At 41.0% G+C, this 144,179-nt stretch overlaps 5 protein-coding genes and 2 pseudogenes across 20 annotated transcripts in view; 2 read left to right on the top strand and 5 right to left on the bottom strand.

The window, feature by feature from the left end:
• Nucleotides 1-43,815, bottom strand: part of LOC116048903 (ankyrin-1-like) — a 93,396-nt gene extending 49,581 nt beyond the window's left edge. For 9 of the 11 annotated variants that reach the window (XR_004896729.1, XM_035998992.1, XM_035998995.1 and 6 more), the window contains exons 1-2: nucleotides 43,676-43,815; nucleotides 39,268-40,098 (exon numbers count right to left, since the gene is read on the bottom strand). Coding sequence is in view for 10 of the 11 variants with exons in the window: in XM_035998992.1 (XP_035854885.1) it covers nucleotides 39,268-39,393 (126 nt within the window). In the remaining variant the exon portion in view is untranslated. Of the gene's footprint in view, nucleotides 1-39,267; nucleotides 40,099-43,675 lie in introns of those variants that run through there. The other 2 variants (XM_035999004.1, XM_031298206.2) reach the window with 1 other exon arrangement.
• Nucleotides 43,816-49,260: 5,445 nt separating this feature from the next.
• Nucleotides 49,261-50,915, bottom strand: LOC116048916 (annotated as a pseudogene).
• Nucleotides 50,916-69,047: 18,132 nt separating this feature from the next.
• nefma (neurofilament, medium polypeptide a) lies at nucleotides 69,048-89,245 on the top strand. 2 transcript variants are annotated; one of them, XM_035998984.1, is made up of 4 exons: nucleotides 69,048-69,093; nucleotides 84,018-85,149; nucleotides 85,967-86,091; nucleotides 86,721-89,245. In XM_035998984.1, the coding sequence occupies exons 2-4, from the start codon at nucleotides 84,091-84,093 to the stop codon at nucleotides 88,369-88,371; spliced, it is 2,835 nt and encodes a 944-aa protein (XP_035854877.1). In that variant the 5' UTR covers nucleotides 69,048-69,093; nucleotides 84,018-84,090; the 3' UTR covers nucleotides 88,372-89,245. The 2 variants fall into 2 exon arrangements, with proteins under 2 accessions (XP_035854877.1, XP_035854881.1); XM_035998988.1 differs by lacking the exon at nucleotides 69,048-69,093 and having other exon boundaries at nucleotides 83,927-85,149; nucleotides 86,721-87,654; nucleotides 87,880-89,245.
• Nucleotides 89,246-95,039: 5,794 nt separating this feature from the next.
• Nucleotides 95,040-98,243, bottom strand: nefla (neurofilament, light polypeptide a). The gene is made up of 4 exons (XM_031298211.2): nucleotides 97,076-98,243; nucleotides 96,802-96,926; nucleotides 95,850-96,265; nucleotides 95,040-95,749 (listed from the first exon to the last, which is right to left on the bottom strand). The coding sequence occupies exons 1-4, from the start codon at nucleotides 98,114-98,116 to the stop codon at nucleotides 95,322-95,324; spliced, it is 2,010 nt and encodes a 669-aa protein (XP_031154071.1). The 5' UTR covers nucleotides 98,117-98,243; the 3' UTR covers nucleotides 95,040-95,321.
• Nucleotides 98,244-102,385: 4,142 nt separating this feature from the next.
• Nucleotides 102,386-104,444, top strand: pgam2 (phosphoglycerate mutase 2 (muscle)). The gene is made up of 3 exons (XM_031298219.2): nucleotides 102,386-102,904; nucleotides 103,080-103,260; nucleotides 103,957-104,444. Exons 1-3 carry the CDS (start codon nucleotides 102,488-102,490, stop codon nucleotides 104,124-104,126), a joined length of 768 nt encoding a protein of 255 aa, XP_031154079.1. The 5' UTR covers nucleotides 102,386-102,487; the 3' UTR covers nucleotides 104,127-104,444.
• A 909-nt stretch (nucleotides 104,445-105,353) lies between these two features.
• LOC116048908 (syntaxin-2-like) lies at nucleotides 105,354-110,097 on the bottom strand. 5 transcript variants are annotated; one of them, XM_031298218.2, is made up of 9 exons: nucleotides 110,076-110,097; nucleotides 109,367-109,423; nucleotides 109,189-109,288; nucleotides 108,475-108,549; nucleotides 107,915-107,988; nucleotides 107,605-107,713; nucleotides 106,625-106,698; nucleotides 106,314-106,451; nucleotides 105,354-106,201 (listed from the first exon to the last, which is right to left on the bottom strand). In XM_031298218.2, exons 2-9 carry the CDS (start codon nucleotides 109,415-109,417, stop codon nucleotides 105,995-105,997), a joined length of 828 nt encoding a protein of 275 aa, XP_031154078.1. In that variant the 5' UTR covers nucleotides 109,418-109,423; nucleotides 110,076-110,097; the 3' UTR covers nucleotides 105,354-105,994. The 5 variants fall into 5 exon arrangements, with proteins under 5 accessions (XP_031154078.1, XP_031154073.1, XP_031154074.1 ...); XM_031298213.2 differs by lacking the exon at nucleotides 110,076-110,097 and adding an exon at nucleotides 109,774-109,986 and having other exon boundaries at nucleotides 109,367-109,426; XM_031298214.2 differs by lacking the exon at nucleotides 110,076-110,097 and adding an exon at nucleotides 109,774-109,872.
• A 25,823-nt stretch (nucleotides 110,098-135,920) lies between these two features.
• LOC118496076 lies at nucleotides 135,921-138,447 on the bottom strand (annotated as a pseudogene).
• Nucleotides 138,448-144,179: the final 5,732 nt, after the last annotated feature.

Raw genomic sequence — 144,179 nt, 5'->3', positions numbered from 1 at the left:
AATACTATGATATCTTATAAACATATAGCCTAATGCCTATAGGACAAATGGTGAAGAGAACACATACATCGTATTCATTCAATATAAAGTATACACTGACTGATTTAATGTTAATAAAACCTTTTAAATATTATACTATCGGCGATAACATTTTTCAGCAGGCCAGATTTCAGTTAAAGAAAAAATTGCTTCAAACACTGAAACAAATGAATGTCACCCACCTCTTTTGAACATGCACATTTATACAGAATAATATAAGCATATATTCCCAATGTCATGGAAATTGAACTTCATATTTACTTCTACATGTGGTACAGTATGTATTCACATCTATAAGCTTACACATAAGGAATATAGATGGATAAGGGTTTAATCCCCATTATGTCTGTAATACAGTCTGTAATTTTCTCTGTGTTCATGATCCTGTTGTCCTTGTGCCTTGAGTGTCAGCATGTGTTGTGTTACACAGCACATTTTATTTCTGTGTGTTAGTGTGGCTAGCCCACACAAATCTCATTGAATATCCTCACAGTGAAACGCAGACTCATAAGCTTTATGCTGAGCCAAAAATAATCATGGAGACATAAAAAACAAAACAAAGAAGAGGTAGAGCCTTCAGATATGAATACCGAGGCAGAAAATATTAAGGCAAAACTGCAATAACCGCATACACGTGTGGAAGCCAAAAGAAAACTATTTCAGATTTAAGGTTTGCTAATTGGCACCTACATTTTGCACACACGGTATGAATCAGAGCCACATGTGCATACATATGCTGAAACGCACACAGATGGTCTAGTAGCACAAGTGACAGAAGCGCAGGTTGATAGAATCCGATCTGAAAAGGTGAGTAACACCTCATGCCATTTAAAAAACACACGGCATTGAGTCACACAGAAAAGTGGGTGATTGGATCAAAATATGAGCTGTTATATAAGCAGTTGTTGGTGTAAATTTGACAAGTGTGTGACTGATTTAATGATGTGGTATAAGTGTTAATAAACATTAGAGCTGTAAAAATTCCAAATTTTGCTTTACCATTAATTGTCTTAGAAATAATAGCGATTAACAATAAAATTGTCTCTTTCAGTCAAATTTAAAATGATTTATTTATTACTTTTTCAAACAAATTAAAGTTTTGCATGAATTCCAGGATACATCTTTTGGTTATATCACTGTTATGTGTCCCAGATAATGTAATAACACAAGTACACAGCCTATGAAGTAAACCACGCCTCTCTTTTAACATTAAACAATTAATTTCTTTCTTAAATGAACATACAATTGACAATAGTACAGTGATATATAGTCCTCCGAAAAAAAGTGTTGGGGGATGTGATGGTGGGCCAAAAAAAAAAAAAAAAAAGGTTATTTAATCAGCGGGTTTGTCAGGCATGTTCAATTTCTCTGGCTTGAGGCAGCTATAATTAGTCAGTTAATATTAGAATATTTCAGGTCTGATTTGCCACTTGCTTTTGGCTTTCCCCCAACAAGCACAACATTGTTTTCTGCAGGCAGGACTTGGGAGAGAGGAGACATTCAATCTCTGAACATCACAAACTCTCTGTCCTGGAAGCATTTGGTGGTTTTCTGTACTGTGGGTCTTCTCTGACAGAAGTCATTGGCAGAACATTGGATACGTGTACTTGTAGTGACAGCTCCTGTCACTTCTGATTTTGAAATGAGTCCTTGTGTCACTTCAAGCTGAGACTTCTTCTCACAGTTCAACATGCATCTCCTCTCCTTCGCAGTGTAACTTAGGTAGGTAGGTAGAAATACTGTACCTACTACTACTACTACTGCACTATATGTATTGGCACAGACAGAGTAGCCGGTCTATGTTTGCAATGGAGGGAAAAGCAAAACAAAAATGCAGAAGGCAATTTTTTTATTGTGAATTTTCTCTGGCTGTACCACCTAGTGTCATACAGTCTGTCCCCTGAGCTAGCTGTCTTAGGCTGTACTACCTAGTGTCATACAGTCTCTCCCCTGAACTAGCTGCAACAGCCTAAGTGTATAAAGTAAGATGTAAACAGTAAACAATAAGTAGGCTACCCCACATCATCTCCAGACTCCATCTGGAACTTGTAAACAAAATAAGACAATCAGCTAGCTAGTAGTGTGACATGGGAGACAAGCGCTGCTCTCATATGTGAATGCACAGAGCAGGGATGTTAAAAAAGCAGCTTCGGTTACACAGAGCAGTTGACGAGTTTTGGCGTTAGCTTAACAGCCGAGCTAACAGCAAACAGCGGAACTAACAATGGAGCTAACAGCTAACGGGGGAGCTAACAGCCGAGCAAATAGCGAAGCAAACGGGCCTGAAGGCCATTTGTGGTCGAGGCAAGAAGGGATACAGCTACGTCCATGTTTGGTTTGGAAGGGACTAGTTTGCCTCATGTGGCCCATGGTGTGTGGATTCACTGGACCGACTCGACATGTAGGTAGGCATGGATGTATTGTAGGCGGAGCTCGGGAGCTTCAGAGCTAAGGAGGGGCTTCTTTAGGTATCCCTAAAGAAACGCGTATCTGCGTCGTTCTGCATTACATTAATTAATTTGCACGCAAGTTTTATTTATTTTTATATAGTGTATTCTCCGTGTAAATTCATGTACCGAACCGAGACGCCCGTACCGTTTCGGTTCAATACGAATACATGTACCGTTCCACCCCTATTATCTATAAAGGTATGCTTAAAAATAATATTTGGTTTTTGCTGGCTTAAATTATATTGGCTTTGGAAATTTCTTTATAATTGTCAGTGTTCATATCAAGAACATGGTTATAGGTAAGAGTTTTTAATAAGACACGGATACATTTTGACACATCATTAGAGCATGACTCTTATTCGCATCATGATCATTTTTGTAAAATGCACTTAAAAAATGGTCAACCCTCATTATGTGATTTCAATTTAAAAAAATAACTTAGAACTGTTACAACTGCTGCTAACAAGAAGCTTGACTGCAACAAAAGTTTTTTTATGCAGCAATTTTATCCAGTAATATTTGAGGACCTTAATTTAGCCATGGGACCTTCGAAATTATTTAAACTTAAATACATACTACACAATACTACTAAAACCTGTTTCTAAGTCTGTCATCTTTACTGCTGAAAACAGCACACATTGGTTTATCAATTTGAGTATCTGTAAGAAATTCAAAACTGTTGATTTCACTGCCTACATCACTGGAAAGAGAGGGAGAGGGGAAGGAGCGAGATGCAAACAGGAGGGGATAGAAAAAAACAAAGAAAGGAGTAAAAATGTCATTATTATCCTAAGACATCTTCCAATCCATCTCTACAGAGAGATCTAGCTAGTCGAGTAGGTACAGTAGTCTGTATGTTGCATGAACTGACACAGCATATTTTGGATGTATTATGATTAATACTGGTGAACAGCCAAATATCACAAGTGTAGATGAAAGAATGGTGGCTGTTTGTCATTGTGAGCATAAACACAAAACTCATTCACATAATGCTAAAAAAAATGCTCATTAAGACAAATTACCTACAAACTCAAACGCGCTCAAACTGAAAGTAAAAATAGATGCATAGACGCCACAGTATGTTAGTGTTGGCATGAACAGGGAGGGAGATGGATCACAGTAATGAACCCTCATGGGTTTAAACAAAAGACCCACTTCTACCACAAAAGACAGATAGATTCTCAATCAAACTCACACACACGTTAAATAGAGGCAGACAGAAAATCTAACAATGGCGAGTCCCACAGTAGAGCGGGTAGATATATGCACAAAGCTACCATACACAATGATTTGCAGGCTCTGACAGCAGGAAACAGCGTAGTAAAAGCCTTGCAGGCCCCTGCTGGCAAGTCTATCTCAAAGTCATGAGTTTAAGTAAAACCAAAAACCAAAAACAGATGTGTGAGTTGATTTAGGCAATAAGCATACACAACACTATAAAAAAGCCACATCTTGCATGCCATTTTGGGTGTTTTCAGTACCCATAGTGCTCATGTTTTTGTCATAGGTTGTTCTAGTGGGACATCAACCCCAAACCCTGCAAGTGTTAATGCCATCCACCACCACAGATGCACAGAGAAAGGAACATCTAAACCTGTCAGTGTCACTGCTGAAACATGATCTATCACTTCTAAAATGATTTCTTCTTTCCCACTTGGTTCCACATCTTTTCAAGCCATTCCCCAATTCCCTCAACTTAGGCCTCTAACTGTAAATTAATACCTTAGCAGAAACACCTAGAGTTAATGAAAAGTGCTGATCAGTATAATCACAATGAAACATATGATCTAGACCAGCAGTAGTCTCGCTTTGCCAGACCCTGCTCCAAAGCGTGTTGGAGGAGGGTCTGGTTACGCCACATAGCATTCGGGGATGGGAGGAAAATGTGCTCTGGTTTATTGGCATTTCTTTAAACCAATCACAATCATCTTGGACGGTGCTGAGCACCGGAGAAAAGTCGTGGTGCCGCTTGCAAAATAGTCTGGGAAGGAACTTGTTTTGGTGGAACCGTGTACGTTTAACAGTTGTTTTAGTCATGCTACAGAAAACTCAGATTGGACAGATAGTCTAGCTAGCTGTCTGGATTTACCCTGCAGAGATCTGAGGAGCAGTTAACCATAGTCCTCAGAAATCAACTGAAGTTTAAAATACCAACACAAAGGAAGCCCAAGGCAACGGATATCCGGCCTAAATGAGTGAATCCCACAATTTTCCCGGCTGTTACACTGTTTAAATATGTTCTCTCTGTTACTGTCAGCTGTCATTTCAGTGCAAATTGTCGCAAATGGCAAAGGGGCCCTCTACTTCCCCATCACCGGAAGTCTTTGCAGATTCATCAGCTCCATCAGCCTCTTCACTCTCAGCAGAATCATCAGCCACCACCATCCCCTGTGTCTGGACTCCATGGGGGGATTTATCTTGCTGCTGCTCAGGGCAGACGCCCCTCAATTTCAAATCTCCCTGTAGAGTCTAAGTGCTAAAGACTGCCAAAATGTAATTATCCCATATCAACTGTTGTAATAAATATTTATCTTTAACTTATTCATTTGTCTCTCCTGAATGAAATATTGCTATTTTGAAAAACTCTTTTTCATTCAAATCTGATAACTGGTATTTAAGATTTTACATGTGACAGACAGGCTGACCAAGAAACGAAAGAAAGATCAAATTAGCATTTGACAACTTAAATCATGCATTACATTATCTTGTTCATTGGACATTGTTTTATCTTGTCATACAGTTGTCAATAATTAATGAATGCTTTGTTGGGTTCTTTTGTGTCAGGCAAATTAAATAACATAAACCATTTGTGCATAAAATACTAAATTGTGTTAAAGAGATGTAATGATAGTAATGATAGTAATGATAGTAGCCTCAGTTTATAAATGAGGTGTCATAATATTACATTTCCACCCAGAAAAGTGGAGATCATTTCAAGAACACGTCTATGCCTGGCAAGATGAAGTCATAGCCCTGACAATGAAAAATCAATAGAGTCCAGCAGGCTCTACAGAGTGGGAGTTGATCCAGTATCGATGGATGGATGGCAAGAGTGTGTAAGATGGTGCGCCACAAACACATAGGTATTGGGCTGTACATGTTACACAAGAAAATTAAAACACTGTTTTTGATACTTGTGACCATTTTTTCAGTGGTTGTTTTTTTCTTATTGTCAGTGTGGCTTTTTTGAAGCTTTCCAGATTGAACAAAGAAAGACTTCACTGTTTGCCTGTGACTTATGTCTAACAAATGCAAGTTAATCAACTACAGAGAGCTTTCTAATCAGAGGTTCATAAATATGTTTGATGTCCTCACACTAATCCCACACTAGGCCTATGTGCAGACTGCACAAGCATGTACTCATGTCAATACAAAACCATAATCATGATCATAATCCAGAAATAATCCGGACTGCAGTAAATGCACACCAACCCAAACAGTCTGTTAAAAAAAAGTCCAAGCTTGTGTGGATGGCAGAAGGGTACCTTACAACAGATTGATTCCGTCAGTGTTGTCTCTCCGACACTGCTGACTGCGGCAGTGGCCATGGTCAGGGGTTAAAGTGGGCCGGAACGATCCGGAACGGTGTTCCGGCACCTTTGATTAACAAGTAAATTAATCTAATTGGCAGTTTCATACATCAGTGTTTCCAGTTCTTTTAAAATAACGCCAAATATCCATTTCAGTGTTTCCCTGTTCACTCTCAGCAGCGCACACCATGAGTCCATGAACAGGGCATGAAGAGTTCAAACATCTGTAAAAAATAGCAGGACAGTCAAGTACTATCTGTTAAAGTCAGTTGGACAGGTTACAATCACATTGCCGGTAGCCTACCGGTTACAAACAGGCTCGGTAGTGAGCGTAAAATAAAAAGTTAGCAACATGGTAAGGTGCTGCAGATCCGGTGTTTTTAGCTGAGCTGGACCAGAGAGTAGGCTTTTCCGTTAAAACAGATCAGTGATGCTGTTCTGCCGTCATTGTTCTCAGTGAAGTTAGCTGGAAGTGAGTGTCGCCCTGGTGTGTTTTTATGTTTTATGTTGACTCCTTTTAAGAAATAGCCTTTGCAATGTGGTAACTAAAGAGGCAATTTGGCCTTGTGTGCTCTGATTAATTTGGCATGCAGTCATCACACTAGTCACAATTTAGTTTTAATAAAAACTCATCCTGACTGTTTTGGAAGGGAAATAACAAGATCTCAAGAACTCCGATCTTAGGGTTCCCCCACCTGTCAGATCCCACTTTAACCCCTGGCCATGTTGTCTTGAAAAGTGCAGCTAGTCTACACTGTGTGTCTTTAGCTGCAGACTGTTGTATGTCCAGGTGTTGGAATCCTTTTAAGTGAAATGGAGCTACACTTTACACCATTTACCTTTCAGCATTTTAACTGTGTTTAAGCCAGCTACTAGCTAACCGCAGGCTAATGTTACCTGCTGACAGGTGTAATGTTAACTAGCGTCACATGCAGTGATGCTTCTGTTGCCTGTAACGTCTGTTTCGGAGCTCCAGAGGGCAGTGCAGGCATTTAAGTGGCACCAAAATGAGGCACCAAAATCTGTGTTGCCATTTGGTCCTATAGATACCGGCCGTATAGGAACCATATTAGAACCGGGTTTCGGTACCCAACCCTACCTAACTCAGTAGAAAAGTCTAACATATATTTATGCAACAAGCTCCATGTCTACAAAGGGCTGCTTGTTTGAAGCTGCTCTTTATCTTAAAATAAAAAAACAAGTGTTGAAGACTGAATAAAAGATTAAATGATTTGTTGAGATAAATATATTTTGCAGCGCACCAAAATCCCTCTTTCCTCGTGAACCAATGATGAGACACATCAAAACGAGGATCTTCCTGTTGTCTTCTCTATCCCGGTGCTAAAACAGAGCAACTGAAATATTTATAGCCTCTGTCAGGCCACTGCTTTTGCAAGCCATTACAATCAAAGCACTCTTTTTATATATATATACATACATATATACACACACACATATATATATATATATATATATATATATATACACACACACATATATATATATATATATGTACACACATATATATATACATATATATATATATACATATATATGTACACACATATATATATATATATATATATATATATATATATATATATATCTATATATATACATACATATATATATATATACATATACATATATATATACATATACATATATATATACATATACATATATATATATATATATATATTTAGATCAAGTCTGAGACACGAATGTAATGCAATACAATGCTAGCAACATACACACAAATACATACAGTAACACACAAGAACACACAAAGAGTGTGAGAACAGAGGCCCTTATACAACTATTACACACACATCTATATCTATCTACAAATGTATACTTGATTGATATTACATGACTTGCTTTCTGCCTCAATGATGGCATTCAAGGATAGAATGTTATACAACATACATATTTTTGGTTTCAATAAGTAATTCAAAAAATGATTATTGGAAAATAATTTTAAATAATATTGTATGTCAGAAAGCGTACAAAGATGACCATGTCAGAATAATCAGTATGGAAACTGAAGCAGGTTCTGAAACTTTCAACAATCCTCACCTCTTTCAGTGTCAAGCAGCCTAAAAGAAGCACTGTAACATCCTCCGCTAACATACATAATTTATTATTCTTCCATTTAACTTTGTAGTCCAAACCATAGCTTCATAATCTACTATCTCTTGAGAATAATCTCCCAGATTGCAGAGGAAAAGAAATACACCTTTCTATCTTTTAAGTTTTTAATAAACATTTTCATTGCTTCTCTAAGATTTGACCAGGTGACATGGGCATGGACATTTCCCCATATTTGCCAACAGCACAGAAAAGAAGGCACACACGAGAGAGAGAGAGAGAGAGAGAGAGAGAGAGAGAGAGAGAGAGAGAGAGAGAGAGAGAGAGACACACACACACACACACACACACACACACACACACACAAGGACAATTAAGAAATGTGAAACAGGGTGAGGAAGCCCTGAACTCCTCATTTACAAACACTTAATTTGCTCAGCTACACATCAAATCGTTACTCTTTAAACATCTCTCTCACTCCTTCACCCTCTTGCTTCTCTTGCAGCTTTGTGCAACCTCTCTATTTCTCTTTCTCTTCCTCAACCTGCCTCCTCTCTCTTTTCATAACCTTTTTAATATTTATGAGCGCTGCAGAAGTACTATTGGCAAAGCATGCTGGGTAGAGTTGTCCCTTAGAGTATGTTCCTGATGTCATCACTGTGTGCTGACATTCTGGGCACAGTATCCAAACAAAAGTCAAGTTCCCTGCCAGCACAACTGATATCTAAAATGCATTTTAATACACACAGGAAGCCATTAACTACATAAAAACAGGGTTTTGAGTGCACAATAATACTGAACTAAAATCTATGGTAGATGAGTGTCAGGTGTAGGGTTGGGTACGGAACTCGGTACTCTTTAGGGTACCGAATGAATTACATCGGTACTACCAAGGACCGATTCACGTTAAATCAATCTGTGCCAAATTTGGGTACCTGAGAGCACATAAGCACAATCTTCTCTGTCCTCTCTGCATGTTTGACAGATAGCAGGGCTCAGCCCAGACACACACGCACAGAGCTGCGGTGCAGATGGACTGGGGTCGCCTCTGAAGCTTCTTCTACAAGGTGAGTCAAGGCAATGCCGCAAGTGTGGTTACACTTTTCAAAACTCCACGCAGATAGTGTTCGCAGCAATATAATCTAATCTAATGGAGAGCTGAAAGCAGCAGTAGTGCTATAACAATATACTTCCTCTGAGACAGACAGGCAGTGTTCTCTATGCCCTGGTGACAGACTGACAGGCTGGAGGTTGCAGGCACAATAGCGTTCTCTATGCCCTGGTGACGACTGACAGGCTGGAGGATGTAGGGCAAGGCAACTTTATCACATAGCACATTTCAGCAACAAGGCAATTCAAAACGCTGTACATAAAACACTAAAGAGCAATTAAAAACAGTCATGAAAGAAATAGGAAATCAAAACAAGCTAAAATAGAATATGATACATATAAAAGAATGAAAATTACAGTGCAGTGTAAGAAATAAATAAATAATTGATTTAATAGGTTGAGGGACGAGTTTGGGAGGGGAGAGGGAGTTAGGGAGGACTTCTATTTTGTGTGGTGTGTAAAATGTTCTAAATAAATAACAAAATGTTCTAAGTAAATAGAATAAATAGGTTTGGAATTATTTTAACAACTACTGTTATTACAGTACGAAAATACGGAAAAAAGGTATCGTAGTGTACCGGTTAAAATGTGAACAGTACCCAACCCTAGTCAGGTGCTGGCCATTGTATCTCAAGATCCAGTAATAGGGTGCGAGGCTGTCAGCTGTGTGTCTGCCTGGCATACTCTGTGTACAGGAACATATCATTAAAACATAGACCATTAAACAAATGCCTTCATGTTTGGAAATAACTCCATGACCTTTTTCTAAAAAACACATTCCACAGAAAAAGCCCCGTACTATGCCAATCACAGTGGGTTACAGCATTGCTGCATCAATTTTTGTCGAAGAAGCACATTTACATGAAGCACAGCGTGTAATCTGGAACATTTTTGATGAGGGTTATTTTTACCAGGTGCTTCTACGGTCCTTTTTTTCTGAAGCAATGTGATAAGAAGCTTGGGGATGATTGGCCAAAACCAAATTAACTTTGCTTGGAGTAAAGCTGTCTGTGACTGCCCAATCAGGTCTAAGAGGTAGGCACTATGAAACAAGCAGCCTACCGCGTGATTTAGAAGTTGATTTCAGCTGTATCCGATGATTACCCAGGACTTGATGTGACTTATATGTGTGCTGGCACAAGGAAGCGGTGTGCTTCTCACTTTTAATAGCTAAAATCCTCATTTGGAACACTGTGAATACTATAATCCCATGCTGGTTTAGATTTACTGATATAACCGTTATATATCTACATATATATTGTCACACTTAACACCTAAATCTCTCATTTAAAGCAAAAGTGCGACATTTGTAGAAATAGTTCTCAGTGAAGTTAGCTGGAAGTGAGTGTCGCCCTCGTGTGTTTTTATGTTGACTCCTTTTAAGAAATAGCCTTTGCAATGTGGTAACTAAGGAGGCAATTTGGCCTTGTGTGCTCTGATTAATTTGGCATGCAGTTATCACACTAGTCACAATTTAGTTTTAATAAAAACTCATCCTGACTGTTTTGGAAGGGAAATAACAAGATCTCAAGAACTCCTTAGGGTTCCCCCACCTGTCAGATCCCACTTTAACCCCTGGCCATGTTGTCTCGAAAAGTGCAGCTAGTCTACACTGTGTGTCTTTAGCTGCAGACTGTTGTATGTCCAGGTGTTGGAATCCTTTTGAGTGAAATGCAGCTACACTTTACACCATTTACCTTTCAGCATTTTAACTGTGTTTAAGCCAGCTACTAGCTAACCGCAGGCTAACGTTACCTGCTGACAGGTGTAATGTTAACTAGCGTCACATGCAGTGATGCTTCTGTTGCCTGTAACGTCTGTTTCGGAGCTCCAGAGGGCAGTGCAGGCATTTAAGTGGCACCAAAATGATTTGGTCCTATAGAATTTCAAAAATTGTCACAAAAAAAAAAAAATCACAATACCAGCACATAGCTGGACTATTACTTGGCTCTGACATGTTTCCCCGGCAAACAGCAGAGTCCGGAATGTAACCTCCCCGTCAAACTGCAAATTGTCATTTATATACTTCAGTTTTTGCACAGATTAAACAATCAAAAATATAACATTTCAGTTAAGGAACAGCTGGTTTTCCCCTGCTTCCAGTTTTTGTGCTAAACTAAGCTAACCGGCTGCAGGCTGTAACTTTATAACTAACAGACATATATAATAATAATTCATACTTTTTATTGATCCTCAGTGGGGATTACACTTTACACTTTTTTTTTGTTAGACACACTACACACAGGCCTGAAATACACACACATGCTCAAGTCCTATACATGAAGAAATGAAGAGATGTCAGAGTGAGAAGGGCTGCGACTGCTGGACAGGAACCCTGAGCGGTTGGGGGGGATTCTCTCCAGCTACCAGTCCACACTTTGGACTTGGTCCGTACGGGGACTTGAACCAGCGACCCTCCGGCTCCCAACCCAACTCCCTACGGAGCTACTGCCACCCCCTATATGAGAGTGGTATCAATTTTCTTCTAACTCTCCACCAGAAAGCGACTAGGGTGTTTGTATTGTATTGATGAAATTACAATATGAAATATATCATTGTTGTTAAAATTAGATTTCGAAACAATGCCAAAGCAAAGATTTTGAAAATAAACCATATATTAGAAAGAATACAATTCAAATGTTCAGTTCAACATGAGTAAAAGGGTATTTTTAATGGATTAAAGGCCTTTGTGAAAGAAGAGAGGGGCAAACCCAGCAACTCATAAATGGTGCATAAAGACAAAAAAGGGAAGAAGTAAAAATGAAGAAGATAAGGTACAAGGGAATAGCCATAGAAGCTACGGAGCCACTATGTCTGAAAGTCATGTGGGCATAACAAATGCAAAGCACTCAGCTGCACTTGGTCAATGACTGCACTACCTCCCGTACGGCATACATAAAATAACTATGACAGGAGAAAGTAGTCAGCAGAGGGCGGAGCAAGAGTGATGGATAGGAAGGAGAAGGAAGACAGGAAGGGCATAGATAAGAGAGGAGGGACAAGTGTGGAGGAGCTGAGACAGAGAGTAGAAGAAAAGAGGAAAGAGAGGTAAAAAGGACTAAGGTTTAAAGAAAGTCTACATATTGAAGCTGATACATTTGAAAATGCTGTTTACATGCTGAAGGGTTTCCGCCCACACTGGCCAAAGGTCAAACCTAGCATAGTAGACACCTTAGATCTCACATGGCATGTTAGTAGAGCTGGGCGATATGGAGAAAATCAAATATCCCGATATTTTTGACCAAATACCTCGATATCAATGTTGTGGTGATATTGTAGGGTTGACAATTGGTGCTTTCCAAAATATGCACACAATGAGATTTTTGATAAATAATCATCAGTTATGTTGATATAATAACTATGTGGGTATGGGCAAATTATGGAACAGCTAGAACAGTCTGGTGTGTTCAGAAAATTACATCACTCTACTGTAATGCAGCCTTTAAAACCCAACACTTGTGTCATATCAGGATATTACGATATCCAAAATCTAAGACGATATCTAGTCTCATATATCGATGTCGATATAATATAGATATATTGCCCAGCCCTACATGTTAGATAATAGCCTCAGACTGTTTTCCAACTTCTCAACTTCAAGAGTGTTCAAAAAGGTTACATTGTTAAAGCTAAAGCAGAACAAATGCATTGGTGTGGACAATATAGAGAAAATAAGGAAGTAAGGTCAGTTCTAAGTGAGAAAGATGGAGAGAGGAGGGGTGAAATCCAGCTGTGAGAGAAGCATGTGTTAATGCAACCTATCGGTCTGTGATGGGATATTTTCTTTTTACTTGTACTGCCTCCATAGGAAGAGGTCAGATGTCATAGTCAGATACAGAGCTGCACCTCTGGGGCCTGTGTCGAGAAACAAGTTTAGTGATTCATGATAAGGGATGTTTGCATAGTCACTACACCTCTCTGCTACCCCAGTATAAACACATTCCCAACCTGATAACATTTGTCAATGCAATGATTTCGCCTTTAAATATAGTCTGTGCATCTATATGTCACCCCATTTACCCAGTTTATTTTTATTTTTTTTCTGTGTATATGTTTATCTTTCTCTTTTTAATATATGTTTTATGTCATGTCTGAATGGACCTTGAGTCTGGCAATAAAGTTGATGATATATCAGTCTATCAGTTGGTAGGAACCATGCCATCAATAATTAAATTCTCACAGCTAATTCTTTCATTTTCTTGTCCTAAGAAAAACACACACAATAAACAGACACACAATATATGTGCACAAATTCTTTTACACACACACACACACACACACACACACAAACACACACACACACACACACACACACACACACACGCATGCGCGCACACACGCACACACACACACTTGAATTCACGTTAACATGAGAAACAAAAGCTTCTCTGCACTGCTCAATAGATGACACACTGTTGTAACACTTCTCATTTCAGCACTGTTTATCACTTCATCCTCCCACCAACTATCTGTCATCTGTTAATTTTGAGGTGATCTCAGGCCAAGACTGAGGTCATTGCCATTACCTTTGGCGCATCCAGTCTGAGGACATTTTACTATACGTTGACAAAGCCTTTTTTCGTTATCATATTCTATTTCGTGGTTTTATTTCTATAAAAGGTTACGCTTCTGCACAACATCTTAGTGACCATCGTAAATCATTGTAATATAAATAGATTCAAGACTAAAAATGACATGGTACAATAACAAAGATATGTATATAGCATACTAGCAACATGTTTATACAGCTCAGTGAATGAAGAGTTCAGTGTTCATTATTTATGTTCCTGCATTACTGTATGAACTGGGTTAACTGTATAAATACAATAAATGTCATGCTTGTAAAAGAGCGTCATACAAACACACATCTGTAAACGTTACTATGTGAAACTCTTGAGACCTAAAAGAGTACTATGATGAACTCAGCCTGACTGATTCATAAATATCTGTATATGAGTATGCATATGTGAAGAAACACACATTCCTGAAGCCCCTTTCTGCTTTCTTCATGAATGCTTGTTTCTGTAGGTGTAGGTGGTACTTGTTTCACTGTTACAAGTACCACCCTCTCCTCCACTCTTCACTATGCTTTCATCAATATGGTGAAATTGAGATGTGCATATCTCTTTCTGAATGATGTGTGGAAAACAAACGTCTGGCAAATAAAAGATATGGAGCAATATTTTGTAAATAAAATATCCAAACTTGTGTTCTCCCTTTTTAGCCTATATGCTAATCAATAGAGTCATAATGAAATGTTATTTGTTTTCATGCAATAAAATAGAACAATTGATATAGAAAACAAATAACCTAAAGAAAAAACTCTATCTGTGCAGGGGCAATTAAATATACTAATATATAATCTCAAATGAATTAAAGTACAGTGGGGCAAAAAAGTATTTAGTCAGCCACCAATTGTGCAAGTTCTCCCACTTAAAAAGATGAGAGAGGCCTGTAATTTTCATCATAGGTACACTTCAACTATGAGAGACAAAATGATAGGCCTGCAGCGACGCGTCGATGATGTCGACGCATCGACGTCAAAATTACGTCGACGTCGTATTTTTGCGTCGACGCTTCGCCACACACACATGTGGGAGACCAAAACATTGCAGGAAACAGCAACCTCCTCAGAATTCCCAACAAAGCCCTGCAAAAAGCCTCATGAAAAGAAAAAGTCCTAAAAAAACAGCTTGCCCATAATCATCGAAGGTATGGGAATACTTCAAATATAGTCCCAAGTACTAACGTTAGCTAAATTAATTTCATGTTTGTGTAGTGTGTTGTGTAGCCTGCGCACTTAGGTGGTGCTAGCTAACTATCTTAGCTCTCCGTGCAGTTTGTTCGTGCTAGGTTAGTAGCTAACGTTAATGTTAGCTAGCTACTGGCGCCTAGACAGCTGTGTTTAGCTAACGTTAGTTATCATCTAATGTTGGCTTGAATGGTAGCTAGCTTACGGCTGCAGAACACAGCTATCTATAGTAGCTAACGTTAGCTAACGTGAACGTTAGCTACTAACCTAGCACGAACAAACTGCACAGAGAGCTAAGATGCGTTGGTTAGCCTAGCACAACCAAAGTGCACAGCTGCATTAGCATGTAAACCTACAGAAAACCTGTAAACCTGCATCAGGTTTTATGTTGGGACTGTTATGTTGTGTTAAACACTCTCAGGAATGTCTGTACTGTTCACTGCAGTGTTTTTCTTTTTTGCACTACAACTTGATTTTTTTGAACAAGAGAGTTATGGTGGTACTGTAAAAGAGTAAACAGGCTGGCCTTTCATTTTGTATAACAGTAAAATAATTATTTTATTTTGTGTAAAGCAGAAGATTTTTTGCTGTGCAAAATTGTTTAATAAAATATATTAAGAATTTTTTGGTATTTATTTGAGATACATTATGGTTTTTATTAATCGAGCAACAGAAAAATAATCGTTATATTAATCGTCCAATTAGTCGTTAGATTAGTCGACTAATCGATAAAATAATCGCCCGATTAATCGTTTAATAAATAATCGTTTACCCCCAGCTCTACAAAATGAGAAAAAAAAGATTTTTAATGAATTTATTGGTAAATTCCTCGGTAAAATAAGTATTTGGTCACCTACAAACAAACAAGATTGCTGGCTCTCACAGACCTGTAACTTCTTCTTTAAGAGGCCCCTCTGTCCTCCACTCGTTACCTGTATTAACGGCACCTGTTTGAACTTGTTATCAGTATAAAAGACACCTGCCCACAACCTCAAACAGTCACACTCCAAACTCCACTATGGCCAAGACCAAAGAGCTGTCAAAGGACACCAGAAACAAAATTGTAGACCTGCACCAGGCTGGGAAGACTGAATCTGAAATAGGTAAGCAGCGTGGTGTGAAGAAATCAACTGTGGGAGCAATTATAAGAAAGTGGAAGACATACAAGACCACTGATAATCTCCCTCGATCTGGGGCTCCACGCAAGATCTCATCCCGTGGGGTCAAAATGATCACAAGAACGGTGAGCAAAAATCCCAGAACCACACGGGGGGACCTAGTGAATGACCTGCAGAGAGCTGGGACCAAAGTAACAAAGGCTACCATCAGTAACACACTACGCCACCAGGGACTCAAATCCTGCAGTGCTAGACGTGTCCCCCTGCTTAAGCCAGTACATGTCCAGGCCCGTCTGGAGTTTGCTAGAGAGCATTTGGATGATCCAGAAGAGGATTGGGAGAATGTCATATGGTCAGATGAAACCAAAATAGAACTTTTTGGTAAAAATTCAACTTGTCGTGTTTGGAGGGGAAAGAATGCTGTGTTGCATCCAAAGAACACCATACCAACTGTGAAGCATGGGAGTGGAAACATCATGCTTTGGGGCTGTTTTTCTGCCAAGGGACCAGGACGACTGATCCGTGTAAAGGAAAGAATGAATGGGGCCATGTATCGTGAGATTTTGAGTGAAATCCTCCTTCCATCAGCAAGGGCATTGAAGATGAAACGTGGCTGGGTCTTTCAGCATGGCAATGATCCCAAACACACCGCCCGGGCAACAAAGGAGTGGCTTCGTAAGAAGCATTTCAAGGTCCTGGAGTGGCCTAGCCAGTCTCCAGATCTCAACACCATAGAAAATCTTTGGAGGGAGTTGAAAGTTTGTGTTGCCCAGCGACAGCCCCAAAACATCACTGCTCTAGAGGAGATCTGCATGGAGGAATGGGCCAAAATACCAGCAACAGTGTGTGAAAACCTTGTGAAGACTTACAGAAAACATTTTACCTCTGTCATTGCCAACAAAGGGTATATAACAAAGTATTGAGATGAACTTTTGTTACTGACCAAATACTTATTTTCCACCATAATTTACCAATAAATTCATTAAAAATCCTACAATGTGATTTTCTGGATTTTTTTTTCTCATTTTGTCTCTCATAGTTGAAGTGTACCTATGATGAAAATTACAGGCCTCTCATCTTTTTAAGTGGGAGAACTTGCACAATTGGTGGCTGACTAAATATTTTTGCCCCACTGTATATAAACAAACAAGTGTCAAAATGACAAATATTAACCACAACTAGATTAGATATCAGCAAGTACATTTACCACAGAACTCAACAGGGGAGTAACTATAAGGTCACTGCAGTATGACTCAGTAGTTGAAAGCCTAGTTGGATGTTAGATGTCAGAGTATCTGTGATCGTGGCCTGGGAGGAGGAGATGGATGGGCGTAGGGTGGGGGGGCGGGTGTCGGAGGAGCTGCTGCCCTATCGTGACATTGACTGACTGACTACCAAATCACCCGTGTCATGAATCAGGACTGTAGAGAGCTCTGGAGCTGACACATACCTACTCACACAAGCACACTGACAGCACAAGACAAACACACAGTCTTAACCTGCATGTGAATGCACATGCACCCAAAAAATCCAGGTGTACAGATTTACACATATTAATACAGGAACACGCAGACCTGTGCACTCAATTCATGAGCAGACATGTCAGCATGGACACGCACTGTAAACTGCTACGTCATCTTCAGCCATGCTGCCAACAGGCAGTCACAGAAGCCGCCATATGCTCCTCACTGCAGGATGTAAAGACTCCAACAAACACAAGGATGCACGTGTCAGCTCACTGCTCGCAGTACGCACTGCATACAACACATGCAATTCAAGTCCCAGGGCCTCCACGTGAACAGTGATCAAAGGTGTCCAGTTGATGAGCCATAACCTTCCTCCTACCCACACAGTTTATTCAAAATGTCCCATATTCGTAAATAAATGTTTTTCTAACAACACAAATAGAAACCAACATCTTCTCACGAGTAAATCACATGCAGCTCTAAAAGCTCTAAAAGCTATCTTATCTCCTAGCAGCCTTTGCAGCACTGCTGGGGAGGGAATCCCTTCAATACCATTTACTCTCTTTCTCAGCAACAATCTGGGGGGCAGATACACAATGACGGAAGACTGATGCACCTCAAACTAGAGCAGGTTTCTCTCTCTCTCTCTCTCTCTCTGTGTGAAAGAGTGTTTACCAAATATGCTGTATATGTGAGAATATATCGCTGCATGCCACACACCATAAACTATTTTTACCAAACCACACATCAAGGTGTAGTGATTTGTTTGAGCATTTGCCCATTTGTGTCTAAGCTTTCACTATAATTATATACAAAGGCATGTGCCTAATTGCTTTGATGATATTTTTACGACCTTTCATAATAAAGTTAAGTTATTTTAATTGGAAAAAAAATTGAAACAGAGACAAGTACCCAAAAGTCTAAAAATCTTGACTGGCGGACATACTGTATGTAAGAGAGGACTGTAAGAGAAAGAAGCTGAGAAAACAGAGGTGTCATTTGCATCCTCCTTTTTGTTCTTCGAGCACTCATAATAACAAAAAGCATTACTATAAGTAACATGAAACACCGGTGTTTATGTCCATGTGTTTGCATATGTATGTCTGCATATATGTGGCAGCTGCATGTTGTGCCGGCCCCACTGTGCTTGTCTGAGTCAGTGACAGCAGGTCATCACTAATCACCCAGTGGGTGTAAAGTCATCCCAGTAAGCCTCATGCTGAGAGAGGGATGGGGGCACAGAGGTGCTGATGGAGGATGAAGGAGGAAAAGTCATACAGGACAAACACAAGATGAACTACAAGACAAGATCGCAGGAGGGCATGGCTACCTCCAGCTATTTATGGTGAGTTCTAACTACCACTATGACTACTGCTTCTAAAAATAACAATGATACAGCAATAGTTGTTACAATAGCAGTGGCAAGCTCTGTATTGTTATCCTTAATGCACTGAGAATGAGACTTAAATGTGCCCTGTTCTCATGAAGGAAAATGCTGTTCTAAAACAAGTTATTAAATCATTTTTTTTTTAATGGTTATACTCTGAATGAAATGTAGTGAAGATTATATACAATTTAAATACATATGATATTAAGAAACATACAGTAATCACATCATAACCACAACCAGAACCACAAAAATGGCAAATGTTCTCATCATGCCACCATAAGAGAATAATGGTATTATCCTCAGCCACAAATTGCCATTGCTAGTCTGATGGATTTCACGGGTTGGTGACCACTCCCTGAGGCCAGTCGATAAAGCCAACTCCTAATGATTCAGCATTCTGTGCAAGTTCACAAGGGCCGTTTTTTCGCCCACAAGGAGCTATTCATCAATGGGACACACTCCTGACACCAGGGCCAGGCGTGAAGGTCCAGTAGGGGTTAACACCTAGCCTGCCAATGCCCAGAGGCATTTCCATATAGTCTAGATTAGAGAAGTGAGTCACAAAGAGAGATGCAGAGAGAGAAAATGAAGGAAACTGGAATACTAAATGATTGAAAAAGGGGCCGTGGACCAAAGCAGACACCAGGACGATCACAGTGACACGGACACACACACCAAATGTGAGACTATTGGATCAACCGATAGAGGAAGGCAAGGCCAGGATTAATCCATCACTCAAAACAAGTCAACCTGACGGTAAAATGTCACAGATACCGCAAACATAAACCATATAGCTGTTTGTCGAGTAAAAACTGATGTATCTCTGAAACACAAGCTTTTCATTTTCACTCATGCAACAATCGTAATATACCCAAAAGAGAACTGTGCCCTCAGTTTACGGCACAATAAATTGATGAAAAATGCATCATCAGGCTTCAACAAGCTGGTAAACAAGGATGCAAAGTGGGTAGAAGCATATCTATGACACATGTCACAAAGAGAAGTCAGTGAGCTCTTTCCAAAGCTAATGCTATAATAAACCTTATGCACCAGGGAGAGCTAAAAATAAGGGCTAGACAAGCTGACACACTGCATTTGCAGAAAGCTGCACTTCGTACAGAGCACCATCAATCATCATCATTCACTACTTGCTGATGCTTGTTGTCTGTGCAGTGTATCAAGCATGTAATATTCATACATATGAATATATATATATATACACACACACAACTGTACACTGACATGCTAGGGTTACAAAGTTCTGGGAGTATTTAAGGTGGAAACTTTCCATTGGAATTTATGTGGGAAATAACTGGATGAATAAAGGAAATATAGGGGTTATTTGCTCAGGCTGTATTTATTTATGTCATATGCAGATAGAAACACACCTATAACCATATGATAAGCAGACATAATCATAATTCGCCAAATAAATCAATTTCTTTGTCAAATACATACAATACTCATATGAAAGCATGCAGTCCTTGCAGGATTGTTGGTAGTGGTGTGGACTGCACATGTGATGGGAGAATGCACTGTGCATGCAGAGGGTTGTAATTTTACTGAATTCCCTGAATGCAAGAATGGTTACAATTAAATTAAATGTGCATTTTAACCAAAACATGCCATAAGACCCAGTGTTGCTTTTCTATGTGTATTCCCCCCCCAAAATAACTTCACTATTAAAAGGTAACATTTTTATTTTAAAATGTGCAAATTTGCCAAAGTTCCTGAGTTTAACTTCCCTTGGAAAATATCCAGAAATTTACCAACCCTTTGCAACCCTAGTCTGCACATAAATGTCAGTCTTGTACAGGAAATAGAGCATTTTAAAATGCTAATTCCATTTTGGGGTAAAAGCCCTGCTTGTTAAGAATAGTTATTTTTAAAGCTCTACTCATACTTGTGTTCTCTGCTACAAGACTATACACAGCATTAAAAGACAGACATTTCATGTTGGAACAAACACATATCATACATCAAGTACTTAGCTTTGAGGACAATCTATGTACATGTATTAAGCATTATCTTTCTAATTAATATTTCATGTCAGAGTGGAAAGGCCCCTAAACCACGTTATGACCATGAGATGTGAGCTACTGCTGCAGCTTTATGTGTCAGTTGTGTCGGATATTTCTTGAAATCTGGAAGGTAGGTTTGAAAGTATCTACAACAGACAGAAGCTAAATCTACTGTTCCAGAATGTGTAGCAGGGTAAGCTGCAGAAAAGACTTTCAAACCTTTCTTACAATACTGGGGCTTTACAATTCCTGTTCTTGACCTTATTCATTATTTTAAATATTAAATTGGCATGGGTGAGATTTTAGCAGTTTTATGGCAGAAGGTGTGTGCACTTAATAGTGCTACATAAGAAGAATTAAAATATACAGCAACCAGAGACCGATTTGTAAACTGAGATAAAGATAACATGCTGCATTTACAATGCCAGAGTTGTTTCTCTCTTTTCCCTGTGGGGCATGTAAATTATAGTGTAATCAATCACTTTCAGTGTACTTGGTGACATGAATTCTGATGAAGGAGAAGAAGCCTCAACTTGCTAAGATATAGGATTAAGGGTTTAAGGTTTTTAATGTATGCTATGTGCATATTTGGAGGTGGGTGTTTTGTCCTTTCACCTTGGCTTTTCCCATGGGACCACTGGTGTAGAGCCACCAACACACCCTGTCACCCTGTCAGTCGGTCATCCCGCCTTAAAAATGGTGAGTCAGACTCTCATTACAATCAGGCCACAGTCCACAAATATTTTAGCTTGTGTGTGTTTCTATGACTCATATAGGCTTGGACGATCTCTCATATATTTTCAAATCATCCAATCGTGGTTACTGAACGCTAGTCTGGCTACATTGAACGCATAATTGGACATAACATATTATGCAGATGCAGAGCGGCTTTCACTTTCATCAATAAAACTGACAACACCGGCTTGGCTGTCCTGCCTCCTGATTGGCTGACGTGCTTACATGCTTCTGTGTTAATACCGTCTTGCTTCGGCAAGTTATTTTATTTTTGCTGAATTCTTTATTACAGCGGCTAATTACCCACTTTACATTTAAATATTCCACTAGTTCACTCAAGTACTACTCATAGCGATCTCCTTTTAGCAACTTTCTCACTAATCGTACGGTTCTTTACACGGTGTTAGCTCTATTAGCTACTTTAGTTTAGTAGTTAGCGGTGGCTTCTCTCACTTTTCGGCTCTCTGTTGATCAGCGTGTCAAATGTTAAGCTGTTCCTCTGCCTCCTACTGTGATAATTATGTAATAACTGTAGTTTATTTGCCGTATTGGTGGCGAAGCTCCGCACCAGGGAAACTCGACCGTTAACTGCCCCCAGTAACGTTAATGGGTGTGGGCTGACCTAATGTAACCCGGGGAGCCAGCGGGCGGACTTACCGCTCCACCAGAAAACAAACATTAGGGCGCAGATTCTTCTCCATTCGCTGATCATTCCTTCAATCATTGATATACGATCTAATCGCCAATCGGCACAAGTCTAGAGTCATAGATGTGAAACAGAGAACGACAGTGTAAAAACTCAAGTGTGTATGTTAGAGGGAGAGTGGATGTAAGAATTCAAGACATATGCAATCAATCAACTAAGTCAGACGTTGCAGTGATCCATGTGTGTCCTTCTGGCACACAGAAACACAAAGCGTGATACTCAGTGATGTAGTAAGCCACTAAACCTGCATCATCATCCTACTGCAAAAAGACTGAATTAGTCTTTTTGCTAACCAGAGGTGATGTTATGAATTAATTATACAGTGAATCACACAGTAACAGCAGTGAATGATGAGAGAATTTCTGTAGTTTAGTCACTGGCTCTGCTCGGTCCTCTTGTGACTTTTGTAACAGAAGCTTACAGGAAGTAAACAGATAAGATGATGCCAAGCCAAGGTTTTCTCGATTCTCCAGGGAAGACACAAAACTCTGTAATATCACTTTGACTATTTTGTCATTAAGTCCTTAGTCGGCAAGGCAATTCTTTTAGAAAACAAGGCTAGGCAAAGGGTTGAAATCATGATGAAATCAACATTCTCCACTCTGTGCCTCCAGAGCAGTATTACATTTCCAGCTGTTCCTGCTATCTGGATAACATATAAATGCAAGAACACATTTTATGACTCACAGGCTTTTCTGGCAAATACAGTGTTAACATTTATCTATTATACTCAGCCTCTAACTCTATGTTGACTGCTGATGGTTGTCCTATGAATGATTTGTGCTACCTGATTGTTTGCTGGATTTGCCATAATACAAAAAAACACACTGTAATAATTGTGCATGATAACAGCTCATAACAGCTCAGCGGTAAAGACACTCTGACTCATGCACACACTGGTAAAAGGAGATGGATTGTTTCATGCTGGTCATGCTCTAATGCTGCCCATTTTTGAAAATAAATTCCGACATTTAAGACTTATATTCACACACATTTTCAGACTTTTGAATTGTGGTAAATAGCTTGATGATGCGTGACATTAATTATAGACTTTTAGCAGCTAGAATGAGGGCAAATACACATTCATTTCCTGGCTTCTGATTTTACAGTGGCTGGGCTGACACATTAGTTAGCGGCCGACTCTGACGTTGCAACTACAGCGCCTGTAATAGTAATATAACAGTAATAAAACTGTGCTCCCTCTCGGCTTCTACCATTAAAAATCAGAAGGAATAAATGTGGTAAAAACAAGAGGCACGAAGACAAGGAAACAGTTTACGAGACAGAATAAAGGAGGGAGACAAAGAGGTAGGAGAGAGAGGTGGGGGAGAAGGACAAAGACAGGAGAGAAAGATGGCGGGATGCGGAGGGGTAGACACCGCGAAGAGCAGGGATAAGCAAAGAGTCAGAAAGATACAGCTGAGGGAGAAAATAGCTGAGGGCATGGTGAAAGGATAAACAGTTGCTTCACTTTTCCTCCTTCCATCTAGAGTTTAAAATTGAATTAGCAATGAACTATTTATACAAGTGCAGTGTGCATTTTCCAACTCAATGCCTCTGTACAGTAGACACCAGAGGAAGATAGTGCAGGGAGACATACACCGGTTTCTTTTCTTTTTTCTACATAGATGTCATGGGCATAATGATAAATTCTAGGGCTGTCAAGCGATACATTTTTTTTTAATTGCGATTAATCGCTGAATTTCTATAGTTAATTGCGATTAATCGCATATTTTATCACATGATTAAAATTCTATTTTGCATTTCAGAACTGTTTTTAAGTACATATTAACAATGGAAAGCAATTATTACCAGTGTATCTTGATTGGGAATCAAATGAATGCAAAGAAAGTGACTTTATGAACTTGGTTTTAAGATTTGTATTTGTTTATTATTTATTTAACAAAAGAAAAATGTGTGAATCTAGTCACACATTTGAATCTAGAGTCAATATTAGGGTTGGGTATAACCATAACAATAACTTATTTCACTAGTAAATAGCTGTTGAACGACAAAAACAACCACCAGGTGGGAAATGGGCATTTAACAATAACTTTGAATGCACCACGAGGCTGTAGGTTACCAGTTTCATTGAACGCACCGTCTGTGTTTTTCCGACAACGGCAGCTGCAGATTGTTACATCCCGGTGTCGGAATCCTCTACAGTGAAATACAGTCACACTTTACACCGTTTAGCGTTAGCTGTCAGCATTGTAACGTGTTTAATCGTTTAATCCAGCTACTTTTTTTTTCAGAGCATCAGAGAGAAGCGCAGGCATATCAGTGGTACCGAAATGAGGCACCGAAATCTGCGTTGCTATTCCTGCAGCAGCAGGATGTGTTACAAGGAAGAACGGCAAAGTGCGGCAAAGGGTCAAAATAGTAGCCTGTTAGGCACGACGCGAAGCCGAGCAAAGTGAAAATAAATTAATAAATGGCGACATGCGATTAAAAAAAATTAATGCGTTATGCTCGGCCCTTAATCGCATCGCGATTAACGCGTTAATGCTGACAGCCCTAATAAATTCACAACCAGAAACACTCAACAAAAGATCATACCCACAGGGGGAAGGTAGAGGTAGAATTATATAAGGTAGAGGAAAAAAGTAGCAGAGGGATGACATGGATTTAGAGAAACACTCAGTTTGGGTTTGCTTCTAGCTGTCTCCCCTTGCTGTGGGGTTCCCAGCCCAGCTGCCATCAATGAGTGATGCAAGCTCTCTTGGATTAGAGCTGTGAAGTGACATCAGTAAATGAATGGCAGCTGGTTTTAGCAGTGATGTTTGGAAATCTCTAATGTTAGATTTAGTCATTTTTAGTAGTTTCACAACTTGAAAACCCATACTGTTTACAGTACGAATTCCTCTTTAACCCAATCACTTTGATTTTATCAGGATGTGTGTGTGAGAGAGTGCCCCATAGAAATAAAATTTAATTTCAATTTATTTCTATGGTCTGCCCTGTCCACCAGCATAGATTGGTTACTGAAGGATGAGTCTGAAGAGAGGAGCCATTACATCTGCCATTAGGCAGCAATCCCAGTGACACATGACACCTTTCAGCGCGCATGCACACACACACACACACACACACACACACACGCACACACACACACACACACACACACACACACACACACACACACACACACACACACACACACACACACACACACACAATCAATTAAACCACCTACACACGTGCATGCCTCAATGGCTGAAATAAAGGCGACACTAATTGTCAAAGAACACTTCCAGTGCATCAAGTAATTAGCACTTTTTAGTCATACCTCACTTTTCAATCCCCAAATGTCATATTAACTGCTACACGTGAATGTAACAGACAAATCCAAAATTACATTGTATGACTTGTTTTGAGCATCCCCGCACAGATTTCTATCTTGTATCCTTGCTAAGTACTCTGCCTTTGTAGGAAAATGTGTAGCCTTAACCAAAGCAATGAGGTTGGTTGTACTAAGCAGCTCCGAAGCACAAAATGTTTGGAACAGACATCAGGCCTTTTAAAGCCACAGCCAGTTGTTAAAATTGGGTTAAAGCCTGGTGTATTAATCATTTTTTAGAATTTTCTAAAAAAAGAAAGTTGATGGAAATATGTTGGCAATTGAGTGGGTCCATCCACATTTTACAAGTATCCTCAATATAATATATAAGATCAATCTCAAGTCAGTTTGGAGCATGTGGCAGTTTGCACTACATTTTCAAACAATTGAGAATGCATACAATTATAACTATAGCCAATAACAGGATTAGTGTGCAAACAAATCTTGAAAACATCTCACGACACCACCTCTATATGAAATGCTTGATTTTTGATCAGTCACTTCTGTGCATTAGTAGGCTCCTGCAAGCCAAATGATCCACATAGACCTTGAGGAGCACTAATTCCATTACATAATGCCCAGGTCCAGCTCTAAGTGTGTGTGTGTGTGTGTGTGTGTGTGTGTGTGTGTGTGTGTGTGTGTGTGTGTGTGCTCTTTGTGGGCATATCAGTTTGTGTGGCATTGTGCCAGTCCGTATCACTTTCACTCTTCCTCTAATAATTATTAGGAATTAACAGCGCTCAGATACTGATTGTGGTAATGACCTGTGATAAGTCAACTGCAACATTAGTACTAGGTATATATTGTATGTAGGGCAGTTAAAATGATGATGTGTTTTATAACTATTGTATATTTTATATGTCCATTTTGATATGAAATGGAGCTGTTTCGGATGCAAGACAAATCTCTAGAATAATCTGTAATACAATTGCTGTCTGACTCATGTTTTCTTGTTGATGATGTAGTCTCATCAGATGCAGTGTGAGTTGAACTCAGCATCAGCATAAATCGGGGACCATGCACAGCAGTGTGGCTAAAGCAACAAGGTTTTTGCACTCCAGCGTGTCCTGTCGAGCTGACGATCTGTGCAGCAACCAGACCATCGCCAACCAAGGCATGCCCTTGTCCATCTCATCACTTCATCATCCCGCCACGTGCAGTGACACACCGCAAACGCCATGGTAACATCAGTCACTTCAGCCACTGCTGACTGACCCCAGGGTAACAATAAGCTTTGCCAAAAGATTTACACCTGTTACCCTTCCCTCTGTGAACCAGGGCTTCACATTGGTTGGCCTTGCTAACAATGGTAATTATGGATGCTCTGACTAACAGGCACAGGCTGGCAGATGAACTGTGACACTTCAGGAACTCAACGACTGCACGTTGATCTAATGGGCCATCGGCACAGTGACTCTCTGACCATATCAACTATTGCTAGTCCATTCATGTCCATTGACTAAATACATAAATGTACCAGAATTGCAGATACAGAGCCAGAATTGGTACCAAGGTTTTGCATTTAAGGAGCAAAATGACTTTCCTGATATCTATCAAAGGCAGGCATGCTTAGGGCTGCACGATTATGGCCAAAATGATTATCACGATTATTTTAATCAATATATTGATCACAATTAATATCAATGATTATTTGTTGATTTTAACCAAAACAAATGTTATTGTCACATAGGCTAATTATAACTGCTTTCACATCCATATTGTGCTACATTCCTCCTTTGTTGAAGGATACTATGAAGGAGTATGCCATATCAGCTGTTGTGCGACCGCTTTTCACACATGTGCGTTTGCTGTGAAAAGATACAGGCAATGCAATTTTCTGTTCATGTTAACGGCGGATGTTAAAATCCGGTGCCAATAGGGCACCGGTGCCCGGTATCTACTGGACGAAATAGCAACGCGGATTACGGTGCAAATGTCTGCGTTGCGCTCTGATGCCCCAAAACAGACGTTAGAGGCAACAGAAACATCGCTGCATGTCCCGCTAGTAAACACTAATAACACGTTACACAGCAGGTAACGTTAGCCTACCATTAGCTACAGTAGTGAACACGGCTAAAATACTGACAGCTAAACGGTGTAGTGTGACTGTATTTCACTGTAGAGGATTCCAACAGCGGGACGTACAACAGTCTGCCGCTAAAACTATGAGCTAAAAGACTCAAACTAGCACTGGTCACTGCTGTTGTCTGAAAAACAACACAGACGGGACAATATGTTGCGTTTACTGGTAAACCGGTAAACCTTGTGACGATTTATGACCGACTGCTATCTGTTGTGGAATTTTCCTTACGTTACTCTGTCCTCTGTGACTGTCTACATCTAAATAAGCTGCGCGGTGCAGGGAACAACTATGATTGGCTCATGGAGGCACGTGATCAGAGAGTGGTTTACGGAGCTTTGGGAAAAAAAAAAACTTTGATACGGAGCGTTCTATGAACTGAATGAAGCATTTTAAATATCGCTCGATCACGTGAATTTGATCGTGGGAAGCCAAAATCGTGATCGTGATTAAAATTTGATTCATTGTGCAGCCCTAGGCATGCTTACTGTATCTAAAATCACTTTGATCTCTCCAGATCAAAATATGTGACAGAGTTGAGTCCTAGATAAGCCTTCAGAGAGGTCTGATAAATATCGGCCATCATGCTTCTATTCTGGAATCTTCCCGTGTTATCTGAGCAGGTACGCATCCGGGACAACCTTAGATACAGATTCAGAGCGGGGGCTCATCAAGCACACAGTAGTGGTGTGTAGCTCTGGTCTCAGATACAGTGTAATCCTAGGCTGGCAGGTAAATATAGCCTGTGGCTGCTTCGGGCTGGGCTGAGTGCTGCTTTGCTCTGCTCGACCTTGGCTCATCCTGCCCTCCCTTTTCTCAAAGGAGATGAAAAAGCATTAGTCCACACTGTTACACTACCTATTACTGTTGTCTGCCAAAAAACATGCATAGCATTTCTCTAAAAATGTTAACAAGAATTGATCCAATGTTTTAGCTTTCACCATACCCTGCACCACCTGGAATTGTATTCAGTATAACTCAACATGTAAAAATTGATATCACGTAAAGACTTTGTTATACGTGTCCTATTTTACAGCAGCAATACAGACAGCACTGTTTTGTTTAGCTGTACAGTTGAGTCTTACTGCTCTCATCAACCCTGTATGCAGACATTTTCAGAAAACAAGCTCCGATAAACCCATTGTACTCTGTACCTGTCCAGCGCCAAATGACAGACAGACAAACGTAGCAGCTATCTGGTGAAGCACATTGAACATCTAGCAAGCTAAAATCTCAGACACAGCAAAAAAGGCGGTGAAAATTGGACTTCCTCATAATTCACATGACTCAATATTTCTATTGCCATGAACACAACTCTTAATGAATGCTAATGTTGCTTTGTGTCTGCTGAATGTATAAATACAGTGTAAGGAATTCAATTTAAAGCTATAGTGCATAGTTTCTGCCGACTCCATGAGGAATTCTAAGTAATGACAACAAAACTGTCGGCGCATCCATATGATACAAGACTTCCATGACCGCACACCACCCCCCCTCCACGCAGTTGCAAGTAGCCATGGTAGCCAAGGAGGACACGGACGATTAAAAAAACATGACGGACTCTTCAGAAGAGGTAATTATCTTCACTCGAGTTTCTGTGCAGGAACGTCACCGGACGACACAATCTTCTGAACGTAGCCATACTGAGAAATACAGAGAGAGTTGTGTGGAGCTGATAGTCTTAATTAGCTTTGTAGCAACTCGTATGGCAATGGCTGGAATGTAACGGACGTTCATTAATATCAAAAAGTTACGCACTAAAGCTTTAAAAAATATTTGGGGGAAACCTTTCACCCCCACTGTCTAGATAATCGGGGCATTTACAAAATTTCGAGGGAACTTTTGAAAAATAGTAATTTGTGCATAAAGTTGCTGTTTTTTCATGTGAAATGAGCCCAGATTAAAATGCATAAAGTAATCATCACCTTGTGCCAACACGAGTAAATAAAAAGCATACTATTGCTATATTCAGTGCATTTATATGCAACAGCGCGGTCTGTGAGAGTGTGTGTTAGAGACGGAAATGGAAATTAAATGAATTGAATGAAAATAAAATGATGGCTTAATGTAGTATTAGGATATTGGCCTAAACTGATAAAAAATAAAAAAATTCGGAAATCTTGGGGGCAATCTTTTTTTCCCTCAATCACGATTTTAGGGGCATTCTGAGATTTCTTGGGGCATTTTTGCCCTTTGCCTTCCTCATTTCTGACACTGTATACATAGGCTAACTAGTTAGCAATTACACCTAACTAGAGATGCACCGATTAAAATTTTCTGGGCCGATTCCATTCATTGAGTTTGACCTGCCGATACCGATTTTAGCTGGTTCCGATTTCATTTTTTCTAACCACTTTACAGCACACACAAATATTTATTCTTCATCTTTTCTTTAATAGAACATTTTACATTCTGCAGAGAACATAGAACATTTTTTGAACAGATAATCGATCGCTATAAAATAGAACTATATAAATTACTCCTGGTGTGGGAAATTCACACACATCTGAAGTGCAATGTTATGGAAGAACCATTTCGTTCTTTTCACATCCAATATCCAACTAAAGAAATGTGATATATTTAGCAAACTGAATTTCGGTATGAAAACAGGGAAAACAGATAATGGCAATACAATAATATATAAATAACAAAGAGAGTGAGAGTGCATGTTGGAGAATAGCGCGGACACGTGTGCCACCCGGCGGAAAAATGAGAGAAAGGAAAAAGAGATGAGGATAACTAGCCAGTGGAGATCGCGTGTGTGCGTCATGGATGTAATAAGAGAATGTGTTCGTCCTTGAGAACTGTAAGTTGTATAACTTATATTGTCAGTTCATTGTAAGCTGGTGATTTCGTTGTTTGTGTTCTTCACCTGCTAGCTAGGTTGCACGTGGCTGTTGAGTCGATATAATAGTGTATGGTAGCCTTTACAATGTTATTTATTTACAGCATTTGACCGGCATAAAATCAGCATATGTCAGACTGACCAGCTGATCGCCAGTCATGGCCGATCACATGAAAATCGGCCAATTACGGTCACCAGCCGGTCAATTGGTGCATCTCTACACCTAACCATTATTTGTCACTTTGTTCTGATGTTTTTCTGCCTCCTAGTGGCAAACATTGTATGAATGCAGATGTAAACAAAAGTGTACTGAATAATGACTGCAATGTTCTAAAAAATAATTGAGTCCATACATACAGGCTCGTGCACATCTATCTACATCAATACAGAGGTAAAACCAAACAAATGCACAAAGAAGGACAGATCAGATACATTAGTCCCTTGGGTAGGACACATCCTTAAGAGCCCCACTCTCATGGGAACAAATAATACATTCCTTCCTCTCCCCAATCAAATACACCGTGAATAAAAGTATTCTTTTCATACCACCGCTTTCGTCGAATCTGGGACAGCACACAATACTGTATTCAAACACAGTAGACCTGCAACCATCTGCAATGGTTAGATACTTAGTTTAAAGAGGAAAAAGGTTCTGAAAGTGTCCAAGACAGCAGCTGAGTAGACAGTGATACAAGTCTTTAATTAGTGCTGCCCTGTGTTCTCTAAAAAAGCTGTTGAATAAAAAATACATAAAGATTTGTCATGCGACTGAGGAGCACAATACTCGATGCTTCCACGTGTTATCCTCTGGGCTTCTTGTAGTTTAAAATTGTCTGACCTGAACTAAATCAATTCAAATCTAAATGTTCATGCAGTTCACAGTGGCCAGAGGGGTAATGGTTCCGTCAAAACTGTGTGCTTCAGTGTATGATTGACTGTTTTTCGGGTTCGACTGCAATAACATGAATTACCTAAACGATCTATCAATTTACATCCAAAGCTCTAAAAAAAAGCCAAATGAAGATTAATGTTCCCCTTGTCTAAAACCTATTTGGAATTATTTATTCATGCAGATGCTACCACTTGTAATTACTAAATTTAGGCATAGCTGAAAAGTACCATGTGTTGTTTCATGTGAGGATAAAAGTTGGAAGAGAGGCAAAGAAAGAGAGAGAGAAACAGAAGAGGGCTTTTTAGCTAATTAGGGTTGGGTATCCATAAGGTTACATAAAAGTGGAATGAGATACCCTGAAGCCCTGCTATTTCACTTACACTCACACAAACTGTGTGTGCACGCATGCACACATACAGCTCCTTTGAAAACACGAGCAAGCACACACACACATATACACAAAGTGCACACATTATCCATTAGCAAATCGTTGGATCCATTGTAATAAGTGCAGGCCTAGAGGAAACAGGAAAATGAACAGGCCAAAGGAGCCTCGTGCTGAGAGTACTACAATAAAAGGTTTCACGTCCCAGATTAGTCTATCCCAGGTTACAGAGAACTGAACATGAACCAAAACAATCACTAGTGCAATTTGAAGATGACCAAGCGTTTTCATGTACTTCTTCATTCACATTATTTCATTATTATTATATATTATCACAGCCATGTAATTATTTGCCCTATTTAAATACAGTCCTCCATAGCTGACTGTGGTCCAAGTAAATTTATCATTTGACTTCATGATTGAAGTACATGTATTACTAAGCTGGAATTCAAATTTGCACGCTAGTTGGTGCAATTCATGACTAAATCTTTGCACACATTTGGAAACGTTATACTTTAAATGTGTTTGTTTTTATATAGAAATGTCAAGCATTCAGGTAGCAACTTCTCCTTTTTAGCCAACGCTGACCGTTACTTTCACCGTTTAAAATAATGAATGGTGCTGGCGGCGCTGTCAATAATTATTGTTAATAATGTGTGTAACTTGATAACAGGCCGAAATTACATTTGTCTGTGGTCTGGTTAAAGTGCTCTCCGCAAGCTGGTGTCTGTGTTCTGCCAAAGATCGTTTGTAAGGAAAGAAGCTCCACTCTGTTCCACCATGGTACAACTGTTTTTTTGTAGTCAAGAGAGCTATACTTCTCTCTAGCTGATTGCATCACATCAATTTCAGAAGTTGCATTTTGCAGTTGAACTTTAATTCATAACATAATAACCTGATCAATTTAATAGTTTTGAACCAGGACCTCCAGTATTTGGATACAGAAGCTTGTGAAAAATTGGGTGTGCATTAGAAGTCTACAGCTGTCGTTTTAATGTGTCAGATACATATTTTAATCAACATAGGAGAAAAAAAAACCTAACAGATCGGACTCAGTATCAGCAGACACCTAATGTTTAAGGATTCAGATAGGGATCAGGGCCAATACAACTTGATTGGGACATCCCTAATTCATAGCAGCATAAATCAATGACAGTCATTGGACTGTTGTGACTCGTGACTAGTAAACATACACCAGTGATCAATGATCAGAAAGTGATCTGCACACAAGCATATTTACTGTTATCTTGTCATTTCCAATCAGTCTGATCACAGTGCTTCCCTTACACAGCATGGCACCACTCACCCTATGCAAAAAAAAAAAATGTTGTTATACAGTTCAATTTACCTCAGTAACATTTCTGTTCTTATTCCTCTCTCAAAGATTTTATTGTTTCATTTTTCAGATATGAGTGGGGAAAGACAGGAAAAAATAAGGAGAAAAAGAAGTAGATGACAAAGGTCGTAGATCTATTCTACAACTCCAAAACTATGACTCTTAACCAGCAGAGCTAGCAAAATGGCCCTTCTTTGCAGATTCCCTAACTACATTAGTGTCCAGTCTTTCCAGAGTTATGATAGGATCTCTGTTGGCACTGTAGTGGACGACCTTTGTACAATGGGAGGAGTAGGGAAGAGAGATGCCATGCTGCCGAGTTTGATTTACATCGAATGGAGCTAATTAACATCCCCAGAACATTAAAACGTGCCTGTGCCTCCTCTTTCCCTCTCTGACTTGCTTCCTCACTCCTTCTGGGTGTGTAGCAACAATAAACTGGTGGAAGAAAGAAAGATTCACAGAGAGATAGACAGAGAACAGGGACACAAAGTGGCATGGTTGATGATTGAGGTGAGAGTGAGGGAGAAAGGCCACTGTGAAGCAGAGATGGGTTTATTTTTGCGACAAACTCTTCCTTATTGTTGCATCAAATGAGCCTTAAGCTGTGAAATCCTGTAGACAGAAATACAATAAAGATGTTCTATGTGCCTTTTCCTCCCTTTCTCATTGAGAATAACAATGATACAGATAAATGAGAGTTTGTGCTGATTTATACTTGAAAATCAACTAACAGAAGTTATGTATTATAAGTTTTAAGTAATTATGATTGGGTTTGCATTTTTTTTATACCCCAGTGAAGCCAAAGGAACGCTTTACAAAGGAGCCAGTTGAGATGGAGAGTTGTTATGAATCAAATCTTAAACATAACAGATTGATTTCTGAACAGTAAAATAAACATACTCTAGGTAGCAAACGTGAATGGCTAGCTAAGTGCACTGAAACTGGCTTTCAAAAATCACATTATTTCTGCTGAAGAGAAGGGTAAAACAGCATTAATATTTTATTATTTTTTCATTACCATTTTCATTAGTTATTTTTTATTTGGCTTGCAGTAACTGTCAGCTCAGTAACCTAAGTTTTAACTTTGATCAGTAACAATGACTAAAATGTCCACAAAGCCATATCATGTAATCAGTTTAAGTGTTTATACTAGATTCATTCATTTTATTATCAGCAGGTCTCAAAGGATTTTAAAGAGGAAGAGCCTACCAAGATAGACCTAATCGAATGCCCTTTTCTGGCTACTCTTGTAAATGAAATGCTCAACACGGTCTCACAGCAGTTCGTGAAATGCTCATGTTATTTTTAATCTATTGATTCGTGTACATGGACACGTTTATCTTGTTTATTTCGTGGTGGTCAGCTCGTAATGGGAAGCATCTATACGGAGGTTGGGTTTAGGAAAAGAAGAACAGGGAACGTTAACGTCACACGCCGGGACGCGATCCGAGGTCTCTGGGGGAAGTGGGACAACAACGGGACGGTTGTGTTTAGGAAAAGAACAACGGGGAAAGTTAATGTCACACGCGGAACACGATCCCCGGTCTCCGGGGGGAAAAGTCCTGTGTTGTTTGACCCATCCACCACCCCAACCAACCTTCCTGTGCGGATTTTGGGCATTTCATACTACTCGCTACCGTAGTCGTGCTGTGATCACGAAAGATGCTTCCCATTGAAATATGTTAGTTTAAAATACGTGCTGACCACCATGAAATAAACGAGATAAACGTGTCCGTGTACACGAATCAATAGATTAAATAACGTGACATTTTACGAACTGCCGTGAGACTGGGTTGAAATACTTAACAATTGATACAAAAATCCAATATCGCCATCAACCTAATACAACTAGAAATTAACAAAGGGAAACTGTTAAGATCTGCAGCTTTCCTTGTGTTTTTTTTTTCTTTTGTTATAGTCTAAACAGGAAGTCACAGAAACACACACATCATGTTAGGTCCAATTCCTAACTTATTAAAATGTTATCAGACTAATATTTCCGCTTGTACGCAGTCTCCAGTTGTTTTTATTAAGACAGAGAAGCCTGTTAAAATGCTCTATATGCGATCTGATGCTGATGTTAATAAACAACAGACTGTAGATGATCCGTAATCTGAACGGATTTAGTCTCTCTGACTTCTAAACGTCACCATCAGCCACACTACTACCAACTTGTGTTCTGTAGAGAATAAGCCTTCACAACAGACACATATCAATTAAAATCTCTCCAATACAAAGTTTATATAAAACGTCATATTGTTGAGTCAATTCTGAACCAATCAGCTGTTGGATCAGCTGAAAGCCGGGCGTTTCCCATCATGCCCTGGGTCTTCGGTGGAGAGCAACTGTGTCACCTGGCTCTAAAACCTGCGGCCGCCTTGATCTCGAGGTTATCATCGCCCACGTGTGCATGACGTCAGAGCAAGTCTGGATCAAGTCAGACACAAATCTAAGCGGCATGCAATGGGTGACAATCGCCGGTGATCGATTCTGCGCAGGCCTGGCTCATCTGGAACAAGTCTACTGTGAGAGGCTGGGCGTAGCCACTCTGCCTACACTCACCTGCCAGTTCCATCAACCACCTGCAAGCCCTCAGCACTGACTGCCATCTCCTCCTGCTGCTGATGTAACCGGGTCTCAACCTCCACTCTTCACTAGTTCGTCGTAGTACCTACAGTGGTAAACTCTCTGCCTACTCTTGACCCATTTGCTTCCCACTAGCTTGCATTTTGCTCACTGCCTTTTTTGGTTACCCAGCTTGTCCGACCATTCACTCAGTTTTTGTCCTATTTAGTCCTGCCACGCTCCACCTGCCCGTTCAGTGTTTCCCACAGATTAGAAAGCAATTTGTGTGTGTGCGTGTGTGTGTGTGTGTGTGTGTGTGTGTGTGTGTGTGTGTGTGTGTGTGTGTGTGTGAGAGAGACGCGTGAGTGACAGAGAGACAGAGGAGAGCAGGGAAAGGAAATGCAGCTGAACGAATGCTGCGTGTTTTAAATAGCGTTAAAAACATTTTTTTATAACTAAACGCAATGTGCAGCGGCATGTGTTGATTGTGCAGCGGACCGCCACAATATAATCTATGTGTAGGAAACACTGCCGTTTGCCTCGTCCAGCCTCGTTCCTGAATATCTCAGCCTTCACTCAGGTCTCCGCTCACTAACCCAGACTGCCGACAACCTGCTTCTACGCCCAGCTTCCCCGTTAATCCCCGTTTTTTTGCAGTTGTCCTTTTTTTGTTAATAAACCGTTTAAACTTGCCGTTGTCTGCCTAGTGGGTTCAGTTCTGTTTTCAAGCGTAAGCTTAACAAAAACAGTACAGCAACATTTCTACCGCCAGACACATCTTTGTTGTAAAGAGATGTAAGAATTAGGGTTGTGATGGCTGGCCGACATCACGATGGAGAGCCACCATCGTGATACCACGCGCCCCACCCTGTCAGACACACACTAATCCTAGTCACGGGCGCTGGACGGGAAATTGACAAGTGCGTCGGTCTTAAACTAGCAAAGACACTTGCGTCGGGCTTTGCGCTGTGCTGCGCAGGGTGCAAGATGGGCCCCTTAAGTGGAAGCTACTTTTTTCCCCTCTATCTTCTCTAGTCACTCTACCTGCTAGTAACGTTGGACACAGCGGTCTCGAGCGAGAGAGAAAAAAGCGTTAACGTGGAACGCTATCACACTTTCCTTTCTCCCCTCATTGGACTAAGTTTGTCGACACTACTGTGTGCGTGCATCAATAAGTAGGTCTGATGTCCTGTAGGTACGGGACGACGTTATACAGGATTTATGAATGTACGTTAGCAACAGTAGGCTAATTCACGAGGGTGCTATTTTATGTGTGAGCTAATATTGCGCATCTGTTCATGTGCGCTGCAAGAGTTATGTTTCTGTTTATTGAATGTGTTATTCAGTGCAAACATAACCGAGAGTGTTGTTTAATCTCAGTAATGATGGTATATTAGGTTATTACTGTCGCTCTGTTGAAGGCAAACGTCCCACTGTACTGTCGTTACGCAGATCACGGACATCTGATTGACTTTACTGCACCATAGTTAAATGAAAGTAGGTCAAGTTGTAAAAAACTGCCCCTACCAGCCCTCCCCGACGACGATATCATCGTCCATCGCCATGTTTTACTGTGAACATCGTCAACTGCCAATTTAGGGGACATCGCCCAACCCTAGTAAGAATGATGGGTTGCCGTAGCACAGCACCCCAAGCAGTTAGGGGTTCTGTGCCTTGCTCAAGGGCACCTCCACAGCTACCAGTCCACACTCCATACCTGGTCCGTCTGGGACTTTAACTGGCTGCCCTCCGGTTCCTAAGCCAAGTCCCTACGGACTGAACTACAACTCCAATGAATTCCCACTATAATAGAACAATGATTTGCATATTGTTATATTGCTATCAAATTGTATGATTTTATCTAGGATATTAGATTTTTGAGATGAAAAATTCAAGGATAGTGCATAAGGGATATTAAAGAGGGCCTATTTTGCTGACAATATACCACTAACACGTGATTTTGTGTTTCTGTAAAAAAAATAAAAGCCTCACTACATCACTACATTTTCATCACTACAGTTGGCCAGGTTCTTCGACAAAAAGTAAACCAGTAAAACATACTGCTAAAAGCCTACTGTATAGCCTCGGAAATCCCTAGTAAACCACACAGCTTTGCGGTCAGGACAAACAATCTGTTTTTGTTGAAAGAATATTAAATATGCTACAGAAAAGAGATTACACTCCATGAGCACCCAAGCTCTTTCTGCAAATTCAATTTAGTATTTTTTCCTTTGTGTTTCTGTCTTTCAGACAAATGCTCTTTCTTTCTTACACACACGCACTCACGCACGCACGCACGCACACACGCACACACACACACACACACACACACACACACACACACACACACACAGAAACATGGCAGGAGGAACAGAAAGCAATTGAGAGCTGAGTCTCTTAACATGGCATAATTGCATAATTCCACTAAGGGATAAAATTCTAAAAAGTTTTGTTAATCCATTCAACAAGTACATTTCACAGCAGAATATGTATCATTTAAGTGTCGCCAAGCATGAGTGCAAGGCGGCACAACCCCAATAAAATCTACTCCTAAAGGCACAACCAGAGTGTGGGAGTGCAGGGGAGAAGTGAGACGGGAGAAGGGTGAATGAGAGATCTCTTGCCTACAGGATATATTCTGCATGTGACAACACGTTAAATAAAAATGGTCTATTCTCTTCAGGACAAATATTACTAGCAGCAAATACTATAATATATCATTAGCTTGGGATTCTTGATTGAACAATACATGTAGCACAAACATGCTCCCCAGATAAGATATACATATGGTTTAAAATTGCACTTATTATTAGTGTACCTCCATCTTCCCCCTCCATTTTACATCTTCCCCATTTAAAAAAAACTGTAATATGGGGGAAAACACCAAATGTAAGACCAACACAGCTTCGTGGTAAAGAATTGAGCATGCCTCTGCATGTTAATGGGATTATATGCATACAAATGCATGCAAGTGCAGTACACTGAACTTGCATTGCATTAATATAAATGAGCTGCACCCATGTAAGGCATGAAATCCTCCTAAATGCTTGTGACAGAAAAGTGACATTGACATTACCTGTTATTTAAATAGCAGCCTATATTGGTCCCATCTCTAACGGCACACAATCATCATCAGCCTCCTTTTCATTCCCCCATGGCTAAACATCTAACCGTGCAAACACAACCTGTACCAGAGCATATGTGCTTGACTGGTTAGCCTATACACACGCACCAGCTGAGGCTGTAAGACCAACTGTGTAATTATACATGTGTAATTCCATCCTCACCAGTCTTGCACATGAGATGTAGTGGTAGAGAGAACCCTAGAGAGATAGAGAAAGGCAGGTAGAGTGGAAAAGATGGATATAAGAAACACCGTCACCTCCCCTGTCTCTTGAGACAGACAGCCATACCTTGCGCCTGCGGTCCCTGGACCGATTCCTCTTTTTGATCTTTTCCTCCTCCTTCTCCCTCTGCTCCTGGGCGGCAGCCTCTGCGAGGTCCTTGGTCTTACGGAGTTGCTTGGCGGCTTGTGCCATGGTGCCGCTGCTACTGCTGCTGTTGCTGCTGTTCTAGTCGGCGTCGCTCCAGCCCTCCTCCCGTTTGCACGACCACCACTCGTCCCTGTTTCCTCTTCCTGTGTCCCTCCGTCCCCCAAGCCCCGTCACATACTACCTCTTCTCTGGTGGCCACCACGATATTGGTGTGTATAAGGCAGCAAGCAGTGAGGACGTCTGTGTCCAGATATACGTGTTTGTAAATGGATGATGTTGATGCTACAGCAGCCACAGGACAGCCTCCAGCAGCCACAAAGAAAGATGCTACAGCTAGTGGTGCTGATGCTGCTGCCTGTGCCGCGGCTGCTACTCACCCAGTCAGCTTTCACTGCGCTGAATTGCCTCCCCTCCCCCTTCTTTCTTTCCTACCTTCCTCCCTTCCCTTCTCTCCTCTCTCCTCCCTCTGCTTGCACAGACCAGTCACGCAGTCCTGTGTTCAGCACGGTGGGGATCCTGCTGCAGAGCTCCCTCTTTTTATCTGTCAAATGTCCTCCTCATCCTGCTGCTCTGCCCCTTTTTTCAATTTTCTTCTCTGTTAAACGCTTTTCTTTTACAATAGCTGTTGTTGCGTCTTGCATAAGTGGGGTACAAAAGATGAGGGAGCCAAAGCTGAGGAATGCCCTCAAATTATTATTTTTTGCACATCTTCCCTCTCTCTGACCATGGATTTTCCATGGCACCTCCCACCTGGAAACAGATGGAGAAAGAACAGCATGTGAAGAGATGGAAGCTTGTAAAATAGAAATGGATCTTTCATTGGTTATACAGAATCGGAGTGCTTGATCTTCTGCGACATGATTCTTTGCACAGCTCGGTCACTTCTTGACTATCAACGGTTGATGTTAAGGTAGCAAGGAAACATGGTGCCATTAACATTAACTACACTAGACTACTTCCCTCATATTTTAGTGTCAGAAGCAGATGGGGGGAAAAACATCAACAACATGAATGCTTCATAAAAACTGCATGTCCTCTCCCTCCCCTTTCATTCCACCACTTTCCCTCTTTCCATCCCATCAGGAGGTCATGCATGGCTCTTTGATGTTGCAATTCAGTAGCAGATGAGTAAACAAAAGCATGCAGACAATATGATTTAAAGATGTGAAGGCAGAAAGATTGTGACTGGTCAATGTGTTGATGTCCATAAAATAAGTAAAAACCTATAATTTGTAACAATTCCAATCAATACCTGAAATGATTGGCTGGCTAACACAAAGTACCACTGTGAAACTAAATCTATTGCAGAATAAAATATTATTTATCTATCACATTTAGGGCTGGGCGATATGGAAAAAATAATTATATCACAATATTTTTGACCAAATACCTCGAGATCGATACCGCAACGATATTGTAGTGTTGACTATTGGTGCTTTCACAAAATATTAACACAATGAGATTTTTGATTAACAATCATCAGTAATGTGGATATAATGACTAAGTGGGTAAAGGCAAATAATAGAACAGCTAGAACAGTCTGGTAGGTTCAGAAAATGACATCACTTTACTGTAACGCAGCCTTTAAAACCCGGAGACGACGACACCAATGCCATATTACAATATTACGATATCCAAAATCTAAGATATCTAGTCTCATATCACGATATTGATAAAATATCGATATATTGCCCAGCTCTCATCACATTATATCATTTTTTACTCTATGTTACTGATTCCTATGAAGACTATAACATGTTATCCTGATAGTTTCAGTTTCAACGTATTATTTATAATATAATAGTATAATAATAATAATATATTTACTACCAATATACTTTTTGTGAGCACAAATGTAACTGCCCATCAGGCAATTAGTGTGAAGCTACGACTCATCTCTTTGTTGTCATCTTAACAGTTACATTTGTATTCCAGTCATATGATATGTTTGCTCTTTGTAACCCACATTTCCGACTCAGAGAGAAGAGACAGTGACATCAAACTCTCTCTCTCTCTATCTTATTTATTCATCCCTCATGCACCCGCAACATCATCTTTCTGCAGAATGATGTTGCAACGAAACGTGCAGCATAGCCTTTAACAAAGAGACCATGTGACAAGAATAGGGGTGTGGACGAATAGTCAACAAAATTAGGCTACTTCATATGTCTTTTTCTAAACACTTTTCCATGACAATGGAAAATGTCATGAGGTAAAAAAATAAAAAGGTGGGAAGGAGAATTCATAAGTTCCAAGGAAAAGATAACTGCGATGCTAAGAGAATCCAACTGCCCTTACACTAGGCTACGCAATTATGCTATGGCGGATGTTATTGATTTTGGTCTACTGTGGTGAAACTACAATGTTCTGAAGATAGACTAATAAAAGCACATATAAGACACCCTGTGCGTTCTTACCGTGTTGTTTCATGCAGGCTATATCGCGGTGAAAATATTCCTTCATTGTCAAGGTTGGAATTGAAATGAAAAAAAAGGATATAGGCTACCATAAAAACTGAAACGAAATGGTTGTCACATTGAGAATGGTTGCTCATACGCTCACCCTCCTGTCCCCTCATATTTATCCACGGGAATCCCAATTAGTATGACTGTATGAAAATAACTGATACATTTATGCAAGATAGGCGTGTTGTTTGTTTTTCCTGAACGGCCGAATAGTGCTATCGACAGTACTCACATACGTATAGCGATCAAGATTAACGTAAAAATTGCCCGGAGTTCTCCTTTACACGTTGCTGCCAAGAAATTGTGGGACGGCATTATCTCCTTTCATTCCATAAATGATTGGTCCAGTGTACCCTATGCTAAATGAGATAAGAAAGGAAGCAGTGAACTTTAGGTGTTTCTGTACAATTGTGTGTTAGTGTTTGGGTTAAACGTTTCACTGTGCATTTATTTGAGTGACAGCTTTGTATTTTGTTGTGTCTGATGCTAATGGATCTATTAAGTTGGAGGTAATAAACAAAATAATGCCATAGCCTCTACTACACTCTAGATTTGCCTGAACTTAAAAGGTCTGGTGGAATAGCTGTCAATGTAACCAGAATGATTAGGCTATTCAACATAGAAATTACCGTTAAGGAGATGCATGTGTACATTTAAGGTTATGTGCACATTATAAAGACTAAATAGGTGAAGGGTTTCAGTGCACAAGATTGATGCTCCCATAGCGGTTTATTAAGTAATGCGTTAAAGGATCTTTGGCAGGCACGTTTTTTTATATGACCAATCACTTAGATACTTGAATGCATAAACCATAATGAAGGATCAGTCCAGTGTATGTCTTTGTGCTGCCATTGTCATTAACTGAGTAGTTTCGAGAAGAGAGGTCATGTATCCCTGTTGTTTGCTACATGCTGTCTAATTGTTGTGAAAATATGACAATTACTCAACATAGCCATAACAAAAAAAGAGTCATTTTCAGGAATATTGACACGCTGCTTATTCTTGCCAACCAGTGATGGTGAAATAATTGCAATAGGCATGTTATTGTGAAAGAGAGTATCCACAGCCCACAATTTTGACAACTGTTTTTGAAGGTTGTATTCATGTCATGTGTTGGAAGAGTTATGACTTTACATAGCACTGCTGTTGCAGTTTACGTCCTACTGTAGGTGGCGCATACACCTCCAATCAATAGCATCTGAAACATGATACAGCCAATGGGAGGAGTAATGTATGGTATTTAGGAGTAGGTCTGCAATTGGACCCACATTAATGGAATTATTGTATGGCTGTGGCATTTAGCCAGCCCTGCTAGCTACATGTTAGCCATAAAAAATTCAACTTAAAAAGGCTAGCTAGCAGTCAATTAGCGAGAGCTAATAGCTTGCTTGCTGAACGTCCTTGTGCTCTTGTTGCTTATTTAATTAAAGAGAAGTCCTCTTATGCAGACCTCGTTCCTAATGTACAGTGCTAGCTAACTGCTAGCTACATAGCTAACCTAACCAAAACCATAACCTTCAGGGAACGTTCCCGCAACCAAAAACGGGAACCATAAATTGTTAGCTGGGCTAGCGCTAAAGTTGTCGGCTAACATGGCACAAACTTGGGCGGGCTAAAATTAAGCTTACGTATTTAGGCTTAATGTTAGGCTATTTTAGATAACAATTGGTTACAACAGTTCCCAACATGCTACAAATGTTTTACTAGTCAGTGGTATTTATGCTATTTTCTAGCTTGTTTACAAAAAATAAAGATAACAGCAAAAGTTTTTAAGATAGCTAACGTTTTATAACTAACGTTAGCTAACCTTACTGTCAAATAATGAATGGACAACGCAAATAAATAATTAATAACTTGCTTACCATAACATCCGTGCATACCGTTACTTATGAATGTGCTATTATGCAGTGTAGTTATACTTTTAGGTTAATTTTGAGCCCTACAACCTGTGAAGGTGCGGTGTGGTCTCAGCCTGTGCTCTGTGTGTGTAACTCAACCACACACTACTCCACTGCTGCACTGCATAACAGTACAGACCAGTAACGTTATGGTAGCCAGAACTATTATGGGTGGACATCTAAACACATTGGACATGCACATATTAGGTGGCAAAAGTATAACTTAAATCCATATATCTAAAATAAATGCATTAATAAAATGAAATTAATTAATGCTAGGTTTATGTGCACACAGGGCTTATGTTGCATTTGATCATAAATAACAGCAGGGAAGTATAAATCTGCTGACAGCAGTGATCATTTTAGTGGTGACGTCACATACTGTAAACATAAAAACTGAATATTGATGAACAGTTGGAGCAGATGGTGCTGGGATCTATCATTGATGAAAACAATGACAATACTGGTTTTTGGGCCAGATCTGATTCCCCCTGCTCTTCAGCCAAACTGTGGCCTTGTTAATAAGGATAATTATTAAGCAACAAACATGTTACATTTTCTGTTACCTGAATCAAAACAATTTGAAGATGTTTTGTAGTGAAATAAGAAAATTCCATCATGATATTTGTATTTGAAAATATCTGTAGTCCTTCATGTTAGACTTAAGTATGAGTAGACTCATATTGGAATTAACCTAAATGTGATTTTTAGTTTATCTTAACAATATAACCACATCAGTATTGTACTCCATAACAATCACCAAACAATAATAAAATAGAGAGCAATGCACTGCTGGGAACTGGAAGATTTGTCAAAAGGATAATTTCTTTTGTTTAAAAAAAATGTCTGCTGTGTCAGCCACTCTAATATCTTTGGACAGGGTGTTACATATTTTATAAGCAAAATACAATACCATCCAATTTTCTCCTGAGTGCTTTTGAAAATATTTCGCTTGCTGTAGAGGATGCCCAAGGATGTTGCATAACCATGACTAAACAATTTGACACTTAGTAAAATGATTGTAAAACAACAGTGAGTGAATTATGTGTAATCTCACGCTTTATTTTGAGTTGCATAGTGAAGTCATGGTCATGGTCGGCATATGGTATAGCATGAGTGTAATATTTACTGCCAGCATGTCACACTCTACATTTCTGAGTATATTAAACTGTTTCTCGCAGAAGGTGATTCATGATTCTACAGTGCTGAGATTTACAAGTACATCACATGCTATTTAAAGCCTCAAACAGCATTGCAACATCTTTGACCATCTCATGTCCAGTGTTATAGCACCACCAAGTGGTAGCTAATTGTTATTACTACTAATAGACATTTTTCTGTATCACCCTTGCTACAGTATTGCTTTTTGAACATTTTGGTTTCATTATGTAATTGTGGTATGTTTTGCTTGAAAAAAATCTTTGAGTCTATACAAATGGTTAAGAAAAAGAGACTGCTGTGTTATACTTATGCTCCTTAAAGTTGGTTTTCAGTCCCACTATTGAGTCATGGTCATTTGCCCTTCACAAGATAAAAAAAAAAAATTACATTTGATGTCACATTACACTGATTCATATGCTTTTTATGTGATAATAAAAACCATGCCTATGTTGATGCTTATATGACAGTGTTCATGGCAGATTTCTTGTTTCATGGTTACTCTAATTATTATCATGATGATTATTTACAATTACTTCTCACTTGTTATTCTTTGCAACGCCAAAAGTTTTTTTGGTGTGATTGTATCTTAACAGAAAATGCATGATGTCTAGAAATAAGTGTCTAGATGAAGTGGTGATTTCATTTGGCACACTATGTTTGCACACAGTTTTTTTCTTAATGATATCTAGTTTATTTATCATCATTTTGGCTTTTTTTATATTTATCTTTCATGTGGTTAGATTTTTCTCTTTGTATATGCACTTCACTATTATGGTTGTTTTTGCACAAATATTTTACGTTATGGATCTGTTCTTTAAATGTCTCTGAAATGCCCTACCGATTTGCAGTGTCTCTCCAGTAGCAGACTCGCCACCAACTGGTCTTTGCCCTTGACGATGACTTGCACTTCTCTCAGCAAAAAAACAAAACAAAAAAAACCATTCTGGGACTCAGCCAATGCTGCTGTGTCCAGTATGAAGCCTATAGCCATCTCTGAAATAAGAAGAGAGGTTGTGAGTGGTGTAACAAAGGACGCGTCTTTCTCTTCACCTTGATGTGACGTTTACCTACAGTTCTCGGAATTGGCTCCATCAGCTACATGTGCGTCAAATAATTTATTAATGGTGTTTTTATTTGTATGTAGTGTAAGAATGTGTTTGCTAGAGTGGTGGATATATTCATATACATTTTGGGACCTTAATAAAAAAGTATACAAGAAATATAAGAATTTGATTGCAATAGCAACACTAACATCAATATAGTATTAACCTTTATAAAATGTAAATATATCTTTACATTTTCTGTTGTAATATGTCATAAGAGGGAGTTGCTCTGCTATCTTTTTCTTACTGCTTCTACAATTACAAAAGCAACTAATGCCACTATTCCCATCACTGCTGTAGTACCAGTAGTAGCACACAACTCAACACACTTACACTCTTGAAACGGTAGGTGACAGCAAAGTGTCAACCATAGACTGTATACAATATGTTTCAACATATGAATCTACCACACAGGACATTGTAGAGAAAGCATTTAGTAGATATAGATATGAAAATATATATATCTAATATTGCTGTCAGGACCAAAATGTGAAGAAAAAAAGATATGAGATTATTATTGTTCTTATTTTTGTTTTTTTTTCCCTCGTTCTCTGCACTGTGCGGGGTGTTTTCTTCCGTCACTCACTTAAAACTGCAATGTAGCTATGCAGAAATATTGTGACATCATTTGCGTAACATAACATCTAATTAAGCAACCTCAGCCTAACAATGGGCCATGGTATAACCCTCTAAAGAACCGTACTGCTGGTTCTCTCAATGCAGGGTCGAAATAATATATCGCTATGTAAGGGCACCAATGCAGATTAACAGTGAAACAAAAAAAGGCATTTTGAGTTTGCTCAGCACTTCAGCTACTGCACCACTGGACATTGGGAAGGTGTGTTTTTCATTCTGAGGTATATTTATTACCATGGTTAATTGTGGCGAAGGGAAAAAATTGACAAAAATGGAGGGGTGATTTAAGACTATTGTGTTAACATACAATGCTATCAGCAGTCTTCTTGAAACATATGATACAGTTGCATTTTTCAAGTACTACTTATACAGTAGCAGTGATTTTTTTTTTTTTTTTTTACATGAATTTGTTGTGCAAATACATCTGATGATGCCTATGGACACATCTTCAATTATGTTCCTGGAATCATCGGGTGTTTCGGGTCTCTTAACATCATACACCCTTCTCCAGGCGACCCAGCCGGGTCTGATCAGACTCCAGCTTGTGTCCAGATAGCTAGCCAGTCCCTCCAGGATTTCGTGATGCCGCGATCGCGCCAATTCACGCGAATTCAACCAATCGAACGAAACGAATTTGGTGCGACTCGCAATTTTGACCAATCACCGCAACCTTTCCGCAAATTTGACCAATAACCTGAAGTTTCCCGCGACTTTAACCAATCCTAGCAGTCCCACATGCACTCTGAGAGCCAATGACCAAGCGGGAGTGAGAATGGGTTGATCATTTCCTTGTTTGTGATATGAAGACGAGACGTGTGTGACTCGAACATCTCACATTTACCAACAAAACGTACAGCGAAAGACCGTGCAAAACATTTCAGACCGTCCTGCCTAGTGATGTTACCCGTGAACCTCCTGCTTCGAGGCATGTATCGAAGAAATGAACCAATTTGGAATGAAGCTTTGTATCGGAGCATGATTCGTTTTGTGATAATCACGTGACCAGTGACGTCCGAAGCTTCGTTTCACACCCCGCCACGTGACTGCTTCGAAGTTGAATTCAAAGCGGTTCACTGGGTGCGTCTTTGTGGGTTGTTGCAGTAGAAGAGTCAACAGTCAGGAAAGTTAGTTAATAGAGAGATTATTATAGCGATTATTATAGCCAGTAGAGAGTTTATAGAATAGAGTTTATTGCAAGTAAGTTTATAGCGAGTAGAAAGTTGCTCTAGTCTAGGCTACGTACTCAATATAATCACAGAAATGTGTGTGCAATGTGTTCTTCATTCATTTCCCTCCCAAATTGATGTATTTGTTTACAAACACAACCAAAATCCTAACTTTATGGGTTTTTTTTTTTTTTTTTGTGGAGAAGGCAATAACATTTTTACTTATGCAAAGTCCCAAATAGGCTTAGTTATTTATGTCATTATTTATTTATCCATGAATTCATACTAAAAATGTATTCATCTTCGACTCAAAGACATTCATGGATAATATCTGTGAAACAGTTTGTGACACAATGCTATCCTTAACTTCCACCACTAGATGTCCTCATAGAGTTCTGAAGCTTCGAGTATTGAACCTTTTTTCGATACAATTGGATTGAAAGCTTCACTGGTTCAGAAAGCTTCAGTTCGCCATCACTAGTCCTGCCAACCTGTATACATTTTAACATCAATGTACGCTGTAAAAGTCGCTGAAGTTACTGCCGTTTCCATCCTGGCTGTCGGCTCTCTGCAGCGGGTGGGGCTGCTGCTCCGTTCCCCCCGCAACTGATGCTTGCACATACACACAAACACACACACAGACACATACAAACAACACACACGGTGGATGCAGGAAAAAAAAGGAGATGAGACGACACAATGACCTAAATTGAGATCAGCTACACTCGTTATTGTAAGTGCAATGATAAGTTAAAGTCAGTACTTTATCAAACTGAGTGTGTGTCACAGGCCAGGTTAAGAAATTAACTAACAATGTAAAGATCACCAAGCTACTGACACATATGTTCAAATTTGATTAATTCAATAAATTATTGTTTTTTGTCTTAAATCCACCAGCCATTTTCATACTATACCAACATTTGCAGCATCCTGAGCTTTTTTGGTAAGGTTACTAGGAAATCTAAGCCCAGAGTAGTTTTATTCTCCCCAAAACAAGTTTCCTTTTTATTTTTAAAGAACTATACAAAACAAAAATAAATCACAACTTTTTTGCAACTTTCACTGTCTCCCGCAACTTCATTGCAACAAACACAAAAGACATTGCAACTTTTATCGAAATTTTTTACAAAAGCTCTGGCGAAATCAGGCATTTTGGGCCGCAACAATCTAAAAAAAAGGCCGCGAAATCCTGGAGGGACTGGCTAGCTGCACATAACTCCATGGCTCTCCTCTTTTTAGCCACAGCCTTCTTGAAGCCCTTTCTGCCGCATCGGTGGTACTGTGCATGGCTCTCCTCTCTCTCGATGCCCAGTTGACTGAAGGCTAAAGAACGAAAGAATGGCCTGCGAATCCCCTGCACCCTACCTCCACTGGGAGACACCTCGCTCTCCATCCAGCCTGTTGACAGTCGCTGACCAGTCCTGCGTACTTGGTGAGCTTCAAAGCGATCTTACCATGGGACTATCAGCTCCAGCAGCACAGCTTACTTGGTGAACTCAGACACAAGGACAATGTCTGGCCGCAGGGTGGTGGCTGCAATATGGCTGGGAAACTTCAGCTGCCGTTCGAGGTCCACCAACAGCTGCCAGTCCCTCGCAGTTGTCAGGATGGCTGCCGGTGTTCCTTTGTCAGGTGTTGGCTGCTCCCCAGCTCTGACAAAGGCAGATGACCTTGTCTCTGCTTCCTGAACAGCTTCCTCTGCTCTCCACTTCCTGCCAGTCCTCACTTGGATCCCTGCTTTAGCCACCTTCGGATCACTGGAGTGCCTGTACTGTACCACTTCTCTCGTTCTTGTTACCTTGAACTCCTCCTCCAAGGATTTGAAGGGCAGTTGCAGTTTGGTGTGGTGCCCATAGAGTGCAATGCTGCTCAGGCTCTTGGGCAGCCCCAGCCATCTCCTGAGGTTTCGACCGTGGAGATCGGGACTGCATAGATGACGAGGGGCCATAGGATTCTGGGGCGAATACCATGCTGATACATCCAGGCTTTGAACTCTCCAGGTAGGCCAGACTTGTCCACGGATTTTAGCCATCCATCCAGCCCGTCGCACGTCGACTGGATGGATGCCATGTCCCTCAGAGAGCTGTCAGAAACCTGGCCTAAGTTCTTGAAAGGCTTTTCTGTGATGGTTGGGATGGTTGTGCCCCCTGTAGAATCTACCGGCAGCCTGGGACTGATTCTGTGGTGACTGTACAATTTAGCAGACTTTGTGAGCATGTTCATGGCTAGGGAGAACAGTGACACAGAGATAGGGGACCCTGTGATAATGCCGATCTCCACCTTGTGCCACCTTGATGTAATTGCTCCTGAAAAGACCCTCATCCTGAAGTTGCTGTGGTAATCAGCGATGAGGTCTCTGATTCTGCTGGGGAAGTGATTTTTGATCAGTGTAAACTGCACCAGCTTGAGTGGAATGGAGCCATATGCATTTGCCAGGTCGAGCCACAACACTGATAGGTTGCCCTTGTTCTCTCCGGCCTCCTTGATGAGCTGTGTCACGCACTGGTGTGTGCCAGACAGCCTGGCATCCCTGAAATGCCACCCTTCTGGACTGATGTAGGTAGGTGCTCAGCCGCTTGGAAACAGCAGGGTATCCACACCCCTTTGGCCACTCTCCACAGTTCTGGGATCTTTCCCCTCCTCCAGAATACACACAGCATCTTCCACAGATGCTGCAGGAGCTTGGGACAGTTCTTGTACACTTTGATTGAGGTGCTGCTTGGTCCTGGAGCTGAGCTTGCCCTTGCTTTGTGGACGACCTCAATAAGGATGTTGCACTCTCCCAACTCTTGATCTCTCTCAGGGTGCTGCATGTCTTTTCCAGATGATGGTCTATGTCTTCCTGCGAGCAGGCCAGATTCCCACTGCGTTCCTGCCCCAGCAGACAATGATTGTGGTCATGGTTTTTAGTCTCCTCTCGGCCTCTCCCTTCACCATTGCCTCCAGAATTTGGTTGACATCTTTGTCAAACTGCTTCCACAGTAAAGTCATGTTAGCTGCAGGCCATTTGATTCACCTCCCGTTGGACTTGATGTTGGAAAGATCAGCTTGCAACACTTGGAGGTTCGAGGTAGAGCCCTGCGCAGTGCTGCTTTTTTTAATACCGCTCCTGCCCGCTTCCGGTAGATTTCTGACCATTACCGCCTACTCCCGCAGTGCATGTGTTCTGCTTCCGCCCGTTCCCTCAGCTTGTGTATTGGGTCCAGCCCGCACCACGAACATTAGATTGATTGCCAATAGATTGATTATTGATGTTGTGTCTTCTCCCCTCCCGCAGGGAAACTAGTTATTTTACTGTGTAATATAAATAGAAATGCATAACGGTCAGTAATAAGTAGTGAACTTACGTTTTAGTGCATAATTACATTCAAGTGCAATAATTAGGCTAGTTATTCTAGTGCAATAAGGGCAAAGTGTTGCTGATGGAGCCAGCGTTTGGCTGGTGTTTAACTGGATGCACCGTGTGTGCGTTGCTGATTTTCAACCTAACAGTTGGTTACAGCACTGATCAGGAGCAGAACTCCTAAATCCTGGGACCTGCTGTCTATTTTTGGACTGCCCCTCTCCTAGCCGCAGCCCCCGTTAAAACCGCCGGCTCCCGCAAGATTTGTGTTGGGTCCCACAGGATCCCAATCCCAATTCAGTTCTCTAGTTCCGGGCACTATGGGGTAACTCCGGGCCTGGCACCTCCTGCGTCTCACCAGGTTGAATAAAAAGTACTTTTGAAGATATTTAAGTGGGCTTCTCATCTTTATGCTAAGCTAAACGTATTCTGGCTATAGCTTCATATTATTCAGACATAAGAGTGACATTGATCTACTTATCAAACTCTAATCTAAGAAAGAAAATAAGCACATTTCCAAAATATCAAACTATTTCTTTAAAGATCCCATATTATGCAAATTTTTAGGTTAATACTTGTATTTTGGGTTTCTACTATATGCTATAATAACACATTATTGTTCTCATACTGTCTGTCTGAATATACCTGTATTCACCCTCTGTCAGCACCTGTCTCTTTAAGACCCCCTCCGGAAATTGATTGGTCAGCATTTTCGGGGTCTTCAACATTTGCGCTCTCAGAGTCTCGGCACCGTCATTGCAGCCGGGGAATGACTGTAATGGCACTGTAGCAGCATTTTCTACCTATATAGTTGTGACATCACAACTGTACGGAAGTCCTGTGGGCTCATTTTAAGACACCGTTTCTGAACATGGGCTGTATGCATTTCTCTGTGAATTGAGCGTTTTGATACTTTCACAGTATTTACAAAGTCTACCAACCTGCTAAAAGTAATCTCACTGTTTACAATATGGGACCTTGTACAAGCTAAGTTTAAAAACCTTTACAACATATTCTTGGGATGACTCCTGCAAGTTTAAATGGATCATATCAATTACATTGGAGCAATGGATTCATGCTGCCATAAAGAAAAAGGCTTCAGAAAAAGGCTCAGAATCTCTGTCCTTTTTAAATCTCATGCTCTGCAGGACCGCTCCTCCATTAGGAACCATTGATCATTGACGCTGGGTATGCTAGACCCACTCTCTCTCATCAAAGTGCTTGGGGGTGAAAAGCCCTTGGCAGACGCTCAGAAATTATCTCAGAGTCACCCCTGTGGAAGCCAAGATGCCACAATACTGCAGACCAGCTTCCTGTCGAGGAGAAGAATAATGCAAACTTTCTCTCTTTTCATCTGAAATGCTGATGAAGAGACTAGCGCACACGGCAATTCTGCATATGATACAGTCTCCTTTTTCATTGTCAAAGCCCTTTCAGTAAGCAGCTGATGATGATGCAGCTTACATATTTAGCAGCTTTTAAACACAGTTATTGGATTTCTCTTAACACCTCCCAGCAGCATCCAAGCTTCTGTTTGTTTGTGGGAAAATATATGAGGCACACTGAAAGATGCTGATTAACTACTAAAAATCACCATTGAATCCAGCGCCAGATTACTTTGTCTCTTTCTACCCTGGAGCTGCAGCCTCGCCTCCCTTATCCTGCTGGGAAATTCTCCGACCTCTAAGGCTTGGATTACCTGGCAGGGCCTGAGAGAGCAGCTTGAGGACAAGCCTCGCGCTGCTCCTGATCAATTCTCATCGACTTTGCTTTTTTTTTTTACAAGAGTTACATTACAGTAAATGTGTTTGCTTTGCAGTGGTTCTGCAAACTGCAACGGCAAATACCTTGTTCTATAGATTAGGAGGTGCAGCTGAGATGTAGAGATCTGATCCTCCTCAAATGGCTGCCCAAAGTATGACAAAGCAAGTGCCTTTTTTTATTGCAGCTGTAATCGTTGGTTTATGTCATGCTGCAGCATGATGCGACTTGACATAATGTGATGGGAAGGGACAGGGCGTGATGGAATGTCAGGGGATATAATGGGACATGATGGATATGACAGGATAGGACAGGGTATGTCATGATCTAACTGGAGGTCACATAACACAACACCATCAACATACCCACTAAGCTACAAAAGCAATGGGGCCCCAAACTACAGCTAGGGTAGCAATGTGTATTCAGTGCGGTTAATGTGATATTCTCAGAAAAGCACAACCCATGACATGGAACAGTTACACGTTATGTAACATGACTACTGGCTTGGTATTGTTACTGCCAACACCAGTTGATGAGTTGAAGATGTTGAATTGCATCAGCCGTGTGCTTTTTTTTGCACGTACATATGAATCTCTGAGAACGCACTAAAACGGGGAAGGGTCATCAACACATCAAAAACTCCAAAGGGTACGTAGCAAATGTGTAGTTATTCATAACTACTAAAGTTACTACACTAAAGGTGTAAAAAAACAAAACTTAAATAGGGTTAACGTTCATTACTGACCTTGGAAAACTTATTTTAAACTTTCAACTAAATCTTGGTCAGTAGATAAAGACTGTGAGATGAGGCTAAAAAACTCAAAATGCAAATTCTACCTGAGGTGAGGGTTAGAGTGCTCGAGGAAATATACAGTAGGTAGAACACAACTTTCTGTTTACTTTATTCTACCATCAGTCACGTGTGCAAGGCAAAAAGTGCAATCTGGGAGTATGTATGTTCCCTATGAGACTTAAGGCCTTCTGTATTTTTAAGGAATATCTCTTCCTTCTCTATCATTAATCCCAGTAACATCTCCCAAACTATTCCTCGCTCGTTGTGATGGCCTCATCCTTCACAGATGATTGCAATCCAAGCCTTCTGTCTCCTCACTTTTCAATTACTCCCAAAGGCCCGGCACAAACTTGCACGACACTGTTTGACCACGTTAACACATCTTCTGGAACAGCACTTAATATTTAATAGTGTGTCATTAAAGTTATTAAAGTCATTAAAGTCTCAGAGAAAAACAAATCCCCAAACCACAGGTCATTACAGTTGGGGGGTCATCAGGTTTGCTAACAGTGGAAGGGAGGGAGGCAGAGGTAATATAATGTTAGATTTGTGTCTGCTGCAGTGTGTCTTTTAAATAAACATAAACTGCTTGTCTTCTTTTTTCATCTTGTGTTTTATGGGTATATATTTATAAACTAATAATTAACAGTTTACAGCAGAGAGTGAGTCAGGAGGAGTCCAACATATTTATTGACTGAACATTTGCTACAAACTGTAGATATGCACTTTTTCTGTTTCAGGGCAGTGCAGTTTTGAGCTTGTGAGTGGCACAAAAACCCCTCACTTTACGGTCCCTTTGCGCTGCAGAGAGTCGGAGGTAGAGAGACACAGAGAGGTAAGGGTGTTCAGAACTGGAGAGGGAGGGGGCAGAGTTTTTTGGAAACAGGGAAGTGAGCTGCACTGCAGCAACTGGGCGTTGGCTCAGCCCGTGGAAGGCGGCAGAAAAAAAAGGCAGAGGAGAGGGGGAAACAGAATGAGAGGTGCAGGGGAAGTCTATTAGATGTGATGTGAGGAGGATAAGGTACAAATAAACACAAAATATCACTATGAAAGGAAGCACGAAATATATCTAGACAAAATATCCTCCAACATGTTGACGGTATGACTTCAGTGAATTCTGGGTTAGGGCTAGCACTATGGTTTAGAGTAAGGGTTACATTTGGGGTTATTAGTTCAATGGTGGAAAGTAATTAAGTACTGGATTTAAGTACACATCTGACAGCTAAAGTTTAGACTGATCTCATGAAGTGGCGTATGTATGACACGCCAATTCGTATGCCATTATTGGCGTGTTATCAAGACGCATACTCGCTTTTTAGCGTGTTTATCAATGCCGTTTGGCCTCCATTGACTTACATTACCTTGCGATTGCGTGTGAATTTACGCCGTAGCGAGTAGTATGAAAGGGCAAAAATCAAACACAGGACTTTCACCCAGGAGACCGGGGATCGTGTCCCACGTGTCAAGTTTCCTACACTCAACCGTAGCTTTCTTCTTTAACTAAACCCAACCGGTTCTTCTTTTCCTAAACCCAACCCGTCCGCTGTATACGGCGCATAAAACGTAAAACACTTGTAGAAAGTGGCATGTATGTTTACGTCCGCTGTATACGGCGCATAAAACGTAAAACACTTGTAGAAAGTGGCATGTATGTTTACGTCCGCTGTATACAGCGTAGACATACACGCAGATAGCTCAAAATGCATACAGATAACACGCGTGTATGTTTACGCGAAGTCATGATGTCATGTTGTAAAGTTACTATTTACTCAGATTTCCCGTGCAAAACATAGGATCAGCTAATAAAATAGGATATGTTTTGGATAAAACAATGCAAGATTATATAATTATCAGTAATAATACTAATACACATAATAATATAATATATATAATATGATGGAAAGGCTATTTAGCATGAGTACTTTTACTTTTGAAACTTTAAGTACATTTAACTGATAATATATAAGCCTATAGTTTCACTTGAGTAAAAATATCAATGTGTTTTTTACTTTAACAGAGTATTACATATACATTGTGGCATCTACACTTTTACTTATGCAAAGGATGTATAGTATTTCCTCCAGTGGTTAGGCCTGCTTCTATGTGTTAGTGTATACTGAGGGTTTATGTTATTAGTTAAGGCTTACATTTGCTTAGATCTGTTCAAACTCACAACATGCATTTCAAATTCTACCCAGACCTTACAGTTTTCAGACATATGTCAGTGTGGGGAAACAAGGATAAAATGAAACATAAAATAGATATATTTATTTTATGTAATTGTATCATCATTGCAGTTATACAGATACAGATTACTGTAGCATAGAGGGGGAAAATGACTTAAGAGAAAATATCAGAGGAACATCAGGGTAAAATCAAATAAAATAAGAGTTAAAGTAATCGCCAAATCTCTATTTGCTGAATTTTTTCACTGCTGTGCTTTCTTTCTTCTATTCCTTGCAGTGTCATTCAGTTCACATGTTGTGTCTCTGCATACTGTCATTTTCATTTGTAAAATCGATATTTTATAGGTTATTTGGTTTGGGTTCTACATCCATATCATTAGTTAGTGCTTTATTAATGTTGCAAACATCTAAAACATCCTTTTACACTTTGGTGTGGACATCGCAATAGTGAATAAGTTGGTCTTGAATTCATGTACTGCTATGTCACTGTTTTTCTTTATTTAACTTTTGCTCAGTTAACAGCTCACCTATATCTGCTGTATTGGATTTCAGATATGAATTCTTCCTATGCTGCTTTAAGTGTATCCTGAATTTCCTTTGTTATTATACAATGTTCATAGTGTGATTGTATTTGCTCAGTAAAATGAGGACACATCCTGACAGCCAACGTGACATCATGACTTCGCGTAAACATACACGCCCACTTTCTTAAGCCAAGTGGCGTGTTATCTGTACGCATTTTGAGCTATCCGCATGTGTCTACACTGTATACAGCGGACGTAAACATACACGCCACGAGGCGATAACACGCCACGTGGCGTGTATGTTTACATACATTGGCGAGAAGAAAACGGTTGAGTTTAGGAAACATGACACGCGGGTTGGGTTTAGGAAAAGAAGAACCGGTTGGGTTTAGTTAAAGAAGAACGGGGTTGGCTTTAGTAAATGAGGAAACGTGACACGCAAGACACAAAGGAAACGTGACACGCGGGACACGATCCCCGGTCTCCAACATCCCTAGATTTTCGCCCTTTCATACTACTCGCTACAGCGTAAATTCACACGCAATTGCAAGGGAATGTAAGTCAATGGAGGCCAAACGGCGTTGATAAACACGCTAAAAAGCGAGTATGCGTCTTGATAACACGCTAATAATGGAATACGAATTGGCGTGTCATACATACGCCACTTCATGAGATCAGTCTGTGACAGCAGGTCATTTCTGTCCAGCTGTCATGGTGTAATTTATAAAGCCATAATGTGCAAGCAGCTCCTTTATCATCCAACCCACCAAGAACGGCAATATAATGTTTAATGCTGTAAGCACTTTTTTAACATATAGCTGCCTACCTCTGTCTCTCTCCCCTTTCCTCTGCTGCCCTGCTCCTTCTGTCTCTATGCCTGACGCTCTCTCTCTCTCTTCCAGTCTCTCAATCTTTTGTTTATCCTTTTCTCCTCTTTTCTTTCTTCCTCCCTCCCTCTCTAGGCCATGCAGGGAGATGTGCTGTGTCGGCAGGGAGGTTATTTGGTGCAGGAGACGGGGAGTAATTGATAACGGGGCCGCTTTTGCTATCAGGAGAGCTGTGTTTGCTTTTCAAAGAAATGAGACAGAAACACAGGGAATTGCAATTGACCGGGATAAAAAGGCAACTAACAGGGAAAGTGTCAAAGGACGACATGTGGGTTTTTGTTTGTCATTTTTTTGTGCGTTTTCTGACCAGACTCTATTAGCTGTTGCTTACGTGAAGTCAGACATTTCTTATTAGTCACCTACCCTGTTCTGTTAACCATTCAACCATCTGTTATTTTATGTATGAAGGCTCTTTTGTCTGTTTCCCATGATGTGTAGATCAGTGTTGTTACACTTTTCCAGGTTTTTGTGTTCTTCAGCAACTTAAGCTTTACTCAAACTATAGTTTTTTAAACAATAAAATGTCAACTACGCTGTAACTAATTGCACTAAATATTGTTTTAGTACTTGGTTTAGACTAAGCACAGGCATTAATACTTTTTTTATCAATATACTGTATTTAAGCACCAATGTGGGATGGGACAGGCTCCAGCCTCCCACAACTGTGGATAGGTTAAGTAGTTTAATTAAATGTATTCTAACATGCATATTATTATATATTAGGCTATATTAGCATAAAAATATACTTCCAGTATATACAATATACTACTTTCTCACTGTGTGCACCAATAGGTGTTGTGGTTCTTGGTGATAGACCTTGTGATTGTTTTGTGGACCTAAATTACATTGTAATGCAAAGTAAAAAAAAGTCAATTAGCATTAACATTATCAGTGCTTAATTAAAACCTCGAAAACACCATGAAAATGATTACAACAACACTGCAGGACTGAAACAATGTAGACATCACACAGCAGTGATCCCAACCACTAGAAATCTGATACATGGCATGTGATACAGTGACACAAGGTAAAGCAAATTGTTTCACTTGTACATATTGTCTGTTATTTCAAAAATAACATCATGGTAAAGCTGTACTTCAGACATACTTGCTCCAAAGAAAATACGATTTTTAAATTCAAGAAACAAAAAAAAAAAAATGTATTATTTGTTTTCTGTGTGAACTGTTTTTGATGCAGTCGATTATGATTCAGAGTTTCCAGCACTGGGGCCCGACTGCGTCAGACCTGCTTCACCACTGAATGCGCTTCTTAAATATTGATGAGATCTCCAAGGTTAAACCCAGGCTCACTATGGCCTCAGGTTAAAATTGGACTAAAAATATAAGAACCACAAAGATACATATATGCAACTACATACTTACTGAGCGCATAAACGTGTGTATACTGTACAGTAGATGCACAAGCAGCTATGATTATGTGCACCCACATACAAAAACGCATAGATTATATTGACTTGTATTCCTTCCCTGGAGGCTCAAATATATATAGTCATAATTCATGGAGATTTTCACATTTCTACATTTTTATTTTATTATTATATTCTCGTTCAAACGTCGCTTTGATTTAAGAGTGAGAAAACGTGAGAAAAACATGTTGGAAGGACAAAAATAGCAAAGCTGCAACAAAGAAGAAAGAGTTTTGGGACTTCTCGCTAGTCCTGCACAGGGGAACATTTGCCACACCCTAAATGCAAAACACCCCACCCCCTCATCCCCCTCTCCCTCTTCAGAGGAAATGAGATATGCTGATAAAGCAAGCAGGTCTCTCATGGCTGTAGAAGAAGCATTTTGGCACTCCTGAGACATCAGAGTGAGTCACGCAACCCGAGGGGGGAAACCGGTGGTATTTCATCTCTCCATCTTTGGTGTTTTAACTGTGCCTGCCTCATAGAGTATGTTCTCAAAAAATGTGTGATGTCTCCCTGTTAGGTGCGGTCCAACTGTTTTTTGTCTCTGATACTGCATCCCACTGTTTTCCTCTAAGAGTTTAGGCGGAGTTGTGAGAACTTCTTGGAATGCTGTTTCTGAAGTTTTTTTAATCAAATTAGTAGAATTGTAGTTGGCAAACCTTTTGAACTCTTTGCAAACAACTTGTATGCATGCTTCAAAATGAAAATGCCCCTGGATTATATTCTATTTCTTTAACAAATATTTGATTTATTTAGTCAGTATAAAGCACTTTCTAACATAGCGATTACATTAAAGTTTTATTTAAAGTTGGATATTTTTGATTCTATTAAAACATTTTTTTTCCCAGGTAGTTCCAGTTGTCTCACAAACAGGATGGACATACTATAAAATATATACAACTATAAAAGTGAACACTTGCTCTAATCTGTCCTGGTGCGCAGCAGCAGTTTTCTGCAGCCTGTGTCAGTTTCATGAAATATGCAGAGTAAAGCTCAGTCGCTGCCATTCACCAGTCGGGGGTTGCGTGACTTCATGACCCAAACCGAAGAGACAGCTTACTCAACCGTGACACTACTCTTACTCTTTTCAGCATGTCTGCCTTACAGCACAGTTTGTAGTATAAAAAGCAAGGTTAGTGGATTATAGAGGAAAAAAACAGGGTCATGCTTTGAATTTCTTCAAATCATGGGTTACCTTTGAAGGAATTATCCCTAATGTTATACGCCAAACGATGCCCATTAACCTACTGTACATGACTAACGTTAAAATGTGGTTAGGTTTTTATTATAGGGCCAAAGATGTAATGGCCAGACTGTATATCGAATGTGTCTGTACCTAACAAGTCATTAACAAGACATTACATGGGGCGCCTGGGTAGCTCACCTGGTAGAGCGTGCGCCCCATGTACAGAGGCTCAGTCCTCGCCGCAGCGACTGCAGGTTCAATTCTGACCTGCGGCCCTTTGCTGCATGTCATTCCCCCTCTCTCTCTCTCTCTCTCTCTCCCCTTTCATGTCTAAGCTGTCCTATCAAATAAATGCCTAAAATGCCAAAAAAATAATCTTAAAAAAAAATACATTACTGTACAGTACAGAATGTAAAAGTCTTAACTGTATTTGTGAAAACAAGTGACAATTTGCCTTCATAATTTTGAGGTGATAATGGAAACAGACTTCTTTCCCTTATCTTTCTCATAACAAGTGATACTATGGGCCATATTTTAACGATCTGAAACGCAAGTATCAAACGCCAAACGCAAGTAGCTTTGTGGGCAGATCTCGGGCGCTGTTGCTATAATGCTGCGTTCACAGACATCGGAAAAACATTTTTCCGACTGAAAACGTCATCATTCACGTCCCTTCCTGTGGGAATCAGGGGTGGGAAACTCGGGCTAGATTTTGCTAACCGAGTTTCCCAATTGGTGACGCGTTGTTGACAGCTGACATTTGATGTAGGCGACTTTGGTTCACTTAACATATTTCAATGACAATAAACTGTTTATTAGAGCTGAACGATTAATTGCATTTGCAATAATATCGCGATATGTTAAAACGCGATTTCCTAATCGCAAAGGCTGCGATTTGGTCACATGACTCGCGAGAGCAAATCAGTCTGCACTCCGCAGAGAAAGCATCAACTTAGCACGCTAACGCTATGTCGTACCTTGAACTGATTTCTGTCATTCAAACAACTCTGAGTTGTAGTTTAAAACTTTTACAGCCATTTTAATAAAATGAAGGGTTTTATTCTGGTTCGAGTCCATACGTGCAGTTAATGAATACAGACACGCAGAACTGAAGGCTCGGTTGGCAACTAGCTCTGATTAGCGGTTAGCTCCGGTTAGCGGTTAGATCCGTTATAAAGATATGAGTGGAGGAGCTGCCACTGAGAGGGGTAACAACCAGACTCTGATAAATGACGTTCGGGGAGCTTTCACAGCAGCGTGGCCGCAGTGTTTCAACGGTTTTATTAGTACAGTTAATCCCACGGCAAGAACACCAGCAACTAGCTAACGCAACGATAGCCTCTCTGAACAAGTGCACACGGCAGCACGCAACTTCACGAGGGGGAGGGGCTGGAGGCAGATCCTCTGTGCACTGTAAAAAAAAAAATACACTGTTGTGTGTGTGTGTGTGTGTGTGTGTGTGTGTGTATATATACTATAATTTTACTTTTTTAACTGTCTAGTGTGTAATTGTGTGTTGTTCATACTATAAAATGATTTATTGTTTGTCTTTGTTGAATAATACAGAAGACAAAGCTTAAAAAAATAATCGAAATCGCAATATTTGGGAAAAAAATCGCAATTAGATTATTTTCAAAAATCGTTCAGCCCTACTGTTTATTGTGGACAAATGCCTCTGCCAAGAAACAACATGTTTCAAATTATTCATAAATAGGCCTATGTATAAAAAAACAACACCTTATCCGTGTCCTTTCCCGTTAGTTGTCCTGCAGATAACACAAACACCTGTCCATGTGCTGTTTCTATGCTCGTATAAGAAAAAAGCAGAACATTTTTTGTTATTGTGGCCTCCATGTTTTCAAACACCTGATGCTCTAGGCTACGGCCAACAGTTGGTGGCAGTCATGCAACAAGTTGTTATGCCAAACAGAAGAAGAAGAACACGCATGCCGGCCGCAAAATTACGAATCCCACTATGGCCACGCCAAGACCCGCCCTACGAAGCAGCTCGATTGGTTAGGGTTAGACATTTGACCTCGAGTGGTTAAGGTTAGGGTTAGGGGATTGGTCAGGGGATAGGACCTGAACATGTAAGCATGGACGCCTGGCCAATAGTAGTGTGTGAATGCTATTGAAGGGCGGGTCTTGGCGTGGCCATAGTGGGATTCGTAATATCGCATCCCGGCCATGTGAACGCTGGCAGTCGGAAAAACAACGTAATCACGGGGGCGGTCCCTGTTATTCCCAGGTGGCATGAACGCAGCATTATACCGGCGGGATAAATGACTCTTGCGCCCGACGCAAATCTAAAATGGGTTGGTCTGAAGTAGCTACATTACTCATAGGTGTGGTTTGGGCGTAACGTGCAATAAACCAATCAGAGCGTTATCTCACATTCCCTTTAAAAGCAGGCGCGCTTGTTCCATGGCGGATTGCTATTATAATGGCGGATATGCTAGCATACGGATATGCTCTTAATACATCCATGGGCGCACGCCAGGAGCGGTTCACAGCCGAGGAGATCGACGTTTGCTATTGATTTTTCTTTTTGACAAAATGTAAATAAAGAAATGTCACAAAAACATACTTTCCGATGTTTTGGGCTCTAATATTTCCTCATTTATGTCATCAACACATCCATGATTCATGGAAATGTTGTGTAAAACAAGGTCATATTTTTCCTTGTATTTTTCCCAACAACAAGCATGCGTCCTTAAAATCGCATCTGAATAACACGCTACTGACTTTAGACTAGGTTTTTCCAGGTCTGTGGCGGAATTGTTTTCTGAAACTGCAAAATAGATCTAGGGAACGTTTGCGCAGGAACACGCCTCCTCTTTTTGCTGAACCGCCCCCGGGAGCACAAGTTCATTCCCTAATTTACCGACGTGAGTCTGTGGAGGGAAAAGTCTGCTGTGCGTCAGGTGCAAAATAGGAATGATACATGTGTCGGTGTGCAAAGTCAATTGCGCTGGGTGCAAGATATATATATCTATATATATATAGATATATATACACACTAATCAGCCCTGTTGAGTTATTATAGGTTGGAGTGCTGGTGCAGTAAGAAGCTCGGCTCATAAAGCTACAGTGTTTATAATCATAATACTTTGTTGTCCATGAAGGGAAATTGTGCAAACACCAAATCACAGAGCAGTATACAGTATCATAAAAAACTGCAGTTTATAATGTATAAGCCATTTAAGTGTACATATCACACCATGGAATCGCACAATGGAAAGAGGAGTGGTTGTGCGAATGGGTAAAGGCGGGGGCGACTGCAGGAGTTGTATACATTTTTTATAAAAGTTGGGAAGCACTTTTTTTAAAGAATTTAAGAGCCGAGCTGAAGCACAAAGCCGATGTACGGTTCCAACAACTATGAGTCATCTCTCCATTAGGGAGACACCCTCCCTCCATCCCCTCCTTCTTCCATCCATCCACCAGCCCTCCTTCCCTTTAATGCATCTCCACTCCGCATCTCACGATACAGTAGTTTTTCTTCGATTGAGATTGAGCACACTGGGTAGCTATAGTAAGTTCTGCATTTACAAGCAAAGATGCATTTATGTATAATGTAGTGCCACACATAGTTTCTAGAGCAGACTTCAGCGAGTTGCTCAGTAGAGCTGCAGGTATTAGGAATAAGTGCAAGGACAAATGTACATGCCATGAAAAAAAGAATTGTATTTAATGAAGCAGCTGTACACAATGATTATATAACTTATGATTAAAAAAAAACAGGGCGTCGACTACTCTGCTGATACAGCCAAACATCAAGCTAGTGCAACAACACAAAATATAGTGGAAGCCCTCAAACAGCACTTTGAAGAGGCCAAAAAGTGTCCAAAATGCCCTCACTCTCAAGTCTTGACACTTATGGCGGTCATAGATGCATGCAAACACGTTTGTACTTTCAGTATCAGTAGTAATCTGGAGTTAACCCATTACAGCACATGTCTAACCCCATCCCCTAAACATTAAAAGGAATTAAATGTGATGTTATTGCACTGATGTTATTATCCAGGCTTTGGCATTAGAGGATGGATACCCGAACCGAGCCCGTCGGGACCTAGCGGTATCTGACGGGCCGGGCTGGGTTTGGACAGATATTTAGAAATGATGTTCGGGTTCGGTCGGGCTCGGTCACATCAGTGCGATAAGGCATTGAACATTTTAAATTTAAAAAAGCTTATTCTGTAGGTGCACGTCTGTGCTAACGTGCGCTTTTTGCCCCGTGTGCGCTGATGTGCTCATCTGTTGACATCTCCGAATGCCTTCCTACAAACGTACATGTGTCATTAGTATGAGAAAGAAAATGAGATTTTAACTGTGTCGGGCCGGGCTTGGACATAAATCTCTTAATGCCTGTCGGGCTCGGGCCGGGCTTGGTTACTGCTCTGTCGGAAGCGGGCCGGGCTCGGACAGAAAAATGCGGCCCAATCACCACTCTATTTGTCATCTGTTCACATAGTATTTGTTTTATATGCAATGACAGAGCTGACACACAAACATGCACACATACATCTTTCTAGAGGCAGCCACACTAACTCAGGGGATTACATGCTGTCTCAGAATTCTAAGTGGTACTTAGCAGGATTGGCTACAGGCGCCCCACGATGGTGCTGTGTTACTGAACCTATTACTGTCTGTAAAATAATTGTACCCTCATTCACCTCCAGCCGTTCTTTGAGTCACAATTTAATCACAGCTTTTATCCCAGAGTCCGAAAAATGTTAATGACGTTATTGATTTATTCATTTAGCCAGAAGAAATACTAACAGCATTTCAATAACTATAGTTAAACTTGTTGCAGATTTATAAGGGCTGCTCTAATCCATTTTTTTTATATTAACAACAGATGAAATATTGACTTTCATGGGGCAGGTGAATCAACAACTGACCTAAGTGCTAAAGTTGTCCGGGGGAGAATCCCAGGGGGGGTAGCCACGATGTGGAATAAAAAGTATGACCAGTTGGTTAATGTTATAAGATTGGGAGTTGACTGGGCTATTGGGCTTGAGCTGTGTTGTAATGATAGGAAGATAATAATTTTGAATGTCTATACACCATATGAGTGCATACAAAATGAGGACGAGTACCTCAGTAGATTGGCATTTATCATGTCTTTTATTCAGGACAATTCTTCTACCTGCATCTATGTTGTTGGTGACATGAATGCTGATGTATCTGATGCCAACTCTTTATTTGGTAATCATTTCATGCAGTTTTGTTCAGACAGTGGATTGATTTTATCTAGTAAGGTACTATTGCCGAATGATAGCTATACTTATATCAGCGAGGCCTGGCACTCTACTTCCTGGCTGGACCACTGCCTTTGTACAGTGGATGCCCATGACTCCATCGATATGATGGAGATTGATTATGATCTGGCTACTACGGACCATATACCCTTTCTCATGGTGTTGAACACAGGCAATTTACCAGTGTTGTTGCCTGTGGATAACGGCATTGATGTAGGGAAAATAAATTGGTCAAAATTGTCTAAGAAAGATCTTAGTGAATATTTCAGTCATTCTGATGCTCTGTTGGGTAATATTAAGGTCCCAAAAGATGCCTTATTGTGTCGGGATATGAACTGTATGAATATACAACACTGTAAGGATTTATGTTCCCTGTATGAGGCTATTGTGGAGTCTCTCGGTATCTTGAGTAGGCCTCTATTTAAACATAGGACAAAAGTGTACAGTGCTAAGCCAGGTTGGAAAGATCATGTAGAAGAGCTCCATGCAGAGGCCCGAAATGCTTTTTAAAAATGGGCAGAGTCAGGCAAAAGCAGGCATGGCCCCTTGTTTGAAAATAAGAAATGCACTAATGCTAGATTTAAATATGCCCTTCGTTATATTAAAAGAAATGAAAACACTATGAGGTCAGATTCACTGGCATGGAAGCTGCAAAAAAATAATGTTAATGACTTCTGGAAAGAAAAAAAAACTATGAATAATTGCAAAACAACTCTCCCATCTAATATAGATGGTGTGAGTGGTCCTGATGAAATTTCACAGTTATGGCAGAAACAATATTATGAACTATTAAACTGTGTAAAAAGTAATCTGTTTGTAGTGGATAATGTAGAGTTTAATGATGATGTTGTTGTCACTTCTGCTGAAGTCCATGAAGCAATATTGAAGTTAAGAGATAATAAGGCCTGTGGTCTGGATAGTATTACAGCTGAACATCTTAAACTTGCCAGTAGGAAACTGTGCCCTCTGGTAGCTATGTGCTACACAGGTTTTTTTGTTCATGGAGCATTACCTGATTCTATGCTCTCTGTTGTGCTAGTACCAGTTATTAAAGATAAAGTGGGGAAGCTGAACAGCTCAGATAATTACAGGCCAATAGCTCTGGCCAGTGTTATGTCCAAAATGCTGGAGACAGTTCTGTTGTGTAGACTTGAAAGGTACGTCCTGTCTACCGATAACCAATTTGGTTTTAAAAGAAAGCATGGCACTGATTTATGTATTTTTGCATTAAAGGAAATTTTAGAAAAATATAATAGGCAAAATTCCACAATGTTCATGTGCTTCATTGATGCTTCTAAAGCATTCGATCGTGTTAATCATGAGAAATTATTTTTTAAATTGTCTAAAAGTGGGGTCCCTGGTTTTTTAATAAGAATCTTGGTTTATTCACTCGCATCAGACAATGAGAGTGAGATGGGGGAATGTTACATCTATTCCCTTCCGAGTGACCAATGGTGTCCGCCAGGGCGGAATTCTCTCTCCTTTTCTTTTTAATGTGTATATGAATGACTTGTCTTTAACTTTAAATGCATGTGGTACAGGTTGTAGGGTTGGTGACTCACTAATTAATCACCTTATGTACGCAGATGATTTGGTCATTTTTAGCCCATATAGTGCTGGTCTCCAACAGCTTCTGAGAATATGCACACAGTATGGTGCTGATTTTGATATAAAATACAATGCCAAAAAGAGTAAGATCATGATTATCAGGAGTAGAGAAGACAGACAGTCAACCTTCCCTGACTTCTGTCTGTCTGGCACTGCACTTGGGGTGTGCAGTGAGATTACATATTTGGGCCATATTATTGCAAATGACCTGTCTGATGATAAGGATATCTATAGGCAGCGTCGGAAGCTGTATGCTCAAGCGAACATGTTGTGTCGTAAGTTTACCATGTGCTCTGTATATGTGAAGATCTCACTCTTCAGAGCGTATTGTACACCTTTGTATACTGCCTACCTGTGGTGTCGTTATAAGCAAGGCAGCATTAGAAAACTCATAGTAGCTTATAATGACAGCATGAGGCTGCTGCTGAGAGCTCCAAGAAGCTCCAGTGCAAGCCATATGTTTGTCAGTGTCGGGGTACCTACCTGCTCTGCTGTTTTACGTAACCTGATGTACAGATTTATTTGCAGGGTATCTGAGTCAGAAAATGACTTGATTACTGTTTTGACTAACCCTGTACGCAGTTCTATCAGATTTACTTCCAGACTGTGGAACCATTGGCGAACATGTCTGTATGTCAGACAATGAACTTTGTGGAAGTTCTTGTGTTTTATGTTATACTATGTGTGTTTTTTTTATTGTGATATGGATCCCCCTGGGTCTGAAATAAAGTTTATACAATAGAGGTGTAATATGAAAGGTGTCCCTTGTGGCGATAAAACCAAAGAGAACTACCACACAACTCTACAGTTTACTGTTCTACAGAGCGTTTTAGCATCTTTGTGTTCATGGTTTTACAGATGGCGACTTTACTGGTTCACTCTCACCGCTCTAATCTGTATTAGCAAGCAGGCAGCTGTTTTCGGCAAAGAGCTCTAAAAACCCACTGTTCTGTACCTGCCAAGCACCAGGCGGCTAACTGATAAAGTTAGGGACTAGTTGGTGAACATGGCAGAGCATTTAGCAGTTAAAGAGCCAGATATGTTTTGGTTGGCAGAGACCTATCTTGCATTGCCAGACCTTACTCCACAGTGCTGCGGTGTAAGAGACCAAAACAGAGCTAAGAGGAGAGTATTGGATTCATTAGGCAGTCTTGGAGATTTGAATATTCTCCAGTGTGCACCACACATAGCCTAACCCTAACCAAAGAGTTTTAGTTACCTAAACTTAACCAGACATTAGCCATGGTGGTTGCTGAGCGCCTTGGTAGCCGAGTAGTTACAGCGCATCCCAAACGCGTCACGCAGGTCTGGCTGCTCCCGGATTTTTCAACAGGGCATAATGGCGGCTTCGTTCAGAATACGATCTCATATTTTACGAAGATAGTTCACCGAAACGTGTTTCTGAAAACATTTTAAGCGAGAAATAGGCCTTGCAGTTGCTGAATCTGTCTTCATTTCAGATCGACAAAGGTCAGTTTAAAAGATTTTCGTCAGATTTTAAGAGGCTTATAGTCACGCTCATCCCACTCGTCATTTCCGGGTTAGCACTCTACCAATCAGATTGGTCATTGAGTCCGACTGCCCACCCTCCGACCCAGCAAGTCAGGTTGGCTAAAATGAAGGCCGATAGCTCCTCCGATGGACGACGGCACAGAACTCACCGAACAGACTCGAGTCACTGACCTCGCCAGACTGTCCGACGGCCGATTATCGGGTTGGTGTGTCAGGGCCTTTACAGCTATGTGGGACCTTTCTTGCATGTCTTCTGTCCCTCCCTCTATTTTCCAGTATGCCTCTGCACTGTCATCTGTCCAATAAAGGCAAAAAAGTCAAACTGGCGGTTTTATGAGTCATTTAGGAGGTTTGGCGACAAATGTTGTCGTTTAGATAGGAGGACTTATGGAGGGCAACAGTGCGACAGTATAGACAGAGACCATCACCTTCACTGCAACAATGTTCTATTCATGCTGCAGCAACAGATAGATCTGTAAGGAGTTCTAAATGGATAGATAGCATCCCTACAGCGCACACACACACACACACACACACACACACACACACACATCCACCTTTCTCCATTCTCCTTCTCTCTGTCTCTCTTTTCCTTGCTCTACCCCCTCCCTCCTCTCTCTCTCCCTCGCTCACTCAGCTGTATCATGATTCTGCAGCTCAACCTCTGCAGCATGACTCCACTTTCCTCTCTGCGCCTCAGTCTGCTTTTTTAGCAGCTCATTGACAAGTCTAAGAGAAATACTGGAATGGCTTAAAATAACTGGAGGCAGACCTATAGCACACACACACACACACACACACACACACACACACACACACACACACGTTTTGTCTTTCCCATACACACGCACTCATGTCCCATGGTGTGTTTTACCACACACATGCACAAACAACACACCACACTTTCACATTAAGTGGTATTATTTGTAGCACAGACAACTTAATTCTTCCTTGATGCAGCCATTAGGGTTTTTAAAGATGCACTTACACATAAATTAAGACAGAAATAACGTATACTAAACAACATACAGCTGTTCCACTGGAATTAAGTTAATTTCCTTTTATCACCACATAAACAACATTTTTACGCAGTCTCCTTAAAAATGTTACCTCCCTCTGCTTCATATTGGAGCAGCTGCTGTCACGACTCAAAGGAAACAAAGTAAAAACTGCATTCCACTGATTTATGAGCATGCAGGCACAAAAGAGTTCATAAAAGCCAAAAATGTAGGGCAATAAAAAGACAAAAATAGAAATTATTTTAAAAACCTGTGGTTTCAGGGTTGCTAGCTACCAACATGCTGCAAACTATCTTGCATTAAAGTTACAGTGTCATTTTCTAAAAGCAAAACATTGTTGAAGCAGGGTATCTGAGCAATTTACATTTAACAATTCTGTTATTAAACCTGTCAGTTTCTGACCTATTTGTCAATCCCTGCCATCGGACTTTTCCCTCTTCGGTCCTACAGGTTGTCTCATTGGAACTACAGCCGTGCGAGCTGTTCCAATGAGACAACCTGTAGGGGGACCGAAGAGGGAAAAGTTACATAGTATGCCTTTAAGGTGCGTTAGCGCTACTTAGACTGAGATCCCTGACCTGTTAGGTATCTTTTAAGGGATCCCATCGACAGAAAAAAGTAAACCCTTGTGAAAGACCGAGAAAAGTGAAAAAATATGTACATATAAATATATATTTCACACATATAGAAACACACACTCACAACTGCTGAGTCATATCAGTAGGATTCAGGTGAATCATCCAAGTCGAACAAAGACAACCTTAACAGTTTGAAGCTTCTTTCTCCCTCACAATGATTTCAACTCAGTATTGTGTTTACACTTTGCGCTGACAGTATTCTCCAAAACAATACAATTAATTTACTACATTTGGTGTACAACGGCCCACCCTCTTGTGTGTATATTCTCCCAAGTCATTTGGATATGTGGCTGCACAACTGTCAGTTAGACAGACAATGACGACAAATGTAATTTGTAAGTTAATAAGTTCTTCTAATTCTTGGTTTCTTCTCATCTGGCGCATCAGAAAATACGCATTGAGGTAATTTCCTGAAGAACGGATACTGAAGAGACGATTCACGGAGGGCATAGCATTAAAATGTCTAATAAATGATGGAGGAGGATAGAGACATAAAAAGAGGAACAGTCAATCTGCTTCTGTGTAGGTGGAGACAGCAGAGGAGGGAGAAGGGTTGCAGAGAAGGAGGGTGATAAAAGACTCTGCAAATTAAAAACATGATGTCAGACCACTGAAGACGGTCCAGGATTTTGGAGATAGATACAGTAGATAGAGCTCTGGAAATGAACACTGTTAGAGATAGATAGAGCTCTGGAAATAAACACTGTTAACTAAAATGCACAATGTTGTTTAAATAACACACGTTTGCTTTGCTGAGTGTGCCTTGAACAGTGAGAAAAGGATAGATGGATGGATCATTTACTTCAATAGATAAAGCAAAAAGAGTCAGACCTGACAGCTTCAGCATTCTCAAACACAGAACTTTGTCTCAGCAGGTTAGTTGGCATTTATAAAGCCTCTTCCTGAAGACAGGATCATATGCACGACTTGGGTAGTTGGCAACCTACGGCACCAGGACCAAAAGGTCCTTAAAGGAGAACTCCGGGCAATTTTTACGTTAATCTTGATCGCTATAAGTATGTGAGTACTGTCGATAGCAAAAAAAAAAGAGCCGAATCGGTGCTAGCTAACTGGAGCTGCTGCAGCTAATGCCGAGAGCTCCCGTTAGCTAAAACGGCAGTTTTGGGGGCATATAATAAAGAGTGCCTTTGTGCCTCTTAACAGACACAAAATGCAATTAAAATGTCTGTGCAACATGAACAGGGCCCTTACACGACAACAAGATGCGTTTTCAACTCAGATATTGTTTAAATTCACCTACCCTGTTAGCTGCTAGCTGCCGTCTGGGATGAGTGAGTGTTCAGCCAGGCTTCGGTAATAATCATCAAGCAGCAGTTCCCTGTGTATTTGTAGCATATATATCCATTTTGTGTGCGATCCATCTGGCGTTGGTGAATAGTAGTCTCTGCAGTGGCGAACTGTGTGTTAGTTGCCTTAGCCAGGCTAGCAGGGCCGACCGGCATCCTTCTAATTCCTCCCCGCCTTCCTCACCTGCCGCGGCCGACAACAATCCACGGGCGCCCGCTGGTCTGGTGGATGTCCTCCAGAGGACAGTTCAGTGACTATGTAACTACATGGAAACGGGACAAATGATGCCTGTTTCTTGTACAGTAATAGCGTTACTGAAGGCTAGCTCTAGCTCCATAGGTTACTCCAAGCTTCTTCCCTTGTGAACACCTCCGCTCTTCACTCTTCTCACACCACGCTTCCATCTGCACACTGCTGTTTACCTTTTCCTGCTACAACTGAAATCCCACGGGACTTCAGCGCAAGACTACAGCTAGCCTTCTGTAACGCTGTTACTTTACAAGAACCAGGCATCATTTGTCCCATTTCCATGTAGTTACATAGTCACTGATATGATCATAACCACTACAGTGCTCAATTACCTATTTTTGAGGGGAAATTAAACTTTTTTCGCCGCAAAAATTTCGCCGCGAAAGCATGAACTGTCCTCTGGAGGACATCCACCAGACCAGCGGGCGCCCGTGGATTGTTGTCGGCCGCAGCAGGTGAGGAAGGCGGGGAGGAATTAGAAGGATGCCGGTCGGCCCTGCTAGCCTGGCTAAGGCAACTAACACACAGTTCGCCACTGCAGAGACTACTATTCACCAACGGCAGATGGATCGCACACAAAATGGATATATATGCTACAAATACACAGGGAACTGCTGCTTGATGATTATTACCGAAGCCTGGCTGAACACACTCACTCATCCCAGACGGCAGCTAGCAGCTAACAGGGTAGGTGAATTTAAACAATATCTGAGTTGAAAACGCATCTTGTTGTCGTGTAAGGGCCCTGTTCATGTTGCACAGACATTTTAATTGCATTTTGTGTCTGTTAAGAGGCACAAAGGCACTCTTTATGATATGCCCCCAAAACTGCCGTTTTAGCTAACGGGAGCTCTCGGCATTAGCTGCAGCAGCTCCAGTTAGCTAGCACCGATTCGGCTCGTTTTTTTTGCTATCGACAGTACTCACATACTTATAGCGATCAAGATTAACGTAAAAATTGCCCGGAGTTCTCCTTTAAGGCCAACCCACCTGCCGACTGAATTCCTTCTTTGTATAAAAAGAACTTTCAGGCCATTGAGTTAGTGTTTTCAGAAAACAACCCTCTTCAATGATGAACACCGTCTGATTTTGTTAACAGAGAGTAAAAAAACAGACACTAATGAAATAATTCCATAGGGGTCTCACAGTGCTCACCCTCAGTGGGGTAATTCAGTTTGATCTGCTCGGCTTCCGCTGATCGTTCACTTCCTCCTTCAGATGAAAAAAGCTGCTGACTTCAGCTTTAGATATGTTAAGACTCATCGTGAGGCAAGACCGTGTCAGCATGTGTGAGACATAAAGAGTAAAAGACACGGATGCAAGGTAACACTTTACAATAAGGTACATAGCATTTTGAGTATATTATTGGGAAACAAATGAGGAACGGATGAGAAACTAACTGCTAGTGAACCATTAGTTTAGTAAGTAACTCATAATCAAATTTTATAAAGTAGCTAATGATTAGTTAATGATTAATTCATCGAGAAACGTGTGTGGAACGACTTGATAATTGATGAATCGTTTAATCATTCCTAATGAAGGACTATAGAGTAGATAATGATGGGTTACTAAAGAACAGGCTGGGAGATCCTCTATTAATAAATCGTTAAGTAATTTACAGTTCGTGAATATCTGTGAACAGATCACACCACTTTCTTAATGAGTCGTTCCTAATTAAGCTGCTGAGCCGCACAAAACTAGCAACGACTTATTATTGATTAATTACTTAAACATTAGTTACTGTTTTTTTTGTGTCCCCCAAGTAAAGTGGTACATAATACTGAATTGTTACTAAGTAGGGGTGTAACGATACATCAATCTGTATCGATATATCGATTCAATTTTCAATGATCCAATATTATCGATACAAAGTGAAAATATCGATACATAGTTATCTTTAAGATGCGCCTTTATTTTGAAATTCCCACTTTATATTTATTCTTTTTTATTAAACAGAGTAGTTTGTTTTTAATTTAAATGTCTGGAAGATCTTAGTAATGAAATTGTCAAATCATATTTTAGTTTAGTTGTAAATATATAACTGATTGTGTTAAATGGGCTCATGTATTGTCTGGTATCGGTCGCAGGCCCCTGAATTGGAATCGATTGAAATCATTTCGTGGCAGACTTTGTGATATCAGTAAATATTGTATTGTTGTCTTAAGACTCTATATAATAACGTATTGTGATAAAACGTGTGATTTAGACCACTATTACTAAGTAGTTCCTCATTACCTCATCATTATCTCATGACTACTTAGCCTTTTTGTGTCCCTTGTGCTGTCCCTCATCATTATCTACTATATATTCCTCCATTATGAATTATTAGGGAAATATTTATTAATGATTCATCAATTATCAAGTCGTTCCTCACTCATTTCTTAATAAACTAACCATTCCAACCACCTCCATAACATTTGATTGGGAGTTGCTCATTAACTAATGGTTCAGTAGCAGATGGTTCCTCCTTCATTCCTCATTTGTTTCCTGATATCTATCATAGACAGTAAAAGAATGGACACAGCGATGCCATATACTTCGACGAAGATCAGTGAAGTCACTTTTCCGGTGATGGCTGAGCTTGACGACATAGATGTGACGTGACCAGCCTGTCTGAAAGTTGTAAGTCTTCTGGTAGCTGTGCCAAGAGAAATCTCAATCATTCCGAATCTCGCAGAGACGGAGAGCGTAGGTATATGTAAGGAGATAACATAGGCACAGGCTAATTATTGCTAACTAAAATGCTAGTTAACATTAGTAATTAAACTTAAACAGCTAATGTAAGTCGAAACTGTCTGAGAGCTTCTCCTGACTATACGGTAATTTTTCTACTGTGCGACAGTAAGTCGCGTGGTTATGAGACAATCGTTAGACTATTTTTATAAAAACATCTGCTACGGGACCATAACGTGAGATACAAGGTAATGGAGCCTTTTATACATTGCTGTGTTTCTTTAGAAATAAACAATGGACAAATAGAGTCTTTAAATGCTTGAGATGTAAAGTTATTCGCTGTCAATGTGACGCCAAAATGAATGGGAGTCAATGGAATGCTAACGGAAGGTGATGGCTTGTTAGCCTACAATCTCCCCATAGGAGGTACGCTTTCCGGATGCTCGCTTACCCCCTTGATATCTATTCAGAATTGTACTAATTGTAAAGTGTTACCATGTAATATGTACTATGTGTGTTTATGTGATCTTCCTTTTGTTCTGAGTGACCCTGAAGAAAAGCAACTACAGCAGCTTCCTGCAGCAGCGCGATACGCGATCTTCACCTCAGACATCAGGTCGCTTTATTTGCAAAGCACAACATGTGTAAACGAATTTGTCTCGATGACATTGGGACATATTGACAACTTACACAGCCGCACAATACATGCTGACACACATGGTTCAGGGACAACAGGGGCTTACAGAGCGAGGAAGAGGACGCCGCCACAAACATGCAAAAGGTGGCAGAAAGTGCTTTAAAGTACTTCAGTCCATATGCTCTGAAGATATGACAAAGCATTGCTGCTATACTGTTAGAGTACTACTACCACACAGAGGGAAACAAGAGTAAAAATTGTTGTTTCTAAAAACACTCTCCACTCAAGCAGAGTTGAGATAGGTAATCCATCAACCCTAACCTTAACCCTAAGTGATTTTGTCACTTTCATTTTTTAATACCTCAACTAATTAAGGACTCATATTCACTTTCCCCTAACTTTACTTTCATACTGTAGTAAAAGAAACCCTTAACCCAAATATAATTGCTGAAGGAAATCAATGTCTCAATGACTAATGGCATCATTAAAATCCGTGGCTAAATCCTGATAAAACAGCAGTCCACTGGCCACCCTAACCCTAGTCTATATCCACGACCTTCCACTTTCAGGATTGCTCCGGTGCCGCCTGAAATTCCGCCACATTTCCTTCTCGGCCAGATGTCCGTTACCTTATGCTTTCTTTGTGTTGGAATTTTAAACTCCGGTTGATTTCTGAGGACTAGGGTTAACAGCTCCTCAGATCTCTGCAGGGTAAATCCAGACAGCTTCTGTTGCACGACGAACTTTTGAACGTACACACGTTCCACCAAAACAAGTTCCTTCAGGAGGCTATTTTGCTCCATCCGGTGCTTAGCGCCGCCCATGACGATTGTGATTGGTTTAAAGACATGCTAATAAACCAGAGCACGTTTTTCTCCAATCCCGGAATGCTGTGTGGACTAGCCAGAGCGTCCTCCGCAGCGCTGTGGAGGAAGGTCTGGCAAAGCGAGACTACCCTAACCCTAACTTTAAATATGGACAATGAAACCCTAATGCAAATCTCGTACTTAGGCTGCTGTATACCAGTGACGGACTGGGATCAAAAAACAGCCCTGGCATTTGGAACACACCAGCCCTATTTTTGTCAATAACCTAGCTTGGAAATTAGTAACTCTGCCTTCCGAGTGTATCTTTCCACGCACTTTGACGCAGTACTATCTTGAATATTTGCAGCTGCATTACTTATAAGTTACTTATAACTTAAAATTAACCAAAGAGAAATGATCAGTAGTGACCCATAGGGGGGTGGCCCTTCTGGCATTTGCCCAAATTCCAGTCCGTCACTGCTGTATACTGTACTTAGAGAGTGTTACTGTACTCACAGATGAAGTTCAAGGCCATGCTAATCATACTGCTAGAGTATAGCTGCTGTGTGATCATAGAGAACAAGAACACATAAAGCTCTCAGAGTAACTGATGGTGACGTGAGGTGAGAGTAAATATTATCATAATACATACATGAATATCAGGCTGGACTATAAATCATGTATCTGTAGCACCCAATGCTGCATAAAGTGCAAACAAAATGAATCACTGGAATATATATAAGGTTTAGAGGAATATAAAGTGTGTGTGTGTGTGTGCTGTAAAATGGTTTTGCACTCAGGGAGCCAACAGATTTATAACACGCTTCCCGCTTTGTTTGTCATATAATTTGTCGCGTGACTTTATTAAAAGGAAACAGATTGAAACTAATGTTGACATTTTATCGAAAGTTTGATGTTTCCCTTGCTGAGGAAGTACTGACGGAAAGAGATAACTTATTTTTCAGCTTGCGTTTCAAAACTCTACATGGGGACAAATGATTTGTAAGTAGGTCTTGTTTTCATTATTAACTTGTGCACATGAATAATGCTTGAGTGTCCAAAGTACTAGCTCCTGACGACAAATTATCTAAACTTAAGTCTCAAAGCTGTGGGGCTCCACACAAGTCTAATCTGTTTTGACTTCTTTTTGTGTGTCTCATAATGTATGTGTAACATAAGTTCTTGGGCTTTTGCCATCCATTCTCCCTGTGCGAGGAGAAAGTGGAACAGTATTATTTCTGTGAGCCGTCCACAGAGAATCCCGAGAAAAGACGCTGCATTTGCCCAATCCACACACACCGAAAGAAAGTGAGGGAGAGAGCTACTGATGCATTGCAGATAAACTGCAGATCCTAACCCCTCCCTTTCTTTTTTCCTATGCACCCCCCCCACACACACACACACACACACACACATACACTCTTGATGCTCTTTTTCTGCCATGCCACTACTGATGACATCATCACCTCCCACTAACATCACCCCATACAGTTATCTACAGCCTGTCCCACCCTGCTTACCTCATCTGATCCTCCTCACCTTACACCTCTCACCCATCCATCTCAACAGCCAGCAGAGATTTGACCTATGCAGAATGCTGCAGTCTCAAGTCTTAATCTCCATCACAAATGTTGGATGGTTTAAAGACTCAGTTTGCCACGATCATTCTTCTGCCAACAATCTCTTTGTTACATAAATTCGGACACATGACACATGTTTTTTTTTTGTTTTTTTTTTTACTTAAAATGTGAATTGTTTGCGCTTTCTGTCTAAGAAATCCATGAGACCAACATTCTAAAAGCACAATTAAATCATTAAGTTATATGAACCTATGCTCATCATAAGAAATCTTTTTTGTGCTTCTCACACAGGTTCTCTTTGACTACAAGCTTAGATTCCATAAAAGAAGAGTCCCTGGTGGAGGAAGTACTTAGATCCTTTACTTAAGTAAAAGTATAAATATGTCACAAAAGTATGAGAAGTAAAAGTACTATTTATGCAAAGCTGCCCTATTCATTGTGTTATACTATTATATTCATTACATTATTGGATTTTACTGTTGGTCGGGGTGGGGCTAATTTCAACTATTTTCTACACACTTTAGTTAATAACATATCGTCTTTTAGAGGCTGATGAAATGTTTTGCATGTAAAATGACTTCATCTGCAAAGTCACTGGTAACTATAGCTGTCAGATAAAAGTAGTGGAGTAAAAAGTACATTTCTTTCTGAATTATAAAGAGATGGAGGATATATTTGCAAACTGAAAAACTGCAAAAGTACAAGTACCTCAACATTGTACATAATTACAGTACTTGAGTACATGCAAATGTATTTAGTTACTTCCCACTACTGAGAAAGATTTTGTTTATACTTTAAAGTGAATTTCTGCCATTTAGATGGCACTTTTAGGCACTGACATGCTTGCTGCCATAATTACAAGTAATTCACTAACATATACTAAGCCACAGCTGAAAATAGACCCCCCAACAAGTTTAAATTTATTGGAAGGATAGCATCTTGTTCTTGAGGGGGGTCCTATAAATGCACTATTTACTCCTGTTTGAATAATGTTTGCTAAAACTAGTGCTGTGCTGTTTTAAAAATTACTTACACATCGGTTGTGTTCTTTTAGCTCAACAATATATCATGTTATTACTGGGAAACACCCACAACTCAGTGCTTTTTCTAATATTATAGAAGTCTTGCACATAACTTTATACGTATTTCCACACAAATTTCAGCCAGACATATTTTGTATCTTTGGAAATTTTGGGATCTCAACTACAATTCAAAAATAAAGTTGTGGGAATTTTAACAATGTTTGGCTGCACAGCATCATAGTGACTCACAGTCATAATGACTCACGAGCAGGTCAGTGAGGTTTAAACTATGATAGGAGGAGTCAATTTCATCATTAGAGTATTCCTACATTCCTAGATTTTTTATACTCAAGGGCGATATTTATACATAGACAATATCATCTTTAGGTTCAGCGTCAAAAATATTTTTCTCTTAAAGTGCTCATATTATGCTCATTTTCAGGTTCATAATTGTATTTAGAGGTTGTACCAGAATAGGTTTACATGATTTAATTTTCAAAAAACACCAGATTTTTGTTGTACTGCACATTGCTGCAGCTCCTCTTTTCACCCTGTGTGTTGAGCTCTTTGTTTTAGCTACAGAGTGAGGCATCTCACTTCTGTTCCATCTTTGTTGGTAGTCGCACATGTGCAAAAGCTAGGTCAGCACTGCTAGCTAGTCAGTTGCAGAGTATGGGGGCGTGCCACGTGTGCAGCTAGGCGAGCATTATAACGTGTGTTACAAAGTGACGCACGTTCGTCACGGAAGTAAAAGCTGGACTACAATAGAGCTGTTTGGAGCAGTTTGTGAACAGTGTTTTGTCTCTGGAAGATGGTAAGTCCTTTTGGAGTGGACTTTGGGCATTTTCACTTTGTAAACCTATAACGTGCACAAAAAGATATATAACACAATAAAGGAAAGGGAAGAAGCAAAAAAGCATAATATGAGCACTTTAACACAAACAAAATCCTACATAGATGTTTTGGCCAACATGTGCATCAGCAGAGCTGTGAAAAACTCTGGGAAATAAAATGTTAATCAACATACAACGGACCTCAAATGGCAGCTGAACATGCAATAATCTAAATCCTTCAATGTCAAGGCCCTGAAGTGCACACACATGCACAATGGGATGTAGTAAAACCTTGCAAACACATCTTATTAACATAGGGATGAAAAGTTATTTTACAGTACATTTAATGTCAATGTTATAATTTTTTCATTTATCATTCTGTAAAACATCATTATGGAAGCACACAATACCTCAGGTTTAATGGTGCATCAGGACATAGCTATGTCCTTGGTGACCATTGTGTTTAGGTACTGTATCCTGTGAAGGACGTCTCCGTGACAACTGCTTGTGCCTAACTAAAGGTATGTGATGCCAGGCACGCCAGATGGATGCTAGTGTTGTAGAGGGTGGAAAAGCGATAAAGTTATTACGGTGAACAAGAAGAGACAACCGCTATGGTGACTGGAAGCCAGACAGAGTGACGTATGGAGAGGCAGAGAGGAGGAGGGAAGGAGGACACAGGGAGGGAGGGAGGAAGTCAGAGGGGAGCTGGGAACAGATGGAAAGTATAGGACGTGATAGCAAAAAAGATAAGGACTTAGTAGAAAGAAAGAAATTAAATATAAAGTAAATAAAGTTAGTAAATAGCAAACCTGAGTGAAAAGTGATGAAGAAATAAAAGACAGGATGCTGATAAAGAGGAAGACAACCCAACAGATAACAAGAGCAGCAGAGATGAAGAGGGAAAAGTAGACACTGTTTCAACTGCTGTCTCGAGCAGCTCAGTATTTATGGCTGTGTATGTGACAAGTCATTCTGTCTGGCCACCTGCAGTCGCCCCAAAACTGTCCTCTCTGTCTTCCTTAAGAGGCTGACTGCAGTGCACACGCACATGCACATGCACACACACACACACACACACACACACACGGGCTAGTTTCATGAAATATATACTATACATAGGCTATTGCTAAAGGTATTAATAGAAGAATGCTCATAATCTACATGTCGTTTTGGGAGTTATTGCCAATCAACCTATTCTGTTGTTTAGGTATGTGGGCATGTTGTCCAGTTGAGATGTTCAAAGATCAAATGTGGGTGTAGTGTTCGGTTGTGTGTATACAGTAGTGTGTCGTGTATAATAAAAAATAAAAGCTTACTCAAAAAATTGCTAACTATTGTTTACATTCATCAATATACTGCTGCGGTACAGAAAACAACATTCTTTACATTTCAACTAAAGTTGCTTGTCTTAAGCAATCACGCTTTTGACACAGACAACAACGTGATATCATTTTCACTTTCTTAAGCCAAGTGGCGTGTTATCTGTACGCATTTTGAGCTATCCGCGTGTATGTCTACGCTGTGTACAGCGGACAGCAGTCTGCAACGTTACAGCGTAAACATACACGCCACTTTCTATAGCCACGTGGTGTGTTATCGCGAGGCTACGGTTGGGTTTAGGAAAAGAAGAATGAGGTTGGGTTTAGGAAAAGAACAAACGTGGAAAGGAAACGTCACACGCGGGACACGAAGGAAACGTGACACGCGGGACATGATCCCCGCTCTTCTGGGTGAAAGTCCTGTGTTTGACCCATCCTCCCTACGCGGATTTTCGCTCTTTCATACTACTCGCTCCTGCATCAATTCAGACGCAATCGCAAGGTAATGTAAGTCAATGGAGGCCAAATGGCGTTGATAAACACGCTGAAAAGCGAGTATGCGTCTTGATAACACGAATTGGCGTGTCATACATACGCCCCTTCATAAGATCAGTCTGCAGACTACAACGTGGATTAATCTCCTGGCCTCACCCAGTGGTGGGCTGAGCATCATCAACGTAAATCTTAATTAAGGTTCCCGCATTTGCTTCTCACTCTAAAGTTGCAGTAGCGCACTACTCCATTACAAGGTTCTGCATTCAAAGCTTTAATTGAGCAAACGTGAAAACAAAATGTTCTTACACTAAGTAACATCACTGTTTGAGAAACTACAGTTTGCTGACTTCATGAGTATTTTCTTCATGTGCTACAGTTACACTTCAGGTACATTGGAATTTACCATTATACCCTAGTTGTCACTTGTGGCTGCTGGATAGCAAAAGATTACAAAGTCTCGCTTTAAATAGGAGGAAATGCTATTTAGGTCCATTTAGCTACCTTTGCTGCATGTCATTCCCCCTCTCTCTCCCCCTTTCCTGTCTTCAGCTGTTCAATTTAATAAAGGACTAAAAAAAAGAAATTATCCAAAAGAATATATAATAATATCATAATAACGTTTTGTAGGGACTTGACCTGAAATCCTACAGCCCTGCTCCTACAGACTGTTTATAATCAAAGGATGCTTTTGGAATATATGTATCATATGCTTTATTATCCTTCTATTAACAAACATTGAACTGATTATATGTGCCACTCAACAGTATATCCACTGGACTAAAAAGAGCATGCTGTCCTTGTATTTTTCTGTCAACACATAACAACATATCCCTGCACACCTAAAGACGCCCGTGGCTTGACCTCATTCGAAGGGGAATGCATTCTCTGTGGACTGGTCTCTGCAGGTGAACAGCTTGGACAGCCTGGGATGATCTTGTTTGCTTTTATTACAGAGCCTGTTTCTGCTGCAGTGCCATTTGAAAACGCTCCAACCCTTCTGCAGTGCGCTGGAGCCCAGAACTGATGTTGAATGACTCCCCTGTTTTTGCCCAACCCACACATCCCTCACTCTGCCGTGTACATCACACCACCGCCGCCCTCGTAGGGCATCCAAAAGCACCTCGAAGTCCCGAGTGAACCGCCCAACAATGAAATATATGCGTATTAAAACTCCTGCAGCCAGCAAGGGGGCCTTAAAACTCACGGAGTAGTGGTCAAGGACACGGTAACATCAGCATGTGAGGAGAACTGTGGGTGCGGCTGCTGGAGTCTAAGCATTTACAATACATATTAGTGCTTAAAATAGGCAGACATGCACACACACGAGGAGAAAGTCATTGTGACCGTCTCTCGCTTCCTCTCTGTCTAGCTCTTCTTCTATTTCTCTCTCTCTCTGTCTGCCTTTATGTCTCTGAAGCAATCTAAAATTGGCCAGGCCTGATGCATTAGCTCTGCTTGACTAAAGCTTGCAGTAGAAAGCCAATGAGGGGGACAAGGAAATGTAGACAGGTGATTAATGGGAAATGTCTAAGTCAGTGTTGAAAAACAGAATGAGTTATCTACTCACATGCTGCAACCAAAACAAGCAGGCTTTTAAAAGGTGATACCTTGACTTGTACCATACTTGAATACTTTTTTTTCTCCAGGAATTTAGATCAGAGTGAGAGAATTGCCACTTAACTAGTATGAATAATAACCAGAAATGTAATATATATGTACAAGTTTGTGTATCTTGAGCACCTGTTGAGGAGTGTTGTAATAATTTTGACAGAATAAAACACATAATGGATCCTCAAAAAGCACTAATGCAGCTGATAGTGTTTTTGCTGCATTACCTCCAACAATTGGTAATCGTTTCCGCATTGACCGGAGTGACCTGAGATTAGAGTGAAACACCAAGATTGATGGGAGATCAATAACCTAGTGGTGAGGTTAGGTCAAGCCACCAGACGGCAAGCCCGCACTGATGCTTCACTGTTCAGGGGAAATGCCTCAGCAAATGGATCCCACAAATCCCATGTGGCTTTGCACCTACAATAGTGATGATCCTACAGAAAGCTGGAAGGAAAGCGTGTACATCTGCGTCTGTGTGGTTTACACATGTTAACACTATACAGTAAAGCTATGCAGGAATGCACAATAAGTACATGTGCTCCACTATACAAGGCAATATATAAGAAAATGTCCCAGTATTACAACTCTCTGCAGGTAAAAGCATCCACATGTAGACTGTACAACTTCCTCTCTTAATAGTTTTGCAGTTGTGCGACAGGCTGTCGGACCTTTTAATGTTTCACAGATGTTAACCAAAGTGAATATAATCAAATTAGTTTATAGACATGAATTTATCATTTATAGATCGATCTGAGTTCGATTAAACAGAAATACATTCGGCATTTCTCTTGCGTTACTTTGAATGTAACAGGACAAATGACTCAGGTACATATATGAGTACATACACATTTCTACTATTCATATGAAATTATACCAACTCCACAATCACCACACACTCATGTACTGTAGTGGAGAAGACTAGGGGACACACATAAACAAGCATAAACAATCACTTGGTATAATCTTGTGAGAAGTTAAAGTGACTAGGCAAGCTTGGCTTCACAGTCCGCAGACTTTGTGTCAGCTGAAAGCTGCCATGGTGTGGTCGTTCAAGTTCATGAATTCATAGTTCACTTCAATAAGCTGTAAGAAAGAAAGAAATGGTTTTTCAGCTGAGGAAATGACTGCTGTTTTGCTGGTCGCTGTCCATGGTGCTGAAATGACAGGGCCATTTCAGCAAGGATTGTTTCATAACATCAGTCACGTTAAAATTCACATCTTGATCTGGGTCTGACTAAATAGATGTGAGACTGTTTTTTACTTCAAATTATTTAGATAGATAGATAGCCTACTATCTAAATTGGACACCCACGTAGCGCATGGAGCACACGTGGATCAGACTGAACGCGACCCCGGACCATTAGCAGACTGCCTGAGGGGGATGGCCCCCCCCCCCCCCCCCCCTCCCTTCCGTCAATGGACGAAACTAAACTGCTTGGACTTGCCTCGTTATCGACAGAGCCTTGGATATAAAAGGAGCAGGCAGAGGATCTCTCAGTCGCTGTGAATGCCATACACTCCTCACCTGCACACATACACACACACACACATACACACATAACACACATATACCCCCTGCACCGTCCCCCTTCATTCCTGCTCACATCCCCGGTAGTCTGACCGGATGAGTTACCCGGTGGACACGGTAGGGAGCCCCTTCAGGAGAACTATGGATACTAGGACGACCGGCTACGGCTACAGCCGCTCCGGTGGCACCCCCTCCAGCGGCTTTCGCTCCCAGTCTTGGTCCCGGGCAAGCCCCGGCTCCACCATGACCACGTCCTACAAGAGGAGCGTGAACATGCCGGTGTCCCGAGCTTACGGCTCAACGGTGCTCAGCTCCGCCGACAGCGTTGATTATAGTCAAACCTCTATCCTGAACGGAGACTACAAGCGATCTAGCGAGAAAGAGCAACTTCAAGGGCTCAACGACCGTTTTGCTGTTTACATTGACAAGGTGCACTACCTGGAGCAGCAGAACACGCAGATCGAGTCGGAGATCCAGGCACTGCGGCAGAAGCAGGTGTCGCGCTCCCAGCTGGGCGACGTCTACGACCAGGAGCTGCAGGAGCTCCGCTCCATGCTGGAGCAGATCCACCATGACAAGGCGCAAATCCAGCTCGACACCGACCATATCGACGAGGATATCCAGCGGCTGAGGGACCGCTTGGACGAAGAGGCTCGCATCCGGGAGGAGACAGAGGCCATAATCCGCGCCCTGAGGAAGGAAACCGGGGACTCGAAGTTGGTGAAGTCGGAGTTGGATAAGAAAGTTCAGTCGCTGCAGGATGAGATCGCCTATATTCGCAACAACCACGAGGAAGAGGTGAGCGAGCTCATCGCCCAGATCCAGGAGTCTCAGGTGACCATGAAGAGGCAAGACCTCCAGAAGACAGACATCACCGAGGCTCTCCGGGAGATCCGCTGCGAGCTGGAGGGCCACTCCAACCAGAACCTGCAGCAGGTGGAGAACTGGTTCATGTGCCGCTACGCCAAGCTCACCGAGGCTGCGGAGCAGAACAAGGACGCCATAAAGTCCGCCCGTGATGAGATATCCGACTACCGCCGCCAGCTGCAGTCCAAGACGGTGGAGCTGGAGTCCGTCCGCGGGACAAGAGACTCGCTGGAGAGGCAGCTGAATGACATCGAGGACCGCCACAACAGCGATCTGTCCAGCCTGCAGGTAGGAAACAGCTCCGGGCAGCCGCACAGCCGGGCGTAAAGGGCTGCAGATAGTTGGAGTAGACGTTAAAATAGTATATGCTACTTTATTTTTTGTTTAAAACTTCATACTCGGAGAATAGATGAAGTAAATCCACTAAATATTTCATTCATTTGTTATATCTAAGTGACGCAGTTTTTATGTGAGGGACTTAAAAATATAAAACTTACTTAATAACATTGAAACGGATCATATTTTCTTTTCTATATTACAGTTAAGGGCGTGTGTTGACACATTTTCTGCTGCGTAATGATTGCTATGAGCATCAAGTGTCAGGAAATGGTTAAAGAAGGGGGACACTGCAGCAGACTCTCCCCCCCCCCCCCACCCCTCTCTGTATTGCTGAGTCAGAGGCGATGCCTTCATTGGCTCTGTCCTTAGAGCTACATCACACCACTGACATTTTGGGGCGGGGGTGGGGGGTTGTATTGACAAGTGTGGAGACTGTCCTTGAAAAAGAGGCATTCAACTTCTCTAGAGTATACTGTATTGCGTCAGATTACATTAAAGCAACAGCCTTTGGTGCACAAAGTCTATGGAGTTCATACAAATGTGCACAGAGAACAAAAAGCGGAATAAATTAACAGGGATTGAGTTTAATTTAAAGGTCAATTCGAAAAAGGTTTTGGAAGCCTTTGTACAATTGCCGCCATGGTTCTTGGTAATCCATGAACAGAGCTGCATACATTTATCTGCAAAAGAGAAGGGAGCTTTGCTCTGCACGTCATTCTGTTGTAGTTAATTAGCCTTGCATCGTGTCTGCTCTGTTTTTCCTCAGGAGACAATTCACCAGATGGATAATGAGCTCAAGAGCACCAAATGGGAGATGGCTCGTCACCTGCGCGAGTACCAGGACCTGCTCAATGTCAAGATGGCGTTGGACATTGAGATTGCTGCATACAGGTATACAGTGGTGGAATGTAACTAAGTAGAATACATTGTCTTAAGTACAATTTTGAGGTACTTGAGTATTTCCATTTTAAGCAACTTTATACTTCTACTCCAGTACATTTTAAGGGAACATATTAACTTTTTAGTCCACTACATTTATTTTATAACTTAACTGACTTTGCAGATTCAGATCCTTAAAACAAAAAAAACACAAACAAATACATGATGATATATTATTATATATCAAGCTGCACAGCAGTATATGAAATAATTCAAATAAACTCCAACATTATAACATGAACACATCAATGCATCATTAATTATAATCCAATAATATAATTTGTATTATTCTGAAATGGGCCATTCTGCATAATGAGTACTTGTTGGTAGTTTAAGTATACTGCGATGCTAATACTTTTGTACTTTTACTTTAGTAAAGTTTAGAATGCAGGACTTTTACTTAAAACCGAGTATTTCTACACTGTAGTTATGCTACTTTTACTTAAATAAAAGAAATTCCTCCACCACTGCAGGTATTTGACATTTCAAAAGTAGAAATAACATTTACAGTCATTTCACAAAAATGTGTACCCTGCTCTGTAACAAATTAATTATTAAATGTATACATTTGTTTTGCCCAGGAAACTCCTGGAGGGCGAGGAGACCCACTTCAGCACTTTCCCTTATCGCCAGGCAGTCACCCCCACCAGAATCTCTAAATCAGAGCCTCCCAAGTTTAAGGTGCAGCACAAGTTTGTGGAGGAGATCATCGAGGAGACGAGGGTGGAAGATGAAAAGTCTGAAATGGACCAGGCCCTGGCAGAGATAGCACAAGAGCTGTCTGCCACACTCGGAGGGGGAGGAGATGAGGAAGAGGGCGAGGGGGAAGAGGGAGGAGAGGGAGAGGAAGAGGAAGCAGAGGGCGCAGGGGAAGAGGGAGAAGAGGGTGAGGGCGAGGAAGAGGAAGTTGTAGCCGCCACTGAAGCCAAAGTTAGCTCTAGTGCACCCGCTAAGGAGGAAGAGGAGGCGGAGGAGGATGTAAAAGGTGGCGATGAGGAAGAAGAGGGGGAGGGAGAAGGCGGTGAAGAAGGAGAGAAGGAAGAAGAAGGTGAAGGAGGGGATAAGGAAAAGGGGGATGATGCAGAGGAAGGTGAGGAAGGAGAAGAGGGAGATGAGGAAGTTGAGGAGACAGTATTGTGCTCCAAAGCACCAGAGTCTAAAGCCACTCCTGACAAAGAGAAGGCCGGAGACAAAGAAGGAGAAGAGGAAGCTGGTGCCGAAGAGGAGGGCGGCGATCAGGATGAAGATGCAGGCAGTGAGAAAGCATCCAAAAGCGGAGATGAGAAAGAGGAAAAAGAGGATGCTGACAAAGGCAAAAAGGATGAGAAAGCGGACGACAAATCAGAAGAAGCTGTAGCCAAGACAGAAGCTCCGAAAACAGAGGCTGCAAAGCCCGAGGCAAAGGAGGAGGAAGCTGCCAAAACTGAGGCATCAAAACCTGATTCTCCAAAGCCTGAATCCCCAAAGCCTGCATCTCCGAAGTCTGAGTCCCCCAAAGTAGGCTCACCGAAGTCGGAATCCCCAAAACCTAGCTCCCCAAAAGCAGAGTCCCCTAAGTCAGAATCCCCAAAACCTAGCTCCCCAAAAGCTGAGTCCCCTAAGTCAGAATCCCCAAAACCTAGCTCCCCAAAAGCAGAGTCCCCTAAGTCAGAATCCCCAAAACCTAGCTCCCCAAAAGCAGAGTCCCCTAAGTCAGAATCCCCAAAACCTAGCTCCCCAAAAGCAGAGTCCCCTAAGTCAGAATCCCCAAAACCTAGCTCCCCAAAAGCCGAGTCCCCTAAGTCTGAATCCCCAAAACCTGAATCTCCAAGAGCTGAATCCCCAAAGACCGAGACCGCCAAGCCTGAGGCCCCTAAAGCTGCTGAAGAGAAATCAGAGAAAAAGAGCGACTCAACAGATAAAAAGGTAGAAAAGAAGGATGTTGCCATGAATGGCGATTTAGAAAAGAGCAGCCCAGAAGAGATAGAGAAGAAGGACGAGGGGAAAGAAGGCGACGTGATCGCTAATGGCGTGGACGAGAGCCCGTCCAAGGAAGATGGCAGCCAGAAAGTGGTGATCACCAAAACCGTGGAGACAATCACCACCGGAGAGGACGGATCCAAGCATGTGACCAAATCTGTCACTGTGACCGAGACGATGAAGGAGGAGGTGGAGGAGGTGATGCAGGTCTCCACCAAGAAAACCGAGAAGCACTCCACCCAGTCCATCAAGCAGGTGACGGAGGCCGAATGAGCAGACTCCAGACGGCTGATCCGGCAGAGAGGACACGAAGGCAAGCAAATCAACCCAGAACTAACATAACAAAGAAAATCATACAGCTAGAGCGATGTAATAAAGAAAACCACTCTCATACAAAACAAATCATACAGAGAAGCCAAAATTCAAATGCTACAAATTTCAAAAATGCATGTTGAGAGACAGCTTTAAAGGGGCTTCGCTACAGACGTGTCAGGCGCAAGCGACTGAGACATTTTATCCTCTTTTTCTTTCTTTCTGCAGTTCACGGGTGAGCTCACGGGAGGGAGGGAGGGGGGGTCTCTGCATGCTAGCTCAGGAGAGGGGAGTACTTTCCTCTCTTATCTGTATGTTATGTATGGTAGAAATACACTGTAAAAAGAGTAAATATGTAAAAGGAATATAAGTAATGTGGGTGGGAGAGTGAGAGAAATATTATTACGGTTAAGAAAGGGGATGGGAAGGCAGGTGGGAGGGTCCTCTACTTTACTGAAGACAACTTACTTGGCATGTGAAGATACCAACTGAGCCAAAAAGAAACTAACAAGAAATACACAACATACAGAGAATAAAAGAGACGGGCAGTGATATGATAAACAAATGACCATATACATCCAGTAACTGAAGCAGTTAAAGCTTAACGAACCTGAAGAAACTACTAGCCTTAAACATGCTTCTTATCAGTGTCTGTTATGTTTACCTGAGTGCAACTGAAGAAAAAAAAAACTGCAAATGTGCAGATTTATGCATCCTTGCATAGGATGGACTTGAATTTAAATACAGAAATAAATAAGGTGCTACTGTTTGCAATCCCATGACTTTACTCATCATGAACGATTTCCCAGCAGCATTTGCTCAATAAATGTCATAAAGTAAAAAAGAATATTGTGTCTTGTCAATTTGTATTGCAACCAGTGTCAGAATTGAAGGGGGGTAAAGGGCAAACATGTACCAATTTAGGCCAATATACTTATCCTACAGTACATTAAGGCATTATTTTATTTCCATGAATTAATTAAATTTCCATTTATTTCACTTAGTGCCACCAAAAATGTGTATTGTATTACAAAAATATATAATTTTTTTAAATTTCTGTTTGCAATTGTATATAGACCTACATATATCAACACTTAGATTAGATTAGTTATATTAAGTAGTTTGTAAGTAGTTGAAAGTATTACAACTTGGCAGAAAAGAGCTTTACAATAAATGTTTAGTTATGAAATGAATGGCTTTAATTTTAAAAAGTTATTAGGCTATGTCTTATTACCCCATGTGATTTAATGTGGTCAACTAATCTAACTTATACTCATTCAAATGGTTTGTTATTACTGCTACCAATCTGTGGAGATAGTATTAATGAATATTAAAAGGTAATGTTACATTTATAAAACATAAAAAACCACAAGAAATTTACATTTTTTTCAGCCCTTACCCCATATGATCATTTTAGATTTCACACTAAGTTCTAGTGGCCACATAAATGTATGCTGTATTACGATTTATGATTAACATTTAGACCAATATTGTCTTATAATCAAAAGCAGCTCTTTAATATTGCCAAATTTGCCAATAATGCTATTTAAAAAAACTAGGTTATCAATCAAGGATGTGAACTATGTTATCTAATTTAATTAAAAAAGTTATTGGATTTCCTTTAAATGAATGCCATTAATCATTTTCTGGACATGTTTAGTGGATATTTAATTTTGGAGTGTGATAAGGTTTGACTGACCTCGCTGAAAGGATGGGCAAGATATTTCTCGGCTTATGGGTAAATCGCTGAAAGATATTTCTTCCGCTTTAGATTGGATTGATGTGCTGCTGAACGAGGTTTTAACCAAGTGTCTTTGTTTTATTCTTTTGTCAACAGCAAAATATGGCAGATGTCAGTGCTCAGAAGCTGTGTGCAAAGAAATAACACTGCATCAGTGTCTAATGATTTACACAATCAGTTTTTTAAACCCACCACCAGGGCTGTATGCAGGCACCATACCTGATGCAGGGAGCTTGCTGCTGCTGCAGACTGTCTACACCTAACGTCTACTATCCAAGGGAGCAAAATAACAGAGTGGCTGCTCGGTGATGCCAGGTGTCAGAGGATAATGTGCATCAGGTTGTGACTATGGTCTCTTATCACATAAGAGAAGATTATGGATGTACTTGTTAAACAGAATATAAAGTGTTACTACTAGTCTTTCAGTTTATTGCAAAAACAAGGTTATGGGTCATCTTGTATCACATGTAAATGGCGTGATAAAACAAAACACCCTTGAAGTAATCATTATCATCATCATTAGTTTGTTACTGTAATAGCATACAATACTTGTAGCTACTGTGTGTGTATGTGTGCCTTATTCTGGTAATCAGTCACTGTTTTCAACTTTGTGGGACTTTATGCAGTACAAGCAGGCACTGACATGGAACCCACAAGATTAGGATAGAAGGCACACAAAGCAATACACCGCACAGTTAGGTTACTGATATTTCAGAGCCATGGTCGGGCCATAGACTCTAACTTGCACAAACCTGGCAGACAAGACTAACATATTCAACTAGGCTACTATAGGGGATGGAGATGGGGGGATGGCATGTTAAAAAGTAAAAAATATCGCCTACTGACTATGTAACTTTTAAAGAAAACACACACACACACACACACACACACACAAACACACACACACACATTTCAGTAGCCTACTCCCAGGGGTTTAGCTTCTACTTCCAGCTTTGGTCTAAGCTTATGTTGGTGGCTAATGTTAGCTAATGTTAGCTAATATTTGCAAACTTTGACTTTAACATTGACTTCACGACTCTTCTCTAAACTCGTACCAACTGTGTATGCTAATGAGTCCTCCTAGTTGCACACAGCAGTTGCTAACGTAAGCTAATATTAGCCACCATTTGCTACAATTCATATCAGACCAAGTAATGCTAAAATGCTAATGCTAAAAGCTGTTGCAGCAGGGCCCCTAGATGTGATATGTGTGAGTGACATGAGTAAGGGTAGATTTTGTTGCTTGTGAACCACTGTATGAGGTGTACGGCACAGGTGCATGTTTTAAACACAACGGGGAAGTAGAACTTGTAGTTTGGCTGGCTAAAACACAGTCATAAGCACCTATGGTCAGAACTTGCAGCTGCAGCCCATGGAGGGGAACTTCAAAACCCTACGCCGATTGATGCAATTTACGTGATAACTCAGTCAAACCTGATCACTCAGACGTGATGCACACATATTTCCATTGCGAATAAACGTACACAAATACCCTTGGAAATCATAGAAAAATAATAACTCCAGAACTTACCTGAAAATTCTTCAGGTTAATAAGTTTTCTTCAGTTTCAAAGTAATCCAGTGACATTTGTCAGTACATGCATAGGTACATTGCAAACCGGAACTGCTAGCTAATTCGTCATATTTTGAATGGTGCCAAATTGCCAAAATGGTAAACATGGGCTCACATCCACTCACTACATGGCAACATTATACTTCCTGTTTACATCCACCAAAGCACTATGGGAGCAGTGATTCCAAAACGTAGATCAGTGCTTATATCAGGGGTCTTAAACGTTTTTTAGGCCAAGGACCCGGACCCCTAACCTGAAAGAGAGATGAGCAGGGACCCCCACAACATTTATATTGTGTAAAATTGAGTTGCATATTAAACTGGGCCTGGCCTAAAAGCCTATACGCATACCGTTTCATGGTGCCCTACATTACTAAGCTTCTATTTACATATCCACATCATCATGTTTTAATGTCAGACATATGTGGAAGGCACAGTGAATCCAAAGCTTACCTGTGTCTGTGGATGGCTACAATAGTGGCTACTTTAGAGGCCAGTAAGACTATCATCAGTGTTGTTGAGGTTGTGTGTTTTTTTTCTAAATAGGCTGATTTATCTTTTCTAATAATATGTTTGGAATTATATACTATATGTTAAGACATATTTTAATTTTGAGGGGAAAAAACGTTCAAAAAAGTACTAAACAATAATTTGGCAGCCCCCCTGCAGTGACTCTGAGGATGCCCCAGGGATTGCAGACCCCCTGTTGAAGATCTCTAGCTTATAGAATATAATTAAAGGAAGGAAGTCAAAATATAATAGTAGGCCTAGGAGTGACAAAAACATATAGGCTATTAACTTTTTTGTGCTGCACTACTGTATCAATATATATATATTTAGTGCTGTCAGTTAAACGCGTTATTAACGGCGTTAACGCAAACCCATTTTAACGATGTCAATTTTTTTTATCGCGAGATTAACGTTCTTTTTGGCCTAGCAAACTTTGTAGTTTTTTTCACATGCTATTGCAACAACTAGTAACGTTAGAAAAACTACAACACCACACCTGAGGCCTGTACTACGAATCAAGATCAACATGTCCTGGATTTCTTTCAGTGATCCGGCTTCACCTAACCTAACAACCGTGGTCCCGCATAACCTGTATCACGACGCTGGTTATCAACTAGTTCAGTCAACCCAGGTTTTTCCAATCTAGAGACGTGCGCGTTCACATAAAAGAGGCGGTGTTTGCGCACCACGACCAATCGCAAACATCTACCAGAGCTGCATCTTTTAAACAAGAAGAACAAACTATAATTCTACATAAATATGAAGAACACAGACACGGTTTTACAGGCAAAACGCAGGAAGGAAAGCTGGCAAAAAAGCCGACGCTGTTATGCGTAAATCACAACGTTTAGCTTATCAATATCCAGTGGTGTAGTCTACGTGATAGTAAGCTCCAGGATTTCCATATACTCACTTAAAAATGCCCAATGACACGTAACAACATACTTTCCATTATATGTTTGATATATTTTGAATTGTCATCTGTGCTTTTTTCTTCACATAGGCTCAATGGAGGTATTTCACCATAAATTGGTGCATAAAAGTGTATCGGAATGCAGGAAATGAAGTCGTTGATGCTTAAAACTTCCCTGGGGGAAGACACCCAGACCCCCCACTATGATATGCCCCCCTCCTCCCCCAAAGGCAGATTCTGGCCAATATACAGTACAGTACACCCACTATGATACATTAGACTAAACTGGTCACTTCCCCATCAGTCAGGCACAAGATCTGACCATATATAATTACACTTTTGCTTTCCATAAACTGTCGTTGCTTTAGGCTTTTATTTCAGTTGCAACCCCAGTAGAGGTGCGCGATCGTGAGAGAAAATAAAAAAAACATAAAAACATAATTTAAATCGATGTGCGCATTGGCAACACACGGCTAAAGAAGGCAACAAATAGCCTATAAGTAATTCCCTCCGCTGAAAATCTATATCTTTCATAAAAATACCCATCAGGGAATGTTAACGGGGTTGTCGGTCTCTAAATGTTTTAACTTTTATGAGCGCACCTCTCTCTCTCCGCGAACCGAGTTCCAGCTGATCTTCTAAGAACGGTGACGCCGTTATCAGTCGAGTATTGATTGGTCAGTGGGCGGTGCTTTTACACCGGTTGATCTCTGATCTCCAACATAACCTGCTCCCGACCAGGTTAGGCATTCAGCATAAGTTACCACGCCGATTGAACCCGATCACAAGTGATCCACCTTCGTAGTACAGAAAACCCTGGGTTGAGCCTGAAGTTAGCTCGTTAACGCCAAATCTCGCTTCGTAGTACAGGCCTCAGATCTAGCTAGACCAGAAACAAAACAACAGGAACGCCGCACACACTTGTTTGGGCTTGTGAGCCGGCCAAAGAGTAGGAGGCTAACGTTACGTTTTGAGTGGATGGCGAGCGCGAGACGCCAAAATGGATGCCAATAAGATTCTGAATGGAAAATTTACTTTTAAAAAGTTGCCAAATGGTTCCATTGACAAGACCAAAGTGATCTGTGTGTTTTGTCGTTGTGAACTGAGCTATCATCGCAGCACATCCAGTCTGAAATACCACATGATGGCCAAGCACACAGCTGATGCAAAATCTCCGCCCTCTCGTCAAAGCCAGGCGACAAAAGCACAAAGCCAGGCGACATTGGATGACTTCAGACCATAGACTGTATATTAATATTAACAGTCTATGCTTCAGACAGAAGCACATGGATACCACAACTAAGAACAAACTTAAAACAACATTTGCACAAAGCAAGCCGATCCACTTTTTCATGTTGATAAGAACATTAAAATGAGAAAAAATAATGGGCCAAAAAGAAATCAAGGATTTAGAAGAGATAAAAATGTGTGATTAATTGTGATTAAGTATTTTAACTATGACATTAATGTGATTAATCGCGATTAAATATTTTAATCGTTTAACAGCACTAATATTTTTACATTACTGTCAGAATCAATCAAAATGATTGGGGAGGGTTGTTTAGAGGACTACATTGCTTTGATTTTGTCTGATGGGGAGGGGGTGGGGGGGCAGAGTGTCAGACCTTGAAAGCCTAAAGGGCTACACAACACATACTGACATGTTATAATGAGTGACTATAATAATTCTAATTTCTAATTGCCTGATAGACTGGGAAACATGGAATTAGTGAATGACGCATGCTCACATTTTTCCACTGGCAAGGTGATTATAGAACAACAGCGTTTACAAAGGCCTATGCTGTAAATCTGTCTTTCATCTACTTGCCAGGTGTTAAAAAGTTACATCGGAACTTGTTTGTGCTTTACCAGGCTCAAAATCAATGACACACATGGCTTTAAGAGGTGTTTATTTAATCACCAAAAACTCACACGCTCACTTTTGCATTCAGAAGTAACACATATTACACTCATCAGAAAGTGTGCAACCAGACATTTATGGACTAATCTGGATTTTGGCAAGCAGTTAACCTTGATTTGTTGCTTTAAATGGCTATTGGACTGTTTTATTGAGCACCACAAGCAGATTCAAGAGGATAGCGTAGATGTCTCTACAGGTTATCGAGCTAATAGACAGTAGAATAGTCTTGGCGGAAGTTGGCTGGGGCTACTGGCTTACTTTTCAACCTTTGTGCTTTTTTCTTCTGCAGCTTCAGGTTTGATTGCTTTTCCTTCCTCTTTCTCCTTTTTGGCGTCAGCTTTGTCATCTGTTTTCGGAGGAACCTTGTCATCTTTGTCGTCGGCTTTGTCATCGGCTTTGTCGTCGGCTTTGTCTTCAGCTATGTCATCGGCTTTGTCTTCAGCTTTGTCGTCTTTTTTGGCATCCGCTTTGTCTTCTTGCTCTTCTCCTTTTTTTGCTTCTTCTTTCTCCTCTTTTTCTTCTTCTTTTGCATCCTCATCTTTGTCATCACCTCCTTCTGTTTTTACCTCCTCTTGTGCTTCCTCTTTAACCTCGGTTTCCTCTCCTTCTCCTTTGTCCTCTTTCTCCCCGTCGTCTTCAGCGGCCTCTGTCACCTCTTCCGTTTGCTCCTCCCCATCACCACCTGTATCAATAGAGGAGAATTGTATTATTTGTCATCATGACCTTAATAATTGAAGTTGAATCGAGCCAATTCAGAATAAACTAAAAAACAATGCACTAACCCTCTTCTCCCTCCTTAGCTTCTTCATCTCCCTTAGCCTCTTCATCATCTTCTTTCTCTTTATCTCCCTCCTCCTCTCCTTCCTCTTCATCCTCCTTCTCCTCTTCCCCCTTTGTCTCCTCCGTCTCCTGTCCTTCCTCCTCTTCCTTCTCCTCCTCCTCTTCCTCCTTTACTTCCTCCTCTTCCCCGGGGGGGCTGGCCTCTGCTTGCTGGGCGTGGCTGGCAGAGATGACCCCCTCGGTGGTGCTGAAGCTGGAGCTGAGCAGGCGTGATGTCATCAGGTAGGAGGAGCCAGAGCTCATGCTGGAGAGGATGGGCCGGGCGAAGCAGGGAGCTGAGAAACTGTGGCTGTACATAGAGGACACACCACCAGGCCCGCCTACACTGAAGCGAGACTCCTCCCCTTCCAGCAGCTTCCTGTAGAGGTTGGTGGAAAGACAGGAGATGAGTACTTCAAATGGGAACTCAGTTAGTGGCCATTTTATTAACACTCAATACTACGATGTCTGATATAAAGTGTGGAAAGTGAACATTGATTCTAATAAATCTCTGATTAGGGCTTAATCCCAGAATATGTTCACCAAAAAAAGCGACCTGCTCTTGTTTGACTTTTCTATACTAAGAGCCTAAACAGCAACATTTATACATTATACATTTAGTTTTGCCATAAACTTTGCAGACATAGCTACATAAAAAGAAACATGAGAAATACTATAGCTGTGTTTGAATACGCTAATGCACGTTTTACTTAAATGTTAACAACTATTTTCACCTTAAATGACCTTGTGAATAACCTCTAAATCTATCTAAAAGGTGTGTCTCCCCATAATCATTTTTGCACCACGTTAACATGCTAAAATCATCGCTACAAAGAAATGTTGTTTCTCTGTTTTGTCATCAATTCTTTTCATTTCCAGAAAGGATTTCTCAGCTTCACTGTTATTGCTACTCACCTGTATGCAGCAATCTCGATGTCCAGAGCCATCTTGACATTCAGAAGGTCCTGGTACTCTTTCAGGTAACGTGCCATTTCCTGTTTGGTGCCCCTTAGCTCACTCTCCAGCTCTGCAATGGTGTCCTAAATAGAAGAAGTGAAGACAAAAGGACATACAGTATATCATGAAATAAAATGAAACCCTTAAGTAATACTTTTAGGGATGAATAACCCCCCCATAATCAAAAGATCTGAATAATTAATAACACATGAGGATAGAATACACTACTGACGTGCATAGAATCTATCTCAGCGTTCTGCTTGTCCTCCATCTCATGCAGCTGTTTCTGCAGGGATTCATTGAGGCCTCTGCATGCATCGATCTCCAGCAGGCGAGCCTGGAGCTGGCGTCGGTACTCTCCTGCTTCGTCCTTGGAGCTTCTCATGGCGTCACTGTGCTGGGCCACCGTTTCAGTCATGGTGCCCACCTTCACTCTGAACCACTCCTCTGCTGCCTGCATGTTTCTTGCTGCCAGCCTTTCATACTGGGACCGGATGTCCCTGAGAGCCCCGGAGAGGTCTGGAGCTGCGGCCTCAGACTCTACCGCCACCTGGACACCCAGCTGGACCTGGGCCTGAAGCTCAACCACCTCGCCTTCATGAATCCTCTTGAGGAAGGCCAGCTCCTCCAGCAGAGTTTCGACACTCTTCTCCAGCTCAGCCTTAGCTAAGGCAGCCTGGTCGGCCCCACGACGGGCGTCCATCAGCTGGCCCTCGGCCTCTTCACGAGCCAGCACCTCCTCCTCATATCGACCCTGCAAGGCGCTCAGGGTTTGTTCCAGCCGCTCTCTCTGTCCCAGCACAGCCTGTTGTTCTGCCCTGGCCTCATCCACGGCGGCCCTCAGGGACCGGGCCTCTTGCTCATACAGCGCTCTCAGGCGGGATGGCTCGTTGTGCCTCTGCCTCAGCAGCAGCAGCTCTGCCTCCAGAGCACGGTTCTGCTGCTCCAGCTCACGCACTCTCTCAATGAAGCCAGCGAAGCGGTCGTTGAGGTCCTGCAGCTGGCTGCGCTCTTGTGTGCGTACGGTGCGGAAATCAGAGCTGATCTGGGCTGCCTGGCTAAGCTCCAGCTCCAGGGAAGAGGCTTGTGAGGAGGAGGAGAGCAGCACCCGGCCAGGAGAGGAGTACTTGACACGGGAGGACATCGGGGATGCATGGGAGGAGTAGACGGAGTGGGTCCTCCCTCTGGTTACGGCGACACGAGGGGGAGCCTCGACATACCAGCGTCTGTATGGCGAGGCAGAGTAGTAGGGGTCATATCCGATGCTACTCATGGCTCAGTGGTGGGAGGACAGGCTGCTCTCCCTCTCCTCTTTGTGTATGTGTGTGTGTGTGTGTGTGTGGAGGTGTATGAAGGGCTCAGGTTTAAGCCTCTACTGCTTGCTGCTGCAGCAGCCTGGGCTTTTATAGCAGGACAGCGAGCTCTGACGCAAGCGCTTTCCCCAAACTCTGACAATGCAGGCTCGATAGGCTTACACTGCAACGGCAAGAAATGAGACAGAGAGGATCCATGGGAATGAGCGTAGGAGGGAACTGAGTTAAAGATAGAAAGAAGAAAATACAGCAGGGAAGAGGTTGCAAGATTACAAGCTGCTTCTGTTTGTCTTGTCATAACAGTAGGGTTCGTCCAAGCTGAACAAAATCACTTGTAATAAAAACAGATTAATCAGTGTGCTTTACTGCAAATACCTGTGATATATTTTGTTTGGCGTTTCATATACTATATGTATAGCAAAAACATGCTAAAACATACTTGTTGTGCTATTCTCACTGCAGATGAGAGGGGAGGGGGTGTCCTCATTTAACAACCGTGACACAGCATCTCTCCTTCTGGTGGAGAGCAGAACTGCAGCCTACGACCTCAAAAGACCTGCAATGATAATATCCCAAACAGAAGGTTAGGGGTCACATGTTATTTTCAAATTTCTTGGTCTATCAATAAGATTGGCTGTTTGCAATGACTTTGGTTAATTAGCAGTGTACATGTTATATCTGTTTTTTCCCTTTTTGTCTAATATTTAGTATAAAATCTCATCTTTGTTCTTGTCTTTTTCTGATTCTGCAAAAGGACCGCATGCAAATCTGACACCATATATTTTCTGAATCGGTACATGTCTTGGAATCTGGCAGTAATTTTGGGGAGAAAGCATATGATCACTAATTAAAACATAAACATTGAAACATATTGTTGATGTTTGAAAGCAAGGTTTTTATCAATGAAAGAAAAGCCTTCTTTGCCTTTGGTAATAAGCATTTCAGTTTTATTCTTTCAATTCTATAAAAGACAAACAGTGCAGCACAGATACCCTGGCAGGTCAATTACACCCAGCTGCTGATATGGATTTCCATTTTTTGTGTGACTGGTGTGTGTGTGTGTGTGTGTGTGTGTGTGTGTGTGTGTGTGCAGGTATGCAGTGGCTCAGTGAAAAAAAGGATTGCAGTGCTTTGCAGCAATATCTGTATATGTATGTGTTTTTGTGTGTGTGTGTGTGTGTGTGTTTGTGTGTGTGTGTGTGTGTGTGTGCGTGTGTGTGTGTGTGTGTGTGTGTGTGTGTGTGTGCATGTGCTTGATCCATAGTGTGAATGCTCCAGTAATTTGCCTATGCAGCAAAGGCCCCCCAGTACTTGCAGACAGTGCTGTGCCCAAAACAGAAGTGAGGCAGGCAGTGAGAGGTGGGGGACTTCAGTGGGAGCTGCATGGACTCTGCTGCAGGCTGAGTCATCGTAACAGTTGTGATCACACAAACTCCCCTGTGTACACTCTTTCCCACCCTAACAGCAGTCTGACAATCTGCACCGGGGCGATTTTTGGCAGACAAGATGCTTACAGGACCTGGGGAAACGAAAGACAGAAAGTAGACCATTAACTTCTCTTCGCGTACAAATGAACTCACTCATAGTGCCAATTTCTAGGTTGTTGCTTGTTCTCCCTGTGAAGCTGATTGACATAACATAAAAGCTCAGCCTTAGTCTAAGTATCTAAGATTACTTTTTAAAATTCCCAGTAATTTCAGGCATCAAGGCTAAACTGATAACAGCATCACACACTTTGTAAAACAGTTACCCTACAGTGCACAACAGCCATATTCCAAGCCTTCCAACCTCAATATACAATCCAACTATTTTTCTATTGCTGTCATGTACTGTACATGCACAGCTCCTCTTACATGTCTTAACACAGATAAGTCACCCACAGAAGAACATAACACTTAGTCACAGGCAGTGCAGTTGTAGAAGATCATTGATTCACTGGGATTGGCACATGCTTGGTGGTAAAAAGTGGTCACGTTAAATAGCTTCATTATTAGTATTTATCGAGAATTTGTAGGTGAATTATTTATCCTCTTTTAGCTTCTAGGGGCACTTTGAATAACAAGCTGACATATATATAGCCACCACCCTAAATAATATTGCCTGCTTGATCATTTACCAGACATAAGAACAAAATTAGCTTTAATTCAATTTCTTTGGTGTTAGATTTCCTGCATCACAAGGCGTACACTGTTTCACATACATAACAAAACATACCATTCAGCCAGGCAACAAAACACTCCAAACATGCACTGTTTGTTACATCACACATTGTGAATAAGCAGCTGTAGTGCAATCAGTTTCAGCACTTCACATTCAGCGCTTATAGCCTTCACAGGTATACAGGTCTTAAAGGAAAAAAAAGTACATCAGCTGGATACATTGCACCAGAATTTAGTGTAACATGACACCTGGCCTACTGAGAACCCAAACTCTGATTTAACAATTTGACAGAATGAGCTCAAATTATTACTTATTTCTGGACACCTAATGAAAACAAGTCAAATGTTCACTCTCCTCCTCTGGTCTCCACCAACTCCTAAAAAGTTGTGTATGGTCAACAAAAGTATATTCAACAGCCACGCTGTAACTTTATCGGTCTTGGCAGGTAGCGTTCAACTGGTGTATCATCTCTTTTTTGGCTGGAAAATGATTGCCTACAAGGGTTGAACAGTACATGTGCTGTTAATGTCAATTCACCATAGAACCAGAGAGACCCAGCCACAAAAAGGCACATCCAGTGTTTTTCCTGCACCATCATCCTTGTTAGTTCCTACTTTGTACAATACAGTAACCTAACCCCTTATCATGATCACATGAATCAGGTTGGCATTACGCCCGGATTCCCATTAATATTATATTTTTGGACTATTGTATTTCTCTTTTTTTTCTATATATTGATCATAATTTGATTTGGAGTGGCAGGAGACATTGACTTTGCCTGACAGCTTTGGCTCTGTGGCTTAGTTTCCAACCTCCATCAGCACTTTTATCTCTGTCCTGTAAGTTTGAGTGCTTCCCAACATTCACTTTCATGAAGGATACTGCGGAATATTTGGCTTTGATCATTTGTCTCAGTGTCGTATAATATTTCCGGCATGGGAGGAACACGAGACATTTCTCGACTCCAGACTCAGAATAAGTTGAATCTTTAAGTATAATAAAAGTATGCAGAGAATCTGAGACGGGGCAATTTCCTGTCAGAGGGCAGCACTTTGATCTTTTGGTTTGCAGTCAGACCCATGCTTGTACAGCATATACAGCTGTTACGACGTATAATGTGGTATATATGTACATCTAACAACCATGGGATAAAATGCCTTTTGGGATAAAATGCCAGGCTTTCTCAGTCTTACTTGACACAGTGTGACATGTTGCATGTAAAAATTATACTAGAGCAACTCCTAGTGGTGATGGCCTGTAATAACAATTTATAAATTCCTCTGCCCGTTTAAGATTTAACATATAGACTTTATGATGATTTGCTAAGATATGATAATGTTTCAGGTTGGACCAGGTTGAGCCCTTAAGATGAGTCAGAATGTAGTTCAAGATTTTTGGGGAGGCTTTTTTTCTTTGAACTGAGAAACTTTTGTACACTACTTTTATAGTTTTTGCTGTGTCTGCATCTTTAGCCTTATATTGACTCCTCAATTAAATAAACAAAACTTATTATTTGTGTAAGAGTAGTAGCAGAAGTGGTGGTAGTCAGTTAGTTGCATCATTTGAGTTGCTGGAATTGGCAGCTACATGTACTGTAATTCAGCTGTGTTTTGGCAACATGTTGCCCATGCATTTCACCCTACCACAGTCTTGAAGCTTAGTGGACCTGTATGAGCCTCTTTGTCATTATTATACACACAAAAAATGCCCTGTGAACAAATGTAATATTTACTAAACATATGAATGCTTCACCGTGCAATGAGTTGCAGTTTCTTAGTGATGAAACTGTTCATCTCAGAGTGAGGCGCCTCTCTGCAGCCAACTCTGATCTTTACACTTTTGTTCCACAGATCTCCGTTTAAAGATCATGTTGCTATTTTTGCTTAATATCTGACCTCTGGCCTTCCCAGCCACCACATTTCCCACCATCCCAGCAGAGGTCTGGTTCTATTGGCTGGGCTTATATGTCTATCAGAGCATGAATGCCTCTCACAGGCGGAAAGGAATGGAGGCCTGTCTGTTATGCACTGCCACTATCTCAGCTGCTATAAAAAGAGTGGTATGCTGGCTTGGGCTTACTGTTGGTCAGACAGTGTGTGTGTGTGCACAACTTAGAAGGGCTGAGGGAACTGTGTTTGGTTTAAGTTAAACTCAGGAGACACACTGTAAACATGGCTGCTATCCATCGCTTGGTTATTGTCCGTCACGGTGAGAGCGCCTGGAACCAAGAGAACCGCTTCTGCGGCTGGTTCGATGCTGACCTCAGTGAGAAGGGTGTGGAGGAGGCCAAGCGTGGAGCCCTGGCTATCAAAGAGGCAGGCCTCAAGTTTGATGTGTGCTATACCTCCGTGCTGAAACGTGCTGTCAAGACCCTGTGGACCATCATGGAAGGCACAGACCAGATGTGGCTGCCTGTGATTCGTACCTGGCGTCTGAATGAGCGTCACTACGGAGGCCTTACTGGTCTGAACAAGGCCGAGACGGCTGAAAAGCACGGCGAGGAGCAGGTGAAGATCTGGCGCCGCTCCTTTGACATCCCACCTCCACCCATGGACAAGGACCATCCTTACAACAAAGTCATCAGCGAGGTGAGACAACTGACACTAAGGGAGGAAAGTGTTAACTAATTTAGAATAAGCAGCAATACGTTAATATGATTTCCCTCACTAATCAGACTAATGTAATTATTTTAAAGTGCTCCTATGTTATGGAACTGCTGTCAATTGTTGTGGAAGTAAACTACTTTTTTTTTTCTACCTCCAGTCCCGGCGCTACAAGAATCTGAAGCCCGGTGAGCTCCCCACATGTGAGTCACTGAAGGACACCATTGCCCGCGCCCTGCCTTTCTGGAATGATGTCATCGCACCTGAAATCAAGGCGGGAAAAAACGTTATCATCGCTGCCCACGGCAACAGCCTCCGGGGCATCGTCAAGCACTTAGAGGGTGAGCATTACGGTGGACAAAGCTTAAAAAAAAAAAAATTTAAAAAAGTTCTGCAGTGAAAAGTAGAAGTGAATGTTGACATTCTAACACAAATCTAACACCACAAAATAGCAAAGAGTACTTCAGTTTGAAAATAGCTTTCATTGCATAGGTCGAGGCCTAAATAATCACAGACACTTGTCTTTACACACACACACACACACACACACACACACACACACACACACACACACACACACACACAGTTGTGGATTACAGAGCTTAAAAATAGCATGCCGGGACTGAGCTCAGGGACAGGGGACAGGGTCATGAGCTGGGTTCCCATTACAGTCACGACCTTTATGTAGAAAGGTTGTACTTTTTTCAAGGAGTGGATAAGAGAGACCTAGAGATCCCTAATGGGCAATAGTAAATGTCAGATAGACGTGGGGGGTGTCAAAGATGACAGAAAAAAGTAGATCAAGTTTCTTAGATCATATATTCCAGATCGGCAATCGCTGTAATTAAAATAACTTAAAATACAATCAGTTTTAAAGAAACTCTGCACTGATTATTAGTCCTTCTATTATGTAAGACCATTGTCCTTCCGGTCTGCCTAGTTCAGCCCCAGCCATCCTTGTATTGGATCAATTACATTCCCTCAGTTGTTTGCTATTACCGTGTCTACCTGTCTGGTCTATCTGCCTGCCTTTCCAGATATGTCTGATGCAGCCATCATGGAGCTGAACCTGCCCACAGGAATCCCAATTGTGTATGAGCTGGACGCAAACCTGAAGCCTGTAAAGCCCATGGCTTTCCTCGGTGATGAGGAGACCGTGAAGAAGGCCATGGAGGCTGTGGCCGCCCAGGGCAAAGCCAAGAAGTAAGCCTGTTCTGGAGGCTGTGAGGAGGCAGAAAAAGAGACTGTTCCCCCCTTTGTCCTTCAACCTTTCCTGCTATGCATTTGTTCATCCGTGTAGTCCATTCCAACTGGGGAAATGTTTAATGGTTCTTTTTGAGATGGGCCACTTTCAGCACATTAGCACTGTTTGTTTAAATGACAGAGATGACCTGTCAATCAATGCAGACAGCCGGGCCCCGCCATTTATGCAGCCACACATCACTCAGCCCTTTTAAATTGTCTTTTAAACTGATGTTGTGGGCCTCACCACCCTGGCCCAACCAATAAAGAAACCTTGTTTTTATGTAGGCCTGTGTCTGTTTAATTTCTCTCCTTACCTTATGTCACTTTCCCCCTTTTTCTTTCTCCAAATTACATGGTCATCCTGATCTATTATTCCTCTTCAGTTTCCTATTTAAAAATCAGTGGTTTCAGCAAAGTGCACAGGTGCTGTGAAATCTTATCCAGTAGGTAGAGGAGGGGAGGTGAGGGAAAGAGAGAGAAATACAGTCTGAGAGACAAGTCAATGGGTTCATTCTGGCAGCATTCCCACGATGCAGGAAAGAGCTTGTCTGAGTTTTTGCCTATCCTCCCCTACAGTCAGATCACACCGAGAAACAAACAGGTGATGAATAATTTCAAGCAATTGCCCATAATACATAAACTACAGACAGGTGACAAATTAAAAGAAAAATCTGAATAAGTAACAAATACATATGCTTCAATACAAGTGGCATTTTCCTGGCATTGAGTGGTTACCTTTATTCCATGATGAAACATTTATATCCTGTTAGGAGTGGTCTCTTTCAGGACGAAAATGCCTCCATCAGGATTGCTAGATGGAAGGAGTATTATTACAATTATATCCAATGTTACAGAGCACTCTCCACCACCACCATCAAAACACCGAATGAGATATATTTTGGAAGATGACGCTCTCCCGTAGTTTCAGAAACTTAAAAATCTATTACATTGAGAACTGAAGCTCGTCTTTCGTTTGTGGGGGCCAAACTTCATGATGTACAGTACTTCTAGACCTTTTAGTACTACATCCCTTGTACTTCTGAGGATTGTTTGTGTGGCACTTTTAGAACTCTGACTATAGCTTTTGTACATCATACATACTGATTGATTCCAGTATGTGTACTGACAGCAATCCCTTTCCCTCTTTCATTCACGTCACAATAAAGCACCAGTAATAAATGATGTACAATAGCATTCACCACGTTTATTTTAGGATTGGCATAGTCTTACAGTTTATACATTACAAACATTTATTTCAGAGTATTAAACGACATGACATTACATTATATTGAATTAGTAAAACACACAATATCAGACAAAACACAAGAGTTCAGCAGGACTGCAGAGGGGAGTGAAGGTAAATGATCCTGGTTCAGAGTTCTATCTAATGTTGTCATGCCACCTACTGGCCACTAAGGGGAACGCCAGCTAACTGGGAGTGAGTGAATTAATGACCAAATCAATCCAGAAAGTGTTTTACATCTAAAAATGTAGCTTGGGTTAGTGTGTTAAAATATTTATTACTACCATGTCTGAAACCTAAGTTTTAGGATTTGGAGTCTGTAAACATTGACTTTTGACAGTTCACATGTGGCCTCAGAAGCTGGCCCGTCCACAGCATCTTGTCACTTTCATTTGACAGGTCATTATCAAAGCAGTTTAAATTCACCGAGTTAAAAATAACAGCGTCATCATTATCCTTTAGAAGGTGTTTGAGGCGGCAGACAGGCACTGTACCATATATCAGATGAAAAGCGTGTTCCATCGAGCACAGGCTTTGATGTTGTTCAGGATGTTTGGTGCAGTCAATGTTCAAACAGGCTCAGGAGCTCAGTCATGGTTTAAGTCTGAGGTGTTTTGATCAGCAGCAGTTTTAGCAGTGGTTTTTCTCTTGAAATGCTTGAAGAAGCTCGGGAGAGATGCTATCTTCTGTGGGTTCTTCTTGTACGCGACTGCTTCACAGGTTTTTGCTTTGGATATGTCTATATACTCTGCAGCACTAGTTACATTCTTTTCTATGTTGTTGATCAATTCCCCCTGATAGAAGAGAAACATAACAACACCTGTCAGGTTATGGGTACCTTGACATCAGTATATTCCTTTATTTCACTTGTCATTAACATTTCCAAAACGAGGCAGCCGTTTTTACCTGAGTCTCCAGCAGCATGGCAGTGTCAGCAAATATGTCGTGCAGCTGTTTGATGCTGGACTCGAGGCAGATGATGTCCTGATGACGAGATTCAATCTCACTCAGAGCCTGGCTTGAAATTCGAGCGTCAGAGTTGATCTGTGGTAGGAAAAGTACACCTGTTGATTTTATAAATCATAATCCTATTAGCTTCACATTACATTATAACTGCATATCTAAGTTGACCAACAACAAAAACAAAACTACAACAGATATTACTAACTATTGCATAGTCATGTTCATGGCCCAGAACTAAAGGCTATTCCACTAACATCAGATATGAAGATGGCAAGATTGTCATGGTGCAGCATCTCCTCCAACTCTTCATCTGTAGTCACTTTATCCACTGAAATAAAGACAAAACTGATGGGTTAACATTACTTTTCAGCGATTGTACAATTGGTTTAAAGGTCCCATGACATGGTGCTCTTTGGATGTTTTTATATAGGCCTTAGTGGTCCCCTAATACTGTATCTGAAGTCTCTTTCCTGAAATTCAGCCTTGGTGCAGAATTACAGCCACTAGAGCCAGTCCCACAATGAGCTTTCCTTAGTGTGTGCCATTTCTGTGTCTGTAGTAGGAGGGGGGGGGGGGGCAAGGTGGAGAGTGGGGGTGTGGCCTTGACCAACTGCCACTTTGCTCGTTTGAAAGCCATGATGTCTCTCTCTCATGGGTGGGCCAAATTCTCTGGGCGGGCAAAGCAGAGAAAGGGGAGGTAGATATTATAAGATTCCAGATTGGTCCATCTGAGCTTTCATCTTCTTAAAGGCAGAGCAGGATACCCAGGGCTCGGTTTACACCTATCACCATTTCTAGCCACTGGGGGACCAGGCTGGGGGAACTCATATTAATGTTGAAAAACCTCATAAAGTGACATTTTCATGCCATGGGACCTTTAACAGGCTGCCATATCAAACGCATTATTTTATAAAAAAAAAAAAAGTGTGCAGGCTTAATTCTTAAATGACCTATCACAAAATAGACAATCACTATCACTTACACTAATCACTACACTTCTTTGTGTTGCGTCTTCATAAATGAACCAACAGGAAGTGTATGAGTTGTTGGGTGTTCACCACAGGATGGCGTAATTACACCTCTGCTCTCTATTGCTATGCCACTTTCTTTCTGTCTAGAAACACCTGCAATAACTCTACTGGCATGATAACATCCTGGTGTATGATATCAAGTCTATTTACACAACAATGAGCAGAGTGTGGGAGGAACAAGTGTTCATGTTTTGGCAACTCACCAATCTCCAGCTGTCTCTGAATGTGTGCTTTGCATTTCTCTCTGAAGGAGATTTGTGCCTTATGGTAGCCCCTCATGACTTCAGCAAAGCACCGAGTCAGGTGTGAGTGCTGGTGAAATCAGACATTGAAATCAGATTATTCAACAAGAAATGAAAATGAATTCATTTAAATATAAATCACTTGCACACAGACCATTATCAGAAGTGATTATGTCAGGTGCGTAAAGATTTAGACTTCTTTGTAATATACTCAAGAGTTGGCCATCTTTATGTATCTGGCTTTTTATAGGAAATAAAAGTACTGTCAGACCTGGTTCTTCTGAATACGCTGAATTACTGAGGCCCTTTTATTGTTCTCATCCACATCCAAGTTCTTCTGCATTGCTGAAAGAACCCATAAGACAGATGTAATGTGAAATCAAGCACAGAACCAATTCAAAACTTATATTAAAACACACTATTCACAACTCTGTGTATGCAGTCATAGAAAATGTATTGGTTAAATTACAAATTGTCTGATGCAAACTGTAATAAAATAATATTCCTTCAACTAATTCATGTGAGGCAGTGTCTTTTATTGATGACCAGTAGAGTGAAGTACAGTAGCCTTCCTTTTCTAACCATTTGCAAGTCAAATCCTGTGTTACAGACTATACAGTCCCAGAATTTAAGGAAGCACGATTTGCTGCACAGATCCTCCTCTTTGTCTCAAACAATGATGGTATACAGCCACATATTGTAAACTCTGCATGTTGAAAAACTGCACTGTACATACTGCGTTACGCCTCAACTACAGTATGAGCCAAATAAATATCTACTGTATAAAAGCACATTTTGCAAGAATAAAAACAAAAACAAATCTCCACTCACATTTCAACTTGGCTCGGACCAAGTTGGCGTTCTTCTTGGTCTCATTGTTCAGCAGCTCCAGCTCGTCTTTGTTTTCTGAGAACATCAAAGGATCAGCAGGAAGAAGGAACATTTTCAACATTTAATGTGGTGTATTTCATGCAGTAAAATTAGGGATGTTGTCAAAGATGACTATGCATTTCTTTTTTAAATATTCGGATTAATGACAGCTTTGTCAACATCTCCTGTATCATTTCACCTCAAACAATGTCAGACCACCTCATTTAAGTAGAATTGAGCTAATCAAACACAATCAACATTTGTCAATAACATGGAGGGTGGAGAGCACCTGCAGACACATTGGATATGGTTTTATTTTCACTTACTGTCTGGCTTATTGTTGATATGACATTGTTATTAGCATTGTGTAGGAGCATGTGTGTGCATGCAGATTATGTAGCTGTGTATGACAAACACAAACCTATTTCTATTTCCATATTATACTCATTACCCATTCTACAAACAGGCACATATGTGTTTGTCAAAGGCTGTTAAGCCTTTTTTGTTTCTGTTGCTCTGTTTGTCCTTTCAATGTTGTGTGTCCTGAAGGAGGGGATAAGTATCGGAGAGCATCAGCACAACCGTAAAGGTGTCAAGTTTCTACTTGTTTAGCTCATGGGGACATTACCAACCAGATATCCACATTTCACTATGACGATGGTACTCTGTACTTACTCTTGTCTGGGTTTGGAGTAGAAAGGATGGCGCCATATCTTTTCTGCACCTCTTCTGCTTGGCAGGAGATTGTTTCAATGAGGCTTCTCACCTCCTCCACCTATACACAGACAAATAAATACTTTAGGCTACTGGATATGACAAGACAAAAAACAGACACAAGCTGTGAGAAATTTACCGTTTTGAAAAAATCCTCCATGTTGAATGTGCTCTCCGCTGTATCTGTCATGTCATCCTGCTGTTCAAAAAAGAAGAATTCATTAGGCTACTTAAAATGGACACCTGTTGCTCCAGATACACAGTCCTTGTAACGTTATCTACATTTATTTGGACAACTTAAAAACTATATAACTTAATACGCTGTCATAAACAACACTAGCTGAATGTATTAACGTTAGCCATTTTTGTTTCTGCTCAGGCGAAGTCAGGTCTTTCAACTACCCCAAACTGGTGTTAAATACTTGCTGTAAGTACTAGCTACAGCTGCAACGCGCTCCGCATTATCATAACAACAAAGACCAGTAGCCTAAGACATTCTCAATATTTCTGTTACTTTCGGTATTCACGTCAAGGATCGACCTCTACCTGCATGTCCTCCTGTGGGCTGAACTGAGCGCACCTGTGAAATTAACTAAAGAGCGCGAGCACGCAGGCGCGTAACCGTCGAAACTAGCAAACAAAGAGCATTTTCCACCCACCACCTGTGTGTGTTTAAGCTAAAGCTACACGGAGCAGCCAGGTAGAACGAGTGAAACACATCTTCATTGGATAATAAATTAAGCTGTCGAGGCGTTGCTGTGTTTAATGTGTTTGAAAGATAGTTTACCTTTAGTGGGGCGAATATGTGATAGTGCAGCTACCCGAGGCTGGCGCTTATTTACGCTTACCCTCAAACTGTGAGGAGGCTGTATCCGAAATCACTCACTCATTAACTACTCTACTCGCGGAAAGGGGAGTTGAATGTAGTGAGTGATTTCGGACACAGACAGTAAGGCTATTCTTTCTTTCCCCTCGGATGTTAATATTACCCCAAATGCTCCTGGTCTCTGCTTAGTTAGGCATGCTGGCTTGCTGGCATGGGGCATTTAAATAGTGCAGCCATAATGTTGGTATGAACTTTTCCTCCATTTAACAAGTAAGAATGCAGAGAAAAAAGGTATATGAGTAGTAGATAGTTTTTTATTATCAACAGCACTAGTAGGCTTTGGGATGCCTTTCAAGCATCTGCCCAACAGATGTGTGCTCTAGCCTTCTAACTGTGAGCAGATTTTTTGTTCAGTAGGCATTGTCCCTCGAAAATAGGCTATATGCTTAATGAAACTAAATCAGAAAACTCAAAGGGCTATGTTATGCTTTTCCCAAGGGTCCATTGTCTTCAGGATATATTTTGTGACTATATTCAGCCCATTGTATTAAGTTTATGTCTTAAGTGTCTTACAAACTTCAAATAACAAAGGCCTCAGGCTCTCCCCTAAGTAGGGCTACATGACAGCATGATGCCCCAGTGCCAAACCAAGCTGCAGGATCAGCCCTAATTTGTACTGTTTATATAATGGTAAACATCCAAGTCAACGGCCCTTGATTACCTGCACTGGTGCAGCTTAATAGCACCATTGATGCCTGCATCTTCTGAGAAATGATGTACTTGTAATTAATGGAAGGGAGTGATTGTTGTGGATGAACCCATATTTTTATGAGGCATATGGAAGGACTGACACACTTCAAATACATATGATGAATAGAGGTGTACTGTACACTATGTTTTTCTTTTAAAAAGGTCCTCAGATATATATATATATATATATATATATATATATATATATAAATTGTTGCAGTCTCTGTTGCGGTCCCAACTGTTAAGAAATAAATCGCTCATTAGACAGACATTTTCCAGGCCCAATTCAAAGTCTTTACATTGCAATAAAAGCTCACCTGCATACATTTTTTTTTATCATGCACTGTAAAAATAAAAGCAAGCAGATTTCTTTGCTGACTTACCAAAACTAACGCAGGTACACTTCTGCGTTACAAAACATTTGACAGACCCTTTATCATAGCAGGGTGGACACAGCTGCAATTGCAATATTACAATATATATCAGTGTTACATTAGCAAAAACACAAGATCTTTGATTCTGATAATCACATCAATTCAGTTTTGAAATGCACAGCTGTGAATGGATCTGTTTCTATGGTCAACTTGTAACATTGTCTGTTTAAAACTGTTACTGTAAACTTCCTCTGTCTCTTTACAAAGAGAAAATAAATAAATAACAGATTCTGCAGAGACCTGCAGCCGGCCTTTTCACATGAGTGGCACACACAGTGAGAAGCTTCCATCTCCAATCAGAAGTTTTTATAAATAATGCAATGAGTGCTCATAGGGACTTAACATCTTCTTCCATCTTCCATCATTTTGACAGAAGCAAAGTAAGCCTTGACTGGAATATTTTTTTATGAGATATTTTACAGATGAATATTTAAGTGTTCAATTTTTAAAACAAAAGCCACAATCACATTTTCAACTCAATGATTATACAGATGTTGAAAGTTATTTCCTCAAGGCAGATGGTTACAGTTATCAAGGTGTGGCAGCAGGATATTTGCTCACTAACTGACATCCTGCTGCCAAACAACTATTCAAAGTCTTTTATTTCTTTGTCATCCTGTTGGCAAAACGGCCCCAGATATAAAGAAAGTGATGTGATTTCAATAAACAGCTAAACATGCCTGGAAACATGTAGTAGTGCTAGTTATACTGTATCATCATTTTACAGTTTGATTGAATCATGTTTATTTGCCGATTTGAAAGCATTTAAAAACATTTAAATTGGACTAAATATACTAAAATCAGGTCGTAGCTATGCAGTTCATGTTGTACAGTAGAAAAGATATAGAAATTCTGCTCTTCACTTTCCATCACCATTTGATCTTTAAGTGAGAAATGTTATACCTCTCTGAGGGGAGGTCAGAGCAGATTTCTGTCTTTTGGACACTTCAGCAGGATGAAGACATGCCCTCACAGGGGCTTGAACACAGGACTTCAACATAAAGAACAACCTTGCACTCAGTGCCCTTATATGCTGCCCTCCAGACTACAGTTTTATACATGTAGCCGATTATTCATTAAGGAGGCCTGGAAACATTTATTGTCGTAGATTCTCATGCATTTAATATATATATTTGATATGAATTCAATCTTCTCATTTTATTATTTGATGCCTGTCTTTCTTCCCACCACTAGAGGTAGCTTTAAGATTAGAATTTGAAAATAGTGCTTTTTCTCTTTTCTCTTTGGCCTTAAAGGGGGATCATCAATACCCGAATAAGCATCTCAGCATAATTCATTTTAGTTAGACTCAGGTTTTCTGAGAAATCCACATTTAATGACTAATAAGCAATATTTTCTTGGCAACAGAAATATTTTGTGCAATTTCAACAGGTCAGAAAAAGAAGATCAGCAAATCAGGAGGTGGTTTACTCTGGTTTCTGAGTCAGCAAAGGAGATCATATAGATTTTTTGTCATGGTGATGCTGTATAACAACACATATTACTAGGCTTTTTAACCCTTTATGAAAAAAGGTTTAGGAGGAACAAACTTTACAAGTGAGTATATATATATTAGTGGGATAGCCACTATACACATTCTCCTACAATCCCTGGACAGGCAGCACCTGCACTGCCTCGCTTAGGTAATGCTGTTATTTTTGGCTGGTGTCCTGAGTCCAGGCAACAATGGACTATCCAGTCCATACCAAAGCTAAAACAGAAGTACCAACCAAATCTCTCTCTGCCAGCCGTCTTGTCCCAGCCTCTACATCCAAGACAATATGCCTCTGTGGGATAACAGTGAAGGAGCTTAAGATGTTGTAACATGGCATTGTAATGCATGGGGTTGGAGGTACTTTTTTTCGCAAAGACAATCTCTAGTCTTGTCACTCTCCATTGGCTCAGTCAGCGGAGTTGTTATCCGGGAAAGCAGAGACTGAGTCAGCTTATTTACTCCCAGGGAATAATGAGTAACGAATCCAAGGCCTTTGCATCTCCTCAGTTTAAGAACTGAAGTATGATTTTGATTGATTTATATCAAGAAAAGCAGTTGAGTATGGTGGTGATGAAGGACACAAGCAGCAATAAATAAAAGGAAATAGTCTCACTTCATTTTAACCTGCCTTGTGCCTTTGTAAGCAGTAACACACTATAGTTATGTAAATATAAGGACATTTTTAGTGCTTAGCAATACTTTCTCTAAAGCTGCTTTATAATTGCTCCTATTAAGCCTAAGATTTGTTGATGTGTTTAATTATATATTATTATATATGAATACAGCTATGTTATACTGCGCTATCAAGCAACATTAGTTATGACAAATATATTCTAAAATATCCTTATATTTGCTTACAAGTACATTATAGTTTGTAGTGTACTATAGACTATATAGTGTTTATATAATGCTTATGAATGCTAAATGGGGAAAATAAAATGTTAGCAATAAAAATAAACAAAGAAAACTTGATGCTTGTATTAACAATATCCAGCAATGGCCCCAGAGGGAATCTGACCCCTGAACCTGACAATTTTTATGTCATGAGCTACCGGTGGAGCAGTACAGGCCCACGCTCTTACTTGTTAACAGTTTTCAATAATGCATGCTAGCTGGCAGGCTCAGCAGTGCTTAGCAGTGATTTTGCAGACTGGTACACCCAGGAGTAGACAGGCAGGCAGCTGGGGAGCAATTTTGCTCTATCGTTGACGAGGAGTCCCCGGTAAAGTAGCAAGAGGGTGAGGAAGTCCAACTTCGATGCGTATCAGGTCACCTGTGTAATCTTGTCAAAGCAGCGATGACTGGAAATAAAATACATGAATAAGGCTATGACTATCACCTGGCATTAAAATATTGTTAAGTGTAACAATTGACAATGTATGGGATAACACATGAAGTCAAGGTGGGGAGGTTGTAACATCTGAAATCATTTAGTATTTACACCAGGCCCACAAAGGATTTGAACACACACACACACACACACACACACACACACACACACACACACACACACACACACACACACACACACACACACGCACACACACACGCGCACACACACACACACACACACACACACACACACACACACACACACACACACACACAAAATAATTTAATATCTTCACACCTCTGTAGCCCCTCCTTGCTCCTTTTTACTATTTTTAAATGAAAAATTTTATTATCTATTAAAATGCCATCGCAAGACATATGTGGTGATTTTGGCCATGGCAGGAGTTAACCGTGGGGTGAATGTGAGCCCCTGCACGCGGACCACCTAATTAACCAGGCAGGCAGGGATAGAGGTTTACGCTCAGTGCAATACAGCTTAATTGTGTTTTCACTTTCATGATTAAAAGCGGGATCTGATAATGTTGTAATGCTCAGTGGGTGTGGAGTGAGGCATCAAACACTGCCAGGGTGATTCGCAACCGATCCAATAGCACAACCTCCACCAAGGCTTTACTGTAAATGGAGAAGTCCATAAAATAAATATCCTAAATCAGGGATGTCCAGAGCATTCCAGAGTTGCTTGAGATAAGGTGGTGTTTATGTTTTGTCCACTTTATCTCTTGTCTACTTCTGCCTCTGTTATTGACTTCCTCTATTTTCCAAAATGACGTCCAGCATCTCACAGAGAACTCGCCCAGATCAAGGAGTGACCAGTTTGCAGTCGAGATAAAGCATGTCATGGTCCTCAACATGACCTTTTTACAGCTGTAATGCATTGTGGATGCAGGATTGGATCCTTTATGATGGATTTATTTCAGTGTGATCCTTAAATGTCAGAAGAAACAAGAAATTAATGAACAAGGCTTTTACTGTTCTCAACAGGCACAAATAAAATACATAAGACAAAGTGCAGGGAAATAAGGCAATTTGTTGGTGTTTTTTGCCTGAATATGCCCAAGAATGAAGGAAAAAAATCTAGTACCTATATTCTATAATCAGGCAGTAACAAAATGAAAAAATACAACTTCTAAAAGGCACAGTTAATTAACATGGAATTCCTGTTGTATTAAATGTTGTGTAACTTTTTACCTTAAAAGAACAGCTTCAAAATCATATTGATGTTACGCTGACTTGTAATTGGGAGAATGGTGCTTCTGTCATTCCACCGGCTGCTCTGCCTCAACTCTATTTACGGAGTTTCCTGATGGACAGAAAGCTTTACTTGTTGCTACCAGAGCTGGGCGAGCGGGCAACGGGACCGGGTTAAGCAGCCGCTTGTATCATGTGGATGCGCAGTGTTGTTGTCATTACTTACGCCGCCTTCACACTGGCACTTGAAATCAGCTCCGTAATACGCAATGCGCCCCCAGTGGACGTTGTACTACACAGTTGAAAGCGTCGGAAGCGAGTAGGAAAAAAATGGCAGAGAGACTAGAACGACTCATTCTGTCAGTGTCCGGATGTCCAAGTCTCTATGACCTCTCATCTGAGGGCTATAGAGATATAAACAGAAAGGATGCTGCGTGGAGAAAAGTTGCCTAGGATGTTGATATGTCAGGTTGGTTAAATGTGATATAGCGGTATAATGTCAATAATTCGATGTCTGTTGCTAACCTACTTAGCCATAGCAGGTATCCTATGCATTGTTTCTGCACGGAAGAACTTTTCTCATACTCCAAAATGGAAAACGGCCACTATAATATATATTATATATAATAATATATAATATATAATTATACATTTTAATTGTATTAACTGGCCTAATAACAGTAGGAAATAATGAAAATTAAAAAATGACATGACAACATATTGTTATGAAATCATTATTTATTTTATTGAAAGTTAAGAATTCAGATTTGTTTATTAGTACCATAGTAACACTAACTTCTGCTCGGATTGTCGAATATGAACCGTCCGTTGCCTGCAAGCCCCCAGGAAGAGCGCCATGTCTTAAAGACACCATGGGCTTAGCAGATAAGGGTGGAACGGCACCCCATGGCCCAGAAAGACTTTTCACATAGACTTTGCATGGCGAAAGAAACTTCTATATTTCAGCGGATCATTTTTTTTGGGGTACATCAACTTACCAGCCCGAACACTTAAAGGGTCCTTATTTAAAACATTAAGTTTTTAACATTTTTAACATTGACAAGTAGTCGAATCCAGAGTTATTAAACTAGGCATGATGAACGCGCATAATGGATGGAAGCAGATTGTACTGCGCATGCTCATATGACTTGTTCTCCCGAGGTCCTGTAGTTGTAATAATGGATAATGCTAACGCTAATGGTTGTAATTCATCATGTGTTCTATTAATACATCCATGGTATGTATGCTGTAAAGCCTGTAACGTGGATGAGAGATGAAGCCATGGATGTTATTAAAAGAAGCTCTGTTCACGAAACTGCAGGCTAACCTTAGTAGCTGGCGCTAGCTAGCTAGCTAGCTAGTAGCACGACATAATAATTACATCTCCTTGGTTGTCTAAATACATCCATTGTTTATTTAGATAAGCATGTAAGCGATCAGGAACAAGGAAAACACAATGTTTAACGTTAGTGAATATTTTATACAATGAATGAGTTCATGAGTTCGCCACTTGTAAGAGACACGAGAGAGAAGCTCATGAACGAGCATGTTGCTATGACAACACAAACAAACTGTTGCTAGTGCGCATGTCCATCGTGATGTCATGGGCCAGTCAACGCGGAAGATCCGAGCTCCATGATTGCTTCATGCGCTTTTGAGCACTCTCATTGGAATGAACGGGGCTTCCCGCCGAACGCTGTATCCAGTTCTCTTAATACATCCATGGTTTCCTGTCGTACGAGTTCAACTTTTTTAACGCATCCAGATGACCAATGGACCCGATTTTTTTGCAGCGCACTCGTTCGCATCGGTTCGGACCCATTCGCATGCGGTCTGCGAATCTCCATAGGAAATGAATGACTTCCGGTTGTTCCGAAGCCGTATCTACTGTGCCAATGTGAAGGCGGCGTTAGAATTCCTCATGGGGGAGACAGAAACCACGCACTATAGCTTTAAGTCCTCACAGTGAAGCTGCGAGGTTCACACACCCTGAACAAAACCAGCCAATCATTCAGGTTACCAGTGGCAAGTAAGCTAAAAAGACACAGCAACTTAGTTACTAGTTACTAAGTAATGAATTACCAGCTTGGCCAGTTATTTAACCCCCCATTGTAAATACATTTCCCTCCATGCGTTGCTGTCCAGTCGTCAAACTGAATATTGCACGAAAGCAGGGTAGTCCTTTAAGTTTGATTGAAACTCCATTCTCCACTTCATGCTATGTTGGACAATCATAAGTACGCTACATTTCACCACACGTCCATTATTACTTGATGGACTAAACAAAACTCTTTGATTGCTGTTAATGCTCAACAGATCTACCCTTGGGAGTCCTTCAGTGGAGCACAACACTGTTCATTAACTTCTCTGTCACTCTTGTAATTGTGTGTTTTCTGTTTTAAATTGTGAGCATGGCGGGGCACAAAATCACCGACACGCGTAAAATTGAGGTTGCACAGACACAAGAAGACACACATACGGGCTGAAGTTGTTGATTGGCACACGAAAAAAAAGAAGTTAATATAATAATAATATAATTTTAACTTTATTCAGGACACAAATGGAAGGTCCATAGTACATTAAAAATGACAATATTAACAGACATATAGCAATTCATATATAGTACAATTCATATAAATTAACATATAAGTTAACAACCTTCACCTAACCCTCCAAACAGGAGTGCCAATGTCTCCACAGTCTAGATGTTTACCTGTGGGCTAAAGCTTGTATAATTCTGTTTTCTGAGACAGACATTCTACACATATACCGATAAATAAGGTTTCTTATTAAAGGCATACTATGTAACTTTTCCCTCTTCGGTCCCACTACAGGTTGTCTCATTGGAACTACAGCCGCACAAGCTGTAGTTACAATGAGACAACCTGTAGTGGGACCGAAGAGGGAAAAGTTACATAGTATGCCTTTAAGGCAGAACAGGTAGGCACACCAACACTAACAACCATTTGGCTAGCACTACACCATCTTGGTTGTTTTAGAAGCAGTCTGATGCCATCATTATACGCTACATTCAGTCTCTGCATATTCCTTTTTCTGTGAGACCACCACAAGTGGGCAGTATAAAGAGCCAAAGTCACACGGATCTACTTCCGGTCCAAGGGACCTATCTTTCGAAAAAATATGAATGGGAGTGAACAGGGAGAGGCAAATTATTTTTTTAACCCGTTTGAATTGAGCCATGGATTACAAATATGATGTTCGTCAATTTAAAAAATATTTCTTCAACCGAAGAAAGTCTCAGTTTATTGTTAAACTGTTGAAGTATAAGACTGTAAAAATACGTAATTAGAAAGACTACACACTTCAATGTCGCATGGAGGACGTCTCGCTGAAGCTACGATGTCTCTGTGTATCATACCGGGGATGTAACGTTACTCAAATGAACAGAGGATCTTGCTTGTTCTTTTGCTTATCTGCTGAAAACATTTCACTGGATAAAACACATCAGGTAAGATAACGTTACATGTGTTGTGGAACAGAGCTAAGCTAGCTAGCTAGCGAGCAAGTTGAGCATCAAGCTAGGTGACGTAAATTATGTGAGACGAGATGTAGTTCACTGAGCGGTTTCACGCAAAACTAAGTGGTCATATGACAAACCTACGGATAACTGAGACTTTCTTCGGTTGAAAAATTATCTTTTAAATTGATGAACATCATATTTGTAATCCATGGCTCAATTCAAACGGGATCAAAACATAATTTACCTCTCCCCATTCACTACCGTTCATATTTTTTCTGAATTAAGGTCCCATGAGGTCCACTGGAAGGGGCGTGACTTCGGCTCTCTATATAGTGGTGTACAGAATGCTTTAAATAAAGTTACCTTAACATTAGCAGAACACATGCCAAATTTACGTGCAAGCACATTAGCTTGAGCATACATCTTGCGACACTGTCTGTTGATGTCCTTATCATCTGATAAATCATTAACAATAGGATGACCAGGATATTGATCACGTTGATCACACACTTTAAGGGCAGTACCAGATAAAAAGAAATCAGGTAATACTAATTTCCTGTCTTCTTTACTTCTATCAATCATAATATTGCTCTTATTTGTCTGTTTAAACTCAAAGCGCTCGCTCTTTACTTTAGGCCTGATCACCTCATACAGTGAGACATTGCTTCCAACCACTTTGAGACTCCTGTCTACCTTTTCTCAAGATTCCTCTAACCTAAACTAAAGCTGAAAATAAATCACTGCTTCTCCTTAACCAAGATCATTTTAGGATCAGGTTTATTTAAGACACAGCAAAGACTACTCTTAAAAAGCTTAAAAATGAAATGAGTCTACGATCCTACTTATTCCACATAAAGTTTCTGACGTAAGGTAACCTCCTGCACTAACCAGCAACCCAAGAAATATGCACTGCAAAGGCTGAGGTCTAGTCATTAGTCATTTCCTGTTAAGGGAGATATACAGTCTAGATTACAAAACCAAGGCCTCCTTACAAGGTCTCTGTGTTCGCTCTATCAGAATGTGATGTGAATGTCAAATGAGTCTGGCTACAAGTTAAATGATTAAATCTACCCTGTGATGCTTTGTATGGATAAATAAATCAGTAAAATGTTATGTTGGCCTGAGTATCTCACCCATGCTGGAGGGCATGGGCAGATTTCAAAAGCCTTGATGTTTACCTGTCAGTTATTGGTTCTCTGCTTTTCATTTCATTTGCTCCCTCTTCCTCTTTAACTAATTTTCTCAATTTTATGTGATTTTTATAAACTAAATAATCACTCAATCTAAAAACGTATAAACGTGAATAGATAATTAAAATAATTGTTAGTTGCATGCCAACCTTAATACCAGTTTCATGTCTGACCATTTATTGATATACATAGGCTACTTCACTGCTACCACTCCTATTATTACTAATGTTGTAATCGTTTTTTAAGTGTTTTGAAGTTTTTGGCTGCTGCTGTTGCACATATCGGTACAGAAATGCATGTTTGCTCCCTTTGGCTTTGTTACTGAAAGCGTTTTCTCTCAGGCAATCTGGCTCCCCCCAGTTTCATTACCCTTTATAACAAGCTGCCAGCCCCATTTATGTAAATGGTTCATGATTTCATCTTTAGCAAAAAAAATCCAGACATTTTTTGTGCTTTCATTTTGCTTTCAGAGTGACAGTGAAGGGACACTCCAGAATAGCTTTCTTTCCATCTGAGCTCACCATGAATAGATCCTGTAATTTATCAGAATGTATTGTAGTTAAAGGCTTCAAATGACGACTAGCGGCAGAACAGAAACTGGAGGAGGATGAAGCAATGAAACCTGAATTATTTTACATCACAAGGCTACAAACAAATGTGCTTTGTCTTTTGTGCTATGAACTTTGATTTCAATTACATAAACAAAAAAACCTTACAAATGCATATATTGGTATATATTTACAGCATATATGTACATATATTTTCCTTTCAGAGACTTAAAACTTGCGCCTTTCGTTTAGATGGCGACGTCGTTTTTGGGGTTTAAAAACGCAAAAAAGTGAAACCACCATCCAGAGTGGAAATCTTAAAGGGTAAAAATGCAAAAGTCTGCTCCTGACGTAAACTCGTACGCGATGAGAGCAACCGTGAGCAGATCGCTCACGGTTGCTCTCATCGCGTACGAGTTTACGTCAGGCATGCCAGTACAGGAAACATAACAACAAACAAAATGTTGGATTATTTCCATACGTCGGACCTTCAAGTTGTCATAGCAACACGTGTTTCTCGTGTGGATATGACGTCCCTCCAGGTACAGGATACTGCTGAAGAAATTCGGTCCATATGTCTATATATTTTGACATGTTCACTAGGGAGAGAAGTAGAAGGAAGGTTCTACACAGACGCGCAGACTTGGTGGTGTTGTGTGGCAGTACGTCACACTACCACCTAGCTGCCTGGTGTGCATACTACATCGAATTTCACACACTTTTGCGTCACCATATGCATGCAGATTTCCCCCACCCCAAAACATTTGTCTAAATGCGGAATAAAAAGTGAGAACGCAACACCACTTTTGCGTTTTCTCTTCAGATTGTTTCTGTCTAAACATAGCCTAAGTCATAAAGCATGACTGATCTTTTTTTTTTTAGTCACTCTAGGAGAAACTGACAGCTTTTAAAGCACTGTTTCTCAATTTCAGCTGAGGCAAATGATTACAGTAACATGAACTGTGGCTCAAGGCTCCTCTGGTATCCAAGACTGACTGACATTGACAAGGTAGGTTCGCAGCAGCTGAACTTCATTGACTCCTGGAAAGCATCACTGATCCAGCCATGACAAAGCTGAAAAGAGAGTAAAAAAGACTGGAAATGGACACATACATAGGGTCACTTTTTCCTGTTTGTAGGTCAATGAACACAAATACAGATTTAAATGAAAGTGTGTTTTCATTTGATATTGACCAATAGTTCACTGGCATAAAAAGATATTCCGATCAGACCAAACAGTCGTGGGAGGAATTAAACTCTAGATGGCAGTCTTGTGTGACAAGTCTCCACTGATGTAAAACAATTCTCATCCAGCAAGGGAGACAAAGCTGAAGTTTAACTACCACTAATTACTGTAATTGTAATTGTTTACTTTCGTTATGTGATGCTGATTGAAACGGAGTTCACCTCCCTCTGAAACCCCATCAGGCTTTAATTTTCTTCAGGCTCCTTCATGTTAAACAAGCTGGATCGGTTCAGTCTCAGTGCAGTCTGGCGAGGTGGCAGCTGTGTCTTGGCTAACTGTCACAGGTAGTAACCTTGGCACAAAAGTACACTTTAAGTGATACTTTGATGACCTGGGAGGGATGAGGAGCTGATTTTGGTTTCCATCCATCTCCTTCCATTCCATCCATCTGTACTGTATGTGTCAGCTGTGAGTACAAAAATTGATTTAGCACCTATGATGTACAATGTACATTAAAGATTATGGTTGCCGATTGATACTGAATTTTTGAGACTAATGATACTGATATTGATACTTGAGAGTTTTGAAAATGTAACAATATATCAACTTTTCTTTTACATAATCACATAACATGAACAAACATTAACATTAAATCAATTGTTTTGAACAATTGTGACCATTCTATGTACTCAACGGGACATTTTACAATTGCACTAGACCAATTTACACCCATGCTAGCAGTTCTATGAGACTGTACCTAGCTAAATGCTTACCTCAGCATGCTAACATGCTAACAATGACAATGCTAATATGCTAATGTCAGGCAGGTATAATATTTACCATGTTCACCATCTTAGTTTAGCACATTAGCATGCTACATTTCCCACTTAGCATGAAACACAAAGTACAGCTGAGGCTGTATTTGGTCATACACCAAAGTATTGGACATATTCAAATTTTGACCTGATGATGGCGCTAAATACAAAGGCAGGGGATCACAAACGCTTTTACAATGAATTCTGAGGGGGACGTGACTGTCTGTACCAAATTTCATGGCAATCATTTCAATAGCTGTCAAGACATTTCAAAATATTTATTATATAATATTTGCTGATATATCTGCCCAGGATGTACGTCTGTCAATATAGAAAAAACACTAAATCTCTTGCTCTGGTTGCCCAAGTGGATCATATTGCTCTGGTTGATCTGGTTCCTCTGATCATATTGCTCTCTTGCTCTGGTTTCCTAAGTTGATCATATCTTTTCTCCTTTTGTATCACCCTTTATTCCTGTACCATTATCACTTGTATGTTTCATCATTTCTGTTGGTCCTAACACCTGTCTCGCATATTGTATTCATTTTGCCTGTGACAAAATGACAGAGGTGGACAGAAACAGAAAATGGACAAAAGGTATTAATTTAGGGGACAAAGCAATAGTCAGACAGAGGAAGTTGCATTTCACTGAAACCCACATAAAACAAGAAGTGAGTGCATGCAGAAGAATCTCTGAAATCTGAAATGTCTCATCGCTTTCCCACCCACTTGTGGCAGCATTGCACACTAGAGGATGGATACCCGACCCGAGTCCAACGGGACCCGACGGGACCCGATGGGCCGGGCCGGGTTCGGACAGATATTTAGAAATGATGTTCGGGTTCGGGTCGGGCTCGGTCACATCAGCACGTTAAAGCATTGAACATTTTAAATTTAAAACAGATTATTATGTAGGTAGCCAATGGGCCTGTTTCACTTGATGCAAAGGTTCGTTTTTGTGATTAAAATAAATTAAAAATATTACCCTAACATCCGTCTTCCTGTGTGCGGAAATTTGTTTATGTAGATGTGACAACGAAACACGTGTATATTAGGCTACATGTGGCAGCGCAACGATGGAAGACGTTAAAAAGAAGTTGGCCTCAGGAGATTTTAAAACCACCGAAAATGAGTTAACGTGCGCTTGTTGCCCCTTGTGCGCTGATGCGCTCATCTGTTGACATTTCCGAATGCCTTCCTACAGTTGCTTATTAAAAGCGGGCTTTCCACACAAACAAACGTACATGTCTCATTAGTATGAGAAAAAAATGAGATTTTAACTGTGTCAGGCTTGGGTCGGGCTCGGACATAAATATCTTAATGCCTGTTGGGCTCGGGTCGGGTTCGGTTACGGCTCTGTCGGACGCGGGCCGGGCTCGGACAGAAAAATGCAGCCCGATCCGCACTCTATTGCACACCTCCCATGGTCATTCGTCACCACACATGTCCTCTTGATAAGTGGTAAGGGCAGGAAGGAGGGTAAGTAAGGATAAAGCAGAATAATACTCATTTTATTCTATTCACCCAAACTTCTTATAGAGAACAGAACAGAAATAAATAAAAATACTGGAGCAATTGCTTTAATACTCGAGAGGAAAGTTTGGGAAGTTTGAAGAATACAATTTAAAGAATATTAGCCTCTGAGGCCTTTGGAACAGGACATAGCCTAGGAGGCCAACACCGTAGTACAAATATCAGACACTGCAGTTCTGTTTTATTTATGACAGCTTAGTCTATAGCGACGACGTTTCATTTCTGGGATTGTTCCAGTGCCGATGAAGGTTCCGCCGGATGTCCCTCATTTTTGGCTGGATGTCCCATTACCTTCCTCTTTCTTTGTGTTGGCATTCTAAACTCCGGTCGATTTATGAGGACTAATGGCTACCTGTTCCTCAGATCTCTGCAGGGTAAATCCAGACCGCTAGCTAGACTGTCAAATCTACGTTTTCTCTTGCAAGACTAAAACAACTTTTGAACATACACATGTTCCACCAAAACAAGTTCCTTCCCGAGGTTATTTTGCAGCGGCACCGTTGCTCTGTCTAGTGCTTAGCGCCGCCCTAAGAGGATTGTGATTGGTTTAAAGAAATGCCAAAAAACCAGAGCACGTTTTTTCTCCCATCCCTGGAATGTTGAGTGGACTAGCCAGACCCTCCTCCGTAGCACTGTGGAGGAAGGTCTGGCAATGCAAGACTAATGAGCTTAAACTTTAGTTAGTCACTACTAACTACTGAAAGAATCAATGACTGAGGACTAATTGGACAGTCTCACTTAACAAAAAGAGCCATTCCACTGTCCATGCCTAATGGTCTGGAGCTATTTGCCAGCCTAAGAACAGAGAAAAATGTGTACAAGATGCTAATTAAGTAATGCCTTCCTCTAAATCAGGGGTGGCGAACCTGTGGCTCTTGAGCCGTATGCGGCTCTTTGCCTGCTCCTGTGAGGCTCTTACTGTGTGGCTGGGGGCTGTGTCATTGGTTGATTGTTGTTTTTAACTTTTCTGAAACATACAGTATTTCAGATAAGTAAAAAAAAAAACACATTTGAATGCATCTGCCAATACTGCCAATACATTTGCCAATTATTTTAAAATGGAAAATAATGCAGCAGAGTTTTGAGGACAGATTCTGCAACCGCGGCCACAGATCACCTTCCTCGTTAACCCTTTTACTGCTGAATCCGACTGTTTGAAAGCCCCTTTAGTGACAAATGAGTGAGAGAGTTGCTTCGAGTGGCCACAACCGAGTTCAAGCAAGACCTGAAAAGGATTGTGGATAACAAAGACTGTCAGGTTTCAGAGTCAATCTAAGTGAGAAAAAAAAACTATGAAAACTGCTATGTATTATGACATTAGATCTGGAAGACACTGTTGCTGTTGTAGTGTGGACGTGCATGTGTTGTGTGGCTTTTTGCTATGGTGCATTTTTTTTTGTGGCTCTTTATACCTAACTGGTTGGCCACCCCTGCTCTAAATTAAAACACTGAGTAAACACAATTTGAATGACGAATCCTTGGCTGCTGACCACATTCTAATCCATAACAATGCCATCATCCAGTTAATCTCAGTGTACGGTTGAGAGAAGCTTTAACTTAGCTTTGCATTCATTTATGTTCTAGATCAGCAGGCTAATGTCTGTTTTTAGGGATTTGTGAATTGAACATGTGCCTTAAGGAAAAACAAAATCAAAACAAAGGAAAATCATACTTAAAAGTGAGTTGGTGAAGGCTTTTTTTCTATACGTTTTATATAGTGAATTTGTTATTGATATAATATAAGTTGAAATAGGATTCATTTAGGTATCTCATTTCATCATCTATTTCACCCTGAGGATTCTGTGAGACTGAATGACGTGAAATAAACCTGCACATGCAGATTGTCTAGACAGTCACAGAGATAAAAAACAACTCAATGTGAGCGCACAAAGCATCTAAAAAGCAATTCACTGGTGAAGCAACATCAGAGGTGAATGAAAATAGTGACAGGAGCCTAGATTCAAAACTAGAAAGCATTTTTTTTTTTACCAGGAATTATCTTTCTCAGATGTCATTAGATTTAACACTGATAGACTAACACCAAAATAGTTGGATTCGCAATCACAAACTGACACATAGGTAAAGTGTATCTGCACCAAGAGCAAAGGTTGTGGGGGCGGAGTTTAAAAAAGGAGAAGGTACAAGTCAAAGAAAAAAATGCTATGTCAATGTTTTAGTTTTGTAATCCCATATGTTCTCATTCTCACCTTCAAACTATTTTAATGAAATTCACAGTTTGCACCAGCACAGCAAATTGTGGTTCAACATTAAACATAAAAAGTGATGTTTATTCTAGTGCTCCAATGCAAATGTTGCTTTGCTTTTGTTCTTCTTGCATATAGAGAGGCTTCAGGGAGCAGTCACACTGGATTTAAGATGGAAGAGAAAACTTTGTTTTTGATGGAAAGGCTAAACATCAAACCTGTAATATTCAGGCTGGAGTAAAGTAGAATTTAAGCCAGTGAGCCTCTTTGCTGACTTCAGAGCAAACCAGCTCTGTGGAGTGACAAGACTTTGAACATGTTTAAAATCTAATTTGCCTGTAGTCTCTCTCTCTCTCTCTCTCTCTCTCTCTCTCTCTCTCTCTCTCTCTCTCTCTCACTCTCTCTCAGTTTCATCAGAATTCAAATAAAGGAAAAAAAGGTTAACTCTGTCTTTCGGTGAATAAGCTTCCAGGGAGTGTGTGTACACAGCCGGAAATTAGGCATGTGGCACAAGCACATACATTAATGTAACTGAGTCAGTTTTTACCCCCGAGGTGCCAGTATACACTATGGCTTAAATGTATTATGACTAGACTGTCAAGGATAGAAAATCATGCATAGAAAGGATTTAAAGGGATTTGGATTTGATAAGCATGATTCAATACTGGATCCCACTTGTACGGTTGTACTGTGCGTGTGCCGTCAGAGCGCAATCAACAAAATAACATACAAGGCCAACATGATGCCACGTCATGTTTCTGCCCTTGGAGGGCACTTGTTTTTTTCACATACTTCTTTGTAACCTTTACGGATGGTTGTGATAATTCATCGTACCCATGAGGCTCTGCTTGCCCAGACGTTGTTCTGAGTAAATCAAAATGGGCACCAATACTGTTACCCATAACCGACGGCCTCTGAACAGAGCGAGACAGACGAGGGGCCACACAAGGGGAGAAACAAGCAGAGGCTATTATTAGAGCACTGGAGGGAGACGTCAGTCAGTAGCACAAACATTCATTGAAAGATTATACAGTATGCCTGAGTACACACATGCACATGTACAGTCACAGCTACACACACACACACACACACACACACACACACACACACACACACACACCGTATCACTCAAGAGAATAGATCCTGACAAGCATATCCATAGCCTCTTAACTCTCCAGGAATCTGCTAATAGGTGGAAATGAACTTGATTAGAAAATAACTAACCCAAACTTGTTCAAATTGTATGACACACTTGAGATATCAAAAGGGAGAATTCAATTTTTTCCGTAACTTGGGATCTTGACTTTTAGTCTACATTATTTAACCAGATAGCTGCTAAAACTGCAGCTGTAGCCTCTCTGCTTGCCAGAACATCTCTGTTGAGTCATGTTTGTCCTCTCCAATCCAGGCTCAGAGGGGCTCCTTCTTCATCTTACCAGCCCCTTGGGTGCCAAAAAAACATAACCATCTTCTGGCATTTGCTTCTTGCAGCTGCAGTTTTTCAACAAGCTCTGTTCAGTCTCTGTCAGGATACAGGAGAATCCTGCTTAGAGGTGAGAGTGGAAGTCAAAAATGCCAAACATACTGCATGCTTGTCAAATATGACAACTTGCTGCTTTTATTGGTTGTATTTCATTGTATTTATTGAAATGAATATTTTGGGGCTTGAGACTGACAAAACAAACAATTTGAAGGCGCCCCAGACTATTGTGATTGGTTTAAAGAAATGCCAATAAACCAGAGCACATTTTTCTCCCATCCCAGAATGCTGTGTGGACTAGCCAGACCCTCCTCCGCAGCGCTGTGGAGGAAGGTCTGGCTATGCGAAACTATGCCGTTGATATTGCCCCTTGGCCCAATGAACTGAGAGTTTTCAGGGCAGGCGATGCCAGGCAAGTGTTTGCGTGTGTAAATGCATGAACGCGTAGACGCATGTGTGTATGTGGTCGCAGCTTTTGCAAACGTGATTGTTTAATTATCTCTCTTCAACCCTTGCTTTGATATTCTCCCTGGACATAAGCAGAAGAGAAAGAGGAAGAAAAGTGGATAGGAATGGTCACACACCAGTCAAAACAAAAGACTGAGAAAGCATGGAACACCAAGCATACATCTGTAGCTGTGTTTGATGTGGATCAGCCTCCACTTGAAGCTGAACCTCTATTTGAACATTCAAGATCAGTGGAGGGGGCTTCTCAAAATCTTCAGCCTTCAAATCACTGGAGTAAATACACCAAGAAGATTTCTTTTATTGGCCTGATGTACAACAGAGGCATGAGGCCTGAGGTTAAGGAGACACAGAGGGCTGAAGAGAAATCAATAGGAAGACAGCCCAACTTACAGGCCAGCAATTTAGAACAAAATAGGGGGGTCACAGCAGAGACACACACGCACGCACACACGCACGCACACACACACACACACACACACACACACACACACATACACACACGTACATAGCCATGCTAGAAATCTAGGCGTCATCTGCAATTTTAGAGAATTTGACTCTTTTAAGTATTCCACATCTAAATATTTTTTTATTCAGGGATCTGGAGACTTTTTCATGCTTTTGTCTTATCATATCTTGAACTTTGCAACTCTCTTAACGTGCGAGTCGGCTCTGACATTGACTGCAGCAATGGCCCCAAAAATACAGTCACCAGTATCTTGCCCAGCACCACGACGAGACCGATTGGCGGGGATGGTGTACATACAGAGATACACTGGTAAGAGAAAATTACGTTTAACCATGTATCCAGCTAATCTAAATAGCTCACGTTACTGTATTGTGTGAACAGTTAAGTTCATTTAATATTGTATGTGGCGGTTTTCTTTTTTTGCGGGATGCAAATGTTCCACCAAAATAAGTTCCTTCCCGAGACCATTTTGCAGAGCCATCGTCTCTGCGTCCTGAGCTTAGCGTGCCCAAGACAATTGTGATTGGTTTAAAGAAATGTAAACAACCCAGAACTTTTTTTCTCCTATCCTAGGATGTATGTGTAATGTAGCCACACGTTACTCCACAGCGCTGTGGAGATAGGTCTGGCAATGTGAGACTAGGGCAGAGAGAATGCCCAAGAGAGGAAATAGTTAAATACCAAACATACTGTTCTATTTATTTATTTACAAATGTGCATACTGTAATCACACCCAAACATAGCCATATTATTCTACTGCTCTTCATACTATTCATCCTGCATATACATTTATTCTTACTACTCTTATAATGTTACCACACTGCACATAGCTGTACATACTGTACATATCTGTCTATATGGTTCATCCAGAATATCCATATTTATTCTGTTTTTCTTATTATATATTCTGTTAATACACTGCATATATCTATATTATTCTTACTACTAGTATAATGTCACTGCTACTACATTGCACATATCTGTACATGTTGTTCATAGATTGTTCATATTACATTGCCATATTTATTCTGCTCTTATAACACTGCACTTTTCTGCTTTTTTTTTTTTTTCTTCTGGTTGGACGCAAACTGCATTTTGTTGTCTTTGTACTTGTACTCCGCACAATGACAATAAAGTTGAATCTAATATAATCTAATAAATACAGACATGTAAAGGAGAGAGATGGAACACATAACACAAAACAAGCAGTGATAGATGGAAAATAAATATTTTTATTGTATGTTGTGTTGAAAGTGCACACTCTTCTTCCTAATACGGCTCTGATAATCAGCTGATTAAGAGCGGCTGAGCCTTCATTAGCAGCTTAATGGGTTGAATGATTCTGATCCTGATAATGTAGCTTGTTATTAGGGCTGGGCAATATGGTTAAAATCAATATCATAATATCATAATAATGTTTGTCCCACCCCCCAATTATTTCATAATACTGTATGGCAAATGTGTACCACTGACTATTTATATATATAAAACAAAACTTCAATAACTAATTTGTTAGTTTTTAATTAATATCAGCTTGTATTTGAATAACATGATTTTATTAAATAATAACACAATATGATCATATTAACACAATATGATTCCACTTAAACATTTAATTTTATTAAATCAATACCCAGCCAGCCCTACTTACTGTGTGTTTGGATATAACACAAGGCAAATTTTAGAGGTGTGGTTATTGCATACAAAGTCAAGTTGAAAATGTCTCAAAAATGTTTTGCGCATATTTCAGAGGATTTATGAACCATGTTCATAAACATAAAGAGAGGAGAGGGAAAAGGAGACACACTGGAACAAAATAATAGAAAAACAGGAGTTGAGGTCTAAGCACAAGCAACTCCGGGTCCGTGCACACATAGCTGTAACATCTGTACAGTTGGTAGCTATTTATTTATGTCAGTAATGACAGCAGCACTGACATAAGCCAGTATATGCCCTCTCTCTATCTCACTCACACACACACACACACACACACACACACACACACACACACACACACACACACACACACACACACACACACACACACACGAGTAGAATATTGTAAATTGTGAGACTTCTGTAATCTCAATGTTTAAAAGCCTCCACTAGTCCAGAAAAAGCTGTGGTGAAAATGGAGTCTGAAGATTCTAGACAGACAGACAGACAGACAGACAGACAGACAGACAGACAGATACACTTCCAGGGTTCAACAGATATAAGGTTGGTATACAGGACTTTTTCTGCTCTTAGAATGCAACTCTTCTGTTCTCCCATATGGAGAAAAAAATCACCATCATCAGCTGTTTTTTGGTTTCACAGCACTGGCAAATGGAAAAAATATTTTCTTTTTTAAAACCAGTGATGTCACACTCATACATCAACATAGCAGGTATTACAAAGCATGATGGTGACTGATTACTCAATGCACAATAACATATGCTAATGTTTTCATGGTGAGCAGTTTGCTGACTGCTCTCTGTCTCATAGTTTGGGTTGCTGTTGCCAATGGAGGAGTTGTGTTGGAAAGGCTGTCACATTCATCTCATTTATGCAGTCTCACACACTGTACCCTTGTGAACTCATATAGCTATTCTCTCAATGAGAAATAGTCCACAGTCCACAGTCCACAAAGGCTCAGTCTGCCAGTTCAGACACATTTGGATGCAGCTGTTGCTCTTTGGAGTGGTAGAAGTTTTTTCATTTAAGAAAGCCATCTTACTGCACTTTAGTGGCTTATGAGTGTGATCAATTAAATACTATAGATAATGTGGCTAAACTGTAGTCTTGACTATCTTACATCTGCCACATTAAAATACTCTGTTTTACTTCCGTAAAAGTAGAAGCACCACAGTCTAGAAATACTCCATTACATAAAAGCCATGAAATAAAAATGTTATGTAAATGTTACATTAAGTAAAAGTACAGAAGTAATATCAGCAAAATGTAGTTTTCAATGTTTCATAAGTAAAAGTATTTATTACACAGAATGGCTCCTTTAAAATTAATAATTAATATTATTATAGAATATTATATTATTCAGTTTTTATAACTAACAAATGTAGCTATAGCATTGGTTCAGTCAGGAAGACTACTCTTTGGCATATTTAAGCTGTAGTCTAGTTCTCATACATCCTGCCATTGACATAATAAAGATTTATTTTCTTTAATCACTTGTCTCTCCTGATTAAAATATATGTACGAGCATTTTAATATCGTAGTTTGTCAATGTGGAGCCAATGTTATATACTTTATATACTACTGGGTAGATTAGCAATATAGTACTGACTGTATCAAAACTAAGTTACTATAGTTACTATACAGTTACTACTACAGTTACTATAGTATAAATGTCAAATAAATGTAGTGGAGTAAAAAGTTCAACATTTGCTTCTGAGATGTAATGGAGTAGAAGTATAAAGTAGGTTAAAATGGAAATACTCAAGTAAAGTACAAGTAAAATTGTACTTAAGTACAGTACTTGAGTACATGTACTTAGTTACTTCCACCACTGATTACTATCCTTAGCTTTCTACTAGCTATTTGGAAGACAGTGACCACTTATTTTAAGATTATGTGTGAATTAATAAAAGTTAACTAGATGTTCCCTTCCCAGGAAAGACTGAATGGAAGCGCTTACTGTAAAAACAACATTGTAAAATATGTTTCTACCTTATATGAGAAGAAATTAACTGACATTTGGATTATTTTGTGCTTGTGAGTTGCTGTTTAGTAGTCTTCCATGTGGTAAATGCTATTGTGATAGTTTTGCTTTAATTGCCCTGAGCGTTTTCAGTAAGGGGGGAGAAGGAGAGTGGGTGGTGCCCACTCGCAATATTTCTGCTGGTATCTTCACGCTAAATGCAGGTTGCATTGAAGCCAGAAATGATAGTCAGCTCACAGCCCATGCTTTTTTGAGGCTCAGTGCACATTTCTTTCTGGTTGCTTCCTCTGCTGAGCAGAGTTGCCAAACCACACCGTAATTGAAAAGGTAAGAGGCTCTGTAGAAATGCAGCATCCTTATCCCAGAAACCAGCATTTTTTGAGCTGGTGCAGAGAAGAAAAAAAAAATCTTTGAAGGTGAAGCTGTCATCTTATTTCAGATCTACCTTTTCAGCGAAGTGCACTGCAAAATCCAAGGGTCTACACCTCGCAATCTGGAAGCTGAAAGGAGAAACCTACGCGACAGTGATATCTTTTAAGCTGTGGTTGTGATGTCCACAGTGCATTGGCCCCACACGGGGCTTATGGAGCGGATTTGCATCTGCTTGACGAGTGATACAAACTGCCATCAACCCTCAGGCGTGGCCTGTGCTAGCCTTTTTAAAAGGAGCTTTTTAAGGCTAGTTCTACCTCCACTCTTTCCATTTTATCTCTTCAATTTCATGAAGTGCTCAAGCCCATTCACAGGGACACATCTTTGCCTCAGTTCCCACCACCTTCAGTTAATCTGTAGCTTTTGGTTTGAGTTTGTATGTGTCACGATTTACTAGAATTGAACCCAGAAGCAGACCAGGACAAGGTAAGTAGATTATAGGTGAGTATTTATTTGGTGATTTGAACGTGGAAGCAGGAGAATCCAGGTGACGGAGCGGGGGTGGAGGTGAGTAGGTTGGAAGGAATGAGCAGATCCGACGTTGTCTCTGATGAAACTTAAGGCCAGGCAGAGGTGGAGTGAATATCCCGGGAGAGCAATGTTTTGGCTAACGATCCAGCAGGGAATGGTCAGGTCGCAGCATTTAAGGTGAAGAGCTGATAATCAGGACCGGGTGTGCAGATTGCAGATCAGATGCAGGTGTGAGTAGTTGAATAATCTCCTTCCTTGCCTCGTAGCTAGGCAACCAGACGGTGTGCTGTAGTATCTTAGTTGTGATGCTGTGTTGCAGATGTGTGGAAGAGACTGGTCACGCTGGACACTGATCTTGATCATAAAGGTTTTATTACATCAAGTTTTCAGCATCAATTACAGACCTGCGCAGAGCCTGGAAAGTACACGATGTGTACAGTGATGCTAGAACTGATTGTTGTGCATAAGATGAGTGTGTGCGACTGTGCGTGTGTCCTTTCCGGTGTCGTGCCAAGGTACTTATCCCATGGATGTATTAAGAGAACGACTTATCCCCGCCAGGATTTGTATCCCATGGCTGCGGGAGCGCCCGTGCACTCAGAGCGGAGTTTAACTGCTGCACTTCGAGTTCACCTCTTAAATGGAACAAATAGCGACGTGGAAGACTCAACAGGGTTTTCCATAGAAACAAGGGTCTCATTCATTTACATAAATACGTTTATTTGTCTGTTAAATTAAGGCGACGTGTGAAATGTTCATGAACAATATTGTTCATGAACCTGCAGCGACGAAAGCCGCAACTTGAAATCCGCACTCACGCGGGTCCCGTGAAATATGACAGCTACAGTTAATTGGAAAATAGCATTGTGGACACTGAATTTACTGTTTATCAGACTCCAGATGAGACAAGAAGCTAACGTTAGTGAACGCTACAGTCCCTCTGCCTTTGAATCCCCTGCTGTATTAACGTTACTGTTTTAAAACCGTTTTCCAGGTTAGTGGGGGTGCATACCGCTCAAAACCAACATGAAAAACGTAGCTAGTAATGTTCACTCAGCGTTTTGTTTTGTTTTGTTGTTAAACTGTGTAAAATGAGCGGTGACTTTAAATCATCTGTTTTTAGGTAACTGCACCCTACGGTACCGTCTATTTGCTGGATGGTTTCAAGGTAACGGTCGGTAGCTAACATATAAAGCAGATAAACGTTATAAACGTTATAAACATATTTTAGCACAATTTTTCTGACCATAGTAGTGGTCATAGTGACGTGATGTGACGTGATGTGAGATGCAAAAAAGAAACATCTGCTGTTTTCAGGTAAAGTTACTTTTTGACGTCCAACACGTCAAAAAGATGCCGATCCCCGATCAGTTATTTTTTGTTTTGCCTAAATTGGCTCCGATCCGATACTGTTATCGGGATCAGGACATCCCTAATTATTATAGGTTGTGTTGTTAGGTGAAGGTACAATTGTATCAATTGCAAAAAGTTTTGTTGATATGATGTCGCACTTGAGTGACTTTAGGTGTGTGTCTCTTTGTTTACGTGGAAGTGCATGTTTGGGTGAATAACAATGTGTGTTTGTGTGACAGTGTTTTTGTGTGATTAATGGATTAGAGATGGTTGGAGATGGTGCTGTCATGTTAGATTATATGGAGTGACAAGCTTCACTGCTTCATCTCATAGATCATATCAGAACAAACCCCTCACATTCCTGCCAATTTTCTGCCTCAGCGCATGTGCTTCTCAACTGTGTAGGGATGTGGTGTGTGTGTGTGTGTGTGAACGTGTGTGAACATGTGTGTCTGGTGAGCATGGTTCATTGGCTACCATAACTACTGTCATCCTTTCCAGGCCACTTTGAGGATGGCGTGGAGTGCCTGAAATGCCTTTAGTGTTGAGGGAAAAATGTAAGAGATTCAATTCAATTCAATTCAATTTTATTTATAGTATCAAATCATAACAAGAGTTATCTCGAGACACTTTACAGATAGAGTAGGTCTAGACCACACTCTGTAGTTTACGAAGCCCCAACTATTACAGTGGTTACCTCAAGAGCAAGCATTAGCAGTAGCTATTGCGACAGTGGCAAGGAAAAACTCCCTTTTTTGTTAGGAAGAAACCTCGGACAGACCCAGACTCTTGGTAGGCGGTGTCTGACGGCACCGGTTGGGGGTGTGATGAATGGTGGCAATAATAGTCACACTAAAGATAGTGGAACAGTGGCCACAATGGTAGACGTAGTAGTTCATGTCGACGCAGCAGGACGCAGACAGACACTGTGGGGAATCGCAGAGCGTATCAGGGTGTAGTAGGTCCATAGTGACAGCTGCACCCAAGACCCCGGTCTAGGTGCCACCCTATTCCAAGGCGATATTCTGGGTGAAGAAGAAACATAGGGACTCCGGGGAGAAAACTCCCCAGAGCTAGGTTAGTAACAAGCATTTCTGGGACTGAGCTGCACACAAAAGGAGACAAGGGAAAAGAGAGAAGAGAGCAGCTCATTGTGTCCTTGGAAGGAAGGAACTTCCCCAGCAGCAGTCTAGAGTTATAATAGCATAACTAAGAGAGGCAGGCTAAAGAGAGGGGCCGGACCGGGCTTGTACTCTCCCCTGCCGGAACGGGCTGTACTTCCTGCCTCCCTCTACTCTACTCTACTACGCTGCAACTCCTCACTCCCTAACTATAAGCTTTATCAAAGGTGATGGTTTTCAGTTTATTCTTAAATGTGGTGACGGTGTCTGCCCCCCGAACCCAAATTGGGAGCTGGTTCCACAGGAGAGGAGCCTGGTAGCTGAAGGCTCTGGCTCCTATTCTACTTTTAGAGACTCTAGGAACCACAAGTAGCTCTGAGTTCTGGGAGCGCAGTGCTCTAGTGGGACAATAAGGTACTAAGAGCTCTTCTAGATATGATGGTGCTTGACCATTTAGTGCTTTGTAGGTCAGGAGAAGGATTTTAAATTCAATCCTGGATTTTACAGGAAGCCAATGCAGAGAAGCTAATACAGGAGAAATATGATCTCTTTTCTTAGTTCTTGTCAGAACACGTGCTGCAGCATTCTGGATCAGCTGGAGAGTCTTAAGGGACTTATTTGAGCAGCCTGATAGTAAAGAATTACAGTAGTCCAGCCGGGAAGTAACGAATGCATGGACTAGTTTTTCAGCATCGTTTTGAGATAGGATGTTCCTGATTTTGGCAATGGTACGAGGACGGAAAAAAAGCTGTTAAAGGATAAATCCTGATCAAAAATGACTCCTAGATTTCTAACAGTAGTGCTGGAGGCCAGGGCAATGCCATCTAGGGTAGCTATATCTTTACATAGCGAAGTTCGGAGGTGCTTGGGTCGAGCACAATAACTTCAGTTTTGTTTGAGTTTAACATCAGAAAATTGTGGGTCATCCAGGATTTTATATCCTTTATGCACGCTTGAAGTTTAGCGATAGAGATAATATCTGACAATTTGTACATCCCATGATTCCATGGAAATGGAGCCATAGTATAATCCCACTAATACCATGCCCACTTGCCAACATGGCAACATCTCATATTCTTTGGAAATGCTCCTCGTTTATAAATTGTCAGAAAACAATCTGTATTTGATACATTCTTATTAATAATAATAATAATAAATTGAATTTATATATAACTCAAAGTCGCTTTACAGGGCAGGTAGATAATAAAGACAAAGACAAACAAAACAAAACAAAAGATTCAGGGACAGATGAAAAGGGAAGGGGCGTGGGGCTACGGATAGGCAGTGGTGAGGAGATGGGTCTTGAGGCGAGACTAGAAGATGGTGAGGGACTCAGAGGTGCGGATCTCTTGGGGAAGGGAGTTCCAGAGCCTGGGAGCTGCCCTGGAGAATGCTCTGTCCCCAAAACTGCGGAGGTTGGACTTTTGGATACAGAGGAGACCGGCTGAGGTGGATCTGAGGGACTATGAGGGTTGGTACAGGGAGAGGTCAGTGAGGTATGAGGGGGCCAGATGGTATAGGGCTTTGTAGGTGAGGACCAGGATTTTGTAGGTGATCTGGTGGGAGATAGGAAGTCAGTGGAGTTGTTTTAGTTTTAGTTTAGTTACGGGCCTGGGGAGATGGGGAGACAATGGTGCCGTCGATGGTGAGAGTGGGGTTATTGATTTTGCTGAGTGTGGATTTGGAGCCTATGAGGAGGAATTCTGTTTTATCGCTGTTGAGTTTGAGGAAGTTGTGTTGCATCCAGATTTTAATAGCTGACAGACAGGAGTTGATGTGGGAGAGGGGAGGATTGTGGGGGGATTTGGTGCTGAGGTAGATCTGGGTGTCATCGGCGTAACAGTGGAAGTCCAGGTTGAAGTGGCGGAGTATCTGACCAAGGGGGAGGATGTAGATGATGAAGAGGAGGGGGCCGAGTATGGAGCCTTGGAGAACACCTTGTTATGGAGAGAGATGAAGTGGGATCTGTTGGAAAGGTAGGAGCGGAACCAGGTCGAGGAGGATAAGGATGTTGAGGGAACCGGTGTCAGCAGAGGTGAGGAGGTCGTTGAGGACTTTGAGGAGAGCAGTTTCTGTGCTGTGGAGGGGGTGAAAACCAGGTTGGAGAGGTTCAAATTGGTTATTGGCATGAAGATGGGTTTGTAGTTGTGAGGCGACTATACATTCCAGGGTTTTAGACAGAAAGGGGAGGTTGGATATTGGGCGGTAGTTGTTGAGGGAGGAGGGATCCAGACCAGGTTTTTTTAAGGATTGGGGTGACAGTGGCAGTTTTGAAGGCAGAGGGGACAGTCCCAAGGGACAGTGAGGAGTTGAAGAGGTTAGTGAGGTAGGGGCATAGGACGAGGAGGCAGGACTTCAGGAGTGGAGTAGGGAGGGAGTCAAGGGAGCAGGTAGTGGGTTTGGAAGAGCTTATTAGTTTAGATATTTCAGGAGGGGTGATCGAGTCAAACTGGGAGAGGAGGCAGTGTGGAGGAGGGGTCGAGAGGTCAGGAGGGATGGGGAGAAGAGGGGCCGTGGTAGGTGCTGGAGTAGATACTTGGAGGTCAGATACAGGGGATAGGGATTGGTAAATTATGTTGATTTTGTCAGCGAAAAAGTGGAGGAATGAGTTGCAGAGATCCGGAGTAGAGGTAGGGAGGGTGTTGGTCCGAGGCTTGACCAACACCCTCCCTACCTCTACTCCAAATGATGTGACGTGACGTGAGGGTGAAGTTGTCCAGTAAAATGGTGAATTCTGATGAGAGCTTGCAGATGGGGGAGTCCATGTGGATGTTTAAGTCACCGAGTAGCAGCAGACGTGAAGAGAGAGATGAGGCTAGTGTAAGGAGTTCAGTAAAATCAGAGAGGAAGGAGGGATTTTGTTTAGGTGGCCGGTAAATGAGGATGACTGTCATGGAGGAAAGATATTAAAACGATGATACTGAGGGGAAGGTGAGTTCTGTGATCCGGAAGTTCTGATTGAAAATAACAGCGAGGCCACCTCCACGGCGGGAGGGGCGGGGTTTGCAGATGTAGTTGTAGCCGGGGGGGGGATGCTTGGTTGAGGGAGAAGAAGTCATTGGGTTGTTGCCAGGTTTCGGTGAGCAGAAGGAAGTCCAGAGGATTAGTTCATGGAGGGCAGGGGATTTATTGTTGAGCGATCGGGTGTTGAGGAGGGCAAAGTTGGCATGGTAAGAGGGTGGTGGGATGGAGGCAGGCTGGAGAGATCTGAGGTTGTCCCGGTTAGCAGTGTGTGTGGTCGGTGGGGAGGGGCGGTATTGCAGTTGAGGGGGGACAGTGAGCAAATTTGCAAATGATTGGAGAGTAGGTGTATGTGAAGTGCGGAAAGCACTGTAGTCCAGTCTGGGTTTTCTGTGCAGCCTGACAGTGTGTTCAGCCTTATGTGATCCTGTGGATCCAGTATTCTGATGACGTGGGAGAGGTGCGACAGAGCGTGCAGGTGACCAGATGGATGGAATGGATTGTCCGTGGTGGAAGTAAACAAACTTGCGGCAAGAGCTTCTGTGGATGTAACGGGGTCGACGTAGAAGTCCGAGCTGTTTGATGACTGGGATGCAGGATGGAATGGAGTAGTTGAGGAGTTCGACCAGTTGCAGAGTTGAATATTTGCACATGATGCCGAGCAGAGGGACTGAGAGCTCCGTGATAGCAGTTAGCCGTAGAGTAGGGGCACAGAGGTGGATGACTGATGTGAGTGCCAAAATGATCCACGGCATGACAGGAGGAGATAAAGTCCAGTCTCAGTCACGGCTCGCATCTGATGGAGGTTGCCTGTGAGAAGGAGGTTGGCAATCGAGTTAGCCGTGAACGAGGGCAGCCAGCTAGCGGCTAACCGACGAGGCGACAGTCTGGTCGAGGAGCCCAAGCGGCTTCGGGAACCAGCTGAGAAGCTGTCCAGAGGTAGAGAGGCTGTCCAGATATAGGGGTACAGCGAACTCTCACGTCAGCGTCCTCTGTGAAGTCACATGGTCTCAGAATGACAAGCAACCTTAAAATACAAAGGCATAATTCGTGGTTTGACTAACTGACCCTTCAAGAGTGAATGTACTGACAACGAAAATGTATGAGCCATATGTTGAATGATGTCGAAGTAATGTTTGTCAAAGTTTCAGACCACAAGTAAAACAGAACATTTATCCTTACCTTTACTGAGCCGTTCTTGCTGTATGATGTAGTTATATATTTTCGTCCTTCTCCATAGATGAACATGTCCTTGATCCATTCATCACCAACACAGTAACGGTTTATGAATACTTTGAGCACATGAGGCATACCTTCTAGCTATTGATATGCTTGACGTTGGTCTCTAATGTGCTGGCAGACATAGAATAGATACCACTGCCAATTATCTGCTGAGCAACATATTTAATGGGTATCAATGAAAACAGTATGCAAACTACGGGAAAACAAAAATCCAAACCTTAGCTGTGTTCGAAACCGTTCCCTATCACGGAAATAGTATCATACTATATGGTGTGTTCGCCATTTTGTAGTGGTGTTCGAATTCTCCGCGGTTAATTTCATTCACTATATCGTCCACTATAAAATACCCACAATACACTACTAATTTGAGTGTACATACGATGTACCCTACATTTTACTCCCATATACGACATTGCAAAGCGGCCGTGTTTTCCCGGAGGAGAAAATGGAGCAGACTTTCGTTTCTAAACAGTGGAAATGTAACATGCAACACATACTGCACACAACCTTTTACTTTCCTCTTGGGTGCTCGGATTGTTTCAGGGCCGTATTAGAAGTATTTCGGTTTGTTTACATGATGCTGATCGCGCCTGCCTCTGTCACACAAACAACGGGCGCATCTCCTGACGGAAGTCCCGGAACGATGTTTTCAGTGACTGTCCAAAATCTCGTGTGGTCGTTCCCTATATAGTTCACTATTTAATAAACACTATATAGGGAATAGTGAGTGAGTGAATAAGGGAAAGGTTTTGACACAGCTCTTGTCTTTCTTTCTTTTTCTCTGCAGCTGCTGTATTCTGATGACTTATTTATAAAAGGAGAAGAGGCCTGGCTCCAAAAACTATGATCTCTGTTTTATTGTTTAACTAAATGACAGTTTGGCACATTCAATCATTGAATTGTTTGATGCACTTACTCAGTGCTTGTGTGGGACCGTATTCACCTACAATATAAGATATTTTGTTGCTTTATCCAAGCTAGTGGGAGCATGTAGAGGCTGAATAGGTGAGGCCCTGCAGAGCCTTGGGGAACTCTGCGTGTCATTTTTGTACGGTCAGATGTGTAAATGCAGATCAACACAAAGTAGTCCCTGTCCTCCAAATAGGATTTAAACCAATGTTGCACTAAGCCATAAACGGCCTTTTAAGCCATGCTAACTAACATTATAGCTGTAGTAATGACAATATCAGTCAGTCAACAATTTTGGTTTCATATTGAAATACTTCCACAACTGCTGCATGGATTTACATGAAATTAGTACAGACATTCATGTTCCGCAGAGGATGAGTTCTACTGAATTTGGTGGTACCATCATCGGGTTGACATTTTAGTTTTTTATTGAAATATCTTTAGGTCGGGATTTAGAGAAGAAAATGTATGTAATCTACACTGAACTATGATATCAATTTGAAATGTAGGCCTACTATAGATAATACTTCATATTTAATAACTGTGCATCATGTCATGAGCAGATAATTGCTATAACAAACAATATGCTGTACACTGCAGCATTCTTTCAAATCCACATGTACACCCAAATACTTTCTGATAAAAATGATAGGCCTACTAAATCTTTGTGGTTATATGAGGGAGACAAAGAATTTGGTCATACAGTATGGTCTCATTGATTTATTTCCTGCCTGACATGGTTGAAAGCAAACACAAGGCCCTTTGCTGGGATCAATAGAGTAGCAAACAGAGTTGTTGTTTCATCAATAAGGAACACTTTAATACCACACATATTTCAGACAAATTAAAAAGCAAGCACCCTCCCCTCCCCTAAACAGTGAGTCGTTTCCCGATATTGAATAAAGTTAAACAGTTACACTTTAAACAACAATCATCCACAAATAAAAAGCTCAAAGGATTTTAAGAATATGATATCCACTTCTCCATCCATCCATCCATACATGACCAGTGGGGTGCAACAGTCTCATCTTCATAGCCCAGCAGTTGATGTGGTAATGTATGATAATACCCTTGGAAAGCCTCCTAATCCCATTGCTATCTGTAGGAATGGAGACTGTTTGTGTACACAACACACTTGGCCTGGACAAGAAATAATTTCCCCAGTTACCTTGTGAGTGGTGAGCAGGGTGGGGGTGGGGGGGGGGATTGATAGAAAGAAATACAATAAATAGACATAGGGGGATCCCCAGGAGATGAAGAAATTATTGTTGAGGTTCAAGTTGACAGGCACATAAGCTGAAAGCTATATGAGATGAGGCAGTATATAGGTGCCTTTCAAATCATTTACCATCTAAGTGTGTTGACAAGAATTTCCACACCTGAGTATGGAGCACTGCGAGTGCAGAGGAGAGCTGACAGCGACAATGATAGGCGACACTAAACACTCACCACACACACCTGTCACACACACTGAACCAGGGCTGACAGCTGTTCCATTATTGGTGAAAAAGTGGCAGAGAGAAAAGAAAGATGTAGGAAAAAAAAGAGTGTGACAGAGAGAAAGCGAGTGAAGGTGAGAAAGGGTTGTAAACACTGAGTAAACACTTGCCTTCTGTGAAATGGAAAGCAGAGAGCAGCGCCAACTGTTGCATTAGTGACCCCATGAGAGTGGCATCAGAGACACATACAGGTGATTGTACTTTCAGCAAACAAACACTAGCTTCCGCAAGGTCACCTATCCACACTCAGTCTTGAGCTTTTTTGTTTTTTCAGGAGAGACACATTCTGTGTCGCTCACTAAAGCTCAATCAATACGGTTTCTCCGTAGAAATATCATTCACACCTGATGTTTATTGTCATGTCAATATGTGAATATTATGGCATTTCAAGAACTACACTGACTAGTTTATACTGTGTGTGTGTGTGTGTGTGTGTGTGTGTGTGTGTGTGTGTGTGTGCGTGTGTGTGTGCGTATCTTACATTAGTAGCGGACACGGAGGCGGCATAGCAATTAACGCAATCCTGAATGCTGAGTAGACAGGAAGAGGATGGTGACACAGTGTCCAACCCTGCCACAGCATGTCTCATTATCTACTCATTTTGTCAGTAGGGCTGCTGGTGGGGGTGTTGTTGAGTACGGGGAGGGGGGTGGGTGGAGAGACAGGAAGCAAGAGTAAGAGAGAAAGGTACACACATTCAAATAATTGAGGAGGAGAGTGCCCTGGATGAAGACATGTAACCCTATGTGTTAACACAAATGTGCAGAGAGAACGAAAATAAGCAACAAACATGTGAACATCAAGTGAAGCAGAGAGAGGGCTGAAGAAATGATGCATAAATAGGCACATGAAGACAAATTGCAGCACAGTTCTGTTGCTTAGAGGGAAAACGGTAAAGCAATGCAAATATCGATAGTTCTGCCTTCTCCTCGTCAATATCCATCCTAGACAGGAGACAGTGGGATCCAAAAAACAGCATGAAAAGTTTTTTTAAGCAAACCTTGTCTCCTAAAAATTACAAGTAAATAGTATTAGTAAGTACTGGAAGCCAGGCCAGTGGAGGGACATTTGGACATCCATCATGGCTGCAGAATCTGGCATAATACATATGTTCAGTTCTGTAAAAAATAGGCTAGTTTTTATTTTTTATTTTTATTTTTTTATTTATCAAAAACAAAATGGCAAGTGATTTAGTATTGCACTTCCATATGGCTGGGGAACTCAGAAGAGACACACCAAAACAAGAGTGGCCAACAAAAAAGCTCCTCACAGACAGTGACGGATGGCCATCTGGAATTTGAGCAAACTATGGGCCACTACTGATAATTTGTCTTTTGTTAATTTTGATAAGTTATTTTATGCATGCAGCTACAAATAATCAAGCGTATACTGCGGCAAAGAGTGTGGAAAGATACACTCAGAAGGCAGAGTTACTAATTGCCAAGCTAGGTTATTGACAAAAATAGGGCTGGTGTGATGCAAATGCCGGGGCCGTTTTTTTTATTCCAGTCCGTCACTGCCCACAGATATACACTGGTGTACCATATGTTTACCCACGTATGGTTCTAATACACAATGTGTAGTGTTTTCAAACTTAAATCAAACTACACCAGATATTTTTTAAATATGAATTGAATATTATAAATAATACTGATAAATGAATATGGTTCTCTACACATTATTGCTGCTACTGCTTTTGTTAGTGGTGATTTAACTAGATTGATAGCAGGCTTCTCTTCAATCCCTCTCTGTTGGTTGCTCACTACCCACCTTCATCAGCTCAGCACAAACCCGCAGGCCATAAGCATCGACAACAGTGATCTAAAACACGCTGTTCACATTCTGGAGAGTGACAGAGTGGGAACTCTCAGTGTCTGCCTCTACCT

Source organism: Sander lucioperca, chromosome 1 (assembly GCF_008315115.2).
Source record: "Sander lucioperca isolate FBNREF2018 chromosome 1, SLUC_FBN_1.2, whole genome shotgun sequence".
NCBI lineage: Eukaryota > Metazoa > Chordata > Actinopteri > Perciformes > Percidae > Sander > Sander lucioperca.
The sequence above is the reverse complement of the archived record's forward strand: the minus strand, read 5'-3'. Positions and strand labels throughout refer to the sequence as shown.

Excerpts from the sequence above, each read along its gene's own strand:
- nefma (XM_035998984.1), top strand. The coding sequence starts at position 84,091 with ATGAGTTACCCGGTGGACACGGTAGGGAGCCCCTTCAGGAGAACTATG. Across the intron at positions 85,150-85,966 it reads GCGATCTGTCCAGCCTGCAG|GAGACAATTCACCAGATGGA; the intron begins GTAGGAAACAGC and ends GTTTTTCCTCAG. Across the intron at positions 86,092-86,720 it reads ATTGAGATTGCTGCATACAG|GAAACTCCTGGAGGGCGAGG; the intron begins GTATACAGTGGT and ends TGTTTTGCCCAG.
- nefla (XM_031298211.2), bottom strand. The coding sequence starts at position 98,116 with ATGAGTAGCATCGGATATGACCCCTACTACTCTGCCTCGCCATACAGA. Across the intron at positions 96,927-97,075 it reads CTGAGATAGATTCTATGCAC|GACACCATTGCAGAGCTGGA; the intron begins GTCAGTAGTGTA and ends TCTTCTATTTAG. Across the intron at positions 96,266-96,801 it reads ATCGAGATTGCTGCATACAG|GAAGCTGCTGGAAGGGGAGG; the intron begins GTGAGTAGCAAT and ends CAACCTCTACAG.
- pgam2 (XM_031298219.2), top strand. The coding sequence starts at position 102,488 with ATGGCTGCTATCCATCGCTTGGTTATTGTCCGTCACGGTGAGAGCGCC. Across the intron at positions 102,905-103,079 it reads ACAACAAAGTCATCAGCGAG|TCCCGGCGCTACAAGAATCT; the intron begins GTGAGACAACTG and ends TTCTACCTCCAG. Across the intron at positions 103,261-103,956 it reads CATCGTCAAGCACTTAGAGG|ATATGTCTGATGCAGCCATC; the intron begins GTGAGCATTACG and ends CTGCCTTTCCAG.
- LOC116048908 (XM_031298212.2), bottom strand. Across the intron at positions 108,550-109,188 it reads TACTCCAAACCCAGACAAGA|AAAACAAAGACGAGCTGGAG; the intron begins GTAAGTACAGAG and ends TGATGTTCTCAG. Across the intron at positions 106,202-106,313 it reads CCATGCTGCTGGAGACTCAG|GGGGAATTGATCAACAACAT; the intron begins GTAAAAACGGCT and ends CTCTTCTATCAG.